This window comes from Procambarus clarkii, chromosome 43 (assembly GCF_040958095.1).
Source record: "Procambarus clarkii isolate CNS0578487 chromosome 43, FALCON_Pclarkii_2.0, whole genome shotgun sequence".
Lineage (NCBI taxonomy): Eukaryota > Metazoa > Arthropoda > Malacostraca > Decapoda > Cambaridae > Procambarus > Procambarus clarkii.
The window spans coordinates 13,181,430-13,299,510 of NC_091192.1; the positions used below are offsets into that span (position 1 = coordinate 13,181,430).

The 118,081-nt window shown below is 45.3% G+C and overlaps 3 protein-coding genes across 3 annotated transcripts; all 3 read left to right on the forward strand.

Moving 5' to 3' along the window:
- Window positions 1-25,971: 25,971 nt before the first annotated feature.
- On the forward strand, window positions 25,972-114,281 carry LOC123756013 (major facilitator superfamily domain-containing protein 6). The gene is made up of 10 exons (XM_069300052.1): window positions 25,972-26,105; window positions 46,366-47,011; window positions 63,252-63,406; window positions 75,191-75,423; window positions 80,161-80,322; window positions 81,236-81,396; window positions 82,546-82,749; window positions 84,681-84,848; window positions 97,271-97,459; window positions 109,877-114,281. Coding segments are annotated over exons 2-10 (1,371 nt in total). The 5' UTR covers window positions 25,972-26,105; window positions 46,366-46,914; the 3' UTR covers window positions 109,879-114,281.
- On the forward strand, window positions 30,680-32,197 carry LOC123756012 (spidroin-2-like). The gene has a single exon (XM_045739026.2). It carries the CDS (start codon window positions 30,680-30,682, stop codon window positions 32,195-32,197), a length of 1,518 nt encoding a protein of 505 aa, XP_045594982.2.
- LOC138373636 (elastin-like) lies at window positions 33,322-39,485 on the forward strand. The gene is made up of 2 exons (XM_069339973.1): window positions 33,322-33,326; window positions 38,342-39,485. The coding sequence occupies exons 1-2, from the start codon at window positions 33,322-33,324 to the stop codon at window positions 39,483-39,485; spliced, it is 1,149 nt and encodes a 382-aa protein (XP_069196074.1).
- Window positions 114,282-118,081: the final 3,800 nt, after the last annotated feature.

Below are 118,081 nucleotides of genomic sequence, written 5' to 3' on the forward strand. Positions count from 1 at the left end.
ACTCAACTTCCTCAAACAACTCTGACACCAACAAAGACTTCAAGCAGCAAGATGAAAAAAAAGATGATGTTTTAGCCTTACCTGACGAACTAGACCAACCTTTCAATTTAAAAGAACTCAGAAGCGCCACATAGAAAACTAAAAACACAGCTCCAGGTGAGAACAAAAGCACTTACAACATGCAGGCCAAGATAGGAGAAAAGAGTGAACAAGCCTTCTTGAATCTCATCAACAGAGTATGGGTGACAAGAATTCGACCACTCTCTTGGAACAGTGCAATTATAGTTCCCATTCCAAAACCTAAAGACCCAGGAAATCCAAGACCCATCTCATTAACAAGCTGTCTGGCCAAAACTGCAGAAAGAATGGCCCTTAATCGAATTAAATGGAAAGCCAATCCACTACACTAAAATATGTTTGCTTACAGAAAAATATGTTGGAGCCACAGAATGCCTTACCTCCCTCCTGGATCAAATCAATGACAAACCTGGAATCCTTATTTTTCTAGACCTCGAAATAGCCTTCGAGTTAGCCAGTGTTCCAGCTACACTGCTGCCTTGTGGATAAGGAAATCAAAGGACACGCTCTTGTCTTCGCCAAAGGAAGCCTGCTTAACCGAGAAGCTAAAGTCAAATTCCAAGGAAAAACATCGTCCTCGAAGAAGCTGGAAAATGGATCTCCGCAGGGAGGAATACTAAGCCCCTTCCTCTTCAACTGTCTCATGGAACAATTCGTGAAGCTCAAGTTACCAAAAGCCAAACTTCTTAACTATGTAGACGACTTTGTGGTCATCATCAATGGCAAAGGCGCAAGGAACCATGCACAAAAATGCCTAGATATTATCAGCAGGGAAGCGGAACACATAGCAGTACAAATAAACAGCAATAAAACCAAAGCAATGGCCGTTAAAATGAGAACTCAAGACATCAGACTCGCAATACAAGGACATGAACTTGAGTGAGTTACCTGTTTTCAATACCTAGGAGTCATAATAGACAACCAGTTGAAATTCACTCAAGAAATTGAATATCTTAGACAACGTTGTAAAGCCTCAGCTTTAGGCTTTACAACTCAGCTTTGCGCTCCCTGACCAGTCTTAGAGAGGGTGCATCTCTACCAGTCCTCAAAATGTATTACGTTCAAGCAGTTAGGTCACTCATTGACTATGCTGCTCCTGCTCTTACATCCCTCAGTGATAACCAATGGGAGAAACTGGAAGTGTCTCAAAATGATGCTCTGAGAACAATGCTGGGAGCACCTATATGGACGCGTAGAGAGAACCTAAGAATGGAAACCAACTTACCAGCCTTAGAAAACAGGATCAAACAAAGGATAGCCACCATAACAGCAAAACTTGTTGGAACCACCGCCAGACTGTCAATCAAAGATAACATACACAGATAGCTTCAGAGAAACCTTCAATATAGAACAACTGCATGGACGGATAATCTGGTCAAGATTCCAGAGAAAGTGGACTTGAAATGGATCATTAAAAACAAAGGGGAAGATAGACCACATCAACACTTTCGGCAGCCTCCTCCTTTTGAAGAATCGAGTCAAAAGATTATCATTGAAGGATTACCACTTAAAAAATCAGCATGTGACTCGCAGAGGCTCAAAGCAGTCATAGAACAACAAATGGAAACCATCTCAAGACCATCTCAAGGTTCTGCTGGGGCAGCAGTTTACACTACCAACCATGAAGCTTACTGGAGCATGAATAGTGGGTGCTCAACATTGCAGACAGAATTATATGCCCTGAAGGAGGCCATAAACTATACAATTGAGAATAATTTACATGATGTCATCATTCCATACCGACTAAATCTTCGCTCCAGGCATTGCTATCCAGTCAGCACAGAGATAATATACAACTCCTCACAGATATCCAACATATAGGAAAAGAAGCCCATAATCTAGGGCTGTCAATCACCCTAAATTGGATGTTAAGTCACATTGGCATAGATGGTAATGAAAAGGCAGACTCACTAGCAAAAACTGCCACTGCTCTACCTGTTGTACAGGTTCAAATACCTCCAAGTTTTTCACAGATTAAGGAACAAATCAAGAAGAAAATACTCTCAACTATCAAAAGTCGCCACAGAGCCAAAGTAGCGGAAGGAAGATCCACTGCGATATGGTACGAACAAGCCACTGGTTACTCTTCTTTCAAGCCTGGCAAAAAGATATCCAGAGACATTGCAGTAGCCATACACAGACTCAGACTTGGTTACAAGTGCTGCTGGGAGGTAATAAACCTAAAAGTTAAAGAGTGTCATATCTGTGGAACAGAAGCAGAGGCGCCGCTGTTGCACTACTTACTGGAATGTGAAGCTACTGAAGCCCTGCGCATCAAACTCAACATTAATACAACGACAGCAGCTGCATTAGATGTACATTCCACCGCGACTACAATGATTAGAAAAGCCATTGAGGAATGGGACTCACTATTGAACATTCTGCACCTACATCTGCCACCAAGATAATGTTATTAAAACAAGACTAAAACCAGTGCACTAAAACAGAAGCGAAAAAGAAACAAGAAAAAAGGAGGAATCCCCACCTCCATTTAAAATTTTGAACCAAATATCACAGTATTAAGGTTATCGCGAATAACCGAACTCAATTACGGGCTCACTATAGCCCGTGCTACATGGACATTTCGTTCTGGTTAGCTAAATCTAAAACAACAACAAAATCATCATGAATGCACACCTCCTGTGCCAGGTAAGTACGACGGTCTCACCATAGCCTGTGCTGCCTGAAACATTTGGTTTCGATTACCTGAATCTAAAACAATCATCATCAGCCTGACTCCGAGGGTGGTTCAGTACAGACGCTTGAGTGTTACGGCCTCACTTACCCAGTAACCGGGTGCTTTACTTATCAAATTCTATATGGAGCCTTAGTGCCTCTTCTTACTCGATCCCTCCCAGAGTCATAGGTAAGTTATTAAGAACTGTCAGAAGTATTCAATCTAAAGGAAATGGGGCTAAACAACACTAAACAGAACCATCATCAAGTGTACGCATTAACTATATGTACACATATGGTCTGCGCTATTTTCAGGGGGGAACAGGAGAAGCATCACATAGCATCACAGATCAGTCTGCTACCTTGAAGAACTTTACTTGTTTGAGCAAGCCCGTGAGCTCGTACCTGTAGAGAGGTTACCTCCCTGGGAGGATGACTCATGCAGGATCATCATCTTCTTGAGGTTATCTTGAGATGATTTCGGGGCTTTTTTTTTTGTGTCCCCGCGGCCTGGTCCTCGACCAGACCTCCACCCCCAGGAAGCAGCCCATGACAGCTGACTAACACCCAGGTACCTATTTTACTGCTAGGTAACAGGGGCATAGGGTGAAAGAAACTTTGCCCATTGTTTCTCACCGGCGCCCGGGATCGACCCCGGGACCACAGGATCACAAGTCCAGCGTGCTGTCCGCTCGGCCGGCCGGCTCCCTCGGAAATGGGGATACATCATCAATGAAATGACAACGAAAAAGTCCAACATGTCAAGAAATGAGGCACAATTATCTGGAGGAAATCCATAAAGAAGTCGGAAATGAGTTAGATCAGATCTACACTGACGGGTCATCTAACCCTGTCAATGGCAGGGCTGGTGCAGCATACACTGTAATTAGGAATAATGCTTTACAACGCGGAAATGAAGGAAAAGCCCATATTGAGAGCTATGCTTCTTCAACACAAGTGGAGCTAACTGCCATTGTTATGGCGTTAAGATTCTTCGAACAAAGCATTAACGGTATAGTGATCTGTGTTGATTCTAAAGCAGCACTACAAAGCCTTACTAAAAATCAGGGAGAAAATCTTGCGATAGTCGCTGAGATCAAGATAGCTGTGAGAGTATTAACCAATCAAGGAAGAATCATCAAATTTCTGTGGATCCCCTCCCATGTTGGAATCTGTGGAAATTAACGAGCAGATGTGCTGGCTGCTGAGGGTGCTGAAGGAGACCATATTGAATACTTCATACCCAAGACTCATCTACAAATTAAAGGTATTGTCAGGCAACATCACCGTGACAAGGTAACTGAGGAAAGGAGGATAGAAGAACAAACCAGTGAATCTGTACGATGGTACAACATGGTTGCAGCTGGCAATCCCAATCAATATGGACGAAGAGGAGGTGGCCGCGGGAGAGAATCAGTATTAGCAAGAATTCGTCTTGGATACGAATCCATGGAGATTCGGAATGGAAACAACATTTGAGCAGAGGAGTTGCAGAATCTGCGATGAGAGTGATGGACACCGCCTTGACCACTACCTGGGAGAATGTGAACACCTGAGAGACATTAGGAATATGTGTAGAATAATAAACCCCACATTGTTTGAGTTAGGAAAACACAATTTGTGAAATATAGATACTGTAATTATAGGATGCCACCATTTTGCACCCGCAAGATAACGAAAGATTTTAAGGGTTGACGAATGTTAATCTTCTTGTTTGAGGAGCTGTTCACTTGAGAAAGTTAAGCAATTCCCAGCTGTGTCTGGGTACAAGTGGCAGGATGAACAACCCAGCGGGTTTTCTTCCTATTGGAGAGTGTTGTCCAAGCTGCTATGGCGGTGTGTCCACTCACAGGATGAGTGGCGCTGCCCAGTACTGTCATTATAGCGGTGTGTCCACTCACAGGATGAGTGGCGCTGCCCAATACTGTCACTATGGCGGTGTGTCCACTCACAGGATGAGTGGCGCTGCCCAATACTGTTACTATGGCGGTGTGTCCACTCACAGGATGAGTGACGCTGCCTAATACTGTCACTATGGCGGTGTATCCACTCACAGGATGAGTGGCGCAGCACAATACTGTCACTATGGCGGTGTGTCCACTTACAGGATGAGTGACGCTGCCCAATACTGTTACTATGGCGGTGCGTCCACTCACGGGATGAGTGGTGCTGCCCAATACTGCCACTATGGCGGTGTGTCCACTCACAGGATGAGTAACGCTACCCAATACTGTCACTATAGCGGTGGGTCCACTCACAGGATGAATGGCGCTGACCAATACTGTCACTATGGCGGTGTGTCCACTCACAGGATGAGTGGCACTGCCCAATACTGTCACTATGGTGGTGTGTCCACTCACAAGATGAGTGGCGCTGCCCAATACTGTCACTATGGCAGTGTGTCCACTCACAGGATGAATGGCGCAGCCCAATACTGTGACTATGGCGGTGTGTCCACTCACAGGATGAGTGACGCTGCCCAATACTGTCACTAGGGCGGTGTGTTCACTCACAGGATGAGTGGCGCTGCCCAATACTGTCACTATAGCGGTGTGTCCACTCACAGGATGAGTGACTCTGCCCAATACTGTCACTATGGCAGTGTGTCCACTCACAGGATGAGTGGCGCAGCACAATACTGTGACTATGGCGGTGTGTCCACTCACAGGATGAGTGACGCTGCCCAATACTGTCACTATGGCAGTGTGTCCACTCACAGGATGAGTGACGCTGCCCAATACTGTCACTATGGCGGTGTGTCCACTCACAGGATGAGTGGTACTGCCCAATACTGTCACTATGGCGGTGTGTCCACTCACAGGATGAGTGGTACTGCCCAATACTGTCACTATGGCGGTGTGTGTCCACTCACAGGATGAGTGACGCTGCCCAATACTGTCACTATGGCGGTGTGTCCACTCACAGGATGAGTGGTACTGCCCAATACTGTCACTATGGCGGTGTGTCCACTCACAGGATGAGTGGTACTGCCCAATACTGTCACTATGGCGGTGTGTGTCCACTCACAGGATGAATGGCGCAGCACAATACTGTAACTATGGCGGTGTGTCCACTCACAGGATGAGTGACGCTGCCCAATACTGTCACTATGGCGGTGTGTGTCCACTCACAGGATGAGTGACGCTGCCCAATACTGTCACTATGGCGGTGTGTCCACTCACAGGATGAGTGGTACTGCCCAATACTGTCACTATGGCGGTGTGTGTCCACTCACAGGATGAGTGGCACTGCCCAATCCTGCCGCTATTCGGTATGTTCACTCACAGAATAAGTGACGCTGCCCAATACTATCACTATGGCGGTGTGTCCACTCAAAGGATGAGTGGCGCTGCCCAGTACTGTCACTATGGCGGTGTGTCCACTCACAGGATGAGTGGCGCTGCCCAATCCTGTCATTATGGCGGTGTGTCCACTCACAGGATGAGTGGCACTGCCCAATCCTGCCGCTATTCGGTATGTTCACTCACAGAATAAGTGACGCTGCCCAATACTATCACTATGGCGGTGTGTCCACTCAAAGGATGAGTGGCGCTGCCCAGTACTGTCACTATGGCGGTGTGTCCACTCACAGGATGAGTGGCGCTGCCCAATACTGTCATTATGGCGGTGTGTCCACTCACAGGATGAGTGGCGCTGCCAGTACTGTCACTGTAGCGGTGTGTCCACTCACAGTAACACTTGATAACACTCACTAACACTAACACGTCCACTCAAGATAACACTTACAATACAATACAATACAATACAATACAATACAATACAATACAATTTTATTTAGGTAAGGTACATACATACAATAAATATTTACAAGGATTGTTTGACTTATAGGTATAGCTAGTACATACAATGCCTAAAGCCACTATTACGCAAAGCGTTTCGGGCATGATAAACTTAAATGACAAGCTTAATACTAATTGAGCATAATGAGTAGAATGAAAACAAGAAATGAAAACATAGATGAAAAAGCAGCACGAATACAATTATGTCGACAAACAGCGCTCTTTAAAGAAAAAAACAGACATTGGTTGATAATAGAAGGGTAAGGTAGGTTACAGGGAATTTATTAGGTATAGCTTCGTTTTTAACTTAAACTGGTTGAGAGAGGTACAGTCTTTAACATGGTTGGGAAGGTCATTCCACATTCTGGGCCCCTTGATTTGTAGAGCATTTCTAGTTTGATTAAGTCGTACTCTAGGAATATCAAAACTGTATTTATTTCTGGTATGATGCTCATGGGTTCTGATACAACCTTCTATGAAGCTTTTGAGATCAGGATTGGCATTATAGTTTAGCGTTTTATATATGTATAATACACATGAGAGAATGTGCAGTGACTTAATGTCTAACATATTCAGAGATTTAAGTAGGGGTACCGAGTGATGTCTGGGGCCAGAATTGGATATTGTCCTAATAGCAGCTTTGTGTTGAGTAATTAGAGGACGTAAGTGATTTTGGGTAGTAGAGCCCCAAGCACAAATACCATAGTTGAGATATGGATAGATAAGGGAGTAATAGAGAGACACCAGGGCAGGGCGTGGTACATAATATCTGATCTTAGAAAGAATGCCCACAGTTTTTGAAACTTTTTTTGATATGTTTAGAATGTGTCCCTGGAAATTAAGCTTGTGGTCAATGAGAATGCCAAGGAATTTGCCATCTAATTTGTTACAAATTTGGGTATTGTTTATTTTGAGATTTATTTGATTAGAGGATTTATTGCCAAACAGAATATAAAAGGTTTTGTCAATGTTAAGGGTGAGTTTGTTGGCAGTTAGCCACAGATGGACTTTATTTAGCTCAGTATTTACTGTGGCATTTAGAGCAAGGGGATCAGGACTGGAGTAAATGAAGGTTGTGTCGTCAGCAAATAAAATTGGTTTGAGGTGTTGGGAGGCATTTGGAAGGTCATTAATGTAGATGAGAAAGAGGAGAGGGCCAAGTATGCTGCCCTGGGGAACACCAATGTTGATGGGTAGGGTGGGAGAAATTGTGTTATTCACAGAAACATATTGGAGCCTGTCAGTAAGGTAGGATTTGAGGTATTGTAGGGAGTGTCCTCTGACTCCATAATGATGTAATTTAAGAAGAAGGTTTTGGTGGTTGACAGTGTCAAAAGCTTTACGCAGGTCCACAAACAACCCAACAGAGAACTCATTTTTATCAAGAGCTGTATGAATCGAGTTAAGCATACTAATAAGTGCATCGTTAGTGCTTTTTTTGGGTCTGAAGCCATATTGGCAAGGGCTAAGTATATTGAGTTTGGCTAGATATGAGTAAAGCTGCTTATAGATTAGTTTTTCAAAAAATTTTGACACGTTTGGCAGGATAGATATAGGTCTGTAGTTGTTAACATCTGTGAGATTACCACATTTGTGGACAGGCGTTACTCTCGCTTTTTTTAGAATATCTGGGAAGGTTTGGAGTTCAAGTGACTTGTTGAAGAGCAAAGCAATAGCAGGGGCTAAAGATCTGGAGGCTTTTTTGTAAATTAAAGTTGGTATCTCCTCAAGGGCACCAGACTTGGTTTTAAGGGAAAGGATTATCTCATTGACGTCAGTGGAATTAATAGGCTTTAGGTACAGAGACTGAGGATAGTTACCTGAAAGATAGTCATTAATGTCTGTACTGGAAGATGGAATATCATTTGCAAGGGATGAACCAATGGAAGAGAAGAACCTATTGAACTCAGTAGCAGAATCAGAGGCTGAAAGCTGACCATCGTTATTAGACAGGAGAGTCGGTTTGTTATTTAAAGACTTCTTTGATCCCAATATTTGAGAAATTGTTCTCCAAGTTTGTTTAATGTTGCTCTTTATTTGGGTAAATTTATCTTCGTAGTATTTAGTTTTGGCTCGTCTAATTATCTTAGACAGCAATAATGAGTAATTCTTTGAGAATTCTTTGGAGACAATTCCTAACCTATACTTCTTCTCAAGGTTAGTGCTACAGCGTCACTTGAGTGACGCTGCCCTATACTGTCACTATGGTGATGTGTCCACTCACAGGATGAGTGGCGCTGCCCAATACTGTTACTATGGCGGTGTGTCCACTCACAGGATGAGTGACGCTGCCTAATACTGTCACTATGGCGGTGTGTCCACTCACAGGATGAGTGGCGCAGCCCAATACTGTCATTATGGCGGTGTGTCCACTCACAGGATGAGTGGCGCTGCCCAATACTGTCACTATGGCGGTGTGTCCACTCACAGGATGAGTGGCGCAGCCCAATACTGTCACTATGGCGGTGGGTCCACTCACAGGATGAGTGGCGCTGCCCAATACTGTCACTATGGCGGTGGGTCCACTCACAGAATGAGTGGAGCTGTCCAATAAACTCGCCCCTCGGGGCAAAATTTAAAATTTAATGTACACATATGTTCATGACATAACACTGCAGGTGTCACTTTCACACAGGACACTACAAAACTTATGCAATCTTTTTGCCGACGAGTCCACTTCTATCTTCTATTATACACCACTCAAGGTTCCTCCTCGAGTCTGTCTTGTATGGTCCTCACGCCGGCGAGTTTACCTTTCTCAGTCAATCATGGACCAGTCCTCCACAGTATCGTCACCCTGCCACAACACCACCTCTATTCTCCAGCAACACACTGCCAGGGGTCTCCAGCAACACTGTCAGAGGTCTCCAGCAACACTGCCAGGGGTCTCCAGCAACACTGCCAGGGGTCTCCAGCAACACTGCCAGGGGTCTCCAGCAACACACTGGCAGGGGTCTCCAGCAACACTGGCAGAGGTCTCCAGCAACACACTGGCAGGGGTCTCCAGCAACACACTGGCAGGGGTCACCAGCAACACACTGGCAGGGGTCTCCAGCAACACACTGGCAGGGGTCTCCAGCAACACACTGGCAGAGGTCTCCAGCAACACACTGGCAGAGGTCTCCAGCAACACTGCCAGGGGTGTCCAGCAACACTGGCAGGGGTCTCCAGCAACACGCTGCCAAGGGTCTCCAGCAACACGCTGGCAGGGGTCTCCAGCAACACACTGGCAGGGGTCTCCAGCAACACACTGGCAGGGGTCTCCAGCAACACACTGGCAGGGGTCTCCAGCAACACACTGGCAGGGGTCTCCAGCAACACACTGGCAGGGGTCTCCAGCAACACACTGGCAGAGGTCTCCAGCAACACACTGGCAGAGGTCTCCAGCAACACTGCCAGGGGTGTCCAGCAACACTGGCAGAGGTCTCCAGCAACACTGGCAGAGGTCTCCAGCAACACACTGGCAGGGGTCTCCAGCAACACACTGCCAAGGGTCTCCAGCAACACTGACAGAGGTCTCCAGCAACACTGCCAGGGGTCTCCAGCAACACTGCCAGGGGTCTCCAGCAACACTGGCAGAGGTCTCCAGCAACACACTGGCAGGGGTCTCCAGCAACACACTGGCAGAGGTCTCCAGCAACACACTGGCAGGGGTCTCCAGCAACACACTGGCAGGGGTCTCCAGCAACACACTGGCAGGGGTCTCCAGCAACACTGCCAGGGGTCTCCAGCAACACTGGCAGAGGTCTCCAGCAACACACTGGCAGGGGTCTCCAGCAACACACTGGCAGAGGTCTCCAGCAACACACTGGCAGGGGTCTTCAGCAACACACTGGCAGGGGTCTCCAGCAACACACTGGCAGGGGTCTCCAGCAACACTGCCAGGGGTCTCCAGCAACACTGGCAGAGGTCTCCAGCAACACACTGGCAGGGGTCTCCAGCAACACACTGGCAGGGGTCTCCAGCAACACACTGGCAGGGGTCTCCAGCAACACACTGGCAGAGGTCTCCAGCAACACACTGGCAGGGTTCCATACAGGCTTCAATTATAACAAGCCTTAACAGACGGACATTTATTCCATATCATGAGTCAACTTGGCCAGTCCCGGGTACTTGGGTTCAAGCACCAATACTTCACTATCACAGACAAATCCTAGCCTGCATCGACTCGGCCACTTGTTCCCACTGGAACACGTCTTCAGTTCAAGACTGCCCTGGGTGAACCGATTCCTGTCGACCAAGATACCACCCACGTCACTTCTGAGGAGTAAAATGTGATTAGTAAAGAACTACAAAGGTGCCAATAAGACCACAGCCTTTCACCGGGGAACAGAATTGGGGTCTAGAATGCTCAACAGATGGCGTTGACATCATCACACCTCCCCTCCTAAAAGAATTGGGGTCGGGTGCGCTCAACAGATGGCGTCGACATCGTCACAGAGGGATACCACACATCTTCCACATTCACCAACAGCAATGTAACACTTGACATGTCCAGTTCCTACCCTCACAAAACCCTTCAGACTCGACACAGAGCAGAGACATGTAACACGGGTTGGGGTTTCTCTCTCTTATCTACCTTCTACTCCCCCTCTACCCGTATTCTTGCTTTTTTATTCTCTACCAAGGGACTCCAAAACTTTTACCAAAGCCAACTCCACGCCACGTGGTCCTAAGACGATTGACCGACTTAGGATTCTACACCCAGTATGACGTGACCTAGGCTTTGAGCAAAACCCTAGAGTCGCCTCTACGCTGCCACCACCAGACCAGCTACACAGAGCAATGATCGAGGTCTGGATCGATCACGATGTTGGGCTGGTCTCGGGGAGAGGTAAGATGTTTGACCTCTCCCAGCTGCTCCTGTGTCCACACTGATCTCTTCCTCGTCTGGCCTAGCCCAGGCTAGAGCATTGTAACCTTCCGCCTAGTCAAAGTTTCACCAAGTTACTAGCAAGGTTTAAGTTATAACAATTAACCTCTGTTTGTACTGAATTGATCCAGACTGGTTGAATTATTTTACTGAAATTAAATTACACAAACATCTAACGGCAGAGCTGTTCCCGATCCCCCAAAAATGGTTAATTGAACTTTGAGAAATAGTAGACCTGTCAACCCTGATGACCTATGACCGCCGGTCACTCCGCCTTACAAGTTAGATCTGATTCGTGACGTCACTGATGGTGACTTAAACTCAATAATTAGAATACTCTTGATATTGTATCCAGTACTATTATACAATACAATTTTAATGCAAAATGAATAAAGGCTAATTTTCTCTAAATTACTGAATACTATAGGATGATTCATTATACGCAGCTATGAACAAAGCGTCGGTTATTTCCACCGCGAATTCCCCTGGGGTCAGGTTCCCAGGTCACCATGCGGGCTCAGCTTCCCATTCTCTTTTGTCGATAAACCACTCTGGATAATTCTTACAACAGCCTAGTTTGTTACAACCCCCCCCCCCCCCCACACAAGCACTTAGTAAACCTTGTTAATTTGTTAAAAATCACGAGGTTTAGTATCCAAACCGACAATTCAACTCATGCCACAAACAAAAGCTAACCTAACTAATAAAATTTGACAAATATTTGAGTGTCTAACATCATAATAAACATGTTCATATTTCATAAATTTCTCAGCTGTCAACTGACAGCAATCCTCTAACATTAGGAAACATACATCCTATCCTTACTGACATAGCTAAATAACAGGTCCCTACTCTACCATCAAAGACTAGCTATTAAACTCTCTTGGCTCTTCACTAGCCAAGTCCATGTGTCCTCTGGAGCCGGCCACACCGTGCTCAAACAAACATTAAAGTTATATCTTCAGACTGAACTTTCAGTCATCCGGGAGCGTACTACGGAACTATCAAGTTCACATCCGTGTACTAACCACTCCCCATCAATGTCAACCTTGACATGTTAAGGAACACACCTAATGTTTATTACATGTATCTAAAAATAAAAAAAAATTCCTATACTATATCACAGGTTTCAGCTGACTGTACAGCCAAGTGTTCTCACTCACTAGAAGTGTCAATGTTTATATTGGTCCGCCTCTCCTGTGTTCAAACATTCTGAAAAAAATAGCACAACATAATTTTCCATAACCGTTTGTTCTGGGCTGAGACAATTACACAGGGGCTTCGATTTTGATTACTGACCAATTTATAGAGTAAAATTCATATATTATACCAGAATTATTTTAAATCTGTTTTTCAACATTTATAAAGTATTGATTCTAAATCTGTTTTTCAACATTTAAACAAAAGTGTCCAGATGTTCTTTACACAGATGTTCAGAGCCAACTTTGTTGTTTGTATCAATTGTTCATATTGAGTAATCGAGAAGAAAAAAAATCGATGCTGCTGGATGCTGAATGTAGTCGCTGACGATGACGGTGTCGATCTTGCTTCTCCCCATGTGTAGACATCAATACCTGGTCCTCTTGTACTCCCATCCGGTACTCTTGAATGACGACAGAGTGTAGTAGAGCGGAGTGCCAAGTGACAGCTGTAGAATACTGTTACTTCGGCCATTAATCTTGCTCTCGACAGTCCACACGCCTTCATATCAATCACAGTTCACACGGCAGTCTTGATGTTAAACTTGACGGCGCAGATGACCACAGCAGAGCAGGACTGGATGTACCAACGGTGTCTCTTAGCAGGAGTGGTGTCAGAAGGTCGTAGAGGCGGGTTGCTTGTTTGCAGAACAGGTGAATCTCGTCTTCCATCATTGCTCACGTCATCTCAGGCGTTTCTTGATGTCACCAGGTAAAAAACCAACCCGTGTTACAGACAGACAGACTCTGGCCGCATCAAGCCTCCACGCTCTCGTCCTGCACTCGAGCTCCTCGACTCCGCCCGCATTCAGAGCGCCACGCTCTACACGCTCACGGCACCTACGTACTCAAGACATTAACCTTCAATGGGTTACACAATATCAATATCTCTGAGTGTGGATAGATTCTAAAATGACATTCAACAAGCAAATTCAATATCTGAAGGAGAAAGCAAAATCACGACTAAATATAATGAGAGCAATCACAGGGCCCCGTCTAGGAGCGGGACACAAAGTGTTAAGAATGTTTTACATACACGCCGTTCGTTCCCTGGTTGATTATGCAGCGCCTGCCTTACTCACTCTTTCTCCTGGTCAGTGGGCAAACGTTGAGGTTATTCAAAATGATGCATTGCGAGTCATAACAGGGGCTCCCAGATGGACTAAAATACTAAACCTAAGACTAGAAACCAAGCTAACGTCGATTGAAATAAGGGTAAAAGGGATTGCTGCATGCATGCCGACCAAGATATTGACTAGACCTAGAATCAGTTCACTTAAAGATATAATCACTGGAGAACTAACTCTGGACAGAAGAGCCTCCAATAGCAACAGGTGGACCCATTGTGCGATAAACACCATCAATACATTCGATATAACAAACACAATCACTCAGAGGGGTGTCGACGAAATACATGCAGACTTTGTTATGCAGGCCCCTTGGGCATCTCTGCCAGCAGACTTTAAGATAATGGTTCTTGAGGGAAAAAGAACCAGACAAATCCTCATCTGCTACGTAACATTGCACAGATGCATATAGAAGCAAACTTGGCATCTGACAGCTTCACTTACTTCACAGATGGATCAGTAGACCAGCAGGGACAAGAAACCGGAGCTGCAGTTAAAGCAGGAAACTCTGTAAATAGTTGGAGACTCTTAAATGGGTGTTAGACTTTACAAACAGAGATGCTAGCCATTCAAAAGGCTTTGGAACATGCTCTTGCTGAACACTGACAACTGTTATTATACATACATATTCGAGTACCGCCATTGAAACCTTGCAACAAGAACACATACGTGATAACATCCATCTGATCACAAATGTCATATCATTAATGCAAACACTCAAACGACAAGGCCGACGGGTACTTATCAACTGGGTGCCAAGTCATGTGGGAATAATAGGAAATGACATTGCAGACGAAGCTGCAATACTTGCAACTAAGAGAAGAAATGTAGACATTTACATACCACAGAGTCTATCACAGATTAAGAAAGTAATTAGAAACAGAGCAATGCAAAAGATGTACAGTGACCACAACACAGCAGTTGCAACATCAGGATCTGCGGGTTGATACGAGAATTCAACCAACTACGAACCACTTAGTTTGATGAAAGGGAGCAGTAGAACAACAGAAGTGCACTTACATCGCATTGGATACCCATGTGCATGGGAAATAGGCTTACAGGTTCCGGAAGATGAGAGGAAATGTCAGCACTGTGGAGAAATGCCCAACAGACCACTGGAACATTATCTAACACAGTGCACAGTTACAACCACAACAGACCATTGGAACATTATCTAATACAGTGCACATCTACAAACCCATTAAGATTTCAACTTAGATCCAACAGAGCAGAAGTTGTTAAACACAAATGGCAAAATCTTACTGAAGCGACCATACGAGTAATAAATACTCATACTCCGCCCAAGTAAAACAGAAACAAGCAACACTTAGTGGGCCAGCCAGAGGCTTAGGGCCCACGCAGGAATATCCCTGCAAAAAAAAAAAAATACACGCTCACCCCTCATCTGAGCTCACCACCCCTGCCTCACTCAGCTCTCTGCCCTGCTCCAGGCTTCGTCTCAATTTATTCTTATTTATTTATATATATATACAAGTGTTCTTACATTCTTGTAAGAACAAGAACTACACTTCTACTTCAACTACTATACTTCACTACACTGTCAACAATCCAACTGCTGTAACCAAGACTATACTAAATAAATATAAAAACCACTAATCTCTTTGTGTCTAATCAACCAAATATGTACACATAATCATACGTTACAGGAACATTATGTACAGCACCTTGAGAAATGTTTAAATTAGTTTACCTGAGGGTCAGTAACACACTAATGACCTCGACGAGGATAGGAACCCCGTAAACTGTCAGCCAAAATACCATGGATAACAACTTTTAATTTCTGGGCACTTGGGGCCTGGAACACCCAGTGCTCGACTCCCGCTTGAGAGGCGACCATTCTACTAACTGAGCTACAAGCTACCCACAAAATGCATGACGTAAATGTTTCGGATGTAGGTTACATCAGAAAATTTGTTTTTTATCCTATTATATATATTTGCTAGTACGTGGGAGACCAACAAGGCTCAATTCGAGCCCGGGTCCCACTGTTACTCTGACCAATGCGCCAAACGATCGCCGGTTTGGTGCGATGGTCAGTTTTCTGCCTCCAGAAAATATATAAACACACATTAACAGCTGATAGCGCAATTGAAGTTTCTTTTCAGATTTAATTTCTCACCAAGCTAGGACCCCCCCCTCCCCCCCACACACACACAACAACGGTGATGTATGATCCTACTTTGATGAGATCTTGCCAAACAGGAGGATTGGACGGAGGGATTTCGAAGAATATCCTCCTCGTTCACCAGCTCTACACTGTATTTTGTAGATAGTTAAATTATAAAGTCTACACTACAAAACAGCCAACAGTCGCTGAACTGAGAGTAACCATTGAACAAGAATGCACTCAGATACGAAACGAAATGTTTCTTAATGTTTGCGATTCCATTGCTTTGTGTTATCAGCAGTGTCTGGACCAGATCGGACATGTTTGCAAACAGGTGTTTACAAAACGCCTTGACTAGAAGGCAATGGGGGAACATTCGACAAGTCAACGGCTTCCTGTCCTCGTCAAGGCCAAGGACAAGTGTTACTGGCTCTCGGGTAAAACAATTAAACAATATCTGTAGATTCTATTACGTTTTGAAAATTAGATGTATGTTAATAAACATTGACTTTATAATTATTCAAAGTGCACTTTGAATAATTATGAATATCTATAAATAAAAATGTAAATGTTCGTTCAAAATCGCTAATCTCGGAAAGTTCTTCACCGATTGTATTGAAATTTTAACATAACGTTCCATTTGCATCCGAGCAGGTTCTTATATACATACTATATAGATGTCATGTCTGTGACGGGGAAAAAAAACATGCTTTTTATGAAAACTGTTTTTATGTCTTTCATGGGAGGGAAATCTTCGAGACCTGTTTACCGATTGTTTTGAAATTTTGACACAATGTTGCATTCGACTAGGTGCGTGTTTTTATGTACCTACTATATACATGCCTCATTCATGACAGGAAAAGTCAAGCTTTTTTGAAAAACAGCGCCATCTGTTCGACGAAAGAACAACACACGCTCTAATCTCCAAAATTTCTTCACCGATTGTTTTGAAATTTTGACACAACGTTCCATTCGAATACACACATGTTTTTATATACCTTCTATATAGATGCCATGCCTGGAACAGGTAAAACCATGTTTTTTTTTTTAAACAGCACCATCTGTTGAACGTAATAGCAACACACCCTATACTAAATATGTCACGATTCCATTTCAATGTTTCCGATTGCATTGATAAATTGAATTTTCATAGATTTTGATTTATTTTCATTTTGATTTAATTATTTTGTGTGACATTGCATTGGAATTGAGCTGTGTTGTTTACTGTACCGGTCACTTCATAAGTATAAGCATAGATGCCACCCCTGTAACAGGTAATTTTTTTTTTTTTTTTTTTAAGAAACAATGACATCTGTTGCACGTAAGCACAACACACGCTGTACTAAATATGTTGCGATTCTATTTCAATGTTTCCAATTGCACTGACAAATTAAATTTTCATAGATTTCGATTTATTTTCATTTTGAATTAATTATTTTGTGTGACATTGCTTTAGAATTGAACTGTGTTGTTTACCATACTATTCATCTTGTGAGTATAAGTATAGATGCCACACCTGTGACAGGTCTTTTTTTTAAACAGCGCCATCTGTTGCACATAAGAGCAACACACGCTATACTAAATATGCTATGATTCCATTTCAATGTTTCCGATTTCATTTATAAATTGAATTTTTATAGATTTTGATTTATTTTAATTTAATTATTTTGTGTGACATTGCGTTGGAATTGAGCTTTGTTGTTTACCATACCATTCATTTCGTGAGTATTTTACTTATTTTTTTTCATTTCTTTTTTGTAACTTTTTCTTATATTTCAGCAATGGGAACATCAGATGATTTGGGAATGCATTGGATGAGGGAGTGAGAAATGGTGGGGAGAACAAGGGGACGGGAGTGGGGGATGGGGGAGCATGAGGGGACAGGGGAGGGGAGTAATGGTGGGGAGGACAAAGGAACAGGGAAGTTTGGGATGGTGGGGGACAAGGGGACAGGAGGAATGGAGAATGGTGGGGAGGACAAGGGGACAGGGGAGAGGGGAATGGTAGGGAGGACGAGGGGACAGCGGAGTGGGAGATAGTGGGGAGGATGAGGGGACGGTGCAGTTGGGAATGGTTAGGATGACGAGGGGACGGCGGAGTGGGGGGATGGGGGGAGGACAAAGGGACGAGGGTGGGGGGGGGGAAATGGTGGGGAGGATGAGGGGACGGGGGAGTAGAGAATGGTTGGGAGGACGAGGGGACGGGGGAGGGGGGGGGGAATGGTGGGGAGGACTGGAAGATAGGGGAAGGTTGCTGAGCCATAGCAACACGTTGCCGGGTACAGCTAGTAATATAATAAATATAATAGCCTCCAGAAATATATATGTGGCATCCAAAATCAGAGCAACAGTCAGCAAGAAAATAGAAGAAGGCAACACAATAGGGGCGATCAGAGTCATCACCAGTGAAGACACAGTTGCCACCAGGGATGCCCATACAGCACAAGCCCTGAGGGAAAAACAACCACCCAGAGCTCCTCGTGATGACAGTGTTCCCCTAGTCGGTGTCACCAGAGCAGAACCCTTGTGTGTGCTCGAATCCATGGTGCATAAAGCAGCTTTACCCTTCCCACCAGGATCAGCAGGTGGGTTCACAGGACTAAGACCCAACCACATCAAACAAATGCTCAACCCTGCACTGGGAGACATTGCACAGGGCCTCCTGGTGGAACTAAGTAGATTCTCCATCACATGTCTAGCTGGCAACATACCAGAGATCATACGGCCTCTCCTTTTTGGCGCTACCCTCTGTGCCCTGAGGAAAAAAGATGGAGGAATCAGACCGATAGCTGTGTGCAATTCACTTCGGCGCCTCGTCGCTAAGGCTGCTGCTAGAGCAGTTAGTCAGGCAGCAGCCGACATGCTGAAGCCAAAACAGCTTGGATTTGGCATTCCCCAAGGGTGTGAGGCAGCGGCTCATGCAGCTAGAGCCTACATTGCCAACATTACAAATGAAAAGGCACTGATAAAAATTGGACTTCAGAAATGCTTTCAATCTGGTTAGAAGGGATGCAGTACTCAATGCAGTTCATCGCCTTTTTCCTTCCCTCTACCCGTTTGTAAACTCATGCTACAGCAAGAATCTAACTCTGCTATTCGGGGAACATGAAATTGAATCACAAGAAGGTGTCCAACAGGATGGCCCCCTTGCTCCTTTTCTTTTCTGCCTAGTCATCAAGGAAGTCACCGATAACCTGTCCAGTGAGCTCACTATTTGGTTTTTGGACGATGGTACTCTAGCTGGCTCCCCAGCCTCACTCTTGGACGACATAAAAATAATTCAGGAGCAAGTCTAGGCCCTCACCCTGAACTCTTCCAAGTGTGAAATAACCTCCACCAACCAGAACATAATAGAGCAAATAAAGGTTGTTTTGCCTGATATTCATACAACCAACCCTGAGGACAGCACACTCCTAGGTGCTCCTCTTGGAAGGAATGCCATCGACGAGGTCCTTGGTAAGAAGATCACTGACCTGAAGAGGATGAACGAGAGGATTGAAGACATCGATGCTCATGATGCACTTTACCTCATCACCAGATGCTTGACCCTCCCCAGGCTGACCTACTTTCTAAGATGTTCGAACCAGGACCAGCAGGACCACCACCCCAACCACCGCCTTCTGAAGCCCATAAGCAATTCAGCTGGGATCGCCCCATTGCCGACCAAGAAGCTGCGACTTTGCTAGAAGCTTCGACAACACCACATGACACTGCCCGACTTAGAGCTGTAGCAGCTCCCCATGCAGGTGACTTCCTATTAGCAACCCCAATGTCAGCAACCGGCACCCGTCTCACACCGCAGGCCCTCCGAATTGCCATGGCTTCTCGCCTCGCTTCCCTAATCCATACCGGATACAGGTGTATTTGCGGCGAGGCAGAAGCCGACAGGTACGGACGGCATGGCCTTCTCTGCCAAAGGACAGGAGGATGGCATGCAAGACACGGCGAGGTTAACGACATTATTAAGAGAAGCCTTACCACAGCCAGTTGTCCAGCAGAGAGAGAGCCCCGTTACCTAATGTCCCGCAACTCTGATGAGCCTGTCGGACGCCCAGACGGAATCACAGTGAACCCCTGGAAGAATGGTAGACAGTTGGTGTGGGACTACACTTGCGTTTCAACTTTAGCCAACACCTGTGTTGACTTCAGTGCTGCACAAGCACTAGGTGTTGCTAATCACCGGGAAGCAGCCAAGTCACGTAAATACAGAGACCTTGAGCACCACTACAATTTTGTCCCCATTGCCTCAGAGACACTTGGTGCCTGGGGTAAAAGTGCTGCTAGTTTTTTGAAGGAGTTGGGGTCCAAGCTAATTGAAACAACTAGAGACCCTAGAGCTGCCAGTTTTCTCTTCCAGCGCCTTAGTGTGGCGATCTAGAGAGGAAATGCTCACTGCATCCATGGTTCCTGCCCGCCATCTGAGGAGCTGGAGGAGCTCTACAACTTGTGACAAGCAGCCTTGTACCCTGCATGTAACCAATGTTGTGACCCTTTTGTGTAATGACATTTTCAAATAAAGTTAGATATATATACACACACATACCAAAAATATAGGGGTGGTAGGAGAAGAAAATATCAAAGTGTTCAATGAGGATCCACAAGGTCTTCTCTGAGTACTCTATATTTCCTTCTCCGAGGCTATGGGTTCCTACACTTGCACCAGAAGTTATACCCCTTCTAGGTTTAAAATATATATATATATATATATATATATATATATATATATATATATATATATATATATATATATATATATATATATATATATATATATATTATATATATATGTCGTACCTAGTAGCCAGAACGCACTTCTCAGCCTACTATGCAAGTCCCGATTTGCCTAATAAGCCAAGTTTTCCTGAATTAATATATTTTCTCTAATTTTTTTTCTCATGAAATGATAAAACTACCCATTTCATTATGTATGAGGTCAATTTTTTTTTATTGGAGTTAAAATTAACGTAGATATATGACCGAACCTAACCAACCCTACCTAACCTAACCTAACCTATCTTTATAGGTTAGGTTAGGATAGGTAGCCGAAAAAGTTAGGTTAGGTTAGGTAGTCGAAAAAACATTAATTCATGAAAACTTGGCTTATTAGGCAAATCGGGTCTTGCATAGTAGGCTGAGAAGTGCGTTCTGGCTACTAGGTACGATATATATATATATATATATATATATATATATATATATATATATATATATATATATAACAGGCAACATATCAGCAGGATGCGGGGCACATCCTGGGGCGGGAAGGCCTGGACAAAGGCCTCACTACAACACCTGTCCCCCAACAAAGGGGACAATTAATGAACAGTTTACTTCATTCGTGAACTGTGTTCGGGAGTAATGAATATGTACTTGTTAGTTGGTCAGTAGGTTCTTGATGTGGTCTTAATAACCCTCTAAAGGCTGATTGACTTCAGTTACCCTCTGGAGATTAATAGTTCTTAATAACCCTTCAGAGGCTGGTAGGCCTTAATAACCCTTCAGAGGCTGGTAGGCCTTAATAACCCTTCAGAGGCTGGTAGGCCTTAATAACCCTTCAGAGGCTGGTAGGCCTTAATAACCTTGCAGAAGTTAACACGCCTTAACCTTCCAGATGTTGGTAGGCCTTAATAACCCTCCGGAAGATGATAAGCCTTAAATAACCCTCCGGAAGATGATAAGCCTTAAATAACCCTCCAAAAATTGATAAGCCTTAATAACCCTGCAGAGGTTGATAGGTCTTAATAACCCTTCAGAGGCTGGTAGGCCTTAATAACCCTCCAGAAGTTAATAGGCCTTAATAACCCTCCAGAAGTTAATAGGCCTTAATAACCCTCCAGAAGTTAATAGGCCTTAATAACCCTCCAGAAGTTAATAGGCCTTAATAACCCTCCAGAAGTTAATAGGCCTTAATAACCCTCCAGAAGTTAATAGGCCTTAATAACCCTCCAGATGTTAATAGGCCTTAATAAACCTCCAGAGATTGATAGGTCTTAATAACCCTCCAGAGATTGATAGACCTTAATAACCCTCCAGAAGTTAATAGGCCTTAATAAGCCTCCAGAGGTTAATAGACCTTAATAACCCTCCAGTGGTTGATAAACCATTTTAAGATGTAAATGAAGTACCAGAATCTTCTGAGTTCGATAATATCCCAGTGACCTCAAGGAGCACAACACAAGGAGGGAAAGTTTCTTGGGTCAGCCAGTTACATACACTATAAATTTGTTTATTACTTGAACAAATACCCCCCCCCCCACCCCCGCCCATTGACGTGGGCGGGGGTGGAAGGTATTCCCCATCCTACAGTTTGCTAACGTGGGATAATTGGCTTAAGTTTCTGGTAATAGATCATTTTAAATGAAATACACATTGTTTTAATATTTGTCGTAGAGTTATTTCTAAAAATTTCAAATTTTCACGTATTGAGTCAAAGTACTCGAATAATTTGTTCTAATATATTTATATATGATCTGGTCAGCATCAGCAGGTATTGCAGACTTCCTGAGATACTTGTCTCAGCTCCTGGTTACGTAGTGGTAACACACACTCTTCGCATGTAGCGAGTGCTTTGGTCAGGGTTCGAGCCTTGGCCAGGAACGATTGACTAGGTGTCAATCCTTAACTGTGCGCCCCTGAAAGTTGCAAATTTGATGTCCAAAGGATTTGGAAAGGATGGTGCGAGGAAGAAGGATGGGGCGCGTGAAATTCTTGGAAGAGGATTGGGATGTGGAGAGAAGAGCTTGAAAGTTCGGTGGCCTGTCCATCATGGGTTGGCATCATGTTTTTGGTCTTGGCTTGGGGCTCGAGTTGTTCTTCAGCGGCAGGAGGCTAGTGGTGAGACGGTGAGGTATTGTCCTGGTTCAGTTGAGGTGCTTAGTCTGGCTTAGAGGAGGCGTCTTCCCTATGGTGTTGGTGAACCTTTTCGTTCTTTTAACTGTTGTTCGGTGGTCGAGGTGGTGGTGGTGCAGGTATGGTCGAATCTTCGCCTGAATTGTTCGCACGCCGGCTGTGGTATCGGAGTTCCTTCCGGGTCTTGGGCTGCGGTAGAGAAGTCGATTTGACTCCGATTTTCTTTCCTGAAGTCCAGGTCGATGAATTTTGTCAGCAGGATGTTGAGGTCTACATATCGTTCCACTGCGGAATGGTGGACGAACTTGGGGGTGAGGGAATTTGACTCGGTTCCTTTTGGTGATGAGCCGGTTGCATTCTAAGGCCAGGGTTATTCTAGTATTGCTGTTGCCATAGATATTGACTTCCTGGGGGATGAAGAGACAGTAACAAGGTTTGCTCCTGTCTATTTTGCCTGGTTTGACTTCGGGTTCTGGTCTGATGTAGGAGATTTTCATCTCTTCATTATCTTCTAGATCAGTTGCTGGTACAGTTTCTTGCTGGGGAGGTGCTGTAGCTGAGCCCTGTGTCGTTGGTGCGGTTAGTACTGTTGGTAGCATCGTTGTTGTTGCTGGGAGGTGCTGTAGCTGAGCCCTGTGTCGTTGGTGCGGTTAGTACTGTTGGTAGCATCGTTGTTGTTGCTGGGAGGTGCTGTAGCTGAGCCCTGTGTCGTTGGTGCGGTTAGTACTGTTGGTAGCATCGTTGTTGTTGCTGGGAGGTGCTGTAGCTGAGCCCTGTGTCGTTGGTGCGGTTAGTACTGTTGGTAGCATCGTTGTTGTTGCTGGTTCCGTTGTTGTTCCGGTTTCTGCTGATGTTGGGGTTTGTTTTGGTTGAATTGAGGTAGCTTGTTGAGACTGTAGTAGGTCCGCTGGGACCGACATGGTGGGTAGACCGTTTGCATCAAGCAGACTGTCGAGTCCAGTCACATACTTACCGACATCTGTCACTGCCAGCTTCTCCGCAAGGCTAATCAGAACAGGGACCAGAGTGGTGGCGGCCGAGGCCGCTGATTGGTTGGCTGGTGTGTTGGTTGACAGCTGGACAGCAGTCGCCAGTGTGCTAGGTCCCCATTGGGGGGGGGGGGAGCCTGGCCTGGTAAGGGGCATAACTTGCCGACCCCTCACAGTGTTCCAGAGAGAACTGGATAAGCACCTCCAAAGGATACCTGATCAACCAGGCTGTGACTCATACGTCAGGCTGCGAGCAGCCGCGTCTAACAGCCTGGTTGATCAGTCCAGCAACCAGGAGGCTTGGTCGACGACCGGGCCGCGGGGACACTAAGCCCCGGAAGCACCTCAAGGTGGTGCGGACGTCGTGGTAGCTGAGGAGTTGGATAGCACAGGGAACGTCGTTGCCTGGATGTTGAACGCCGGCTGATTGGTGGTTGGTGTGGCGGGTGCCGTTTTCTTAATTACAACAAGTCTTATGAGGCAGTCCATGGAGACGGCGGTGGTAACGGCTCCCTCACAGCTGAGACACCTTTTGATAAGCGATTGGCAGTCATTAAAATGATGGTTTTGAGTGCAGCCGCTGCACTTTGCCTCTGCTTGTGGGCAGTTCTTGGTGTCGTGGTCTTATTTGTAGCACTTGAAGCATTGGCGTATGAGGTAGTAACGATCTTTCTTGACAGTGTCTGGTGTGATGGTCCAGGCATCTGAAGCCGTTTTCCACTGCTCGGGTCGCCGGTGCAGGTGTAGAGGTCACCTTCAGGGTAGGTCGTGAGGTTGTCGTCTTTCGTGATGAGTCTAACTTTGACTGCCTTCAGAGCTGGGTTCCTGGTGATGATGCTTGACAGCATAGTGTCAGCATCCTCGGAGGCGATGTAGACGCTGGTGCGGCTGACGAAAATGGTTCTATCAGCCAGGTAGCGCCGGGTGGGCACGATGATCAGGTCGGTGTTTCGTAGAGCGACCTGGTGTTCTGGAGCGGACAGATGTTCCAAAGCTTCCTCGCTTGAGTAGAGAAGTTCTGCACCGAAGCCGTCAGCGTGGATGTCCGGCGATGCTGCATTGGTGGTGTTGACAATATTTGATAGTATCTGGGGGCCATTGGTGAAGCTGGTTTCTCCCTGAAACGAAACTGATGCGGTAAACTATGCCGAAGTATCTGTTTATGACTTATACATCACTGGAGATGGCCTAGCTACCGTCTCTACTCGGTATAATGCACCAAGTTGGGAGCCCGGTCTGACACTCTCTAGTAAAGCTAGCCTTTCTGCCTTATATTTACCCACCCGGCAGTACTGGATGTTGTGAGATGATTCTTGTTTATCTGTCTATGCTGATCTAATCTTCTCTGTGTTTTGGGTTCGCTGATCCTGCTCACCTGTTCACCCAGCAGTAATTACAATACAATTTTATTTAGGTAAGGTACATACATACAATAAATATTTACAAGGATTGTTTGACTTATAGGTATAGCTAGTACATACAATGCCTAAAGCCACTATTACGCAAAGCGTTTCGGGCATAAACCGATATGCGATATGCAATTATGTAACCGATAGCAAATCGACTGGCGGTCGTGTTCCAAGAAAAACTAATACCATCAGCTATGGGAAGGGCAAGCGCTCAGGCTGCTAACAGTAGCCAGAAATCGTCTGCTGCTGTACCCACCTGTTTAAAACAAAAAGAAGAAAAAACATTTTGGGAGTACTGATTTTCTTGTCTGATCCACAAACATGTCTTAAGTGTTAGTTCTTCTTAAGTGTCTTAGACTACTAAGGTGGCTGGCGCCGACGTTACTTATAAAATACTTTAATTCCACGTTAGGAACACATTTTCATTAACCCCCCCCCCCAAAAAAAAATGGTGCCCAATGGTTACCGTATATAAAAACAACGCCATTTCAACCCCGAATTAACGTGATTAACGTTGATCGAACGAGGGACCCCGTTACTGGAGAACAACATAGTGCCCAAGGGCTGTACAGTTCAATTACATAAAAACAAACAAAAAATTATAACATATTCATGGCAGATGTTGCCTCGTCAAGAAAACCATTTATAAAAAGTCAATACCGATGTAACCAACACATACAAAAATTCTAAGTTACTTTAAACTTCAAATGTTTGTGAGAATCAAAGTGAATCTCATTCATTAATCAATATAAATGATAATCAAATTAAACAATTCAATACGTTGATGGCAACCGCAGGGTGTCCCGGCGAGGAGGGCAGAGACACAGCGGTGCGGTTGGTCAGTAGTGCGGCAGCCAGCAAGGGGTGAGGATACGCTGGTCGTCAGGCTGCCGGGAAATTTAGACGTAGGCTTGTAGAACGAATGACAAACAAAGATTTTTATGCCGAGAATTTTGTCTTCTAGCGACGGTTTATGAGGTAAGGTATTGATGTTTGAGGTGTGTGATTATGTTGCGGCACGCGAATGCTTGCCTCCTCTGAATATGGAAAACAAATTGGATTTGTATTAGTATAATTCCCCCCCCCCCCAAACAAAATGTATGTGGATGTGTATAAAGTATCACAATTACACAGTGTGGACTCCTAGCTAATCAATGGCGTCTAGTTCACTTCATATTATATACCATATATTAATTATTTGTTATTAAAGAAGGTGAATTAATGTGCTTATTAACTAAGCTAAATGACTAATGAACTCCCCGACTACACTTGTTAAATTTGGGGACAGTTTTGTAACACATTTTGGCAATCTTTATTGACTATCATTGGTGAGGTGGTCATAGCACCGTGTATGTTTAGGGGCGATCCCGAGCGGGATGGGTTTTGATACAGTACCCCATAAGTTGGAGTAACCGGCCAGGTGTTCCATTGGATAAGAGTACTCAAACAGAAAACGGAGTTATGTAAGGGGGCGAGACCTCAGAATGGCGAGATGTCACAAGCAGAGTCCCACAGGATTCTGTACTAGGACCTATCTTGTTTCTGATATATGTAAATGATCTTCCCGAAGATCATTGCCTAAGAATGAGAGGACTCTTTCTCCTCTGGTGACGACGCTAAAATCATGAGACGGATTAAGCAGAGGACAGCAAGATACTACAAGATGACCGGAATACGTCGAAGGAATGGTCCAGCAAATGGCCAATAGTTTAACTCTGGAAAACGTAAAATAATGAAAATAGGTGTATGGAGCAGGAGACCGAACACATGGTACCAGTTGGGAGAAAAAATCCTTCAGGGATCAGGAAGAGAGATTTGGCGTTGATATGCCAGATTCCTGAAGCAACCCGTTCTCGCAAATTTAATAAGTCAATATTGACTTATTAGTTGCGTGCATAGGTGACATACTAAACATAATAGTTTCCCTTGAAAAGCTTCATAGAAAACACCGACCATACCTAACCTACTTAGTATGTTAAAATAAGCATCTTATAGCTTCGTAATTACAATTGTTACTTAACCTATTATAGGTATAGGTTAGGTAATAATTGTAATTACGAATCAATAAGATGCTTATCTTAACATACTAAGTAGGTTAGGTAAGGTCGGTGTTTTCTATGAAGCTTTTCAAGGGAAACTATTATGTTAAGTATGTCACCTATGCACATATTTAATAAGTCAATATTGACTTATTAAATTTGCGAGAACGGGTTGCCTGAAGCCAACATCAAAAAGATATCAGTGGCATATGCAAGGCTGGCAAACATAAAAACTGTCATTAGAAACGTGTGTAAGGAATCATTCAAATGCTTGCATACCTATTATGTCAGACCAATACTGAATTATGAAGTAAAGTCCGTATCTAGTCAAACACCAGAACGAAGTTAGGAAACGTTAAGAGCTATGCCACCAGACTTCTTCCTGAACTCAGAGGTATGAGCTCCGTGGAAAGTCTACTGGAATTAAACCTCAGGACACTGGATGAAAGAAAGAGTTAGGGGAGACTTGATTACCCACCTACAAAATTCTCAAAGGAATTGATAGGGTAGAAAAAGATAAACTATTTAGCACAGATGGTACACGAACAAGGGGACACAGGTGGAAACTTAATATCCACATGAGCCACAGTCATTTTTAGTGTCAGAAATTAACAAATGGAATTCATTAGGAAGTGATGTGGTAGAGCCAGACTCTATACACAGTTTCAAATGTAGATATGACAAAGCCCAATAGGCTCAGGAACTTGTAAAAAAGTTAATTGACGATTAAGAGGCGGTACCAAAGAGCTGAAGCTCAATCCCCACAATCATAACTACGTGAGTTCAGTATTGGTCAGCGCCGCTCATCCTGTGAGTGGACACACCGCCATAGTGCCAGTATTGGGCAGCGCCACTCATCCTGTGAGTGGACACACCGCCATAGTGACAGTATTGGGCAGCGCCACTCATCCTGTGAGTGGACACACCGCCATAGTGACAGTATTGGGCAGCGTCACTCATCCTGTGAGTGGACACACCGCCATAGTGACAGTATTGGGCAGCGCCACTCATCCTGTGAGTGGACACACCGCCATAGTGACAGTATTGGGCAGCGCCGCTCATCCTGTGAGTAGACATACCGCCATAGTGACAGTATTGGGCAGCGCCACTCATCCTGTGAGTAGACATACCGCCATAGTGACAGTATTGGGCAGCGCCGCTCATCCTGTGAGTAGACATACCGCCATAGTGACAGTATTGGGCAGCGTCACTCATCCTGTGAGTGGACACACCGTCATAGCAGCATGTACAACACTCCCCAATAGGAAGAAACCCCGCTGTGTTGTTCATCCTGTCACTTGTACCCAGACACAGCTGGGACTTAACCCTTGAGGCAAAGACTACATAGCTATGCCAAGGTTTACTAAGAGCGGAAACTTAATAGTTGAAAACTGATTAGTTCAGTAAAACCCAACTATTCCCTAATGTGAACAAAGTTCATGATTAATATACGAGAGTTGAACGTATCCTCCTTGTATACATTAGGAAGTGATGTTATCTACATGTAAATGTATGTCATGGACAGCATACAAATTTTGGTTTGAAGGCCGTACAGGCCTCATGATAGGCCTACACTGCTTTAGGAGTGGGAGGTGGGGCGCCACCACCTGCGTTGATCGTCTGCGCAGCCACAGTTGTCATAGCAGCTGGATATCTGGCGGGTGTGTGTGAGGTCGGAACACTGACCCGCTCATTAGAGGACTGCGGGTTACTGTCTGACCTGGACAAACTTAACACTTGCATCCCACCATATTTAAAATATTTTAGTTTGAGTTCATGATGAAGTATTGGCGAGTCTCCGAACATTATTAGATATAATTACGGGCATGGATATAACTCTAGAGGTACACGTGAACTGATTAACATCAGCTGCGTATGTAAAACTGTCCAATATGCGAACGACATTTAGAAATGTAAACATTGACGCGTTTAAACTATTACACACAATCTTATTTTGCTACAGTCACTCTCCGGCTTGATATACCTTTTGATAATTGCATAACCTACGTCAGAAAGCTTTGTAGAACATGCAGCGCATGCAGTCCCCACTTTTCGAAGCACAACATATTGTAGAAGTCCACTGATTATAAGGAAGCTACGAAGACAAGGTAACTTGGGGAAGCCCCAGATACATTAGGGACACGAGGAAATATAATGAGAACAGTAAAGTGGGGCCACAGGTGATGGTTGGAGACTGAGGCACTTTTGTGAGGTGGTGGGGAAGTGGTGGTGGTGGGGAAGTGGTGGTGGTGGTGGGGTAGAGTGGTGGTGGTGGTGGTAGAGTGGTGGTGGTGGTGGGGTGGTAGAGTGGTGGTGGTGGTGGGGTGGTAGAGTGGTGGTGGTGGTGGGGTGGTAGAGTGGTGGTGGTGGTGGTGGGGTGGTAGGGTGGTGGTGGGGTGGTAGAGTGGTGGTGGGGTGGTAGAGTGGTGGTGGTGGTGGGGTGGTAGAGTGGTGGTGGTGGTGGGGTGGTAGAGTGGTGGTGGGGTGGTAGGGTGGTGGTGGGGTGGTAGAGTGGTGGTCGTGGTGGTGGGGTGGTAGGGTGGTGGTGGGGTGGTAGAGTGGTGGTGGGGTAGAGTGGTGGTGGTGGTGGTGGGGTAGAGTGGTGGTGGTGGTGGTGTGGTGGTGGGGAAGAGTGTGTGTTCTGGGGAAGAGTGTGTGTGCTGGGGAAGAGTGTGTGTGCCGGGGCATGAACTAGGAACACGGATCGTGCAAGACTCCTCCATTCACAGCCTGGGCAACAATTCCGACAGGTTGGCAGGTATATAAATGCCGCCAGGCGGGCAACAGTAGCTGCTACGGTCTCAAGGGCTAGATCTCTCCATACCTGGAGGCACAGTTAAGCCTTGTTGGACCTACTGTAGGTACGGTCAAGAGGGATATATACACCGGAAGGTGTACTTATCAAGTCTCTGTATATTTTGACATCACTTCTCTCAGCTTGAGGACTTCTTTTAAATAATTACTTTTCTGTGTACATGAACAGAGATAACATTAGTCCTGAAGTAATATGCAGGCGAGGAGTCACAATAACGTGGCTGAAATATATTGACCAGACCACACTAGAAAGTGAAGGGACGACGACGTTTCGGTCCGTCCTGGACCATTCTCAAGTCGATTGTGATTCCTGAACTAATATAATATAATATAATTATATATATACTCGCTGCTTGGTCAGTCAACTCTTGAGGTGGTGTTAGTTCTCTAGAGGAGGAGAGGCCACACCGAAGGTTGAGAGTTATGCTGGTCTGTGTCACTCGCCTCCTCCTCCTCGACCATGAAAACACTCCATTGTTGAATTCCGATCATTGTTGAGAGACTTCCCTACCAGACTTAATTTTTGCAAGACGCAGTAGAAGTGCGCGCTTCTTTCACAGCGACACGGAGTCGCTCATCTTAAATCACTCCATCACCGTGACGCCCCAAGAGTGCCAGGAGGCACTCATTCTCACCAGCTTGGGTGCCATATATCCTTCCACTACCCCGCCCCACCGGGAACCCTGTGGGAGTCTCCACATGCTGGCAAGGGCACGCTCCATTACCCTGTATGGTCAGCCTGGTGCCCCTTCACACACCAACCGGTTCCCTCTGGCGCAGTCGTCTCAAGCTCTGACTGGAGGTGGCTTCCGCGACCTATGCTTCTTGCTCACAACCCTGGTCCACACCCACACTTGTGACGTGCAGGGGCTAGGACCCCTAGACCGTGACGTGCAGGGGCTAGGACCCCTAGACCGTGACGTGCAGGGGCTAGGACCCCTAGACCGTGACGTGCAGGGGCTAGGACCCCTAGACCGTGACGTGCAGGGGCTAGGACCCCAAGACCGTGACGTGCAGGGGCTAGGACCCCTAGACCGTGACGTGCAGGGGCTAGGACCCCTAGACCGTGACGTGCAGGGGCTAGGACCCCTAGACCGTGACGTGCAGGGGCTAGGACCCCTAGACCGTCACGTGCAGGGGCTAGGACCCCTAGACCCTCACGTGCAGGGGCTAGGACCCCTAGACCGTGACGTGCAGGGGCTAGGACCCCTAGACCGTGACGTGCAGGGGCTAGGACCCCTAGACCGTGACGTGCAGGGGCTAGGACCCCTAGACCGTGACGTGCAGGGGCTAGGACCCCTAGACCGTGACGTGCAGGGGCTAGGACCCCTAGACCGTGACGTGCAGGGGCTAGGACCCCTAGACCGTGACGTGCAGGGGCTAGGACCCCTAGACCGTGACGTGCAGGGGCTAGGACCCCTAGACCGTGACGTGCAGGGGCTAGGACCCCTAGACCGTGACGTGCAGGGGCTAGGACCCCTAGACCGTCACGTCCAGGGGCTAGGACCCCTAGACCGTGACGTGCAGGGGCTAGGACCCCTAGACCGTCACGTGCAGGGGCTAGGACCCCTAGACCGTGACGTGCAGGGGCTAGGACCCCTAGACCGTCACGTGCAGGGGCTAGGACCCCTAGACCGTCACGTGCAGGGGCTAGGACCCCTAGACCGTCACGTGCAGGGGCTAGGACCCCTAGACCGTCACGTGCAGGGGCTAGGACCCCTAGACCGTCACGTGCAGGGGCTAGGACCCCTAGACCGTCACGTGCAGGGGCTAGGACCCCTAGACCGTCACGTGCAGGGGCTAGGACCCCTAGACCGTCACGTGCAGGGGCTAGGACCCCTAGACCGTCACGTGCAGGGGCTAGGACCCCTAGACCGTCACGTGCAGGGGCTAGGACCCCTAGACCGTGACGTGCAGGGGCTAGGACCCCTAGACCGTGACGTGCAGGGGCTAGGACCCCTAGACCGTGACGTGCAGGGGCTAGGACCCCTAGACCGTCACGTGCAGGGGCTAGGACCCCTAGACCGTCACGTGCAGGGGCTAGGACCCCTAGACCGTCACGTGCAGGGGCTAGGACCCCTAGACCGTCACGTGCAGGGGCTAGGACCCCTAGACCGTGACGTGCAGGGGCTAGGACCCCTAGACCGTGACGTGCAGGGGCTAGGACCCCTAGACCGTCACGTGCAGGGGCTAGGACCCCTAGACCGTGACGTGTAGGGGCTAGGACCCCTAGACCGTGACGTGCAGGGGCTAGGACCCCTAGACCGTCACGTGCAGGGGCTAGGACCCCTAGACCGTCACGTGCAGGGGCTAGGACCCCTAGACCGTGACGTGCAGGGGCTAGGACCCCTAGACCGTCACGTGCAGGGGCTAGGACCCCTAGACCGTCACGTGCAGGGGCTAGGACCCCTAGACCGTGACGTGCAGGGGCTAGGACCCCTAGACCGTGACGTGCAGGGGCTAGGACCCCTAGACCGTCACGTGCAGGGGCTAGGACCCCTAGACCGTCACGTGCAGGGGCTAGGACCCCTAGACCGTCACGTGCAGGGGCTAGGACCCCTAGACCGTCACGTGCAGGGGCTAGGACCCCTAGACCGTCACGTGCAGGGGCTAGGACCCCTAGACCGTCACGTGCAGGGGCTAGGACCCCTAGACCGTCACGTGCAGGGGCTAGGACCCCTAGACCGTCACGTGCAGGGGCTAGGACCCCTAGACCGTCACGTGCAGGGGCTAGGACCCCTAGACCGTCACGTGCAGGGGCTAGGACCCCTAGACCGTCACGTGCAGGGGCTAGGACCCCTAGACCGTCACGTGCAGGGGCTAGGAAACGCAGCAGTGTAGGGTTAGGCCTACACTCTATGGTGCGTACACTAGTATCCGCCCATTTATTATTCTTAAATTCACTCGATAACATGATTGCATAGGCCTACGTAAACCTGCAAGATTCACGATTCATCACATCACCTTCATAATAACTATGATTTACCTGAATAGGCTCAAACAATTAAAACCAAAATGGTGTTCTTGATCTATATAGCATAATATATGAAGTTACGACTCTTATATAAACCAATAAAAAAAAACACGATTTAGTACATAAGACAAGAACATTGTTTACCTTTTGGTTAAAAAACAATTGAAAAAACTACTCTAAACCTGATTGGTTGCATTAAACTCTTAACAACCATGACTTGCGTCACATAACTGATGCCAGAAGTGTCAAAAACCTGAACGAACACGAAAACCATGATATCAGTGACGTCGCAATATTCGTATTTTCATTAAGTTCCGTTAAGTTCCGTTAATTCTGTTAGCCTCGGTTGAATTTGTAACGAGTAACGATGACGTAAGAAGGGTACAAACTCTCAGGTTATAGACCCAGGTGCTGGGACAGACTCCCAGCACTGGTGACCCCCCCCCCCCCCCACCCCCGCCTCAACTTGCTGTGTACGCCAAGTGAAACCCGGAGAAAGTTGCTGGACTTGATCAGATCGCTTAGTGTTTTGTATTGCTTGCGTGTGTACTCACTTGTTGGTGCCTGCAGGATCGAGCATTGAATCTTATATCCCGCCATTCAAGCAGCCGGTTGTTTTTTTGGCAATGACTCCTGTCCTATTCCCCTATCATGTCTAGTTTTAAAATTATGAATAGAGTTTTTCTCCACAACCTGCTCCATTAGTTTATTCCAGTTTCCCACTACTCTCACGCACAAAAAAACTTCCTAAAATCTCAAACACATCCGAGTTTCCAGCTTTCACCCATGTTCCATTGTTTTGATAGTATTTAGGGTAAACATGTCGTCTATTTACACTGTCAATCCCCCTAAGTATTTTATATTCCTATCATAACCCTCCCCCTCTCCCTCCTTTTTTTCTAGTGTCGTAAGGTTCAGTTCCATCAGTTGCTCTTCATATCCCATCCCTCGTAACTTTGGGACAAGCCTCGTTACAAACTTCTGAACTATTTCCAGTTTCCTTATGCGTTTCTTCAGATGGGGACTCCGTGATGGCACGACATACTCTAAGACTGGCCTCACGTAGGCAGTGTAAAGCGCCCTAAAAGCCTCCTCACTTAGGTTTCTGAATGATGTTCAAACTTTTGCCAGTGTGGAGTACGCTGCTGTCGTTATCCTATTTATATGAGCCTCAGGAGTTAGATTAGGTGTTACGTCCACTCCCAGGTCTCTTTCTCGTATCGTTACAGGTAAGCAGTTCCCCTTCATTGTGTACTGTCCCTTTGGCCGGCTATCACCTGATCCCATTTCCATAACTTTACATTTAATCGTGTTGAACTCCAATAGCCATTTCTCTGACCATCTCTGCAACCTGTTCAAGTCCTCTTGAAGGATCCTACAATCCTCATCTGTCACAATTCTTCTCATTAATTTTGCGTCATCGGCGAACATAAACATAGACTCAACTCCTGTAGACATGTCATTTTTATATATTAGAAATATAATTGGTCTCAGCACCGATCCTTGAGGTACTATACTCGTTATTGTTCGCCAGTCCGACTTCTCGCCTCTTACTGTTACTCTCTGGCTCCTTCCTGTTAGGTAGTTCCTTACCCATGCTCTAGACTTTTTCCTTACTCCTGTCTGCCTCTCAAGTTTGAATAGCAATCTCCTGTGCGGTACTGAATCAAAGGCTTTTTGGCAGTCCAGAAATATGCAGTTTGCCCAACCTTCTCCGTATTTTTGTTACTTTATCATAGAACTCCATAAGGTTTGTTAAGCACGATTTCCCTTCCCTGAACCCATGTTAGTGTTTGTTTACATACCTCATGTTCTCCAGGTGTGTAACCAGTCTTAACCTGATTATTCTTTCAAGTATTTTGCAGGGGGATGCTTGTCAGTGATACTGGTTTGTAGTTAAGTGCCTCTTCCATATCTCCTTTCTTGAAAATTGGTACCACATTTGCCTTCTTCCAGCAACTGGGCAACTCTCCTTCATAAGAAACTCATTAACGATCCTTGCCAGAGGCACGCTGAGGGTCTGCGCTGCCTCTTTTAGTATTCACGGTTATACGTATTCTGGTCCAACTGCTTTAGTTGCATGCAGTGTTGTCAACTGTTTCATTATGTCCTCTGCTGTCACCTCTATATCTGATAATCTTTCATCTAGGGCAATCTTTTTTAACAATGGGAGCTGCTCAGGCTCGGTTGTGAACACTCCATGGAAACTTGCATTCAGTACCTCTCAGATTTCCTTGTCACTCTCCGTATATGCCCCCATCTGTTTTCCTTAGTCTTGTCACTTGGTCGTTCACCGACATTTTTCTTCTTATATACTTTCTTCTTATACTCTGTAGTAATTTAGGTTGCTTTTTCGCTTTGATCACAATATCGTTCTCATAATTTCTTTCCGATACTCTTCCTGTGTTAATGTAATCGTTCCTAACCCTGTTGCATCTAATCTTGTTGTCCTTTGTCTTCTGTACTTCCTCCACTCCCTCCTGCTTCTCATTTTTGATTCCTGACACTGTCTATTAAACCACCATGGGTTATTGAATTCCCTCCTGCTTTTTTCCTTTACCGTTGGTTGCTCTTCGGCCTCGTTGCATTTCCATATGTCTAGGTTCATCATATCTTGGACTGTTTTTCCTCTAAGTTCTTCCTCACACTGCAATTCTCACAGATATTCCCTTATCTTGTAATCCCCTTTCCGGTAGTTCTCTCTCCTTGCCCAGACCTCTTGTCCTTTGGTCCCAATTTCAAGCTCCATCAAAGACTAGGACACAATGGTCACTGGCTCCTCGTGGTACTTCCAGCCATCCTCCTGTTGTGGTAATACTTATAGTAACAATGAGGACCATAGTATATATATATCCACGTACAACGAAATTAGGGAGTAGAAATCCGAGCTATTGAGCTGGACAAACCGGAAAACATTTTTACTTGTGTTGATTTGACAAATTAAACTAACCTAACATCCCTAGGCCTAATGCACGATATCTGAGGCCTAATATAGTACATATGTGTGCTATACTAAGCCTAGGAATATTTAGGTTTGTGTTTTAGCTTCATTTCAAGAATTCTTTACTAGTCATTATACGACTATCTAACAGCTAAGAACGAACGAATTCTGACTATTGACGATCGCCAAAATGGGTACTAACTAAACAGGAGTATGGGTTGATTATTTAATTCATATATCAAAGTCTCAGTCTTCTACATTCTTGGTGAAAATAGGTCTAATAGGCTCGGTGTATCCCCTCCTCTTTCCCTTGTCTTCCTTCACATACTGTGTTAGGAAATTCCCGTCTATAACGTGCACTAACTTTGCTCCCCACGTTCCAATCCACCATGGGGATTCTTTGATTACCAATTGATATTTCCATGATTTAGGTCCCCCATGACCAGCAGTTTCGCTCTCATTCTGAGAGTTGTTGTTGCTGCCCTCTGCAGTTCATCTATACATGCCTTGTTGTTGTCATCATACTCCTGCCTGGGTCTGCTAATGTTTGGTGGGGGATTGTAGAGTATCAAGATCACAATCTTCCTCCCATCTGTTGTCAGAGTCCCAAGAATGCAGCTTGTGTTTTCATTAGTAACCCCGATTTTTCAGGTCTTCAAACTTCCCTTTCCGCTTGTCTGTCAGCTAAGGATAAAATATCTGAAATCCTTGCACTGTATCCATATTTCGCTTCCCATAGATAAACGACATATGAGATTAAGGAGCAAGTAGTGTATTGTGAAGACTAATAATAACAAACTACAGCTCCCCTATAACCCTGTAATATTTCCATAGATCAAACAATTACGTATTAGCGATAAGACCTACCATTAATGTATAATGATTAACTAAATACATAGCAATTGAAGTGAAACATTCTCCATAACTAGCTCACATTGTAATTATAAGATGTGAAGGACAGATGAAATTGTTAATGTAATAATCTCCGTTGAGATCTGATAAAGACCTTTTGCGCCCTCTGTAATGTTTTTGCGCTACCGCTCACAGGATGAGTATGGGGTGCACAATAAACTGTAACACTGTAAAGTGTTTGGTTTAGTTTAATACATACATAGAGTACATGAGTCACAGACAAGGATCTGAGAGGCGCCAGTTGTCTGCCTGAGATCTCACACCTCAAACCGTTAATGACCCCAAGTGACCTGAGGTCAGATCATGAGAATTTCACCTTGCTTCCGCTAAGCTTACAATTGGAGCCTGGTAGCCTTCAAACATGCCGACGTTTAAGGAGTGGCTTGGTAGAGTGCCGGAGGCTATCTACTTGTGGGCGGAGTTAGCTACTAGGTTCCCCAATATAAACTCGGAGAGCTATCGAGCATTAAGCATTAACAGACAGAACGGCAGTCAGCAGAGCAGAGGAGACGGCCCTAGCAGGGAGGCTGTCGGCCGGCAGGGCGGGAGTCTCTGTCAACTACAGACACCCCCCCCCCCTCTATCCAGCTATAGGCAGACACACTTGGTGAGTTGAGCAGTAAGGTGACTTGGTCGTGTTTACATATGTTGTGTGATGATCAGGGGCAGTCAAGTTGTAGTGCTCTCAGATTCTTGGAGGATGACTCACTTTGAATATTAATCGTTAACATTTTAATTGGATTGCTTAAGTTATGATACTTATCATGAAAAATATAATTGTTGAATTTATTATTTAAATGGTCTTTCACTGTGTTCCCTAGAGAGTTGAGTTGAGGTGAGAAAGCCTCGGTGGTTACTAGATTCAAGATATTAATGAGTACATGTTTGGAGTTGATACATGGTACAGAGGGAACATACTAATAATGAACTCATGATAACATCCTTTGAGAATTTTGTGATACAGGCAAGTTCCATTCCTTGTCTTGTATGTAATGATCATGAATGGATGGTGGCAGCATTTCGTCTTCTACTATCTACTCTTCTACGTCTACTTTCTACTCTTCTCCTTCTACCTATCTACACCTCTCCCTCCACCCCTCTCTAAACTCTCACTTTCAACTAATGACCCTCCTCGCTCCTCCCACCTCCCTACCTCTCACCCCAAACCCTCACTAATTACTTCACTATTCATTTCTTTCCTCTCGTTTTCTCTTATACATTTGTGGCAATGATTATGTATTCTAGAGTTCTCTCTAGAGTTTCGGGTAACTGATCAAGTGACGGCGCCTTGTAGTCTTAGCACCTAGGTAGTCAAATACCTAGGTTACAAGGTGTTGAACGAGAGAGGTTGCCTTAGGAACTCTGGAGGGTGCTCTAGAATAGTTAGCTAACTGAGGACGGGATAACGGACTAGAGAGAGCTGTTTCCCCCGGCCTCGTTAGTTTACTGGGGGGTGGAATAATGGACAAGATAGCTATTTCCCCCACCCCCCGTTACAAAACTAGCGGCAACAATCATCATGACGGTGACCAAGGCCTCGCATCACCGTCGTGTCTGGTATCCCTGAAGTGTCTGGTGTAGCCGGCTCTGGTACCCCTGTGGTGTCTGGTGTAGCCGGCTCTGGTACCCCTGTGGTGTCTGGTGTAGCCGGCTCTGGTACCCCTGTGGTGTCTGGTGTAGCCGGCTCTGGTACCCCTGTGGTGTCTGGTGTAGCCGGCTCTGGTACCCCTGTGGTGTCTGGTGTAGCCGGCTCTGGTACCCCTGTGGTGTCTGGTGTAGCCGGCTCTGGTACCCCTGTGGTGTCTGGTGTAGCCGGCTCTGGTACCCCTGTGGTGTCTGGTGTAGCCGGCTCTGGTACCCCTGTGGTGTCTGGTGTAGCCGGCTCTGGTACCCCTGTGGTGTCTGGTGTAGCCGGCTCTGGTACCCCTGTGGTGTCTGGTGTAGCCGGCTCTGGTACCCCTGTGGTGTCTGGTGTAGCCGGCTCTGGTACCCCTGTGGTGTCTGGTGTAGCCGGCTCTGGTACCCCTGTGGTGTCTGGTGTAGCCGGCTCTGGTACCCCTGTGGTGTCTGGTGTAGCCGGCTCTGGTACCCCTGTGGTGTCTGGTGTAGCCGGCTCTGGTACCCCTGTGGTGTCTGGTGTAGCCGGCTCTGGTACCCCTGTGGTGTCTGGTGTAGCCGGCTCTGGTACCCCTGTGGTGTCTGGTGTTGCCGGCTCTGGTACCCCTGTGGTGTCTGGTGTTGCCGGCTCTGGTACCCCTGTGGTGTCTGGTGTTGCCGGCTCTGGTACCCCTGTGGTGTCTGGTGTTGCCGGCTCTGGTACCCCTGTGGTGTCTGGTGTAGCCGGCTCTGGTACCCCTGTGGTGCCTGGTGTTGCCGGCTCTGGTACCCCTGTGGTGTCTGGTGTAGCCGGCTCTGGTACCCCTGTGGTGTCTGGTGTTGCCGGCTCTGGTACCCCTGTGGTGTCTGGTGTAGCCGGCTCTGGTACCCCTGTGGTGTCTGGTGTAGCCGGCTCTGGTACCCCTGTTGTGTCTGGTGTTGCCGGCTCTGGTACCCCTGTGGTGTCTGGTGTAGCCGGCTCTGGTACCCCTGTTGTGTCTGGTGTTGCCGGCTCTGGTACCCCTGTTGTGTCTGGTGTAGCCGGCTCTGGTACCCCTGTGGTGTCTGGTGTTCCACCATGATGGTGTGAATACTGACGTGCTGTGTAGCTCTATACATAGTTGCACAAAACTCGGTTTTTCTACATATTTTCTAATAGAATTTTGACCCGAAGGACGAGATTACTGAGTGTGTACAACACCCGCTGTGTTGTTCAGTCACTTGTACCAGACGCAGATGTCATCGTCCGGTGATGTAACGGGCGGCCCTGATCCCTGGCTCCTCCGTTCTGGCGACGGCATGAGGAACGTTTTATAGCGTTTTTCCATTGTCGGCGCCACAACAGTCTACTAACTCAGGCTCCAATTTTCTGCTAAGTGAACATGTGCATCAGGTGAAAGGAAACAGGCACCACAGCTCTTCAGGGTAAAGTACTCTACCTCTGGAGACAGCGAGACGTATTTTTGTTGAGGGTATAGAGATGGAGAGGTCACTGACCCCACCACCACACACGCGCGCGCACGCGGCCTTGAGTGAAAGGGTGTAGTGAAGGTATACTCACCTAGCTGTGCTCGCGAGGGTTGAGCTTCGGCTCCTTGGTCCCGCCTCTCGACTGTCAATCAACGGGGTGTACAGATTCCTGAAGGTGTATAGGGGCCCACCGGAGCATGCGGGACCTATCCATCCCTATGTCACCACCACAGGCCTCCTAGCCTCGCCTAGCCATCAGCCATGACGGCTCCCAACACCACGTTACCTCCTATCACGACTTTCCTACAAGTGACTACGGGGAAATAAGGTCTAGCGTTTTTCATCCACTCTGCCGGGAAGGGTCGACAGTTTGAGGGAAGATAAAAAAATAACAGGAATATTAAGAAATATGAACATTGGTTTTTTATTTTATTAATTATTTAAAATCCACGATTTAAAAAAAAAAAAATACAGTTCATCGCGCAACCCGTCCTCTTAAACATAACGTCGCTTTTCGCTCCTATGCGCCCCATGGCCAAAAGTGGACGTTCATTTGAAATGAAATCTACTCACAAAAGTGACGTACTGACCCGTTTTCTGTTTGAGTCCTCCGGCCTCCTCGGAAAGGTTAGGAGAGAAAACTTTCAATTAACATTTTTCATAAATATTTGAGAATTTCCTGCCCACCTAACCTACCAGAGGACCCTTAACTTACTGTTGTTGAAAAAAAAATCCCAAATTTATTTTCATTTTCAAATTACATCCACTTTCTGCCATAACGGCCAAAAGTGACATTTTTAAGAGGACAGGTTGATGGCGAGCTGAAAAAGGTTGAAAACTCTCCAATGTAGACCATTCCAACCTACCTGTTGCCTTACAATTTAACTATTCCAATGTTTGAATGCTATGTCGTAGCATGGAGGTGGGTTTCGCTACTTCTTTCAAAGCATTTCCCGTCTTGAGCTTGAAGACGGTAACGAATGTGACCAGACCTGTTTGTCGCAGCCTGACCTGAAGACTGTTCTCTCTACCTCCCATACCCCTTTATTGTTCACTATCCTTTACCTTTTCTTAACTATGAACTCTTAATTGTGTAGATTAAAGAAGAAAATCATATTTCTGCATATACTCGCCCCATTATTCCTGGGATGGGCAGAGTGCTCACACACCTTCTCTTGCTAGTTAGTAGAGTGCAGGGAAGTGAAGTCTTGTATCTCTTGTTCTATACAAACATCAACATACTCCCTCTCAAACTCCTGTGTGTGTGTTTATTCTCTCGAGTCTGACCCATCGTGTCAACATGGGCCCCACATCCAAACGTTCTTGGGATAGATTTCAGGACAGATACTTTTGGGCTTAGTTTCCTTTCACGTGATATATCTGTTCATCTAGCAGTACATAAAATCTGGTTCTTAAGTAACTATTGTAGGTTGCATCCTGGGGAAGGTCAGTTGTTCGCCTAGTTTGACCTACATAAACCCTATAGGTTCAGCGACTTCTACACTGGCAAATATAGGCCTATCACCCGACGTGGTTAAAGCTTATTGCACCTATCATTAATAAAAAAAAACTGTTCAGACTCGCCTCTAAAGATGTTTCTGTACGTGTTAGTGTGCTGTATTTTAAATCATTCATAAACTTGTTTACTCAAGGCCACGACACAAACGTTACACACAAACGGGTTGGACAAGTTCTCCCTCGAAAGAAAGTGAGTCTGATAATCCAGTTGATGAGTCACCAGGGAGATGTTAACAGTACTAATGCAGTCTGTACTACAGACGCCTCAGCTTGAGCACCAGTGCAGTCCCTCTACAGCAAAAAATTATTAGAATCTCGAATTTAGAATCCGAGCCCAAAACTAGCTACAGAGTTGAGAAAAGATCCCCCGACCCGGACAGTATCCACATTTGTTACTTATATCAAACGATTTTTGTGTTTTGTAACCGAGTGGAAAGTTGAGAGAAAAGGCGGGAGTTCACAATTGGTCTCTTCATTGACTTGAGAAAGGCCTTTGATACCTTAGAACAGGCGGGAACAATGGATGATTTTAGGTTTTTTCTGCCAGTGTTTGGATACCGATGGAGTTCATATAGTTCTACTAGCCAAGTGGTGTACAACTCTAGTTTACGGTGACACGCACACATTATGGTGACTAAATATATGACACGACTTTGTTACAGACGTTGGTGGTGTAGAGCACGTAGCCGTTATGACAGGTTGGGCCATAGTGTGTTACTGTTGAATGCTGGAAGTGGTAGAGACGACGGCTTCTGGTCAGGAGGTTCGCGTATATACCCAAACCACTTCATTCACTTTGGGCACTAGGTGCCTCGAACAGCCGTCCTCTGACATAAGAGGCGGACGCCCTATCGACTGTATTATGGGGTTAGCCTTAAAAAGAGAAAGCTCTCAAAGCAGCTAACTGCTGCCTTCGTATCCTTCAAAACACCAGGTGTTTATGAATGAAAAACGGTTTACACATGACTCACAACAAACACGATGACGTCCGAACACTTCCAGAACAAGTGCTTCACTGACAACTTTTGTTCGAACCACAACGCTGTAAATGCTTCACCCACGTACTACAAATACAAATAATCGCCAACAGAACCTAAACATCTAACCTAACCTATATAGACACAATATGCTAATATATTATAATATTGTGCTGTAAAAGTGAAAGAACAAAGCAATGGCTATTCTGGTTGGTAAAATGCCAAACACATTAAGTAACAAAAGTAAAATAAAGTAAATAAGATTGCTTCAGACCTCTTTACGGTGTGAGAGCGGCGGGTAAAGTCCAAAGAATGAAAACCTTTAAATATTTAGATGTTCCTGCTGAGAGCACGAAGAGTATTCTGAGGTCTGGCCGGTGGTGACTGCTTATATATGCGGCCAGGCCTAGTGTAGGTGGCGCTGATGTGCATGTAACTATCGCCGGTAGTCTTAAACAAGCGGTTCAGCTGATTGACCGGCGAGTGGAGTTGGCCCTAGACAGTTGTCTCGGGTACTTGAGGGTGGAGGGGGGGGGGGCTTGGCTAGACACAGGCTTCTGAGCACGAATTGTTGCTGTTGATTTCCTATACTTGAGTATGAAGATATGTTATGGAATAGGTGGTAAAGGAATAGGCAGGATCTCTTTGCCTAAGAAAGAGATTGCCGTAACAATATTAATTTATATATGAGAAAATTCCTGTTTTGAATGAGCATCATCTTTTTAAAATTGACGAATGCATCTTTGGGGGTCGACCACTGGATGGAATAGACTTACTCAGAAGACGGGTTGCTGGACCACCATATGGTAAAATTTATTCAACCTGGAATTCCACTGAATCTACAGGACGTCTGGAGGCCCCAACTGTAGCCAGTCCAGGTTTTACCCATAATCCCCCATGTATTCTGATATAATATTGACAAACCGATTCCATTATCTATACCGTGTATTCGTACACACAGTTACTATACTTTTGCATATGTTCTGTAGTTTGGAAGGAAACTCGTTTGGTATGTGACTTATTTATTAATCAATAATTTATAGGTAGTATATAATTTAGATAACTTATAAGTAGTTAATTATAGTTACAGAAGTTAACTAAGTTATAGTTAACTATATCTATAGTCTCAGAAGTGCCTATAACTGTGATATAAAGAATAAATGAGAGGTAACTGACAAATAGATAAGCATGTAGCCAACTCCAATTAGTAGCGGCAATGACCAGTAGGAATACCTGGTTGATACCTGGTTGATGGGGTTCTGGGAGTTCTTCTACTCCCCAAGCCCGGCCCGAGGCCAGGCTTGACTTGTGAGAGTTTGGTCCACCAGGCTGTTGCTTGGAGCGGCCCGCAGGCCCACATACCCACCACAGCCCGGTTGGTCCGGCACTCCTTGGAGGAATAAATCTAGTTTCCTCTTGAAAATGTCCACGGTTGTTCCGGCAATATTTCTTATGCTTGCTGGGAGGACGTTGAACAACCGCGGACCTCTGATGTTTATACAGTGTTCTCTGATTGTGCCTATGGCACCTCTGCTCTTCACTGGTTCTATTCTACATTTTCTTCCATATCGTTTACTCCAGTACGTAGTTATTTTACTGTGTAGATTTGGTACTTGGCCCTCCAGTATCTTCCAGGTGTATATTATTTGTTATCTCTCTCGTCTTCTTTCTAGTGAGTACATTTGAAGGGCTTTGAGACAATCCCAATAATTTAGGTGCTTTATTGCATCTATGCGTGCCGTATATGTTCTCTGTATTCCCTCTATTTCAGCAATCTCTCCTGCTCTGAAGGGGGAAGTGAGTACTGAGCAGTACTCAAGACGGGACAACACAAGTGACTTGAAGAGAACAACCATTGTGATGGGATCCCTGGATTTGAAAGTTCTCGTAATCCATCCTATCATTTTTCTGGCTATCGCAATATTTGCTTGGTTATGCTCCTTAAACGTTAGGTCATCAGACATTATTATTCCCAAATCCTTTACATGCTGTTTTCCTACTATGGGCACATTTGATTGTGTTTTGTACTCTGTATTATGTTTAAGGTCCTCATTTTTACCGTACCTGAGTACCTGGAATTTATCACTGTTAAACATCATGTTATTTTCTGATGCCCAGTCGAAAACTTTATTAATATCAGCTTGAAGTTTTTCAATGTCCTCAGCCGAGGTAATTTTCATACTGATTTTTGTGTCATCTGCAAAGGATGATACGAAGCTGTGACTTGTATTTTTGTCTATATCTGATATGAGAATAAGGAAAAGCAGCGGTGCAAGGACTGTACCCTGAGGTACAGAGCTTTTCACTGCACTTGGACTAGATTTTATATGGTTGACAGTTACTTGCTGAGTCCTGTTTGACAGAAAACTGAGTATCCAGCGTCCTACTTTACCGGTTATTCCCATTGACTTCATTTTGTGTGCTATCACGCCATGGTCACATTTATCGAAAGCCTTTGCGAAGTCCGTGTATATCACATCAGCATTCTGTTTCTCTTCTAATGCCTCAGTGACTTTGTCGTAGTGCTCAAGTAGCTGTGAGAGGCACGATCTTCCCGCTCGAATAAGTGTAACTAGGATATACAAGGATAAGGTAGGCGATTAACCAGTTACCAGATAACATAATGTTTGCACCCAAGTTAACGGTGCAAAGTGCACCTGGTCAATTGCCCAAATTGTTAAACGTAAGCAATGTACGCTAATGTGGGGAACCGCCGTTCCCTTGGGCACCAGTCTGTGACGGTTCACGCGAGCGTGGTGACCGTTAACAGGAAAACGCGGGAGAAGGAAGAGGAGAGGTGTCCAGCAGCCCCGAGCCCGTAGCCTGTTCACTTGGGCGCGGATCCATCAACTGGTACCCTAGTCGCCTCCTTTCCTTAGGTCTTGAGGATTACAAGAGTCCAGTACGCTACGAGGGAGGGAGAGTAGAGGTCCCCCCGGTGGGTGGGTTGAGTGTTGGGAGCGTGAGGTGGCTGCCAGCGTAGAGACGGGGGGGGGGGGGGGGTGAAGGGAGAGGTCGTGACCCCAGGGCGACCTATTAAGTACCAGAGGGCGCCTGAACAAGCCGATAATCACTCTTTTTTTTTATAGAGAAAATTTCCCGCTCTTTGGCAAGCAGAATTACTTATTGTACACAATTGCCACACTGCTGCGACAGGTAGGAGCAGCAGTTAAAAAGGCTAACAAAACCTTTGGAATAATCAAGCGTACCTTTGACTTTAAGGAAAAGAAGGTAGTGATTCAATTGTGTAAATTTCTGGTGCGTCCCCATTTGGATTACTGTATCCAAGCATGGAGACCCCATATTTAGAAGGACATAACTGCACTGAAGAGAGTGCAACACTGGTCAATAAAAGTAATTCCAGAACTAAGTTAACTCGCGTATCAGGGCAGGATGAGGCCACACGGCTAACAGCACTGCAAACCAGGCATGACAGGGCGGGTCTCATTGAAACTTTTAAATTACTGAACAATTTGGAGGATATTGAACTAGACAATTTCTTCAGGTGGTCAGATGTAACACTAACAAGGAACAACGATTTCAATTTCAACAAGCCACAGTGTAGGACTAAAAACAGGAGATACTTTTCATCCACAGGGTTATAAACCCATGGAACCGCCTACCCTCCGAAGCCGTAAATGTCAAAACTGTTAAATTCTAAAATCCAACTGGAAAATATTAGGACAAATGGGTGACCTTTGACAACCCGCCGGCTTTCTGTCATCGTCGAGGCCACTAGTGTGTTAGTGACCTTTCGGGAAAATTCGTGTAAATGCAATGACTAATAATTTCCTACACTATTATTTAACATATACTGTCTAATAAATCCCCGTTAATGTTTAGAACACTGCGTGGCTGGGCAAGAATATACATTTAATCGCCAAAATCTTGTCTTACACAACCCATTGTACCTTCCAGTATGTATTGTATGTAAATAATCACACTTGGCACTGCTCTTATGCGTTTACACTTTCGCTGATTCAATTTTTAATTGCAGCTTGTTGTTGTACCGGAATGTGTCGGGGGGAGACTGACCAGCAGAAGAGTAAACGACGTGTCAAACAAAGATCAAAGAAAGGAATACAAATAAATCAAAAGACTTAATAAAGGGATAGACTGTAATTTCTCAGCACTGCCGAACTGATCCCAAGCCGACCTCCAGCTGGCCCAAGCCAACCTCCAGCTGGCCCAAACCGACCTCCAGCTGGCCCCCGCCGACCTCCAGCTGGCCCCCGCCGACCTCCAGCTGGCCCACGCCGACTTCCAGCTGGCCCAAACCGACCTCCAGCTGGCCCACGCCGACCTCGAGCTGTCCCCCGCCGACCTTAAACTGGCCCAGGCCGACCTTAAACTGGCCCAGGCCGACCTTAAACTGGCTCAGGCCGACCTTCAGCGGGCTCAGGCCGACCTCCAGCTGGCCCAGGCCGACCTTCATCTGGCCCAGGTCGACCTTCATCTGGCCCAGGTCGACCTTCATCTGGCCCAAGCCAACCCCAACCGGTCAAAACTCACCCCCAGCTGGCCCAAGCCGTCCTCGGCTGAAGCCATGGGATGCATCACCTCTGGCATCCAAGAGTTCCTTAGCGACCTCTTGGATACCAGGCTCCTGATCATCAAGGTCACCTACTTCATGCTGCTGGCAGGTGGGTCACGCAAAAAAAAAGTCATAAAAATCTTCGTCATAAACTGAAAATAGTTAAAACTAGAAACACACACACACACACACACACACACGTGGTGGTAGAAACTTGCCTGTTCACAAAAACCTTATGACTGCTGTTGACGTGTGTTGAATTAATATTATTGTGGATAAACAGAGAATAAGTCTTGGTAGTATATTCGGGTTCATTTTCAAACATGGAACTTGAAGTTCCATTTCAACTTTTATCTGTTCAGACTGAACCGGTTTATCGCTTATTCAGCGTTTTGGATGACCAGTTTGGTCCAGGCTCACCTTGTGTTGGGGCAAATGCCAGGATGATTTATCTTGCCCTCTGGGACTTGGACTGGCATGTCGCTATTCATCTGGGGTTCTGGGATTTAGATTTTCTTGTGTTACTGTGTGGCTCTTCCCTGAGGTTCAGTTCCGTGTGCCTTTGAGCCTGTAGGGTTCATCTTTCCAGACGTTACCTTCATCTCCGGTCCCTCCTTCGTCGGCTCGGAGGACATTCTTCATGTTCCTCCTGCAAGACTTGGTCTTGGAGGACGATGGACCTCCTTACTGGCCTCTTCCGGTTTGGGTCTGTTCCTCCTTTAATTTTCCGAGTCTCTGATGTCTTTCTGGCTAGTGAACTTTCCTTTTTTAGGTGGGTTTGGTAGTCCTTTCTTATGCACCCTTCAATGTCTGCTTGATTGCTCCCATTTCTTTCGGGGCGTGGGTCTAGGGCAGCTCCATGCCCGAGTGGTTTTGTTGTTAGTGGTGGTTGTGGCAGTCGAACTAAATGCCTGTTTGCATTTGGATGCCATTGTATAGTTTTCTGAGAAGGCGCTCGGTAGATGGCCTCTTACGGGGCTCTTGGCCTCTGCTGTGGCTTTATCGGCTGAACTGATGAAGAAGCCGACTGAATAAGCTGTTTGCTTCCCGTGCTCCGGAGGCACGGGAAGCAAAGACTTCGTTCTTCGCCGCCGAACTCGATAGGCTGTATTGGCTCAATCTTTGAATTTGGCATGGACTTTGATTTTCTTGCCTGCTTTCCTTTATTTGACTGCTGGCGTGTCACCTGTTGTGGGGTGAGGTGGGCTATCTGTGGAGTCACATACCAGGCCACTAGCGCTTCCCTCTGCTGGTCCCCCTCTGTGTATGGTCGATGCCGGGCTCCCTCTTCGTGGGAGGCAACGATTGTTTGGTTGGCTCGTGGCTCGAAGGCTCGTGGTTTGCCCCCTTAACGGGGTGTTGTGAAGGCTGCTTGCCTGGGTTATTATATTTTAAATTAAAATAACCAACTTTACTTACTTTATTTATAAAAAAATATGGAAATACAGTTGGAAAATGTCGGAGCCTCCATGGCTTGAGTGCAGTGTTGTCTTTCTTTTAGTAGCCTTGAATAGATTTTATATTGTTTGATATTTGTTAAGCAAATATTTAGATTTGAGGGACATGGGATCAGTCCCTAGGCAGGACAGAAACAGTTGGGCACATTACGTTTCACCTCATGCCGCTGCTCACCTTGCCGTAAAATAGGCACCTGGGAGTGAGGAAACTGTTGTGGGTTGAGAACTAAACAACACACCACAAGATGAGGAGACAACGACGTTTCGGTAGTCATGAAAAATTTACGAGTGACATTTGATTATTTATTTTAGTTATTATTTATTTGTTTATTAAATTAATTGTATTTAATTTACTATTAAATTATTTCTTTAGAGAGTGGACTGTATAGGTTAAATTTTATCCCACTAATAAACTCCTTCACAAGCCTGAGGGGGTTATTCTAATATATTCTACTAAATCAAAACTAATCTATTGATAGTAATGTGATACTAATGATTATTCTAATGTTTAACTACTGATTAATTATATGTACTGGACCAGCTTAGCTGTCTCAGTAGAATGTGGCCTGGTTAACAAGCCATGGACACATCCAGATCACGTCCTCTCACGTACTATACGTGTCGTGAACCAGGTAATAATGGTGTCCTCACGTGTGTCGTGTAACCAACCAATCAAGTTGTCTCATGCAGTCATAATTTCACCTGCCGGAATGTTACATTGTAAACAACGCAAATCAACATCTCTTCCAGATATTTATTTACAAGAAAGTACATTGGGTTTGTGAGGATACATAGCATGATATTTACATTCTTGTAAAGCCACTAGTACGCGCAGCGTTTCGGGCAGGTCCTTAATCAAACAGATAATTTTAAGTAGGTAAATTCTAGCAGAATTAATAAATTGATAAGATTGTAAGAAAAAAAATGAGATGGGAGAGATTAGTAGGTACATTAAAGTACATTAGTAGCTCTGATTGATTGCAGTGACAGCTTGATTGGTAATTTAAACAAAGATTAATAGGCACCATACAGCTGATTGATAGCGCACATAAGACAACCATGATCACAATGGTAAGGTTGTTTGGATTAGGTACATAAGGATTAGTAGATTGGGTAATACTTGATACAGTGCAATTTTAAAGCAACAAGGTAGGAAACTATGAAGATGAAATTAGGAACTTTTTAGTTTTGTTTTTGAATGACGTAAAAGTTGGACAACTTTTCAAATCATTAGGGAGTGGGTTGCGTAGACAAGGTCCCTTTATTTCCATAGTGTTTACACAGAATAAGTTCGACTCTGGGGATATCAAAAAGATATTTATTTCTGGTGTGGCGATAATGGATCCTATTACATCTGTCCAAGGAGAGTTTCAGAACAGGATTTGCATTTAAGAACAGGGTTTTGCAAATGTAATTGGCACAAGAGAATGTGTGGAGTGAGATTATGTTTAGCATGTTTAAGGAGTTAAACAAGGGGCTGAGTGTTGTCTGAAAACAGAATTTGTTATTATTCTGATAGCAGATTTTTGCTGGGTAATGATGGACTTGAGGTGGTTTGCAGTTGTTGAACCCCATGCACAGATACCATAATTAAGATAGGGATAGATTAGTGCATAATATAGTGAGATGAGAGCAGAGTTAGGTACATAATATCTGATTTTGAAGAGTATACCAACTGTTTTAGAGACTTTCTTAGTTATGTATTGTATGTGGGTGCTGAAATAGTCTCTTGTCTAGGAATAGACCAAGAAACTTTCCATCATTGTTATTACTGATGTTTACATTGTCTATCTGAAGCTGAATTGCATTTGTTGATTTGATTCCAAATAAGATGTAGTAGGTCTTTTGTATGTTAAGTCAAGTTTTGTTCGTTGACATTGTGACGGTAACGCGTTGGTGTTCGGCTGTTCAAAGCTAGGGGTATGGCCTCGTCACATAGTATTAAAAAAAATAGAAAATCTGGAACTTCGTCTGTGGTAAGGTAAGGAGAAGACACACAAAACACAAGTAAATTTTAACAATGAAATTTTAATTACGTTAAAGAAATAAAACATGAATAAAATGGTCAAACAAATTCGTATAATAAAATCAATCAATCAAAATAATAAGAATAATTAAATGACACAATGAAAAGTTACGTTAAGACAAAATAACAAGAAGTGCAATATACAAGTAAATGAAAGGTGCTGGAATATTGGCTTTAAGCTATCACCTCTCTCAGTACACGTACGCCAAAGCTTACGTCTAGCAGGGAGAAGTGTTAACTGTGAGAAAGCACGGAATATTCTGAGGACTGAGGTCGTGGCGGCCCCAGACATCAAGTAGTATGGGGGGGTGGAGTGCAGTTGCAGCCCGACCGGCGACCAATCAGAGGAGCCGGCAGCAAGACGGGTAGTTTGGCGGTTTGAGTCTGAGCAGGTGTTCCTGGCTGCATACGTTTTTCGCTCTGGCAAACCTTGGAGATGATGTTGTCGTTGTTGGACATTTCTTCCATAGTAGTTTTATATAGTTGTATCGACATAATTGTGGAGGGAAGAGCAGGCTCAATCTCTTGAAGGAGATTATCGTCACAACTCTCCCCCGAAGCCTGCGGTTCTGGAAGAAGTACGTCGTTATGTGGTGGAGTATTAGATGGAGTCTTTTCCACTTCATAAACTCTGGAGAGATCATTGGCTAAGATGTTGTCGGAGTCTTGGTATAGCATGTCTCCAGGTTGAATTTCTGCAGTTAGCAAGCCCATAGTAGAAGACGTTGAGATGAGAAGTGGGCGTGCTGCAGGAGGTGTAGGGTGGTGTGGTCCGTGTTGATGGTGGACCGAGCACTTTTCAGGTGTGGAGTGAAGTGCTGGAGCTTCAGGATGAAGAGTAGCTCCTTGCCAATTGTTCCGTAGTTCCTTGTAGCAGTAGTCGCTGACAGGTGTATTCTCCTCGCCTCGTTGCTGCATCGCGACACCACCAATGTCGGTACCACTGGCGTCGACATGGAGGATGAAGGGCTTATCTGACGAGGTGAGAGTGGAATTAGAATATGGCAAAGGAGCACTATTATTATCCTGAAAGTATTTGGGAAGATCATTAAGGATTTCGGAATTAGAAAGCGCTGACTCCTGGTCAGTGCTTTCGGGAGGAGAAGCTGGGAAGATCTCACTGTGGATGTAGGGTTCTGTGAAGGTAGAACAGTTAGTCAGGACAGTGGGAGGAGTACCATTATATTGCTTCAGGAGGTTGACGTGGCACAGCTGGGTCTTCCGCCGCCTATCTGGAGTTTCTATGACGTAGTTGTTGTTATTCCTGCACTCTTTGACGCGGTAGGGTCCTGAAAACCTGTTTTGTAAAGGTGAACCTGGGATAGGGAAGTATGCAAGGACGAAGTCTCCCGGCTTGAATTTTCTTACTTTGCTGGTCTGGTCATAATGAGTCTTCATTCTCTCCTGGGCTTTCAATAGATTATCATGGGCAAAGCGGTGGACTCTCTCGAGAATGTGTTGAAGGTTTTGAAGAAACTGGGGCACATTCTGATGCTCACTGAAGGTGGCATCTCGGAGAGAGTCTTTGAAAGCCTTAAGGGGAGTACGGCACTTACGGCCGTAGAGCATCTCATAAGGAGATACTCCTAAGGACTCATTGGGGAGACTTCTGAAAATACACATTATAAGGTCAATCTGCTTATCCCAATCCTTCGAGGTTTCACTACAAAACTTTTTCAAGAGTGCTTTGATTGTCTGATGACTACGTTCAAGAGAACCCTGTGAAGCAGGATGATAGGGGCTGGACAATACCTGTTTGATGTTGAACTCCTCCAGTGTCCTTTTGAAGAGATCACTGGTGAAGTTGGTACCACAGTCGCTCTGAATCTCCCTGGGAAATCCGTATTGAGTGAAGATCTTCAATAGATGTTTTATAACCATAGCAGCCGTGATGTTCTTCACTGGAACTGCTATGGGAAATCTGGTGGTAGGACACAGGATGGTTAGGATGTAGGCGTTACCTGAACTGGTCCGAGGTAAAGGACCAACACAGTCTATTATGAGTCTGTGGAAAGGTTCCGCAGGCACCTGTATGGGAATCAGTGGCGCTCTGGGAATGGAGATGTTCGGTTTGCCTGCCATCTGACATGTATGACACTGTTTTACGTACTGTTTGACGTTATTTACCATACCTGGCCAGTAGTAGTCTTGACGAATTCCATGGTAAGTCTTGTTGAAGCCGTAGTGGGAGAGCGCTCCGTGGGCCAGGTGTAGAATAGTGGGCCGCAGGCTGGTAGGAATCACAAGTTGTTCGATGTTGGCCCAATCGTCCTCCTCCTTCAGTTTACTGGGTCTATATCTGCGGTAGAGCAAGTCGTTCTCTAGGAAGAACCCAGGAATACTGTCGGGTTGAGTCTCAGCCTGGAAAAACAATGGTGTTAAAGTAAGATCTTCCCTCTGCAACTTACGGAACTCCAACTTGGTCAGATGCGGGGGGAGTTTCTGAGGGTCTTGAGGGACAGCGGTAGCAGTAGAGTCAGCTGGCTGTGGACGTGCGGCTTGTGCACGGGTGGTCACGAACCCGGAGGAGAAACTTCATCACTCTCTTGAACCTCTGCTGGAACATACTCTAGAATAGGGTTACTTGGCACAGAGTTACACACCTGGGGTTTGTCCATGACGATCAGGTTGGTCGGTTGCAGGTCTTCTGCCAAGTCGTTGCCTAGGAGAAGTTGCACTCCAGGCATGGGAAAAGGCTTTTCCCTGACGGCGACTTGGACTTCTCCGTTCACGTAGGGACAATCCAGGTGGACTCTGGCGAGAGGGTATGGAGTGGTAGCAGTGAGGTCAGTGATGAAGACAGTTTCTCCGGTGTAGGTGATGTTGGGCACAGCCGACTTCAAGATGATCGATTGTAGAGCCGCTGTGTCCCTCAAGATCTTCAATTTGAAACGTCCCTCCGGATTTGAACCGTTGGCAGAGACAGTTCCAGTATACAGGTGGTTACTGAAAAGAGAAAGATCATTAACATTAACACCAACATTCATCACAGGCTTACCGGACTTAGGAGGAGTTGGTTTGGGTTTCTGTTGGTCAGTGGTTCCCTTGTATTGAGACTTACCACACTTGTCTATGGTATGTCCATAGAGTCTACAATACTTGCAGTACAGTTGCGAACCAGCTTGATCGGGGCTCACTTTCTCGTAACTGTACCACGACTTCTTACTGGAGGATGGTTCGGGTGTCAGCCGGTGGATGAGGCTGTAAGTGTCAGCCGACTTAGCACACTTCAGGTAGTCGGTTTCTTCTTTATCTGCTAAGTAGAGGCGGACAGGAGGCGGCACACGTCTCAAGAATTCTTCAACAAGCATCAGGTTGACGAGTTCTGTAAAAGTAGAGACATGTGCTGCTTCCAGCCATTTCATGAAATACCTCCGTTTCGTGTTAGCAAACTCAAGGAAGGTAGTGGTACTTGCCTTCAGGTGGTCACGGAATTTCCTTCTATAACTTTCTGTAGAGAGGAGGTAGGCGTCCAACACTGCTTGTTTCAGAGTGTGGTAGTCATTCTCAGACGCCAAAGTACTGAGTGTGACTGCAGCTCTACCTGTAAGATGGACTCTGGGAAGTGTGGCCCATTGGTCGACAGGCCAACTGAGTTGATTAGCAAGGGTTTCAAAGGTGGTAAAGAACACATCAACTTCTGCTTCTACAAAGGATGGCATTAACTTACTTGCATGTGATATATTAAAACTGACGGGAAGATTGGCAGTAGCTTGCTGGCGTTGAGCGAGGTGTGAAGTTTCCAACGTGTATTCTCGTTGACGACACTCTAGAGCCAGAGTCGCTTGTTGCTTGTCATGTTCGCGTTGCATCTCCAACTCGCGTTGTTTGGTTTCAAGCTGTACGCGTTCCCGCTCCTGGAGTGTTTTAAGCTGTACGCGTTCCCGCTCCTGGAGCATTGCAACCTCACGTTCCTGGAGGGCGAGTTCACGTTCCTTGTGGGCGATTTCTTGTTCGTGTTCTTCTCTCCTCAAGGCAGCTTCGCGTTCTTGTTCTTCTCTCCTCAAAGTAGTTTCACGTTCTCTGAGGGTGATTTCTCGTTCTTGTTCTTCCCTTCGTATGGCAGCAGCTCGTTCTTGTTGTTCACGTTCAATCTTGGCCAGCTCTAGTTTGAGTTTCATCGTTGCCAAGTCAGTTTTATCTGCAATATAGTAAGTTTCAGAGTCTATCTTACCTTGCTCTAAATAGTAATCCAGCAACAGGTTGTATAGGTCATTTTTGTTGGCTTGGTAGGGAACTTCTAGTTGATACTCATGTGCAAGAGTTTGTAATTCAGTCCTCTTGGCACGACTTAAAGTCCCTATTTCACCTGCTGGATTTGCACGGAAAGCTTGGAGACGAAACATGGTGAAATTAGCAAATAAAGGTACACGAATATTCAATAGTGAATGTCAGAAACAGAACAACGTGGCAACTGGTACCTATCCTGTGGGATCTTTAACAATTAAAGTTAAGTAAAAGATGTTAAATGATTAAATTAAATCAAGGGCGCAGGAAATCTTGTACCCGGTACTCATGTAAGAGGATAAGGGCAAGAAAATCCTACTAACAAATGAAACAGAGTTTCGAAAACAAATGAAACAGTTAATTGCCTCAAAAGTAAAATTGGTAGTCCAAGGATGTAGGCATACCTTGCCAAGTCTCTATAGGACATAAAGCAAGTTTTTCCTACTGAATTTAATATGATACTTACAGAATTAGCGAACTTTTGTGCTCTGAAAAAGTAAGCTAATTCCCTACCGTTGTATGTATCATCATCTCTGACTGACGTGTAGGGGTGCGAGGTGTCAACTGGTGACGAGAACTGCTGCTGAGGTCCCAATTCAGCAACTAAAGTTCGAGCTAGAGGAACTATGGCCCTCTTTGTCCTCCTACAGTCAGATTGCAGAAGATTGGGTACTCTTGACCCGGGGCAGACCACAGTACCAGGGTACCAATATGATGATCTGTCAAAAATGAGAAATATTCAAGGGACAAAGATGGTAAACACGAGTAATAACACGGAGGGAGAGATGACCAATTAAGAGTATGACTGAGGCCTACAGTCGCCACGTAATCCAAAGTTGTCTCACCTTCACCATATGTTACTCTCGTAATGCACAATACACCGCACCTTATAAAAAATGAAATTGAATATGAAAAATAGTAAAGCTACGTTAACAAAGTTAAATACGCTTACCATAAATTACCACTTGGCACCAGTACCTGAGTGAAGCTCCTAGGACAGGCCCCCATATAATATGTGACGGTAACGCGTTGGTGTTCGGCTGTTCAAAGCTAGGGGTATGGCCTCGTCACATAGTATTAAAAAAAATAGAAAATCTGGAACTTCGTCTGTGGTAAGGTAAGGAGAAGACACACAAAACACAAGTAAATTTTAACAATGAAATTTTAATTACGTTAAAGAAATAAAACATGAATAAAATGGTCAAACAAATTCGTATAATAAAATCAATCAATCAAAATAATAAGAATAATTAAATGACACAATGAAAAGTTACATTAAGACAAAATAACAAGAAGTGCAATATACAAGTAAATGAAAGGTGCTGGAATATTGGCTTTAAGCTATCACCTCTCTCAGTACACGTACGCCAAAGCTTACGTCTAGCAGGGAGAAGTGTTAACTGTGAGAAAGCACGGAATATTCTGAGGACTGAGGTCGTGGCGGCCCCAGACATCAAGTAGTATGGGGGGGTGGAGTGCAGTTGCAGCCCGACCGGCGACCAATCAGAGGAGCCGGCAGCAAGACGGGTAGTTTGGCGGTTTGAGTCTGAGCAGGTGTTCCTGGCTGCATACGTTTTTCGCTCTGGCAAACCTTGGAGGTGTTGTTGTCGTTGTTGGACATTTCTTCCATAGTAGTTTTATATAGTTGTATCGACGTAATTGTGGAGGGAAGAGCAGGCTCAATCTCTTGAAGGAGATTATCATCACAACATCCATAAGTGGATTTTTTTTAGTTCATTATTAACAACATTATTTAGTGTGTGTGGGTTGGGATTTGAGTAGATGAGGGTAGTATCATCAGTAAACAATATAGATTTAAGAATGTTAGAGATATTAGGCAGATCATTGATGTATATAAGAAATAGGAGAGGTCCCAAGATGCTGCCCTGTGGCACTCCAACGGTTATTGGTAGAGTGGGAGAGGTTATATCATTGATGGCTACACATTGGTATCTATCACTAAGATAGGATTGGGTATAGTCCAGGGGCATGGCCTCGGATTCCATAATGATGAAGTTTACGTAGGAGGTAGTTGTGATTAACAGTATAAAGGGCCTTTCTCAGGTCAATGAAGAGTCCAATCGGAAACTTAATTTTGTGAAGGGCTGAGTAAATTATATCAAAGGGACTAATAATTGTATCGTTGGTACTCTTTTGGGAGCGGAAGCCAAACTGACAGGGGCTGAGTATGTCGAATTTTACGAGGTAAGAGTATAGCTGTTTGTAGATAATTTGTTCAAATATTTTTGATAGTATGGGTAGATTTGATATTGGTCTCTGATTGTTTCTCTGCTGGATTGCCTCCTTTATGAACTGGCGTTACTCTTGCTTTTTTTAGGATATCAGGGAAGGTATGACACTAGGGTATGACATAGCTCTGTTGTTGATCAACAGAGCTATGGGTGGCGCAAGGGTATGGGAGGCGCTCTTGTATACAATGGATGGGATTTCACTGATTTGTCCCAGCTTTGGTTTTTAGTGAGTGTATGATGGACACATCTGTCGGGCTGACTGGTGAAAGGAGAAGAGAGTTTGGATAGCTGCCTGAGCAACCCGTCCTCTTAAAAATAACGTCACTTTTGGCTCGTATGCGCGCTATGGCCAAATTTGGACGTAATTTGAAATGAAATCGACTCACAAAAGTGACGTTCTGTTCCGTTTTCTATTTGAGTCGTCCGGTGTACGCGCAGAGGTTATAAGAGGACACTTTAACGTTTTTCATAACGTTTTGAAACTTAATGAGAATTTCCTGCCCACCTAACCTATCAGAGGACCCTTAACTTACTGTTGTTGAAAAAAAAATCCCAAATTTATTTTCATTTTGAAATTATGTCCAAATTCGGCCATACGGGCAAACGGCCAAAAGCGACGTTCTTTTTAGGAGGACAGGTTGAGGCAAGATATGTGTTGATATGTGTCTGAGTCTGAGATTTTTCTGGCAAGGTTATCACCAACCGATGAAAAGAAGCTATTAAATTCATTTGCTATTTCTAAATCAGTTGACGGTGTATAGCCATCCTTAGAGAGTTTATCTGGTTGTGGGAGTGTTGTTTAGTTCCTAGGATATTAAAGATAGTTTTCCATGTGCTTTTCATGTTGCCTTTTGCTTCTTTGAATCTATTCTCATAATATGAAAGTTTTGCTTTTCTTATGATACTGGTAAGCACTGATGAGTACCTTTTAACTACTTCCTTTGTAACTAGGCCAATCCTAAATTTCTTTTCATATTCATGTTTTTTGTTGACGGTTTTTGTATTCGGTTGACGTTTATGAAGTATTGCATGTGTGGCCATTACATGTTATTTTAACTTTTAACCGGTTATGTTGCAGGAATAATCACCCGGAATGGGTAAGCGTCTATTAATAATTATCAATTACCATTTCTCATGTCTCATATCATATGACATGAGAAATGCTTAAAAGTTAAAATAACGTGTAATGGCCACACATGCAATACTTCATAAACGTCAACCGGATGTTGACCAGACCACACACTAGAAGGTGAAGGGACGACGACGTTTCGGTTCGTCCTGGACCATTCTCAAGTCGATTGTGATGAGGAATGTTGTTGTTGTTATAGATTCAGCTACTCGGAACAGGTTCCAAGTAACACAGGTTATGGTGAGCCCGTAACTTACCTGACACAGGAGTAGGAATAAGAACTGCAGAAGGCCCATACGAGGCAGTTCCTATTATAACCACCGAATGAGAAGGATATAGTAATAGGAATAAGAAGAGGATTGCAAGGGAACGTAAGAGAAAACAATGAACAGAAAAAAGAGAGAAGAGAGAAAGAAAAGGAAAGAGAAAGAAAGATAAATGGAAGGGTAAGCTTATGTTAGGTCACGTTTGTTAGAAAGATTACAGCATTTGAGTATGTACGGTGAAAGGGAAGAGTCAACAGCAACAAAGCCAGGACTCAAGTTCATGTTGGGTACATTGTGTATTAGAGCAGATTCAACAAGACGGCGTCTGTGTAGAGTAGAGGCAAGAAAGATTATTTTAGAGGAAGACCAATCAATAGGATGATTAGAATCCCTCACATGACAGAAGAGAGCATTGTTAGCGTCTGCAGACTTAACACTTCTCTTGTGTTCTTTAAGTCTGTCATTAAGTGTACGGGCAATTTCGCCAAAGTATTGGAGAGGACAAGACGAACAGGAAATAGAGTAGACACCAGCATCATTAGAAGCAGGAGGAGCAGTGTGAACTAGATTGCTACGAAGTACTCGCCTAATTGTGCTTGCGGGGGTTGAGCTTTGACTCTTTGGTCCCGCCTCTCAACTGTCAATCAACTGGTGTACAGATTCCTGAGCCTACTGGGCTCTATCATATCTACATTTGAAACTGTGTATGGAGTCAGCCGCCACCACATCACTTCCTAGTGCATTCCATTTATTACTGAAAAAATTCTTTCTAACGTCTCTGTGGCTCATCTGGGTACTAAGTTTCCACCTGTGTCCCCTTGTTCGTGTCCCTCCCGTGCTGAAGAGTTTGTCTTTGTCCATGCTGTCAATTCCCCTGAGAATTTTGTAGGTGGTTATCATGTCTCCCCTTACTCTTCTGTTTTCCAGGGATGTGAGGTTCAGCTCCTTTAGCCTTTCCTCGTAGCTCATTCCTCTCAGTTCCGGGACGATCCTGGTGGCATATCGCTGGATCTTCTCTAACTTTGTCTTTTGTTTAATTAGGTATGGACTCCAGGCTGGAGCTGCATACTTCAAGATTGGTCTTACATAAGTGGTATACAGGGTCCTGAACGATTCCTTACACAAGTTTCTAAAGGCAGTTCTTATGTTGGCCAGTCTAGCATATGCCGCTGATGATATTCTTTTAATGAGGGCCTCTGGGGACAGGTTCGGTATGATATCAACCCAGAGATCTTTCTCTCTAATTTGACTCTCGCAAGATTTCACCTCCCAAATGATACCTTGTGTTCAGCCTCCTGCTCCCTTCGCCTAATTTCATTACATTACACTTTCCTGAGTTGAACTTTAGCAGCAATTTTCTAGACCATTCCTCCAGTTTGTCCAGGTCATCCTGTAGTCTCTATCTTCATCCGTCTTGATTCTCCTCATAATTTTTGCATTATCAGCAAACATTGAGAGGAAGGAGTCTATGCCCTCTGGAAGATCGTTTACATATATTAGAAACAGGATGGGTCCAAGTACTGAGCCCTGTGGGACTCCACTGTGTGTTAGTTTGTCGAAAGGCGAGCTTTATGTCAAGAGGACGAAAGGTATTAGTAAAAGTTTTGAGTTCAGATATGAAGAGAATGCATAGTACAGTGCTACTAGTGTTGGTCAATCAGTCAACCGGATATTGTAGCACTTCCCAATGGTTTAGCATAGTCGTGGTAGTAAATAGCAACACTCTCCAGAATATAGGAAGTCTCTCAGAAAACGTGACTCGCGGAAGGGGGACCTGCTTCAAAATCAGTATGGCGTCTCCTTCCCCGCTCCAGGGACGAGTCCCCAGATGGGTTTTCATTGATTATCGGGAGGAGGGGTTTTATTAATTTAATTACTGACAATTTAGTTAATTTAGAGATTCACTTCTTTGTTACTCAGTCCTCAGATTAGTGTTCTCAAGAGTTAAATTAAGTAATATTTTGGGTTTGAGATAATAAGGCAACGTGGCAATAATTACTATAAATAAATAAATAAATGTTTATTTAGGTAAGGTACATGCATACAAGAGATTTTACAAAGATTGATCGATTTATAGATAGAGCTAGTACATACAATGCCTAAAGCCACTATTACGCAAAGCGTTTCGGGCATGAAAAACATTAATGACTAAAGCTTAATACTAATTGAGTATAAAGGATAAAATGTTTAATTACTTATGATTAAATTACATAAAATTAAAATGATAAAATTACTAGTTTTCTATAGCAAATGTCATGCACGCCGTGCCTTCAGGACTAATATAATTTGATTTGTGTTAATACAACAACAGTGATTTATTACTGCATATTGTATAAAGGAATATGTGCGATATGGGATGTTTTCCCACATCCTTCACTGTTCAAGTATCTTCATATATATATGTTACGGCCCCTACTGGGATGCAACCGGGTTCTTCTCTGGTGTTATTAGAGTTTGGGAATCCGGCCCCAAGTTAGTAGAGGCTTTCAAGGGATGTGTTCCGAAACGCAAGTTAAATTAAAGGGAGAGGGATACAAATGTTCTGATTTATATATATAATTTCACCACCACCAAAAATAAATATATAACAGTCACACGGGGGTTATAAATACACTATAATGTACAGAGTTGTCTTCCTCCGAATCACTGGATGCTCCACGGTGCACACTTTGGGTAGCCCTGGTTCTTTCCTCCGTGGCCCACGATGAATCCTCTATGATTCTCTTGGCGAATCTACCCTGGCCACAGGCCAGCCAAATCACAGTTCCACTGGTTGCTCCGTCGTGGAGGCCTTCAACCACAATCCAGCCTGTAGCTGGCAGGTTCCGATCAGCTCCGCTGTGTAGGCCACTCCACGACCGATATTAGGGTTGCGAGCCCTAGGCAGGAGCCTCGTGTGATCCCGCTGATCACTCTCCTCACTAAGCACCACAGTGGCTAGTCTCTTCCACCAGCCAGCCCCAGATACGACGATTCCTGATACTGCCACGTCACAGGCAGGCTAATACTCTCAACAGAGTTCGTCCAGGGGTGACTCACAGCTTCTTCAGAGCAAACTCGTGAAGAGACCTTGGCTGCCTTGGGTAGACTGATCCATCGTCCAATACAGCAGTCCCAGGTCAACAATGTAATCGGACACGTCATTAGTACTGGGACTAGGGAATCTCACTTACAGGTTTAGATACAAACGTCCACCTATCCACTCCATAGATGGCGTTGCTGTCTAAGCATCACCTCACCAGAGGTCAGCAGCGGCTATGTTACGAGCTGATTAAGACGGGAATCCAGCACCTGTGGCCGGTATATCCCGTCCTCACTAGATGGCGTTGTCCATTTAGAGGGGGTTTCGGGAGCGGACTCACAGATGGCGTTATCGTCACTGCTCCGTGCTACGACGCTGGACTCGGGTCCGTAACAATATATATACATATATATATATATATATATAGGGGTACCACCACTGGTTTAATTAAAGGGACCCACATCCTCGAAGAAGAAAATAAATAGTGTTCAGAGAAGACCTTGTGGATTCTCACTGAATACTTTAATCTTTTCCTCTCCTACCACCCCTATTTTTTTTTTTTTTTTTTTATTTGATTTTATTGCAATGTTACAGTTTACAGAAAACACACACTTATATAACAATATAACAATATACCAATCAGTGTTCGAAGACCTCGTCCAGTTCCTCGGGGGTCGGGTGCGTACCCAAGATACAACACGCATTTCCCCTCTGAACAGCGACACTGAGGTGCTGGAACATATATATATATATATATATTATATATATATATATATATATATATATATATATATATATATATATATATATATATATATATATTATATATATATATATATATATATAAGTACTCTTGCCTTAATAATACTAATTTAATAATACATTGTATCAGGGGACAGGAAGCCAGAGTGTATTCATACACGTTAGGCTTTTATTGATCCCCCCCCCCCCGAGGTCGAATTACTGACCCCGCCCGGGATGCAACCCCACAACAATCTGACTGACTCCAGACTACCTACTCACTGCTAGGTCAGCCTGAAGAAAACCAGTGGTAGAAATTGATATGGGTGTTTCATTGTTTCATTAGCAGTGACAAAGAGAATACTTAAACAAATATCTAATGAAAATCTCACCGACCTAACAAATTCTCAAAGACCTGAAAGTTGTAGCATTTAATATTATGATAGATATCGTGAGGAGACATTCACATATGGGACTAATAGAACAAGAACCCGGCAATGTGATGTTATAGTGGCCAGAATACGCCTGGGATATAGACGTATCTGGCAGCTTTCTCAAAACCCAAATGTCGAGTACACAATGTGTCAACTTTGTGAAAGAGAAAACATGCACTCTCTTGAACATTATATTGTAGAATGTCCCATACTGACTGACTTTCGCCCTCCTGGGCTGAGGTATGCTGAACTCTGTAGTTACTATATGAGTACTGGAACACTTGATGATATATTGGACTTGTATCCAAGATTGACCATGTAATATATCAATCATACAATGTATATATGTGATGTAACTATATAACCTGAGCTTGTAAAAGCACCTTCATCACCTTCAGTGATTAAGTGCTTAATTGCACACTAGTTTCTTTATCAGCTACCCTAGGTGAACAGAAACATTAGGTGAAAGGAAATGTGCCCAATCATTTCTGTTCCACCCGGGATTCGAACACGGAATTCTTGATTGTGCGTCGAGAACGAACCCGACTGTACTACCTGGATCCTCAAACATTTATTATTATTATTATTATTAATAGTTGGCCTAGAGGGACTTAAATACGTTTGCTATAAGTACATTTATTTTAAATATTATTGAGGCTTGGAAGCAACCACAGCTCGGCCTCACAGATGAGGTGTAAGGCAGTAGAACTTCTTAATGAACCAGAATTTGTCTAGCGTGATGTTTAATTCATAATAGCAAGTGTCCCCTGTTAATGGTATACTGTGTTGGTGCAGGAATTGTGATCGTGTGGCCACAGCTGACGCTGCACCAGGAGGAGCTGGGGCTCACTACCTACCACACCGGGATCTGCAGCTCCGTCATGTCCTTTCTCATTATATTAGTACCGCTTCTTGCTGGCTTAGCTGGGGACAAGCTCGGCAACTATAAGGTCGGTAAGCCTTTCATAAACTCGTAGCAAAAGCTGTCATACATTATCATTGAGTTTTAGAAGAAATCCATTTTATTATTCTCGCAGATACTGTTTAGTGTATTATATATTTTGGTGTTCTTGGTGTGTAAATTAGTACCCTCCTAACACAGCTGTAATACTGTGCTGTTCTATGTATGCCCACGAGCCATCAGTGTAGAAGCTTCATTGCCCAATTATCAAACAACATTAATTAACAAACTCCCAGCCAGTTAGTACTTTTCTAATAAAGTTCTTGTACTGCATTAAATTAAGACAATGAGAACACAAATAATAAACAATCACATTTAGCAATAACAAAATGATATAATAACAGTATGGTTTTCGATCTGGAAGATCCTATGTAACCAATTTACATAGCGTCAATGATAGAGCCACAGAGATTTTACAGGAAAGAGATACCTGGGTTGAGTGCATTTATCTGCACCTTGTCTGCAGGGGCCTCGTAGCCTGGTGGATAGCGCGCAGGACTCGTAATTCTGTGGCGCGGGTTCGATTCCCGCACGAGGCAGAAACAAATGGGCAAAGTTTCTTTCACCCGGAATGCCCCTGTTACCTAGCAGTAAATAGGTACCTGGGAGTTAGTCAGCTGTCACGGGCTGCTTCCTGGGGGTGGAGGCCTGGTCGAGGACCGGGCCGCGGGGACACTAAAGCCCCGAAATCATCTCAAGATAACCCTCAAGATAACCTTAAAAAAAGGCTTTCGACAGAGTTCCACATAAGAGGTTGTTCTGGAAATTTTAACAAACTGGAGGAGTGACAGGGAGGCTTCTAACATGGATGAAAAATTGTCTGACAGAAAAATGAGGGCAGTAATTAGAGGCAATGTATCGGACTGGAGAAATGTCATAAGTGGAGTACCACAGGGTTCAGTTCTTGCACCGGGAATGTTCATTATCTACATAAATCACTTACCAGAAGGAATACAAAATTATATGAACAAGTTTGCTGATGATGCCAAGATACCAGAGAAGATAAGAAATCTAGATGATTGTGATGCCTTTCAAGAAGACCTGGACAAAATAAGTGTATGGAGCACTACTTGGGAAATAGAATTTATTGTGAATAAATGCCATGTTATGGAATGTGGAATAGGCGAAAATAGACGCCACACAACCTACAAATTATGTGAAAAGGCTTCACAAAATTCTAATAGAGAGATCTAGAGGTTCAAGATAGAAAACTATCACCTGAGGGCCACATAAAAATAATATTGTGCGAGGAGCCTATGCCACGCTTTCCAATTTCAGAATTGCTTTCAAATACATGGAAGGTGAAATTGTTCACGACTTTTGAGACCAAAGCTGAAATATGCAGCTATTGTATGGTGTCCAACTCCTAAGACGCTCCCTCAACAAACTGGAAAAGGTGCAAAGACATGCAGCCAAATGACTCCCGGAACTGAAAAACAAGAGCTATGAGGTGAGGTTAGAGGTATTAAATATGCCAAAATTAGAAGATAGAAGAAAAAAAGGCAATATGATCACTGCATACAATATAGCAACAGGAATTGACAAAATTGATGAGGAAGAATTCCTGAGTCCTGGAACTTCAAGAACAAGAGGTCAGATCTTGTTAGCTTCAGATTTAAGGTAACTAAACAAAGCTGGCGAAGAAATATAAGAAAATTCACTTTTGCAAACAGTGTTGACGGTTGGAAGACGTTAAATGAGAAGGTGGTGGAGGCCAAAACCGTCATTAGTTTCACAGCGTTAGATGACAAGAGTACTGGGAAGACGGAACACCACCAGCATAGCTCTCATCCTGTAACTACACTTAGGTAATTGCACTTAGATAATTACTCTAAATAATAAGGTTAAAATTTCCACTAGTTGCCAACCACTAGCTAACAATTTCAACAATTAACTAGTTGTTAATTGTTGAAATTAAACACAGAAAAGACCTGCTACATTGAACAAAATACACCTTCAGGTAGATGATGCAAATCCGCTTGTAACAGTAGAACTGTAATATAGAAAGTTCATAGATTTAAACATTGGAAGTGGTAGTGACCTGACCTGGCTGATAGCCTAAGGCATTCCCAAGGGATTAGCGTAGAAAACGGTGGCGCCACTCTCCGCCCGTGACAAAACATCAAACTAGGAGTATTGTGAATGTATTTCATAATTTTGAGGAGTTATTAGTCATGGTTAAGTACTTATGTTAAAAACTTATGTCAATTGAGAACAAGGAATAAGTCTTGGATGATATCAAGGAGACGGTTGACATCAGTAAGATTTGAAATATGTAAGACATGTGTCGTCACTGGAAAATAGATACCTACCAACCTGTGTTAAATCATGTAAAATTAGTGTAATACAAGTGCTACTGAATATTGTAATTAACCTGGCTCGAGTATTTAGATAATTCCCATTTGTTTTGGAAGTATAAGTCACCTTTAGTGACAGATACTAGATTTTAGTTAATAATCATATTCAAAGATTAATCTGGCAACGAGCCTTGGGTCAGCCACGGGGAGGTCAGACAGGCCTTGGTGGAACGAGGTCAATTCAGTGTAGACTGAACATCAAGTGGGAACAAGACCTCTCCCTAAAGCCGGCGGAACATCGGCCAGGCTGTGGTTCAAGGTAATTGTGTTATTATAGTGTAGGAATCCACATTCATTGTTATAGGGTTTACATTGCCTCCGTTCAGTAGGGCATTGATCAGGGTATTTTCTAAATATTATTTTAATACATAATTTTGATTTAATAAACGGTTATAGAATTTATGTCGTTTAGTGGAATTTTCCCTAAGGTTGTTTCGCATTACTTTTGAACACAAACCTCATGTCTACACCTAGTTTCCTCAGGCAAGTCAACAAGCATTTACTTAATTAAAAAGATAATCCCTTTTTATTTAATTTCCACATTAATGTAAAGCTTGGCCCTCCATTTCTTATAATTGGGGATAGAATTTCATGGTACGCTTAATTGATGGTATCCTGCTTTCCATCAATTGAGAGATTTACTCAGACTCCAGTCTGAGTAATCTCCAGACTCCAGACTTCCCCAGTCTCCGTGGTGTAGTGGTAAGACACTCGCCTGGCGTTCCGCGAGTGCTTTGTCATGGGTTCGTACCCTGGCCGGGGAGGATTTACTGGGCGCAAATCCTTAACTGTAGCCTCTGTTTAACGCAACAGTAAAATGTGTACTTGGTTGTAAAAACGATTCTTCGCGGCGGGGATCGTATTCCAGGGACCTGCCCGAAACGCTACACGTACTAGTGGCTGTACAAGAATGTAACAACTCTTGTATATATCTCAAAAAAAAAAAAAAAAAAAAAACAGCAGGTGGTGGAGGCGAATATTCAGAGGTTACAGTTTAACCTAGAGGATACAGTGTCTCTGAGTTCGTGATATCTAAATGGTCAAACGTTTGGATCTCGAGGGATTGTACTGAAGGTAACTCAGCAGAACTCTGGTTTCTCTATATATTTTCTTTAATTAATTCTTAAATAACGACCAGCATTTATCCAGTAGTGAGGTTAAAGGTTAGCCCCCGTTACAATGGTGCACAGCGGTGGTTTTACCAATTTTGTTGTTAGAAATTGTTGAAAGCTCATGCGTCTAGCCATTCGGTCACTTGTGTAGGTGTTAGGGAGGTCAGCCGTGGGCCCACGAACCAGGGTTAACTGTTCACCCCACAACACTGCGATTGAGTGGGGTTGGCGAATTTTGGGATCGTGAGGGGCTGATAGTATTAAGAATTGGGTGGTTGAGTTAGGCTGTTAAGGTCTTATTGGGTAAGGAGACCGCTTTGAATTTTTTTTTTTTTTTTTTTTTATTTTTACATGCAAGCATGCGTATAATGTACAAGAAAAACAGAACAAATATAACATAGAACAAAAGTACAAAGCACACATATGTACAAGGACAAAGGAACAAATCAATAGAAGACCAGCCAGAAGGGCTGACCACAAAACAAAAAAGCATATACAAACAATACACAATTAGTAACACAGTGTAATACAAACATAAGGGAAAACCCCAGGACAAATGCACACAAAACAAGCCTGCTAACACCTCAAATACATACAGAGAGGCGAGAAACATACAAGAATAAGGACAATAACAATAAAGAAAACAGATCCGCCATAACAAACGGAAGGCAAAACATAACAAAGAGCACACGCCAACAGCCAGAAGGGCACACAAGATGACAAACAAGCGCACACGACATCCATAACCGAACACACAAACGCATAGGAACCGCACACCCCCCCCCCCCCCCACGAGCCATACAAAAAAAAACACAAAACAAACCGGAGCACGCAGGAACCGGGAAACAATACCCACCCCACCCACTCACATACACACCCCACAACCAGGCAACACAAAATACATAGAAATCACTTGCGAGGAACATCGTGAGAAATGTACTTCTCCGGGAACAGCTCACAAGGATATTTCGACTTGTAAGCTTCCCAGACTAGATCTTCAAGGTCGGTAGGGTTTTTGATCCCCCGCGCTCGAGCGGGTATCATAAACTCAGGAACATCGATATCTGGCGGCATCGGCCAATGCCTAAGGTCACTGACGCAAGTCGCATAACGAGGCTGGGGAGCGCCAACCACGCCCTTCGAGGAAGCAGATGACACCGGAGCAGCGGACGAGGGACGCCGAGCCTGCCACGCCTTCGCCATCGGATCAGGTGGCGGACGCTGAGACGATAGCACTTCCACGGATACCGCAGGAGACACGGAAGGGACTGCAGGAAACGGAAGAGGCGGCAAGACCGCTGCCGAGGAAACGGGTAACGAGGAAGGGGCCACAGAACATCCAGAGCGAGCATCCTTTCTCAACATCACCACCAGGCCACCCCGCTCACCACCAACTACAGCAGGGGGAACCACCGCCCACGAAGAACCGGAGCCATCCGACGCAGGCAACGCACCTGAAGCAGGACCCTCGGACACCGGACCAGAAGTGGAGGCCGAAACGCCGGCACCGGCATCCTCAGGCAAGTGTACCCCCGCCACCACCGTAGTGTGCACCACATCCGGAGCCACGCCACCGTCAACGGAAGGACGACACTCGTCGAATTCGCCAACATCAGCCCACACAGAAGAACGCCGGGAACGCTTAGGCTCGGGCCGCACATCATCAGACCCGGAGGCAGAATCAGCGACCCGCGCAGCACCAACCGAGCGAACCGACGCACGCCGCAGCACGGCAGCCTCCTCAACCACACGGGGCACCAGGCCAGGCACAGGAGGGAATTCCGGATCCACCTCATCTCCCAGCACAGCCGGGACAGACGGCGAGGGTGCAGGGACCGGGACAGACACGGCAGAGGAAGAACTGGAAGACGAGGGGACCGAGCAAACGGCAGGCGGAAGAGGCGCAGGGACACCAGCTGGAGCACTAGGCGAGGACCCAACCTCTGGAAGAGATGCGGCAACAACAGGGGGCGCAACAGCTGCTACAGAGGGCACCTCCTCAGCCGAAGAGACGTCCATACCCACCGAATCATCCCCCACAGGAAGGGGCGGAAAATCCTCCTCACTGAAGAGGTTCACTAGTGCAACAGGAGGCGCAGAACAGTCAGCTGCCTGATGGCCCAAAAGACCACAACGATAACACGTCCGTGGCTGACGGGCGTAAAACACCCGAACGTTGTACCCCATAAGGCGCACAGAGGACGGAATATCCGCCCGGAGTCTCATGCCCAGGGTGCGAATGTTAGACCTCACACCCTTAAGAGGACTAGAAGACACCACGTTCACTCTCACACTAACAACTGCGCCAAACCGGCCAAAATACCGCCGTAGCAGAGCCTCTGGAAACTCCAAGGGAGCCCCATGCACACTGATGTAAGTAAGTGCACCACTTCTATCCGAGAGGGTGACAGTGCCCGCACCATCCGGCAGGGGCAGTGTCCGCCCCTCGTACCGCCGGAGAAAATCGCGATACGCCGCCTCCTCTGCAAACTTCACAATGGCCCTACGGGCCGTTACCAACTCGACCCCATAAATCGCAAACACAGGGACAGAGAGCAGTTCACAAGCCAGGGCAATCTCCGGGTAACCAGCCCGCACAGAGAACTCTAGTCCCACAGACTGAGCCCGGACGACTGGGGGTAGAGGTACCCCCATCGTAACGCCACGTCAGCACAGGCGAGCAGACACACACCCGCCCCCAACCGGCCGAAACGGGCAAACAACACCAAACTGCTGGAGCGCCGATTCAACACGTCTGCCCCGCACCGAAGCTAGGGCCAGCGACCGCTTTGAATTGATTGAACTGGGTACCTTACTCGACCCATTGCAATTGGTTCGGAGGTGTTGGGAGCCTCCATACTCTCAACAGCAGTTCCTTGTGGGGTGTCTGGGCGGATTTATCTGTGGGACGCCAGGGGATTTATCCGAGGGCGTTGTTAGACGACCCAAACCGCTAAGAAAAACGTTAAATACATGAAGGTAGTTGCGGCTACTGAGGGATGGGCTAGTATACTACTTAGCACCGATTTAACGACTAAGTGATCGCGCATTTAGCAGTGGTTGAGTCGTTTCTAGTCTAATTGATGCCGAAAGCAGCGTGCCGTTCTGTTAGAATCTAGGAGATCGCAGCCCCTAGGTTAGGTGCGGTAAGTGAGCCGGTAGGAGCAATTATAGAATTAAGTAGCGTGGTTCTTCGAATTAAGTGTAGTTAAATTTAAATAACGTATTTCCCCTTATTTGTGTTTTTCTAGATATTAAAGATTTCCCCCCAATTGCAGTTCCCTATGTTATAAATTTCCAGAGTGTTAAGTGTTCTCTTCTAAAAATAGGCTAAGTCCACAAAAAATTTAGTCTGTCCTGATAGAAAATAGTCTAAGTCAGACGCGAGATTTCTAGAGCGTAGTTAATCCTCTGGGCTTAGTACTTCATGTCCGGTCACTAACTGTACGAGGAGAGTGGCGCCACCGTTTTCTACGCTAATCCCTTGGGCCTGCCTTAGGCTATCAGCCAGGTCAGGTCACTACCACTTCCATTCACGGGAGACATCTCCCGTCACGCAGGGTGCAGTCGCACCTCCACAGATCTCCAATATCATCTATAGATACTGATAATGGCTCAAAAGGGCCATCACTTACGGGCTATTCATGCCCGGGCTACCTTTTGGGTGGCTTAATCTTCATCAAACAATCACTTCCAATGTTTAAATCTATGAACTTTTTATATTACAGTTCTTCTGTTACACGCTATTAATACTACTGTATAACAAATATTGTCTTCATGTAAAACACAGCCCTCCCTCTGTTCAAATCCCTAAATATGCTAAGTCTAAATTTGCTCCACACATTCTCTTGTGCTATTTACAGATGCATTCTTATTCTAATCCTATTTTGAAACAATTCCAAGATGGATGTAACAGAACATGAGCATCATACGAGAAATAAATATATCTGATATTTCCAGAATCGGACTAAAACATACACTGCAAATCAAACCAGCGTAGCATGTAATGAAATGGTAATTTCTGGGCGAGCCCTTGTGGTTACCTGAAGCTGTACATAAAGATGGTTCCCATCTAACAGATCGCAATAGCCGTGTAGTTCTGTAGGCCTACTGAGGACCGGAACCAGAACCTGGACCCCACTCACAGGTGCAGGGAGCTCTGACATTTCTCCACTTCTCTGGGAACGCAACCAAAACACACCTCAGCTGAATTGAAAGTAGATCAAAGCCACTATACCTCCCGAGTGAACTATCCCAACTATGTAAATAGACAATCTAATTATCTCGAAACTAGTATGAGCTCATTCATCCCACTCCCCCCCCCCCCCCTCGTTTGAGGGGAGGAAGAAGAGGTTCATGGGCTGTTGCAGTTTTACATCAGTTCTGGAGCAGATTCAAACACCCATCCGACGACCTGGAAGGGAAGATGAAATCGGGGACCTACTGAAACTCATCCAGAATTTAGCATTTTCATTACATTAAATGCTGGGTTTCTGGGGGAAGCCCCTTGTGGCTCCCTGAAGCTAACTACAGCAACTGCGCTTCCAGAGGAGAGCATGAAGCTCCCTGACCCGAGAACTGGAGGCAAGGGAAACTGAAAAAAACACCTCCGAGGGAGCCGGTCGGCCGAGCGGACAGCACCCTGGACTTGTGATCCTGTGGTCCTGGGTTCGATCCCAGGCGCCGGCGAGAAACAATGGGCAGAGTTTCTTTCACCCTATGCCCCTGTTACCTAACAGCAAATAGGTACCTGGGTGTTAGTCAGCTGTCACGGGCTGCTTCCTGGGGTGGAGGCCTGGTCGAGGACCAGGCCGCGGGGACACTAAAAATCCCCGAAATCATCTCAAGATAACCTCAAGATAACCTCAGAAGGAAGCATGGACCGAAGGCAACATTGTAAAACAAGAGGAGAAAAGAAAAGCAAAAACACAGTCCAAAGACCAAGCAGGCTCCAGCAGCACATGAGCACGCCAGAGGTGAAACAAAGCACAAGACAGCCTGCAAAATGGTGCCGAGACAGTATGAACAGTGAATGCAAGCTGCAGTGTCTCTGGCTCTTTCAGCACTGCATGATATAAAGCGATGGTATTCGGCATGAGATGTGGATAAAGGAAAAACCAAGAAAGAAAGGAGAGCACGACATGCTCAAAAACTGATGGGTGACAATGATGATGATGAAAAGAAAGTGGCAGGAGAGCCATAAAACCTCATACCTACATACCATAAAACCTACAAGAGGAACAAAGGTAGGATACTATCAAAGAAGCCACCCACCCGCCCTACATAAAGATGTCAGTAGAGACAAGTCAAAAACACCAGATGTGAAGCGCTGTGGAGATGGTTGAACCAGCAAAATACAACACTGGGCTGACTTTCCAGTGTAGGCAGAACTACGAAAAAACAGCTGGGTTTGGACTCCAAACAATCAGTGCCTGAAACAAAGGCTGAAACAGCCACCAAGGAGCCAGAAGGATCACTTTCCTATGGTAGGATTTCAACCTGGCCAAGACCTGGAGCAACAGCTGGACAGGAAAAGAAGTATTGGAACCCCCACCTCCTCCAGTCCAGCTGAAAGTCATCCAGTGCCAGGGCCTCACAATCAAGGAATGGAGCCACGTACAAAGGAAGTCACCGGCACAACAGATAAGCTGATGCCTACCAGGAAGAGATCACGGCGCAGATCAAACAGAGAAGGACGAGCTGAGAAAATCATTTGTAACCCAGCATCTAACTTTACAGTTGGCTGACTTCAACCCACAGCAGGTAATGCCCCAGCTTTACCCAAATGCCTTCAAGAAAGAGAACAAAAAAAACAAGAGCAAAGGAGATCCGAAATAGGCCAACAAACTGCAGCTGCCAAAGAAAGAAACCAGGAGAACATATCCACAGGAAAGAGGAAGAAAAATGGGAGGTGGACAAGAGAGGAAGGGCCCATGCTGAATCCAAAGTCCTGTCAACAACACAGCACAAGTTAAGCAGTGAAGAAGGTGGCCACCGCCTTTCCAGAGCATGGAGGCGGACAGCTTGGAGAGTATAGCAAACAAAGCCAACACCCCCCCCCTTCCCAACATGAGGCCTCTGCTGAACACCTCCCCAGAAAATCGCACGACAGTAATCAAATAATGTAAGTGGGCACAAAGTACGATTGCCATAAACGGCACTGACAACAAAGGCACCAGGGCATTGAGTTGCATGAGAATCATGTCGCAAGAAAGAAAGCAAACAGGCAGCCACTGAGGGGCACAAAAGAAAGAAAGCTCAGAACCACATGCAAAAAGAATGTCCACTAGCCAGGAAGACTCCAGAGCCTCAGAAAGCTGAAAGGGAAAGATGACCGAAACTCAAAAGAGGAAGGGGCAATCAAAGAGGAATAAAGTTTCGCAGGTGGTACAGGATGAGTGCCTCCCAAGCCACCGAAGAGTAAGGAAACCTCCAGAAAGGTGATCCTAATGGGTCCAATGGCACACGGAACTGAACCATGTGGGAGCCGCATCCAAGCATGCTCATACAGAGAGGAAAGACATGAAAACCCCTCCTCCTGCCACAGAAGACCCTCTACAGAGGGAACAAGGCTCCAGAGCTGAAAAGGACTCAAGGGCCATATCAAACTTTCATAAGCCCCAGCAGCCACACTCAAGGACACTAAGGGCTGAGCCAGTATCCATGCTCATTGCCTGGGATAGAAAAACAGAGTTCAGAGGAGAGGATAGCCCTAGGTGGGACTAGCAAGCTCAACTGCCAGCATACCCAAATTGGAAGGGGCAGCCCCCTGGAACTGGCCGAGCCACATCCCAAGCTAAACCGTTCCATGACCCAGAAATCCTGAAACTTTTTGGGTCAGAAGCAGGGGAAAGAGGATAAGAGGAAGGGCGAACCACACCCAGAGAGATAGAAAAATGGTGTGAACAGAGGCAATGTTGCATTCACCAACACCTCCAAATCCAGGTCAGCTAGAAGCCGGAGTCAGACAACAATCACTTCACCCTACCCTTCGCCATTCCATACGATTAAGGGGATTAGAGTGAGGTGCACACTCTCTTTTTAAATGTCTAGATTTGACCGTGTTCTCCTTGCCTGGGCTACATGGGTGTGAAGCCCAACCTCAATGTGCAGAAGAGAAGCCTATGAACCACCAGTGCGCCCCACCAGCCAAAGCTGTCCCAACCTGGGTCAATCAAGCCACAAGACCCCTGACTCACCCTAGGCGAGGGCCACCACAAGTGAGAACCACCTCTGAGGGAGTTACTCTCGAACACTCCAGAGAAGATAACTGTGCAAGGGCATTGCTAGGGAGCACACAGGGAAGGTAACCCTGAGCATATGCAGTTCCAAGCACCCTTAAAGACAGGCTCACGCTACACCACAATGTATAGGAAAAGTCTTCAAGGAGGAGCGTACATGAAGGGAAGGTGACCCAGGAACCACTACGTCAGCAACAGAATTGATGGTTCAAACCCCGGCAGGCCTTTAGCCGTCGTCGGCCCCCCCCCCCCCCCCCCAACAAGTTAGGGAGGTAAGGCGAGCTTGCTCACCAATTTCGATATAATTCGATCCTTTGTTTACATAATTTGGGGGAGTTCATTAGGCAGGTTTTAAGGCTTGTCTCTCTTGAATCGAGCAGTGGTTTGTTTTTTCTGACTGATTTCCTGGTTGCTTTCCCTGGTAAGGTGGCGAAATGTCACAGCTCCTTACGCCTCTGAGAGGGGGCCAGGTTCTGGCTTTGGTTTCCGGTAGGCTTTTTAATTTCCACAGTGGATAACCATCTTGGTATATAGCTTCAGGTACCCACAAAATTCTGCCTCCAGAATGGGACTCAGTATATGGAACTTACATCCTAATGAAGTAACAAATTATTCAATCTCTACTTTACTCAAAAGTAGAACAATGAAATACCATAATTTCATCACCACAATATTCCATCTTGTACTAACTCGCCAAGTATTTTAGTATCTAGAAATCCAACATCAGTGTAATAATAATGTTTACAAAAATTATACATAGTATTACATTGTTCAATGATTAGTATAGAAATATTTCAATACTACACTACAAGGTCATTAATCTTACATAATTTTATCTGATGGGGGAGAAGCATGTAGTAGGCTATTTGCTCTTCTAATTTTTGTTTGTACATGTAGATGTAAACTTTTACAAATGCTGTCACCCATTGAGGGATAATAGAGGGTTTATGAATAACCTTTCACTCCAAGTTCATAATCAATCACTAATTAGCATACAAGCAGTGAAGATTATTACATTTAACTACCTTCAGCATTGATTCTAAAAACAAAATATTTCCTTCAGTTGCTGATGAGCACAGCGACAATGGTGACAGGCATAGGAGCACTCCTTTTCACTTTTGTGCCCAGTGCCAGAAGGTCAAAGGTCACTGGCCTGAATGGGACGACTAGTGGCAGCCAATTCGGTATTGAGATTTCCAGCAACTTCAATAATGGAACGATGACAGCATTTGAGGTTGACTCGGAAAAATTGGTTGAGACATTTTGGTACTACCTGGCTGTGAGGACCCTCTTTGGGTAAGTCCTAGTTTTAGCTAACTGTAACTGCCAAAGTGTAATTACCTAAGTGTAGTTACAGGATGAGAGCTATGCTCATGGTGTCCCGTCTTCCCAGTACTCTTTTTTTTTTTCATGTGACACTTTGAAACTACTGATGGTTCTGGCCTCCACCACCACCACCTCAGTTAAATTGTTCCAGCTGTCTACCACTGTTTCCAAAAGTGAACTTTTTTTTCTCAGCTTTCTTTCCGTAGTTTGAACCTGTCATCTTCTTGAAATTGCAATTTTCAAGAATTCTTCTTGATCAGTTTTGTCATTTACTGTTATTATTTGGTAAGAAGTGATCATATAACCAACGTTGAATGTTATGAAACGTTGGTTATATTAAGAACATAAGAACAAGGTAATTGCAGAAGGCCTATTGGCCCATACGAGGCAGCTCCTGTTTATAACCACCCAATCCCACTCATATGCATGTCCAACCCACGTTTGAAACAGTCCAGGGACCCCACCTCCACCACGTTACGCAGTAATTGGTTCCACAAATTAACTACCCTGTTACCGAACCAATATCTACCCAAGTCTTTCCTAAATGTCCAACCACTTGGGCTGGATAGTAGAGCGACGGTCTCGCTTCATGCAGGTCAGCGTTCAATCCTCGACCGTCCAAGTTGTTGGGCAGCATTCCTTCCCCCTGTCCTATCCCAAATCCTTATCCTGATCCCTTCCCAGTGCTATATAGTCATAATGGCTTGGCGCTTTCTGATAGTTCCCTTCCCCTTCCCCTTCCCTTTCTAAATCTAAAATATAGTTTAGTTTAATCAACAGCTATTGAGTTGATTATACTGGGTTGAGCCCTGAAGGCTCCCTGAAGCTTACGAACTGATATCCGCTATATTAGTCCAGACCATCAGTTAAAGTTCTTTGCCTAAAAGGGCACCATGAGCCAGAACCTGGTTCCCTCAGAGAGGCGCAGGAAGCAATGGCTTATGAACATTGCACTAATTGAGAGTATAGTCATGTCCGTCATCGACCGGGGATATCACCCAGAAAGGTAGATGAACCATTACAATCCCCCTACTGGTAAACCATTGCAACCCAAGAACTTTCACAGGAGGAAACAACAAACGAGCAAATAGTGCACCCGCCCAAGCGGCCCAAGCACTGACACCAGCAGTTTGTAAACTGACAACAAACCGTCGACCGGAGAGAGAGGGAGGGTGTCTGGGAGCCTGTTGGGATCAGCCCAGAAAATGGTGTTTCATTACATTCAATGCTGGTTTTCTGAGGTAAGCCCTGTCGGCTCCCTGATGTTATATACCCACAGATAAGTGAAAAGGGATTTCCCTGGGAAGCGCAGTACCGCATTCCTCACGACGACGATGGGACAACAGGTCACCACAAACGAGCCCAAAGCCACACAAGGCCGCTGAGGACCTGGAACGTTAACAATATAACGGGCAGCCAGGGCTCTGTTCGACCTCCAAAACCCCTGCTATGTTACCAAAGACCGCAGCAAGAGCTGCAAACTTCCACACATCAAGGGCATGAGGAAAGACTGCAGGCTGGCTAGACTAGAGAATCCTGCAGACGATCTGAGAGACCCGAGCCCTGGAACAGGAAATGATTGACACAGGATCTACCCAAAGCGCATCCACGGATACAGAACAAGAATCGCGCAGATAACAGCAGAGAGCCATAACTGGACACAAAACATGATGCACCCCTCCCCCCCCCGCCTGACCAACCAAGCATCAATAACCCACGGACCCCTACGGAAGATCGCCACTTCATTCTTCGCCAGAAAAGGCTGCAAATAAACAAAATGCCCCTCTGGGCCAAAGGTGTTGTATTGTTGGTGCCGCAGAAACCTATGTGGCAAAGAAGAGCAGGAAGCTCCCCAACCCAACCCCAGAGGCGTAAGCCAACAAAAACACCTTCAAATGCAAGCTGGAGTGGCTCCGCCAGCGCCGCATGATAAAAAGCGATGGTATGCAGCATAAAATGCCAGTCCTGAAAAGGCCAAGAGAAAGAACAATACAACCTGATCAGAAATAGATGACAGCCTACAAAAGGAAAGGAAATGGAGAAAAGGACGCCAAGAGACTTCATACTATTGCTGAGATGAAGACCGCAGGTGGGACACCAGAGAAACTACCTGATCACCATAAAATTGGTGATACACTCACGTTAAAAACACCAGATGCAAAGGGCGAAAGAGTAGGGCAAACCAGCAAGGTACCCGACTAGCTCAACCTGCTGAAAGAGGCAGAGCCGCAGAAAAACTCTCCGGTTCGGACACAAAGCAAGCAGCGCCTGAAACAAAGACCGACCTGGTTAGCACTAGTCACAAATCCCCAGCCTAGGGACGAGGTGTCCATGAACATATCGAGCAATGGAACAGGTAGGCGTCAAAGCACTGAACCCCGAAAAACCCGGTTGAGGTTAATGACAAATGACACCAACCTCAACAGGAGTGAAATCCCGAAATGTTTCAGGGAAGAAAATCCTGAAATGCCAGGGCATTACCTACTGGACACCTAGGGAAGAGATGCTGCCCTAGACGCATGCAGCCCGAGTATTCTAGAACATCTGGCGTGCACACCACTCCACACAGCTGGCACAACCATACAGGGGGTAAAGTCCAGACAGGAGAATGAGGCCAGAGATAACATCTGATTTGTATGACATCAGTCAACGAACTGGCGGTGTCAGCACTTGGGTCGCCTGGGCTAATCCTCACCGACTAGTGACTCCTCATCACCTGATCTGTCACTTGTTAGTGACACATCCTCCCGGGGGATAGGGGTGTCGCTAATGAGCAGTCATGCTAGTTAGGTGGATATTTGCTTGCTTGTTTCCTCTTGGGGGGGGGAGTTCTTGGGCTCTGTTTGTTCAGTCTTTTGTTATGTTCGGTCTTGGGTTGCCATGTTCTAATACCTTTCTGGGTGATAACCCTGGTCAATTGCAGACATGACTATACTCTCAATAAGTGGAGTGTTCTTAAGCCATTGCTCCCAGCACCTCTCTGAGGGAACCAGGTTCTGGTTCGTAGTTACCAGTAAGAAAGATGCTCTGGACTAATGAAGCGGATATCAGTTCATTAGCTACAGGGAGTCGACAGGGCTCACTTCAGAAAATCTTTTTTTTTTTCAATTTCCTAGCTTTGGTATATTTAACACCCATAGTTTCTCTTCATATCTTTTGTTTTTTGTTTCTGGAAGACATTTTGTGGGATGCCATTGCATCTTTTCCAGTTTATTGATGTGCTTCCTGAGATTTGAGCGCCATACAACTGCTGCATATTCCAATTTTGATTTCACAAATATCATGAACAGTTTCTTCGGTATTTCACCATCATGTGTCTAAAAGCAATTCTGAGCTTGGGAAGTATAGAATAGGCTCCTAACACAATGTCCTTTCTAGTCGGAGCCCCTTGAGACTCCCTGAAGCTATTATCAACGATTTAGTGCCATACTAGGTGCCATCAGTCACGAAGTTGCATTGGCCTACTTGGGACCGCGAGCCAGAACCTGGCTCTCTCAAAGAGGTGCGGTGTGTCCTGGCCTGTAAACACTACATTTAAAGTAAATCATAATTGCCACTACCAGGGAAAGTACCCAGAAAGTTAGGCAAAACAAAACAGACTACTGCATGGTTAAAACAAGCCGGCAGCTTTAAAATTCCCAAAATGACTCTCCCAACAATGAAAACAAACCACCAAATATTTTGTGAAACTAGTGTGAGCTAGTTTGCCCCACCTTTCCCCCTTCGGCTTGGGAGAGGAGGAAGCCAGCACGATGGGTCTGGGGCTCCCCCTTCCCCTTCCCAGGGAGGGGATAGCTTGTTTGCTGTTTTCATTTGGGAAGTTCTGTCCACTTGTTTGTCTATTTTCGTCGGTTTAACCAGAACAGGGGTTTGTTTTGAGGCGCTTACCTTTCTGGGTGCCTGTCCCGATCAATGGCAGATACAGAATGCTCCAAATCACATGTGCATTTCTATAGGCCATTGCTCCTCGTGCCTATCTGAGGGGGCCAGGTTCTGGCTCGTGGTCCCCGGTAGGCCTAGAACCCCATACACACTGATGCCAAAGTTTAGTGATATACGTATCAGCCTGGATAGCTCCGGGGAGCCTCCGGGTTTCACCCAGAAAATGGCTATTCATTACATTTAATACTGGTTGTTTTATTCATTCTAGTAATTTACCATTTATTCCATAGGCCTATAATTTCCTTGCCAGCCTTTCATGACGTTCATTATCTAAGACTAGCAAAATCTATGTATACTACATCCATTAGAAGGCCTTTGTCTCAGTAGCTGGTGATCATTTCCAAAAACGTGAGCAGGTTTGTAAGGCAGGATCTGTTTTTGACAAACCCATCTTGTGCCGATTGTACAAGATAGTTCACTGAAAGATGGTGAATGATTCCCTCCCTGAGAATTCTCTCCATGAGTTTGCAGATGTGTGATGTCAGGCTGATCTGCCCGAGTTTGTTTTTCTGTTTCTCTGAGTTTTCTGTCAAGCTCTTTCTGCCCTTTTTAAAAATAGAGATGAGATTTGCATATCCACATTCAAGGGGGGGGGATTATATCTTGGTTCATAGATTTAGTGAAAAGTATTTCAGCAGTAGGCATAGTTCATCTGCTAGTTCCTTTATGTGCATGTTTTGATGATTATTTGCTACATTCTGACAAAACTATTAACATGCTTAGCAGAATTCTTCAGTATATCCTTCAATTCTTCTTCTCGTGCAGGATGTTCCAGTCTGTGGGATATACACTGTTCGAAGCATCAGTGATGACACAAGTGCAGGAGCGAGGCATCAACTATGGCTTCCAGAGGGCATGGGGCACTCTGGCTGTCATAGTATTCTCCCTCATCAGTGGCTACATCATTGACAAAACAGGCGGCTTCAAGTAGGTTTGTGTGCACGCTGAGGCTGCCACCACCTTCACTCTTATAGGCACATGTGCTGAGGACAAGAGGGAGGAGGGAAGGGAACGTGAGGGGATGGAAGGTGAGAGGTGGTAGAGGAGAGGGGTTAGGGAGGTAGATGCTTAGCTAGTATGAGCACTATAGGTAGTAGTCCCTACCTTGGGCGAAAGTTGAATAAAATATTATATTTCTTTTTACCAAGTCAGGATAAAAAAAATTGTGCGCGCCAGTGGTTAGCGTCAGCGGCTGGCATTCTCACGTTTGTGGGGTTTGAGTCACCTAAAAGCTCCAGTTGATTTTCTCATCTTTATTAATTATAATTACTATTATTATTACACAGAGTAATCACACTAAAGTAGCATCAATGAGAACACTCATAAGAGCCATGATGAGGGTTCGAACCTATGCGGTGGGTGTTCACACGTGCACGCGTTAGTGTGATTACTCTGAAAGAGGAGCATCAAAGGTAGAACATTACTAGATGACAAAGCCTGAGTGCTTGGGGGATATTGTGGGACAGTCCTGGTCCCCGCTTCAATTGAAGCCTCGGGAAACCCTTGTGTGTTTGGTAGAACTCCAGGTTACAATCCTTACACCATGATGTGCCCTAGTCGTCTAGAGCATGGGCGTGGAAACACCTACCACATAAGTTCGAACCCTCATCATGGCTTCTATGCATTTATTACTATTATTATTATTATTAAGCAGATGCACAAGTTGAGAAGAAAAGGTAGGGAGAGAGAGAGAGAGAGAAGCAGAGGTAGATAGGGTTGGAAGGAGGGATTACAGTGGAAATGAGAGGTAAACTAGGAATCAGAGTTGGAAGGTGGGAATGATCTGGACACTGAATGTATTATTACTATGGTTTCCATTATGTTAACAGCATTCTTGCAGAATGATCTTCTGGGTGTCAGCAGTTCTACACATTGTGTCAGCCGCCTTAATGCTGTTACTGACGAACTTCAAGGTCCCGACTCAGTCTTTAACAAAGGAAATCTTCAAGTACCTGTGCAATGCTGAGGTCATCTTACTCTTCACTGCTCTGCTGGTTGCAGGTGTGTGCATGGGGACCTTCTTTAGAAGTGGTTGCAGATATATGCATAGATCCTTTATAGATCACTGTAGATATTTATAGGGGGACTCTTCGTTGCAGGTGTCCTTTATTTATTAATATTTAGCGATGCCATGTCTGCTTACCTCATCGTCTTTGTAATGCAGTGGCCACTAACTACTATATGTTTATTCCAGTGCCTGACCTGACCCGAGACCTAAAACAATCAGTCTAATCCAATCTCTTTGTAACAATGTCCCTTTTTAACCCTTTTAATGTCCCGTACACTTGCCTAAAAAAATCTCAAATATCGCATGAACCGTGGAACCAGGAGTTGACAAACTGGGCACGGGATCATACAGCCCGAGAGGAGCAGCTCAGCTGCCCAGCACAGGCATGGGATAGAAAATTGGGGTCCAAAGGAAAGGCTTCCAGGGAAGGGGGGTTGGCTGAAAGGAATACCAAAGCCACAGCGGGACGAGCAGGCTCAACTGTCTCCGCACCTATATTTGAAGGGACAATCCCGGGAGCTATCTGAGCCACATCCCAAGCTCAACTCCGCTCCGACCCGGAAACCTTCATCTGGACCGGAAGCAGGGAGCCCGGTTGACCATGGGCTACCTCCTCTCTTACCCATGAACGAGTGGGGGAGGTAGGGCAAACGAGTTTGCGGTACTTTTGAGAGAATTCGATCATTTATTTACATAGTTATTTTAGTAGTTTTAGAGGCTGCAGTCTCTATTGAAGCCAGCAGTTCTTTGTTTTGACTCGCTGACTTTCTGGTTGCTTCTCCTGTGATGATATAAATAAATTCATGTCACCACACTGTGCCTCTGTGAGAGGGGGGGGCCAGGTTCTGGCGTTTGAAGTTCTTTTGGCCGGTAGGCCAATAGAACTGCTGATGCAACCTAGTAGATGGTAAACTATCAGTCAATGTAAACTTCTGGCTCCCCGCAGAAAATTTGTCTCGAGTAGACAGGCCTTTCAAAAACTGGAGTGCATGGAAAAATTAATTTAAATACAAGAGGACTTTTGGTGGTGAAAAAGTTGAGAACCACTCTCCTAGATTGTTTTGCAAATGTCAGTAAAGAATATTTTTCATATCCTTGCACTGAAAAATTCTTAACAATTCTGTTTTCACTTTCCTTGGCAGGTGTGTTCATCGGGTACCTGGAGACGTTCATGTATCGCTATTTGTTTAGCTTGGGTGCTAGCAACATTCTCATTGGCCTCACCGTGACGGTTGGGGCACCCTTTGAGCTCATTATCACCCTAGTCACTTCTTACTTCGTGAGGCTCATGGGTCATGCTCCTCTGATAATGGCAGGCTTATCTGCTTATGCTGTTAGGCTGGTTGGTAAGTTGGATGTTCCTACCCAGCTTCACTGGTATATATGAAGTTTTAATTGTTTAAGAACCTTTTGCCAAGTTGTACATTGCTGGAAATGTGCATTATGAAAAGGCGGGCACAAACTTTCATTAAGTACATGTAATAAGATATAATTTGAGATATGATCACTAGTATGGTATTTCACAAGCTAGATAAAACTAACATTGAATGTAATGAAACATCTCTTTTCTGGATGAGCCCCAGTGGCTCCCTGAAGCAATTTCATCGAGTTGGCTCCCATCTACTAGGTCACATCAGCCGCAGTGTTTTGTGTAGTTTACCGGAGGACCAGAGGCAGGCACCCTTACAGAGGCATAGAGCAGGTGACACTGCCACCACACCGGGAAAATAAAAAGGAAAGTCAGCAAAAGAATACAGACCACTACCGGGTTCAAAGAGACTGAAGCCTCAAAACTACCAGAAGAATTCCCCCAAACAATGTAAACAAACGATGAAATCTCTTGAAACTAGTACGAGCACATTAGCACTACCAAAGCTGGAATATGGAGCGGTTGTTTGGTGCCCATATCTTAAGAAGCACATCAACAAACTGGAAAAGGTGCAAAGACATGCAACTAAATGGCTCCTGGAACTGAAGGACAAGAGCTACGAGGAGAGGTAAGAGGCATTAAATATGCCAAAACTATAAGATAGAAGAAAGAGGCGATATGATCACTACATACAAAATAGTAACGGGACTCATTAAAATTGATAGAGAATAATTCCTGAGACCTGGAACTTCAAGAAACGGTCATAGATTTCAACTAAACAAATCTGCAGAAGAAATAAAAGAAAATTCACTTTCGCAAACAGAGTGGTAGATGTTGGTGGATGCCAGAGCTATCAGTAGTTTCAAAGCGTTATATGACAGAGTTCTGGGAAGACTGACGTAGCCTAGTCAAAGTAGCTGTGAAGATAGACTTCGATATGCTGTGTAAAACAAGCAAGCATGTGAACCCCAGTATGTCCCAAGCAGCCAAAATGCTTACCTCTACTCAAGGATTTAGACAGAAGGGCAAAAGACCCTTATACACACCCCAAGGTAAGGCCCTCTCCCCAATAGTGTGGCCACTCAAGAACAATCTCCCAAACACACCAGGCAAGAAAACTGTCGCTATAGGGGTAACAATGTGAACACTCTGGGGATGTAGTCCATGAGCACGTACAGCTCCAAGCACCCTATGAACCAGGATCATGCACCACAAACCAGATGGAAAACATGCCCGTGAAGCTTACTAAAATATAGGACGATACCAAGTAAATGGACCCCCCATCCTCAGTAGGACAAAGCTTAAGGATGGCTGACTCTTAGCTTAGAAGCAGCAGGCCCCATGTGGCTTGTTGATAACCTGGGCACCCTACACTGAATAACCAGTCATGTCCACATCGGCGACAGAGCTGGCCTGGAGAGCTAGGGCTGATCTGGAGCCCCAGATCCTCGCCAGTTGATAGGGGTGGATGCATTAGTTCCAAGAGATTCGATCCATTGTTTACATTGTCTGGTTGTGGGGGTCACAAGCCAGTTTTGCAGTTTCGAGACTTTGGTCTCTTCAGCCCAGCAGTGGTAGTATTGGTTTCCTAACTTGTTGTATGCTTTCCTGGTGGAGTGGCAGTGTCACTAGCTTTGTGAGGAAAGCCAGGCTCTGGCTCAGGTCTCTGGTAGGCCAAACAGAACTCCTCGGCTGATGTGACTTGGTAGTTGGGCGGCTTCAGGGACTCATAAGAGGCGCCCTGTGAAATGGTGTTTTTCCCGACTTAATTATCCTAGCTTAATTTGAGCTGACCTGAATTTAATAACTTAGGTTATAGACATTCATATCAAACTCCTGTATGCAGATTACATATACTCAAATTTAACAACATGCTATTTTATACAAATATATCATGTTTACATGCAGGAATGAGTGTACTGATTGACCCATGGTGGGTGCTCCCATTGGAAATGCTGGAGTCTGTGGCCAATGGGTTGCTCTTCACTGCTGCCATTATGTACTGCACCGTCCTCTTCCCCATGGATACCATCACAACATTCCGAGGCATCTTTGCTGTTGTCTACTTTGGTGTTGGTGAGTTAATTTTGGAGTAGCTCTTGACTTGATTGAGATGTGAATGTTGTAAATACATCCCTCGAGATATTATCTCCGTAATCCACTCACTCAAACCCGAAATTGCTAACACTAGGGCAATACCAACCATTACATAAACGTACTTAACTTACACCAGGTGCCTTTCTCTGCCTTTCGTTAATTATCTTAAGTTTCCTGTATCCGCTTCAGGTCAACTGGCCTGCGGGGCAGTTGGATTGTTTTGCGTGTCAGTAATTTTCCAAATTATACAGAACTAAAAAAGGTAATAATAAAATGAGTAGAAGCCGTGAGGTGCATCCTCCTCACGGATCCTGAGGAGCCGTGAGAAGGATTTGAACCCTCTCACTTCGTACTTCCAAGCCCACACCCTAGACTACTACACCACGATGTGGTCAAAAGGAATGCAACCTGGGATTCAACTGAATCCTATATGGGGTCCTGAGGCTTCCAATGAAGCCCAATCAGGGATTTTCACACATTGTCCACTGGGCCTCACTGGAAGCCTCAGGACCCAGATACGATTCAGTTGAATCCCAGGATGCATTCCTTTTGACCAAATCGTGGTGTAGTGCTCTATGTGGGCTTGGTAGTACGAAGTGAGAGGGTTCAAATCCTCTTCATGGCTCCTATTGGTTTTTACATTGATACTTCACGTTAATGGGATTTCATTGTGCATTTGAAGAGAAGAGTTAGAGGTGGACCTCCTGGACCACAGCCAGGGTGCGTGCGGGCTATGTGTGAAACCCCTGATTGGGCTTAAGGAGGCCAAGTGCTCGTCCACCAAAACTTCCTCAAGCACACTCAATTATCTGGGGGGAGCCCCGTCGGCTCACCAGAGCTTATCCAGGCTGATATGCTAATGTCAGGCTTTGACTTCAGTCATGTGTATGGAGTTCTGTGGGCCTACCGAGGACCACGAGCCAGAACCTGGCCCCCTCAGAGAGGCATGGGGAGCAATGGCCTCTAGAAACCCCCGTGTGGTTGGAAGCATTCTATGTCTGTCATCGACCGGGTCAGGCACCCAGAAAGGTAACCATCGCAAAACACACCCCTATTCTGGTGAAAATTGCTACCAAAAGCCGAACAAGTGGATAGAACTCCCCAGAAAGAAACAAGCAAACGAGCATGACGTCACACGTCGCCGCGCCACTGTCTGCGCAGCTCCCCCCCTTCCCGGGAGGGGGAAGGGGGAGCCCCAGACCCCTTGCGCCTGCTATCCACCCTTCAGTTCTAAGGTTGATGCTAGAGGCAATGGTCGTGTGCTCCGGCTCCGGTGGTCGTTTCAGCACTGTACCTAGTGTGTGGTGACTGCTAGGTGGTGCGTGAGCTGGGAGTGATTCTCCAGGACTCGGGCTGCATGTGACTAGGGTTTCCTTCCCTAGGTGCCCTGTAAATACTGCCCATGGGGCTTGGGGTTACCTTTCACAAGTTCCTTGGGTTCTGCCTCTGCTAGGCCATTTACTTCTTGGTTTTCGGCCTCCCTTTGTGTGGCAGGGTGTTCTGTCTTCCTTGTTCACCTTAGAGTGATGGGCAGTTTTGCGCTGGTAGGGGCAGGAGGTACTGCGCAGCTTGTTTTCACCAATCATAGCGGCCGGCTCTGTTCCGCCTGGGTACGGTGTCCTCTTGCGGGGTTTTCGTTTTCTTTTTGTTTGTCTGCCTGGTGGGGGAGGGGTCTGCCTTGGTTCATGTCCCCTGTGTTCTGAGTACTCTTTTTTTTCTTCCGGTGGTTCCCCCTGCTAGGTACCCATGAGTTTACGCATCTCAGGGGTTTAATTCTTAGAAGGTTGTTTGGTATACATGGGCGCCGATTAGCAGTACCCTGCCTGGGATTACCTGGGCATCAGTTACGTTAAACGCTCAGGACCCTGGGAATTCCCTTGGGGGGGTGCGTGGGTCCGACAGATGTGTCCCCGGAGTCCCTTCCCCCCCCCCCCCCTCGCTTCGTGCGAGTTTGAGGGTTGCTCGGTCCTCTTGACTTAGGGTGACCCTCACGGTTTTTGCCTCCGTCTGCTGCCTGTGGGATTGGTGGCACCTTCGACCCGGAGTCCTGCGAGTTTCGTTGCTTGTTTGTGACTTGGTTACCTGATCTTATGCTGACTAGGTGCAGGCAGCACGAGCGTTGCACGTTAAGTTCAGGTGGTGGCAACGCGCTAGGTTGTTTGTAGGCCCGGAAGGCCCAAGGCTGCCCCGCTTTTTATTGTTGTGACGGGGCTTGGGGGTATTGATTGCTTCGGTTTTGTTCCTTCCTCGCCCCCTTGTCTTTTCCCTATTGTGGTTCAGTCTGGTTCCCCCCCCCTCCTTCCTCCCTGCATCCGGATCCGTGCCATCTGTGGGTTCAGGGTTGGGGCGGGGTTTTGATGGGCTTGAGACTCGAGCGGTCTCGGGGGTTTCCCCTTCCAGGGTAGCAACGGAGGCATTCGAGCCAGTTCCTTCAGCAGGGTTGTATGAATCTACCAGTGGGCTTTCTTGGTAAATTTCCGGTTGCCCCGGCCTTTTCTTTTGAGGCTCGGGCTTTGGGGGGACGGCTTGGCCCCGGGGCCTGCCATGGAGGTTCCCGGGGTTGGGGAGGGGCTGACTTAGGAGGCCTCGAGCCTTGTTGGACCCCGCCAGGGTTTTTCTACCCTCAGTGCGGGGCTTGTGTTTGCGGGGAGTGGGGTTTTTCCTTCCCCCCTCTGTATAGGAGTTGTTGGGCGTCGGCCCCTCCCCGGGTTTGGATCCTTGTTCCTTTGGGTCCGTTCAGTTCCGTCCTATCAGTGGGTACTTTTCTCCGTTTCTACCCCCTTTTCTCTGGGGCGGAACTAATCTGTCATTAAGGGGGGGCATGTTCCCCTGTTATTGGGGTTTCTGCATTACTTTTGGTCTCTGGTGCGACTGTGCCTTTCTAAGCCTTCCTGATATTGTTTGCTTCTGTGAGATTTCGAGGATGCGGGAAGGTCTTCGATTCTTCCCGCATTATTGGAATGTCTGTCGTCTTCCAGTGAGGCTTACCACCGGTCCTTTTTGGACTCGTTGGTTCTCTTCCGGGCTTCCTGTCTTTTTTATACTGTCTCGTTCTTTTGTCATTATTTCTTCTCTCTGTGCTCTGTCAAGGCACTGCTAATATTTTGTGATTCTCCTTGTTGGCGCCCTCCCCGCTGGGCAGGGTTGTGCGGTTCGGACCTCATTTGTCCTACGCGTGCGCCCTGGGAGTTTTTGTTGTAGACGGTGTACACAAGTGCTGGTGTTCCACATCCTTTTTTTCTCTGGTGCTTCGCTTCTCGCTCCTCTCGTCTCTCCAGTCCCTGCCCCATAGATGCTGGGGGTGTTCTGGGTTGCTGCTATGGGGAGGATGCTGCGTTTTCATTGCAATTGGGTGTGGGGCGCCTCCTTCACCTCTACCCTACTATTCTCCTGCGGGTGTGGCTCTGGCCTTCTTCCTCTGGTGCTGCTCCCGGACTCCTATCGGCTACGTTGTCATGCAACATTCGTGCCTACATTTTGCAGGCGAGTTTATGCAGTCTGGCGTCTCTTTTGGCCAGGCCCTGGTTCGTGACTACGACTTGACGACCATAAGACCCAGGTGACTACAGAGGGCCTATTTGCCCATACGAGGCAGTTCTTATTTCTACCAATCCGGTCCCACTCATGTACATGATCATCACATGCTTGAGTCCATCAAGGGGCCCCTATCTTCGCCTTGTTTTGAGGTACAATGGTGACGGTAAATGTTATGGGGTAAATGTTACACTGGGTCAGGATGTTATGTGGTAACATTTTGCTGTGGCTTGATACTGGGGTTCTGTGTTGGGGTTTGGTTGTGGCATTTTGTTTGGCTCGGGCGTGCTTCTTCCTGGAGCCTTCCTTGTTCGTTTGTGTTGTTTGTTACACGATGGGTTACGGCCCCGTTTTTCGTGGTCTTATCTGGGTCACTCTTTCCTTGCCCGTCTTGCAGTGCCTGGCTTAGCCCTTCCTTATACATTGGATTCTCTGTGCCCACCTAGTTGTCCTTACCTAGCTGTGCTTGGGGTTGAGCTTTAGCTCTTTGGTCCCGCTTCTTGGCTGTCGTTCGCCTGACATGGACATGGCCTCTGTGTTGTTGGTCCTGTCCCTTACGTTCCCGTTGCTGCCTATCTTCCTCGTTCCTCATCTTTCTCTTATGCTCATGTCCCTCGCTGCTGGTGCTGTGGTTGTTTTTCTACTCCATATAGCTTGTTCCTGTATCCGCTTCAGGTCGACTGCCCTGCGGGGTAGTTGGATTGTTTTGCGTGTCAGTTCCTCATACAGGGCTTGACGTCTGCGACGAGCCCTGTACAAATTAGTTTGCGTTTGTGTTGTGCTAAGTGTCAAGGGATTTAATAGATCTGATGTTACCTCGCCCCTCTCATTACACCTTGTTGTGTGCTTTTGTATGTGCGTCTTGACACCTGCTGCTGCCTTGCTGTTACCTTGCAGTGTTTCCCAGGGCTTGGTATCCCACGGCACGGTCGTCAACAGGGCCTCCTCATTACTGGTCTGGTCGCCCAGGATGTTTGACGCTGCTGTGTGCAGCCTGACATATTACTTACAGCCTGGTTGTTCAGGTATCCTTTGGGGGTGTTGATCCAATTCTCTCTTGGTCACTGTGAGGAGACGGTCTGTTTTCCCCCTTCTGTCGTGGAGGCGTGTTGAACAGTCTCGGGCCTTTGATGTTGCTGGGGTTCTCTGAGTAGGGGGCTCGGTTGAACTTTGTCCATGTTCCATTCCCTGTTTTTGCACCGCCCCTGTGGTTTGACGATTCCCGACTTGCTAGGTTTGGGTTCCTGTTTTCCTGGCTTACCCTGCCACTCGGCATTTCTCGGATTTTGTGGTGTCACTTCTTACAAGTCTCGCATCGGGGCCACAGTGTCTCCAATCTCAACACGGGCTCGCTGGCATTGGGAAGTTCTGTACAGCAGATGTTCCTTCTCATTCCTTACTGGCTTGGGTTCCAGCTCTGCTCGGTGGTTGCACCCGAGATTTTCCCGCGACTCTGCCTCTTTCTATACTCGATCGGTCCATGGCGGGGCTGGTTCAGTTCTGCCTCGAGTATCTCACCATCTGTTGGTGGTCAGATGGCTTCGTTGATGGAGTCCCACCTGCGTGCTTCGTCTTGACGGCGATGTGGGGTTTTCTTTGGTGGCCTTTCCTTTTTCTTTTTGTCCCTTCGTCGGTTCGCTATGTTTTCTTAACGTGATCTGGTCCTTCTCTTGTGGAGGTTTGGGGGCCGTCATCTTGCCACATACTGTCGACTTGTCTCGTGCGGCGCTGACGGAGCTACTCCGGGATGTTTTGATTTTAGAAGATGCCTCGGCACCGCTTCGCGAGCATGGTTCACCTCCGGCCTGCTCTTGCACCGCTTGAGCCAATCTGGTTCTTGGATTGTGTGCTCTTTTCTCTTCTCCTTGGTTTGTGATGGCCCCTTCGGTTCAGAGTTGTTTTCCGAGGCTCTTTTTTTTGTTGGAGTTAGCCTCTGGGGGTTGAGTTGGTGTGCTTCATACCTTCTTCCAGTGCCTGGGTTTTGGCTCTTTTGGTTTTTCTGATAAGTTTGTTTGCATGAGGCCATCTCCTTCTTTTCTCCGCCTCCCAGTTTTGGTCTCTTATTTGCATTTTTGGGTAGATAGCTCTGGAGAGCCGACTGGGCTTCCCCAGAAAACCAGCGCTGAATGTATTGAAATGCCATTTTCTGGGCGAGACCCGGAGGCTCCCCAGCAAACCTCCCTCCCCTCCGGCCGGCGTTTTTTCGTGTCTTTTGACATCCAGCCTCAGAACTGAAGGGTGGATAGCCGGCTTGAGGGTCTGGGGCTCCCCCTTCCGGGAAGGCGGGAGCTGCGCAGACAGAGGCGCGGCGACGTGTGACGTCATGCTCGTTTGCTTGCTTGTTTTGAGGAGTTCTATCCACTTGTTCGGCTTTTGGTAGCAATTTTCACCAGAATAGGGGTGTGTTTTGCGACACTTACCTTTCTGGGTGCCTGACCCGGTCGATGGCAGACATAGAATGCTTCCAACCACACGGGGGTTTCTATAGGCCATTGCTCCCCCATGCATCTCTGAGCGGGCCAGGTTCTGGCTCGTGGTCCCCGGTAGGCCCACAGAACTCCATACACATGACTGATGCCAAAGCCTGACATTAGCATATCAGCCTGGATAAGCTCTGGGGAGCCTTCGGGTCTCACTCAGAAAATGGTGTTTCATTACATTCAACGCTAGTTTTTTTTGTGAATAGTATCTTTATGGTAAATGCTCCAAATTTTTCTAATGGATCAATATCATACCATAAACAGAAAAAAATACAAAAAAAAAATTAAAAAATTTCAAATTTGATGTCAAAATATTAAATATGTAACCAGTTATTTTATTCATTATGGTCTCAGAACGGCATATAACCTTCATGTTTCATATTGCAAAATATTGTTTGAGAGTATAGCTTGCTGCAAAATATTTTTTCAAGGTTGCCATCCAAATATGTGCAAAATTTAGACACACAATTTATAGCTCCAAACGTTATGGCTTTATGACTAACTACAAAAAGAAAACCTTGAGCTAAGAACTTTGAACATACGTAAAAATAATGAGAATTAATCAGACACTGAAGATTTTATAGTGCCTCAAAGATGAAAATTATGTTCATAGAGAAAAATGAAGTTAAAGTTTTCGACAATAAATATAGCACTTCGAATTTATGACATATCTTGTAAGTTTTATTTAAGATTGCTGGGCATTCCTACTCGAATATGTGAAAGTTGTAGGTCAATATGTGTTGAAATGAAGTAAAGAAAAAATAACCCCAAAAAACAAAATGTAGGGATAACAAATATATATATGCCAGTAACTTTATTGCCCATATATAAGTGATAAGGTCCTCTTCTGGTCCTCATTCATCAAAACAACCTAAAGAGACAATGTTTACCAGACCACACACTAGAAGGTGAAGGGACGACGTCGACCCTTCACCTTCTAGAGTGTGGTCTGGTCAACATACTTTAGCCACGTTATTGTGACTAACGCCTGGCTAAAGAGACAAAGAAAATAGTTTGAAATCTGTAAATAAATCGGCCCCCCCCCCCAAAAAAAAAGTCACCTGTGGCTGATTTACATGCTGACCAATTTCGTTCCAACTTCACATGTTTAGTGCCGGATATGCATTCTTCAAGATGTAGAAGTCACAACAAAATCCGCATAGAAACAAAGGAGAGAACAGAAAAAGTAGAAAAATATGGTTGTCAGCTTTTCATACAAAGGAGCATAAAAAATATTGCCATTGGGCAATGTATTTATATGATATGTAATAAAATACAGCATAATAATATACTAACTCATGTGTGAAATCTGGCCCGCAGGTGGTCCCAGCTGCATATCATACCATACAAGGCATACCAGCTGCTTTGTGCGTCGAACAGGTGTTTGTATCTCTTTATCCCAGATTGCCAGTAAATAGGTGGTGTTATTGTTATTATCAGTTCCGGTTGCTGCCCGTCGCGCACGTATTTATCTTTAACAAATTTGTAAAAAATCCATTTCTTAACATATTGGGATGAAAATTTCACGACGCTGATGCCAAATAACGGGATTTTTTTTCAATATATTTCATATTTGAAAAAATACTCCTCAGTCACCGGGCCCCTTAAGTAGAAGCCTCGGGACCCCTAGAGGATTCAGTTGAATTCCAGGCTTGCACTGCTTTTGACCATGTAGTGGTCTAGGGCGTACGAGGTGTGCAGGTTCGAATCATCCTCACAGCTCTCCTTATTTTCTGATTGATACATCATGTTAATATGATTACATTATGCAAAAAAACCAGTCTTGAATGTAATGAAATTTCAATTTCTGTGTGAGCCCAAGTTAGCCCTAAGAGGCTACTATATACTGATATACCAACTACTACGTAGCATCAGCTATGGAATTCTATAGGCCTACCGGAGACCAGAACTTGCCCCCCCCCCTGCATCCCCCTCAGAGGCACAGAGAGTGGTGACATTTATTTTCACCACCTCACCAGGGAAGCAGCCAGAAAATCAGCAAGTCAAAACAAACCATTGCTGGCTTCAGTAGACCAAAGCCTTGAAACCCAGCGAAAGAATTTGCCCAAATATGTATAACAAATGATCAAATTCTCTGGGCACTAACGTGAGATCATTCACCTGACTCCTCCCACTCATTTAGGAGGTGGGGGGGGAGGGGAGGGTCACGACATGTCCTGGTCAGATTAGTGTCCTTCCAAGAATAGGTGGTCCTGGGTGTCCAGCTCAGCCTGGGTTTCATGTGCTGCTTGCTCAGTGTTCGAACCTGGGCATTTGTATGGGTCTCTGCCCCTTTTATGATCGCCCCAGTGGTCTACTCTGCTGGTTTGACCTTCCCCCTCGGTCTTCTCAACCGGTATTTCTGCTGCATATATATACATCTTGAATTTACCTGGGAGCCACTAACATACTCGTGGTAGATGAGGAGAGGAAGCCGGTGGCTTGTCATAGGTCCCCCCCATTTGTCCTGATGATTTTTTTCAAGTTCGTTTTTAAATCTTGGCAGAGTTTTGTCATTTACTCTTTCGGCAGGTAGGTGGTTCCATGGGTTTATACCCCTTCGGTTAAAAAGTATCTCCTATTTTCAGTCCAACATTGAGGCTTGTTGAGCTTTTAACTGTTACTCCTTGTCTGCATTACATCTGACCTTTTGCAAAAGTTGTCCGGATCAACACCCTCCAAATTGTTCAGAATTTTGAACGTTTTTATGGGATCAGGCCTATCATGTCTGGTATGCAGTGTTGTTAGCCCTGTGTGTGTGTGTAGGCCTCAGTACTGAGGGACCAACCAAGACTGGCATATGCAACACAAGCTAACAGCACTGCTGTTCAGCTTCTGTCCACAGCATCACTTAAGTGAAAAAATTCAAGTACTGTACTGCAATTATTTTGCGATGATCTGTGTACACTGTTCAGATATCAGTGAACACATTACCCTTTATGATGATCACAGCACGAGGCAGACAGCCACCTAGCACTGTGCTACTGTTTGCTGCTTCTAAGCATCTTGAAATGACAGCTCAAGTGCCTTTTGTGGGGAAATCTGGCTCCAGTATAATACTAATAAAATGTATTATTATAAGAATGCAAAATAATGATTAATTCTAAGATAGCTCGAAGGACCAGAATGAGTAATGAAATGAGGAAATCAGTGGCTTATAGATCTATGATTATATGTGAATAAATTCTATTAAGCAATGACTGTAAATTAGATAATTCTAGAGCCAGCCTCCCATGACACATTTTGGGGGGTTATTCTATGAGTTTAATCTGTGTAACATATATTATGCAATAATAATAATGAGTAGTATAATATGCACACATATAGATAATGAGAAAATATAATACAAGAAATACTATTGCAATGTAAAGATTAGTAATGCATAAAAGTAATACATGGTTTGTAAAACCATAATATATGGACTCTGAATAATAAGGTACTATCTACAATGAAAACTGATTAAATCTCAGCTGTGACAGAGGGACGTAGATGCAGTCCATTGTACATCAGCCTGGAAACAGTTTGAGATAGCAATACTTGGAACACGTGAAGGTATGGCGGTCACACGCTTCCTCAGGTATGTTGCACCATGCTGCAATAATGATAATTCCGTAATTTCCACCCCAAACTAGTATTTACACACATATAAAGTAATATCTAAATATTTGGAGGGAAAGGAGTTGCACTCACGTGGGAATTTTTGGTACGCCCGCAGCGTTACGACATGGCCACCTATATTAGTTAATCTTTGAGCTCAATAAATTAAACTAAGAGGTGTAAATGCCTGCCGAACTGGTGTCCGTAATTCTGATAAGCTGCGTCCTCAATCTAGCGTCCAGGGATGTTATGATGTCGTCTGGATGGTAAGATTTGTTGGACCGCTTCGGAGCTCCGTCCCACTTGTTGATCGAATATGGCGAGAGTCCTCTCTCCTCCTTCCCGAAAGTCGCGCATGCGCAAAAGCTCACCGTGAGGGTTCGAGCATAAATTATATTTATTTATTAAAGCTAAATAGGGAAGGGGGCGTTTATGAACACTATATTTTATGTGGTGATGTTTGATTCTCACAGTGCAAGTCAGTTAATGTAGACTGCACAAATAAAACAATACTTGCTTGGTGGTGGAAATAATTTTAGATTATGATATTATTTACCGGAACAGCGATTAAGCTGGGTAAGGAAATTCCAGTAAACTATTGTATACTAAAGGTAAACCTATTACTAAATAATTATTCCTAATAAGGGAAAGTAAATGGTTACACTGGTGTTAAATCTACTGGTACGTGGAAATTTAGTCTCCGTGAGTGGCTGACGCAACACTGCACAATTCTAGGAGAAATTACATGATGTTTCACAACCTAATACAGTAAATTCTACAATACTAAGCTACATATTAGTAGTGTTAATTATTACGCTTAATACAGGAAATACATCCTGTTGTATTAAGGATTAGTAAATGAATATTAGATGTGTATGAAGCCTAATACAGGAAATACATCCCGTTGTATTAGGAATGAGAATAACTGTTGGAAATTTCCAACACCTTTACAAAATTGTGGAAACTAATTCATTTTCAGGATTCGGTGATTAGGATTCTGATAATATCAGCATTGTCTAGAATTATTAATGTGTGCTCTGTAGTATGTTGGGAGGAGGAATTTTGCTGAGTGAGGTAGCATCAATAGCTGATTAGCGAGTGTTGGCACAATGATGTTTGGACTCGCCAGACCAACTTAATGGTTAATTATGGTGCACAAAAATGTAGATAAGTATATATAATGTGCATATATAGTGTAATAACAGCAAAAACAGTACGTTTTATTGTTTAAAGAATACCATATTTAACTCATATTAGTTAACTGAATATATCTCTGTGTACCAATATTCAACACATACTTTGATACATTATTTCACGATTGCTCACCCTGTTAACTACACATAGATAATTACGCTTAGCTAATTACAATGAAACATTAACGTGATGTATCAATGAGAAAATCAGCAGGAGCAATGAGGAGGATTCGAACCCGCTCACTTGGCCTTCCCAAGCTAGTGTTACAGACCACTACACTACGACATGGCAAAAACAATGCAACCTGGGATTGCAGTGTGAGAGTACATAACACTGGTGTTTGACTATTACATTCTTCCTAAGCCACTAACATGCATGGCGTTTCAGGTACGTTCCTAATCTAACTAATAAAAGGTTTGGTTAACAGGAACATTGTAGTAGAATCTGAGAATAACCACAATATAAATTGATTGCATTGATTATACTGGTGAAGTTGCAAGTCTTAAGTACTAAAATTGGGGGAGTGGGTAGCACAAGATACAGTGTGAGTTTGGAGCACAAGGTACGAAATTGAGGATGGAATTAGGTACTGTACTTTATTAGTTTTACAGTACTTTTGAATAAAGGATAGGTTGGACATTTTTTTAATCCATTAAGGAGTGAGCTCCATAGACTGGATCCTTTTATTTGCATGGAGTGTTTGCACAGAATTAGTCTGACTCTAGGAATATCAGATATTTGTTTGTGGTATTTGGGTATGGGTTCTATTACATGTATCAAGGAAGATTTCAGATTTGGATTAGCATTTAGGAGCAAGGTTTTCTACATATAAATAGGACAAGAGAATGGGAAGAGTAAGTACATATTTAGCATGTTAAGGATTTAAACAGAGGGGCTGTGGGTTTCCTGAAAACAGTTTGTTATAGGTCTGATAGCAGAACTATGAGTGATAATGCGCTTGAGGTAATTTGCAGTGGTTAAACCCCATGCACCGATACCGTATGTTAGATAAGGACAGATTAGCGAGTAGTATAATGAGAGGAGAGCAGAGTGGGGAACTTAATATCTGATTTCAGAGAGTATACCAACAGTTTTTGAGACTTTTGGTTATGTGTTGTATATGGGTGCTGAAGTTTAGTCACTTGCCTGTGTATAGGCCAAGGAACTTTCAATCATTGTTAATGCTAATGTTAACATTGTCAATCTGAAGTTGAATTTGATTTGACTATTTACTTCCCAATAAAATGCAGTAGGTCTTTTCTCTGTTCAGTGTTTGTTAGTTGACATCCATGAGTGGACATTATTTTAATTCGTTATTTACAATATTATTTAGTGTGTGTGGGTTGGGAGTCTGAGTAGATTCAGGTAGTATCGTCAGCAAACAGTATAGGTTTAAAAACGTTCCAAAATTTTGCAAATCATTAAAGTATATGAGAAGTAGGAGAGGTCCTAAGATGCTGCCCTGTGGCACTCCTACAGTAGTGGTAGAGTGAGGGAGGTCATGTCATTGATGGCTACATATTGGTGTCTGTTATTAATATGTTCTGTCACGTCTTATATTTAATGTTAAGGGTACTACTGTATTGTATTTTTCAGGAAAACTGTTAGGTACAGCGGTTGGATCTGAGATGCGGGAAGCTCTGGGAGACAGGGCAACCTTCAGGGTGTTGGCCGGTACAGCCCTGGCATTTACCCTCATCTATTGCTTTGCCTTCTGCACCCTCAGAAGACACACCAACAAGACCTTCGCCCTGAAGCCCTCTCTACCCACAAAAACCCTTTCATGTAAGACCCCTCTCACTAAAGTAGAGCAACACACCACTAAACATGGGGTTGATAATACTGTGTGCAGGGTGGATGATTTGGGTGGGGTGAGTAGGGTGTTGGAGGCTTAGTAAGGTGCTGGGGGGTGAGTAGGGTGTTGGGGGTGAGTAAGGTGCTGGAGAGGTGGTCAAATTGTGTTATGGGAGTGGGTCGAACAGGGTGTTATGGGGGTGGGTCGAACAGGGTGTTATGGGGGTGGGTGGGTCGAACAGGGTGTTATGGGGGTGGGTGGGTCGAACAGGGTGTTATGGGGGTGGGTCGAACAGGGTGTTATGGGGGTGGGTGGGTTGAGCAAGATGTTGGCAAAATTATTTGAATGTTAGGGGAAAATAACCATGGTATTAAGGGGGTGAGACAAGATCACTATGCAATCTTATATTCTATTACCTAAGATAAATAAACCCACCAGAATAACTGAAATGACAGCCTCCATCCTGATCACATCTGGACTAACTAAATCTCTGCAGAAAACTTTGGAATAATCACCGATAGCTTAACTGACCACTACCCTACATTTCTTTGAACTTCCACAGGCTAGTTCAAAGGCACCTTTGAACAGGCGCCTGACAGCTGAGTGGACAGCGCTTCGGATTCGTAGTCCTGAGGTTCCAGACATCTTCTGTTCTGATGCCCAGGTGCTTAGGGAGGCACTCTCTCTCACCCCGTAGAACTGTGTAATCCGACTTTGTCGAGTGAGGGGACGCTTTTATTGTCAATCCTCGCCTTCATTGCTGAACCCGATCTTGACGGGCTGACTGTTCTTAAGGTGGCGATTGCAGGATGTATACTCGCGACTCTCCCCTGGAGGTGTCCCTGTCTTGTCGGGTGTCCTATCCTCTAATTGTGGCTCCATGGTGTTTATAGGGGTTTATTTGTGAATGAAATTCTTACCTGCTCATTTCTTTGCTGCTGAATGATCCCCCTATAACTTCCCAGACTCGTGGGATGGGGAACCAAGCCCCCGAGTCACTGTGTTGGAAGACCGGGCTCTGTAGTCCCCGCTCCATTGAACCAAGACCAAGCTACTCCTTTGACCCTCTTAACTACCCCCCTCCGCTCCTCTCCCTCCTCTATGGTAGGGTTGAGCCCCAAGCCCCCCAGTGATGACCACCTCATCACCTGGAGTGGCTCCTCTCATTGTGACAACTGCGCCTTTTACCTCCCATCTTACTGGGGATGCTCGGCGCCGACCCCCCTTCCCCCCCACACACACAGACGCACTCGCACAATTCCTTCCAAAGCTAATACGTTCCACGCGTTGTTTGATCCTGCTACGAAGACTAAATACTTTGATCTCAACCATCTGTGTTCTACACAGCCTGATGATTTCTTCCTCTATAAACACCTCATTGATTCAGTGGATACCTTTGTAAATCTGAACCCCAGCCATACTGGTATACATGTCATTGTTGCTCCTTCTCGGGATGCCGCTGCATGCTTAGTCGCATTGTCCAGCATTGGGAAGACTCCTGTTAAGATCTCCAAAAATGCCAGTATTGGCACTGTACTCCTCCTGCACCATGTTGCGACTGGTGTTAGGGACCTGAAAGACTGTCACGATGATATTAAACATATCCTTGAAGCCCAAGGCCATTCTGTTATCATGGGTGATACGTTCACTCGACCCTTTCATGGTCGTCATAAGCTTCTTTGAGTTGTGAAGATCACTTTTGATAGTAGGACCCTTCTGTCTTCTATAATTCTTGCTAGTGTCAGATGCTCTGTTCAGGAATATCTAGACTTTGCAATAGGTGCTGTAACTTTGGGCATGGTGCCCTCAAATGCACAACTGTAGTGTGTCTATGCCCCATGTGTGGGGCCTCGGATCACTCTAAGACGGAGTGCTCTTCTTCCTAGACTCACTGCATCAATTGCGGTGACGCCCTCCCTACCTTCTGCCGTGCGTGTGCACTACAAATTTGAGGAAGCCATTCTCAACTTGAAGCACCACAATAGTTTTTCCCTGTCTTTCCCTGAGATGAGACGCCAAGTCCGCCATCTGCCCTTTTTCGCTAGCGTATCTTACGCTCGTGTGTCATGTTCTCCCTCTCCTCGTCCTTACCTCCTTTCTCAGTCTCTCAACCGTTTCCAGGCCTTGGACCCGGACACACCCACAACCATCTCACCTGCTCATTTACGTTCTGAACCAGAAGGTCCTCCTCCTGGTTCTCCGTCTGGTGTTTCTTTCCTTCCTTCCCAATCTGATGTGTCTTCTTTCCCACCTCCCTCTGATTCTTCTTCCCGGCCCTTCCACCTGTCTTTTGGCCCTCCACGCCACCTGTTTGTCCAGGCTGTTGTCCATCATCGCCCCAGTATTCATGTTGATCGCTCCCGTTCTCCTTCTCCTGTTGAGACTATGGAGGCCAGTATATTACTGCTGGCACACCTGTCTCTTTAAGTCAGAAACGTAAGCCTGGCTTCTCTCCTTCCTCCCCGGCAGGTAAGAAGGCGTCACTTTCTTCTCCACCCTCTGACTCCGACTCTATCATTGCGTCCCCTTCCATTTCGGTGGTCGAGCCCCCGTGTCCCAGCTATGGAGGTTCCTTTAGCCCTTAATTCTCTGTCGGTTGCTGCTCTTGCTGAGGTGCGCTCCCCCTCTTTCTGCCCCCCTCCCCTTCCCCTGATTATCCTGGCCACCCCTCTCTATTACCTTCTCCAGCTCCGGACCCTGTCCATCCGCCTCTGGTCCGTCCTCCCACTCCCTTGACTCCACCGTCATTGGTAAATTTACCCATGCCCCCTAACCCTGATTTCACTGATCCTGATCTTATGTAGTATACTGTGTTCTTTGCCTTTGTTACTTCACTGTTCTCTGTTGCTGTTCTCTCTCCTTTTGACAATGTCTATTCTTCAATGGAATATTCGTGGATTTTATGCCAACTTTCATGAACTCCAACTTCTAATTACATAGTTTCACCACTTTGTGTTTGTCTCCAGGAGCAGATGCTTGGTGCTCGTCCTGGTCACTTTCGTGGTTATTCCTTTCTCCCCCCCCCCCCTCCAGCTTTGGCTGGGGCTCATAACTCTACTGCTTTCTTGAGTCGTACTGATGTTTCCTTCGTCTCGCTACTTTTTCCGTCGCCTATCCAATGTTCTAAAATTCAAGTGCTTGAATTTCACTCTTCATCCGGGCGGAGTATTTCGGGAACCTCACAAAGTAGTCAGGGTCAATAAGGTCAAGGTGGAGTAGGGTAACATCAGTCCAGTAACGAACTGTTGCAGCCTCTATGTGCCATGTCAATTTGCCATCCCGTAAGTCGTTTTCGCGGTTTAGGTTCCATTCCCGAGTCGCGACATACTTCTGTGTAGGAGTAAATTTAAGATCGCGAGCAGCATTGAGATACAACGCCGATTGTTCAACAGAACCTGCAGGTACTGGAGGGTCGTCGTCTTTCGTGGAGAGGGCAACAACCTCTACCAGGAAAGATGTTGCAGCTCCTGCAGGTCCTTAGGAGCTGCAGGAGCAGTAGGAGCTTCGTCTGGTGTGGAGAGAACTACAGCCTCTACTAGGTCAGATGTAGGGTCAGCAGCAGCTGGAGAAACAGGTGGAGTAGCATCGGACATTAGATCTGAAAGTATGTCAGCGTTTACAGTGATGTCAGGGTCAGGAGCTGGAGTAGAACCTGAAGCACAGGTGGGGAAGACTTCATTGAGTATTGTAAAGGTCGGGAGACCGTTCGCAGTTCTTTTGCAGAAAAAATTGGTAATTTTGGATTTATTGGAGTTGGTTTTAATGTGCCGGTCATACTCCCATTCAGTTACAGCATAGAGTTGTTCTTGTACTTTTTGTGATAATGTGTCAATGGAGTATCTGGTGACAAGGTGACACATCATATGCATAGCAGATAGTTAATGAAGTGCGATGAATAGGGTCAGGAATGTCGTTGGTGTAGGATGTAAAGTGTCTGAGCAAGAACAGATTCTTGGGGAACACCGGCATGTAAGTTTTAGTAGTCCGAGGGTCGTTGGAGGGTCTTAATTCTCATTGTCCTATTGTCTAAGTAGTTAGAAAGTAGTTTAGCGTTGATGAGAGGAAGATTAAAGTTATTTTCACAGTTTTAATTTGAAGCCGTCGTGCCAGTGTCAGAGGCCTTCTCAACGTCTTTAGTGACGAGTGCAGTCTAAAGTCTTTGGTGATGGTTGATGCTGATGTAATTTGTCATGATACTTAAGGCGTCGTGTGTAGACCAGTGAAGCCAGAAGCCAAACTTTTTAGTAGTTAGTAAGTCACTATCTTTTGGGTGTCTTTTAAGTCTCATCTTAACCAGCCTTTCAAAGGCTTTGCCAAGTGTGTCTAGAAGACTTATGAGTCTGAAATTTTTTTGGGTCAGTGTGAGATTTTCCAGGTTTTGAATGAGAACAACGGTGGCAAATTTGATGGGGAGAGGAAAATAACCAGAGGCAAGGGAGTCGTTGAATAAGTTAGTGATGGCAGCAATGATGTAGTCAGGAAGTTGTCGAAGGAGGGTATGGCCAATGCCAGATGCACCAGAGGCTCTATGACGAGTGCCCATGAGAGCTGTCTTGACATCAGCTGGAGTTAGGGGGAGTCTGTAGTTTAGTGCATGAGTTAAGATTATCAAGGTGGTGGGGTGAGGTTATCAGGTGTGGGTTTCATTTTGAAGACTGGGTACACCAAAACAAACTACTTCAATGTTTGGAAGGGCAGTTGGTTCAGGAGGATGTGGATGAAAAATGTGTTCCCATTGATGTTTGAAAACTGTAAGTACTTCATCTGATTCAGTGATTTTTGTTGTTGTTCTGTAGACGGTATTTAAATGTAATATGGGTTGACCCTTGTAGGCTTTTGATTTGTTTCTAGAATTCTTGAGGTGTCAAGTTTTCTGTGTTGTTCTTCTTAGTCAATGAGGTGTTTCCAATTTTTTTGTGGTCTTATGAATAAATAAATAAATAAATAAATTTTTATTCAAGAAAAGTACATAGTTGATTTACAAATATAATGTTGCATTTATAGATAGAGCTAGTACATACAATACCTAAAGCCACTAGTACACACAGCGTTTCTTGGCTGTTGAGGATGTGTTTTTTAAGTCTTGTGTTGATGAGATGTTGATTTTTTTTTGTTTTTTTTTTTAGATATATACAAGAGTTGTTACATTCTTGTAGAGCCACTCCCCCTCCCCGCTCAGCTCGTTGTCGCCGTCTGGGGGCTTAGTGGGCGGCTGCCGGAGTGTGATGCTCCTTGGGACAGTCCTTTGTCCTTTTCTAGCCTTGTGCTCCTGCTGCCGTCCTCTCCAATTCTGCTGGGCATCTTTTCCTTTTCCTTCTGTTTCGTTTTTCTCCCCCCTCTTCTCCTATCTGCTTGCCGTTTCCTGCCGACCTTTTGCTCGTTCTGGTTCTTCCCTTGGACTTCTTCTACTTTGACGCCCGGGTGCTTGAGGAGGCATACTCTTGCACCCGTAGAACTGCGGTACCCGACGTCGAGAGCGAGGGGAACCTTTTATTGTCAATCCCCACTTCGTCACTGAACCCGATCTCGACGGACTGTCGGTTTCTTAAGGTGGCGTTTGTGGGGCGTATACTCACGACGCACCCCTAGGAGGCCCCGACAAGATCGGCGATAGCTTCTTGTTGGGTGTCCTGCCTCTAATTGTGGCTCCATGGTGGGTGTGGGGGCACATTCGTGAGTGAATTCGTAATTTCGTCAAGATGATAACCCCTGTTTCGGCTGTTTCTGGCTTACCTTTTCAGGCTCGTGGGGTGGGCGACCAAGCCCCCGAGTCGGTCCGTATTGGAAGACCGGGCTCAGTAGCCTCCGCTGCATTGGGCCCCGACCTTGCTCCTCCTTTGGCCTCTCTGACTCCTTCCCCTGGCTCCCCTCCCTCCTCTGTGGTTGGGTCGAGCCCCAAGCCCCCAGTGGTGACTACCTCGTCCCCTGGCGCGGCTCCTTCTCTAGTTGTTACTACTGCGCCTTTTAACCCCTCTCTCTCTGGGGGTTCTCACCGCCGTTCTCGTCACGGCCGCCCTCGCTCGATTCCTTCCAGTTCTGCTACCTATCAAGCCTTGTTTGGTCCCGCTTCGTGGGCCAAATATTTTGATCTCCTCCCTCTTGATTCTGCGCCTCCTGACGATTTCTCCCTTCATCGACATCTCATTGATTCCGTGGATGCCTCCATTACTTTTAACCCCACTCGTCTCGGTACGCGTGTCGTTGCTGCTCCTTCTCAGGATGCTGCTTCCCGCTTGGCTGCCTTATCCTGCCTTAGCGAGACCCCCGTTCGGGTCTCGAAGAACGTCCAGTTGAATGCCAGTGTTGGCACTATTTTGCTCCCGCCCCATGTTGCGACCGGTGTTCGGGACCTGCGCGACTGCCACGACGATATTCGACATATCCTCGCTGCCCAGGGCCATTCTATTCTCCAGGTGGACACGTTTACTCGTCCCCCTCGTGGTAGTCGCCGTCAACCCCTCCGGGTTGTGAAGATTACCTTTGATGGTAGGACCCTTCCACCCTCTGTCATTCTTGCTGGTGCCAGGTGCTCTGTCCAGGAGTACATTCCTTCTCCTCGGCTCTGCAACAAGTGCTGGAGGTTTGGGCATGGTGCCCTCCGCTGCTCCGGGACTGTCTCTCTCTGTCCTTTGTGTGGTGGCGAAGGTCACTCTAAGTCGGAGTGCGCTTCTCCCCAGGCTCGTTGCCTCAACTGCGGTGAGGCCCATCCTACCTTCTCCCGTGCGTGTGTCCATTACAAGCTTGAGGCAGCCGTCCTCAACTTGAAGCACCGGGAGCGTTTATCTTTTCCTGAGGCGAGGCGCCAGGTTCGCCGGCTCCCGCCTTATGCTAATATCTCTTATGCTCGCGTGTTGCGCTCTTCCTCTCCTCGTCCTTCCCGCCTTCCTCAGACTCACAACCGTTTCCAGGCCTTGGACCCTGATGCGCCCACTGCCCCCTCCTCTGTCCCTTTGGGTTCTCTCCCGAAGGATCCTCCTCCTGGTCCTCTGTCTGGGGTTCCCCTTCCTTCTACCCGGTCTGTCGTGTCTTCTGTGTCTCCTTCCTCGTCCCCCTCCGATCCTCCTTCCCATCCTCTTCCTCCATCTATCGGCTCTCCCCGCCGCCTGTCTGTGCGGGCGGATGTCCATCGCTCTCCTAACGGCCGTCGTGTGTGCTCTCGTTCGGCTTCTCCTGTTGAGACACTGGAATCCGTTGCCCGGTACGTAGTTGCTGGGACACCGGTCTCTTTAAGTCAGAAGCGTAAGCCTGGCTCCTCTCCTTCCTCTTCCCCGGCGGGTAAGAAGGCTTCGCTTTCTTCCTCAGCTCCTCCTTCTGGCTCTGTTGCTCCTTCCACTCCCGTTTCAGTGCTTGCGCCCCCTGTTCCTGCTATGGAGGTTTCTTTGGCCCCTGCTTCCCTTTCGGTTGCTGCTCTTGCTGGGGTGCGCTCCTCTCTTTCTACTCCCCCTCTTCCTGCTGCTGTCCTTGACTGCTCCTCTCCGTTGTCTCCTCCTCCTCCTCCTCCTCCTCCTCCGGACCCTGCCCGCCCATCTCTGATCTGTTCTCCCGTTTCCTTCCCTCCGTCTTTGCTCAGTTTACCCATGCCCCCTAACCCTGACTTTGCTGACCCTGATCCCGACCCTGATATTCTTTAACGTGCTCTGTTGGTCTTTCGCCTTTGTTTCTTCCTTGTTCTCTGTTTTTGTCCTTTCTCTTCTCGTCGTTGTCCATTCTTCAATGGAACGTTCGAGGTTATTACGCCAATTTCCTCGAACTCCAACTTCTGGTTTCGCGGTTTTCGCCCCTTTGTGTCTGTCTCCAGGAGCCGATGCTTGGTGCTCGTCCTGGTCGTTTTCGTGGCTATTCCTTTCTCTCCCCCCCCCCAGCCATTGCTGGGGCTTCTAATTCTTCTGCTCTCTTGATTCGGGCTGATGTTCCCTTTGTTCCTTTACTTTTTCCTTCGCCTCTCCATTGTTCTGCTGCTCGTATCTTTGTGGGGAAATGGTACACAGTTTGTTCCATTTATCTCCCCCCGGGTGTCCCGCTCTCTCTTCCTGATTTGAAACACCTCCTAGACTCCTTGCCGGAGCCTGTGCTCCTGCTGGGTGACTTCAATTGTCGTCATTCTCTTTGGGGTGACGTTCTGACGAATACCCGGGGTCGCCTCCTTGAGCCGTTTCTCCTCTCTTCTTCCCTGTCTCTTCTGAATTCTGGTGAGCCCACTCATTTGGACTCTCGAACTCGCACCCTTTCTTGTCTTGATCTTTCTCTCTGCTCTTCTTCTCTTTACTTAGATTTCACATGGCAGGTTCTTGATGACCTCCATGGAAGTGATCATTTCCCCATCCTTGTTTCCTTTTTCTCTTTTCGCCCTTCCCTCTCTTTCCCTAGGTGGCAGTTTGCTAAGGCGGACTGGACCCTGTTTTCCCTCAGTGCTACTCTCTCTGACCTCTCCCTTCTGCCCCTCTCTCGCGCTCTCCTCCTTTTTCATGACACTGTCTTCGACGCTGCCCTCCGCTCTATTCCTCGCTCTTCCTCTCGGGGTCCACGGAAGTGCGTTCCCTGGTGGAATGCGGACTGTGCTCGGGCTGTCCGCTGTAAGCGTGCAGCCTGGAAGAAGCACCGCCGTAGGCAGACGACCGATTCTTTTCTTTTCTTTCGGAAAGCGAGTGCGGTGGCCCGTAGGGCCATCCGTACGGCTAAACGTGAATGTTGGGCATCTTATGTCTCGACAATTACGTCCGAAACCCCTCTGGCCCAGATCTGGAAGCGTATCCGCAAGATAGCGGGTAAGTTCGTTCCCGATGTTTCACCGGTCCTTCACCTCCATGATACTCTTGTGGCGGACCCGTTGCAGGTCGCTTCCGAACTGGGTTCCCACTTTTCTTCTGTTAGCTCTGGTCTTCATCTTCCCCAATCTTTCCTTCTTCGTAAACCTGTCCTTGAGTCTCGTCCTTTAGATTTCTGCACTCATCTTCAGCTTCCCTATAATGATCCCTTCTCTCTCTCTGAACTTCGTTCTGCCCTGGCCCTCTGCGGTTCTACGGCGGCGGGCTCCGATGGTATTCATTATGAGATGCTTCGCCATCTCCCTCCGAGCACGTCTCAGTATTTACTGAGTCTGTATAATCGGATCTGGGAGTCGTCGTCAGTCCCTGAGGACTGGCTCGATGCCGTTGTCCTCCCTGTTCGCAAACCAGGGTCTCTGGGTACTTCCCCTACGGACTTTCGCCCTATTGCTCTCACAAGTTGTGTCTGCAAACTCTTTGAACGTATGGTTAACGTTCGTCTGATGTGGTTCCTGGAACACCATCACCTCCTCTCCCCTTCTCAATTTGGTTTCCGCAAGTGCCGCAGCACGACAGATGTCCTGGTGAACTTGGAGGTCTATATACGTACTGCTTTTGCTGCGAAGACCTCCGTTGTTGCCGTCCTTTTTGACCTAGAAAAGGCTTACGACACCACTTGGCGTTATCATATCCTATCTCAACTTCATTCTTTTGGCCTTCGTGGTCATCTCCCTCTCTTTCTCCGCAGCTTCCTCTCTCGTCGTTCCTTTCGGGTGCGCCTTGGTACCGCTCTCTCTCCCCCTTTTCAGCAATACGAAGGTGTGCCCCAGGGTAGTGTTCTGAGCACTACTCTTTTTCTGGTTGCCCTCAATGGTCTTCTTTCCTCTCTTCCTTCTGGTGTCTTCTCCGCTCTCTATGTCGATGATCTTACCCTTTGTTGTCAGGGTGATGATTCGCCTCTCCTTCAACGCCGGCTTCAACTTGCGATTGATGCCGTGTCGTCTTGGGCCACAGGTCATGGCTTCAAGTTCTCTACTTCTAAGACTTGTGCCATGACTTTTACGCGGAAACGGGTTGTTCTTCGTCCCTCTTTGTCACTTTATGGTCATCCCCTTGAATACAAAGATTCCGCGAAGCTTTTGGGGTTATTCCTTGACACTCGTTTGTCTTGGTCTCCCCATATCTCTTACCTCCGTGTTGAGTGCTCTAAGTCCCTTACCCTCCTTCGGGTCTTGTCCCATACTTCTTGGGGGGCAGATAGGCGCACTCTCCTTGCTTTACATTCCTCTCTCGTCCTGTCTAAGCTCGATTATGGTTGCCCTGCTTACTCGTCTGCTTCTCCTTCTACTCTTCGCCGTCTTGATGCTTTGCACCATACTGGGTTGCGCCTCAGTTCTGGTGCCTTTCGTTCGACTCCCGTCCTTAGCTTGTATGTTGACACTGGCTTCCTGTCTCTCCAGGACCGCCGTGATCGCTACTGTCTTCGCTATCTTGCGCGGTCCTTGCAACATCCTTCCTCTCGTCTCTGTCGTGCTTTAACTTTTACCCCTCCTGCGGTTCCTGTTCCTCTTCACCACCTCCCTCTTTCTGTCCGGTTATCTCGCCTGCAGGATTCTCTTTCCGTTCGTATTTCTGATGTTTCTCCTCGTGTTGTTCCTTCTTTGCCCCCGTGGAGGGTCCCTCTTCCGCGGTTTTGTACATCCTTGACTCGTATCACTAAAGCTTTTACCCCTCCTACAGTTCTAAAACGCCTTTTCCTCGAGCACTTTTCTTCTCACTCCCGCTCCGTTTCTGTCTTCACCGATGGGTCTAAGTCAGCGGACGGTGTTGGCTACTCTGTTGTTTTTCCTGATCGCACTTATATGTGTCGCTTGCCTCCGGAGACTAGCATCTTTACAGCGGAACTTTATGCTATTCTCTATGCTCTTCGTCTCCTGCTTTCTCGTTGTCAGTCTTCGTTTGTGGTTGTTGTTGACTCTCGTAGTGCCCTCATGGCTCTCGGGTGCTTTCATCCAGTTCATCCGGTAGTTGTCGAGATCCAGCATTGGCTGTTTCTCGTTCACAGTAAATTTAAGTCGGTTGAGTTTTGTTGGGTTCCCAGCCATATTGGCGTGTCTTTAAATGAGCGTGCGGATGCTGCCGCTAAGGAAGCTGTCCGCTCTTGTCCCATCTCTCGTAAAGGCATTCCGTATTCCGACTTTTACCCGGTTATCCATTCCTCAGTCCTTACCCGTTGGCAGGCTTCTTGGTTGTCTGTTACTGGTAACAAGCTACGTACTCTTAAATGTTGTGTTTCCTCGTGGCCGTCCTCCTTCCACCGTAACCGGCGGTGGGAAACAGCTCTAGCGAGGTTGCGTATTGGCCATACTCGCTTAACCCATGGTCACTTGATGGAGCGCCGCCCTGCTCCTTATTGTCCTAGTTGCATTGTCCCTCTTACGGTCGTGCATGTCCTTCTTGAATGTCCTGACTTCCAGGACGAGCGTGTGTCTTGCTTTCCGACCGCCCCTCGCGGTCACCTGTCCCTCGATAGAATTCTTGGTGACTCGGATACTTTTGATATCGTTCGCCTTATGCGTTTTTGTTCTCGTATTGGCATCCTTGGTGATATTTAGCGCCCTCTGATTATTTTGCGTATTTGATGGTGCTACATAGCCTTCCCGGTTTGGTGCCTTCTTTTGATAATTACTTACTTACTTGTAGAGCCACTAGTACGCGTAGCGTTTCGGGCAGGTCCCTGGAATACGATCCCCGCCGCGAAGAATCGTTGTTACAACCAAGTACCCATTTTACTGTTGAGTTAAACAGAGGCTACAGTTAAGGATTTACGCCCAGTAAATCCTCCCCGGCCAGGATACGAACCCATGACAAAGCGCTCGCGGAACGCCAGGCGAGTGTCTTACCACTACACCACGGAGACTGCAATGTTCATCTTGTGTTGTGAGAAGCGAGCATGATAACAAGCTAAGAGGCGTTTAGTGCAAATGGAAAGAAGGGACGGGAACTATCTGGGGAAAGTGCCAAGCCATTACGACTATATAGCAATTGCAGTGTGGTTTGAGCATTGTTTTGGGAATGGAGATGTTTGCTGTATGTGTGATAGCGTCTTGTATGTTGTGTGCTTGAATATCAATGTCAGTGTGATGTTTGTTGATATATTCATAAGCGAGATCAGTGTCACCAATGTGTTGTTTGAACATGTCCCAATTTGCCCTATGGTATGAGAAAAGTGGAGTGCTGGGGATGAGAATAGGATTTTTGGAGATGGATGAGAATTAAGGGAATGTGATCAGACCCCGTACGGGATCCTGATGAAACAGTGTTGGAGGTTGTTGCCAAGTCTGTTGATGAATTTATGAGGTCTTCCAGAACCTGCATGTATGAAAGAAGTGGGGAAGCCTGGGCCAAGAAAGAATAAATGTTTTTGAATATATAGTTGATGATGCTGTTGATCATGTCGATTCCTGATATTGTGGTGGAAAATATGGTGTTGTGCATTGAGATCTGCAAGCAGGAAACCAGGCAAGTGTATGGTTGAAGAGAGAGGTGATGTCTTGGATGGAAAGGCCATGTAAGATGTAGGTCGTGCATTTGAGTGGGCCCATGTGGGTGTGGACTTTGATGGCAATGTCATGTTCACAGAAAATGGTACCGTCCGTTTTCTATGTGTGGCGGAGCAGACGCCAGAGGGAGGAGGTAAACAATAGAGCATACAGGACGCCCGCCAAGCTTGGTAGCTACTAGTCATGTAATCATATTAAGTATTAAAGTCAGTAACCAAGCAATGGCTTTATATCAACCCCACAATCAAGACTTCCTCAGTAACACACAAACACCACAGGCAAGAAAATGTTTGTGGAGCCAGGGAGTATGTACAAGTTTGTGTTTATATGAAGATCTTGTGAGTATTGCAACTCCTTCATGTGGTTCAACAGGTGACTGGTAAGAGGAGTAGCCATAATGCATGATTTTGTGTGTTAGTAATGTATGTGTTACTTAATACATCAGGTGTCTCGGCCTCAATAAAATCTGACACTGTATGTCTAATAGAGAAATATGCCCGCACATTGAATTGGATAATCTTTAAGAATGTTGGGAGCCGAATAAGTTGCTGGCGGGATTTTGTGCGTGTACAGGATGAAGGAGGACAGCTTGATTCAAGTTCTGCGGCAAATCGTCCAAGGTTTGTGACTGGAGCGAGGTAGGTACGAGAAGTGGGAGATGGACAATGAGTTGTGGAGCGGCCTCGTTGCGAGAGACGATCGGAAACATTCGGAATAACTGGAGCAGATGGGGGACGAAGAGTGTCAGAAGGCAGGTTGACAGGGACCAAGAGGGAAGTATTAGAAGTTGTAGTATTTGAAGTGAGATTGGCAAGTAGAGGGGACAATGATGGGAGAGGAAGAAGTAGGGAGTACATGGGACATGGGTAGGCCGGTTTGGGATAGTTTAGGGTCTTCAGTCTGGTCAGTGGTTCCGTTTTCTGTATCAGTCGGGATTGGGCTGGTTGGAGGTTCTGGAGGAACTACAGTATTCTCAGCAGCTGAAGTCATGATATTTTGTTGAGTGTGGACGTTAGGTGAGAATGGAACAGAGCGTAAGAGCTGAGGAGGAGGGACAGATATGCAAGGAAGATCATTGTGTGTGTGTGTGTGTGTGTGTGTGAGAGAGAGAGAGAGAGAGAGAGAGAGGGAGAGAGAGGGAGAGAGGGGGGGGGGGGGGAAGATGGGCAGCAAAGTCCCGCCCATCATCCTTGGCCTTCAGATATGTATTTTGTACACAAGCGGTGACTCGTTCATATGAGAAGTTTTGAAGAGGAGTATTAGGTGGAGGTGGTGGGTGAGGGAAGAGAGGTGGAGAGGGATGAGTCTGATGTGCAGTCGTAGGGTGGTGATGTTGGCTGATGTTATTTGATGATAGGATGGGTTTTGGGAGGTTGATGTAGAATGAGGTTGTGCATGGGTGCGAGGTTGGGTAGTACGAAGAGGTTTCAGAGTCTGTTTCCTCAGAGGGCAATATTTATTTATGGCTTAATGAGCACCTTGGCAATTGGTGCATTTTAATGTGGGGGCCCTGGCACCGAGTCCAAAAATGGCCTTCAAAGCTTGGGACTGTTTGATATAGAGCAAATATGTCGACGTTTTCATTGGCGGGTTTCATGAGTATATTTGCAGTATTTGAAGCATTGAAGCCATGGAAGATATTCAACTGGACTGATGAGGTTGGGAGGAGTGCTATTGTTAAGGTTTTTGATATCCTGATGCAAGACTTTTTGGGCTTCAGCAGGGAAAGAACATTGAATTTTAGTGTTTGGTATTAGGCACTGGGTAAATTTCCTCAACATAAATGGCATTCCTAGTAGAAATGTCCTGAGAGAGAGATTGGTGTTTTGAAGTTCAGCAATAACAGCGTTATCGACATTATGTACAAGAACAGAGCCTTTTGCTTTTTGTGCAACAGTGAGCACGGGAAAGGCTTGGGCGAGTTTTCTATGAACAGGTTCCTGAAAACAGACAAAAAGATGGTCTTCAGAGGCAAGGAAAAATTTAAAACTGTTGGTGTTGGCATATTTGACATGCGAAGTGGCAGGAGAACAGTGACATTTGTAGAAAGTAGTGATGCAGTCAATAGTGTCAATGGGTGTAGTTCCAGTGTATTTCATCCGCAGACAGTGAACCATTGACTCACTTTCTACAGACAGTCCCGTGTTTTGAAGCAATCACTGCGTGAATCTATTAAATTCAGTGGGGTGTGTAGGCGAGGTCTAGGACCTGACCTGAGGCTCTCGCTACGAACAAACACCGGGTCCAGGAAGATTGCAACCCCTAGTTATGGTGGGCTCGCACGATCACCAGATTCCACAACTGGCTCGGCAGTGTCAGAAACGGAAGAAATTTAGGAGAGGAGAAAGAATGCACCTATGCCATGACGCAGCTGCAAAAAGGTGAACTGCTGACTTCTCACCTGGGTTTGTTCTGGCTCGAAGCGGGCCTGTTCACCTAAATGTAGTCCGACCTGGACACAAGTACACTAGACAATACATGAAGATGGTACGAGGAAGATGTCACTGCTTAGGACGAGTGTTGGCTAGCTATTTAATTTAGCCTGGGTCTGCTCCAATACTTGTGTAGGTTGGAAATGAACTTGCTAGCACCAAAGTGCTCGTTGAGGCTGTAGAACACAGCAGCTGTTGAACAGAGAGACGTGGTTGGCTTTCTATATAGCTGGCGAGCTCAAGATCCTCAACTCAATCAAGAAAGAGTCCAAAAGATGTCAGGAACGTTGGTGAAGTAGGGATACGTAGCGCTCAAGCAACTGGCCGCCTGAGTCACACTGCGAGGGAGATGACTCACTGAGATGCAAGAGTGACTTCCTCTTGCAACGTTGCCGACGAAAGATGTTCCCAGCCACATTGGTGTTTCCTTAAATGAGCGTACGGATGCTGCTGCTAAAGAAGCTATCCTCACTTGTCCCATTTCCCATAAGTGTTCCTTATTTCGACTTCTACCCAGTTATTCATTCCTCAATCCGTGCCCGTTGGCAGGGTCGTTGGTCTTCTGTTACTGGTAACTAATTGCATACTCTTTGCCTTCCCGGTTTGGTGCCTTCTTTTGATAATTACTTACTTGCATACTATTAGGGGTAGTGTGTTCTAATGGTCTTCCTCCTACAACCGTAACCGGTGGTGGGAACCGGCTCTGGCGAGGTTGCGTAGTGGCCATACACGCTTAACTTAGTCACTTAATGGAGCACCGCACTGCTCCTTATTGTCCAAATTGTATTGTCCCTCTTACAGTCGTGCATATCCTTGTTGAATGTCCTGACTTCCGGGACGTGCGTGCCTTTTGCTTCCAGATCGTCCCTCGTGGCCACCTGTTCCTCGATAGAATCCTTGGTGAATTGGATACCATTGATATGGTTCTCCTTATGCGCTTTTGTTCTCGTATTGACATCCTTAGTGATATTTAGCGCCTCTTGAATATCCCACATTTGATGGTGCTACATGGCCTTCCCAGCTTGGTGCCTTCTTTTGATAATTACTTACTTAGACTCGGCTATAAGTATCTCTGAAATCTATCTAACCGGTTTTAACCGGTTAGATAGATTAGGTTAGGTTAGTATCTAACCGGTTTTAATTATCTGATGATGTAGACCTGACCAAATGTAAACTGTGTCTACTAAATTATTCGCACACCCTCCGTCACTATGTGATGGAGTGTGAAAAGATACGTGAATTCAAAGACAATTCTACAACAAATGTTCAAGAAATGTGTGAATATTTAATTCAAAATCATCTGCTACCCAAAATTTTAGCCAAATATCTCCACTTTGCTAACTGTAGGTAGTAACTAAGTGATTGTAACCTATCCACCGCTGCCCACTGGATGGGGGGCGGTGTGCAGGACCAACATCAATTATGACACTAGCTCTCCGCATATGTCAGTTGCTTAATTTAGAAACTGTACTTGTGATCGGACTCGAGCCCCATTGTTGATGTGACGATGTGCACTGAATGTTGTAAATTATTTATCTAAATGAATTTTAGTGTTCGGCCCCGAGCCCATTATGTGCCTCTGTAACAATTTCCACTACCGCCCACAGGATGGGTATGGGGTGCATAATAAATGAACTAAAAAAAAACTTGTATACAATTTTAAAATTGGTAAATATGTACGGTTTACTTTTAAAACAATTGCTGTTTATAAATGTCTTGTATAATTGTCAATTATTTTAAAAACTTTCAACATTAAAAAAAAAATTGCCATTCTCATTTAATTTTAATTTTTACTTATAACAAGTGTTCATTTCTCTGAATCATTTGTTAACGTTATGCCTGCCTTAATGATGTGTATCAATTCTTAAATTTTTGGAGCAATATATATATGAGCTTATTGTTAGTATTTGTCTACCTCATCTTATCTTTAAACAGCCTAACTGAATTATTATAAATTATGCCTGAAATGCTCTATGTATTCATGTATTATTAATTATACATGCTCTGTAAGAATGATTAAAAACTGCCATTTTTTTGTATATTTATTAAATAAAAATTATGATTGTGTTTTTTTATCATAAGAAGGGTTTTGGGTGGTGGAGAAGGGACAAGTAGGATTGTGGTGAGGACAAGTAAAGTGCTATAGTGAAGGCACTCTAGTACTGAAGTTCAAGGATAATATCTTAACATTTTCATACTTTTTACACACTCTTTTTAGCTCATTCCTTCCCTCCATCCCATCCCAAATTCTAATCCTGACCCCTTCCAAGTATGCTATACAGTGGTCATTGCTTAACGCTTGCTTCTGATAGTTCCTTTCCCTTCAGGTGTCATCTTTCACCTGTTAATAAAATAATGTATCTTTTTAATATTTGTACAGTATACCCTCAGTTTCATGAGAGCAAGAAAACATAAGAACTGTATGTTCTAGTGTGTTCTAGTCTCTTCACCTCCAAGTGTTTGGTCTGGTCAACATACTTTACCCACATTATTGTGACTCATCGCCTGCATAAGAACTGTACTCACCTAGTTGTACTCACCTAGTTGTGCTTGCAGGGGGTTGAGCTCTGGCTCTTTGGTCCCGCCTCTCAACTGTCAATCAACAGGTGTACAGGTTCCTGAGCCTATTGGGCTCTATCATATCTACATTGTGTAGTAGACACACTGTATATTGTGGGGTATGTCCCTTTGTTAACTGGTCACTCAGTCTGTGCAGTAATGTTATCTCTGTCATGTGTTAACCTTTAACCATTAAATGGCCCCGCTAAGTCAGTCATACATCATGATGCGCATGAAAAAGTTCACAAAATAAACATTTAAATGAAATCTTATTTGGCCATTAGTGCAGAGGTAAATGTAGATAGCAACTGGAGGAGTTTAATGATTAAGAAATAAAGCTTTCTTAACTGTCTTAGTGACGTGTGAAGGACTTTTAAAATATTATATTGTAGCGCTCTACATTATCAAAACTGCTGAATAAACTTTAAAACTTTAACAAGGTTTTATGCAAATTTTATGGCCATTTTTTATTAATAATATTTTATTATGAATCACAATATGCATGTATAAAAATACAGTACACTGAATATTCATTTCAGAGTTATCACACTCCTGGGCTCTCAAAGCTAAGATTTTGGTAGATCCTTTGGACAGCATCATTATAAGTTTACAGTCTTAGTAGGACCCAAAAGATGAGACCATCTGTGTTGTAATTGATGATAAAAGGGCATCCATCACTGAGTGAATACTGTACATCAATATTCACACTAGAGACTAGACAACATCCCCAATACCTACACAAATGTTTGAAACAAGTGAAGAGAACGAATTAATGGATATTTCCATAACGTGCAGTATGAAACTGAGCACGAGTTAAAGCTCGATGGGTAACTTGAAGAAAGATGAGATCAGACAGTACATGGGATAAATTAGGGGAAAAGAAAAATGCTTAATTTTTTTTTATTTTATTTATTTTTATTTTTTATTGTTATATATTTATTTATATTTTTCAGTATGTTTCAGTGAACGATGTTACTTCTTCCACTTTGCCAACTAACATTTGGCGTTCCGCAGGGTAGAATACTTGATCAACTCCTCTTTCTCACATATATCAATGATCTTCCAAATACCAACCAACATTTAAAGCCTATTCTATTTGCTGATGATACAACCTTCATTTTCTCACATGCTAACACACTTATTTTTAACGACATGGTGAATACTGAACTAAAGTCCAGCTGTGGTTGACTGCTAACAAATTTACCCTTAATATCGACAAGACGTTTTACATTTTGTTTGCAACAAGTCCAACAATCAAATTGATATAAGAATGATCAATACCCGAACTGCAAGCAGAGTAGATGGGAAGTTCCTAGGTGTTCACATTAACAAACTAAATTTCCATTGACATACAAGATATTACTAAAAAGATTTCTAAAACAGTAGTCATTCTTTCCAAAGTCAGATAATATCTTCCTCACCCTGCCCTAGTTACTCTATTATTCACTCATATATTCCTATCTCATCTATGGTATCTGTGCCTGAGAATTCTTAATTACTCGTCAAAATCAGTAATTAGAACAACAACAAATTCCAGTCCCAGACACCACTTCTCCCTTACTGAAATCTTTGAACATAGTAAATATAGTTTCTGCACATACTCTCAAGTGTTCTCTATATCTATAAAACTATGAATTGAAATGCCACTCCTGGGCTTAACCGCTTCCTAGAAGACTGTAATAGAACTCACGGTCACCACACGAGGACCAAATATATCTTTGATATATCTAGAGACTCAACCAAAGCAGAAATACTATGCAGCTCAAGGGTCTCAAATTGTGGAATGACCTCTCAAATGTATTTAAAAGATGTACGTCTACTAACCTGTTTAAAAGAGACCAAGACATTTACATAAATGTAATTAATATCATATACCATCATGTATACAAGAATACCATCATGTATGTACAAGAATGTAACAACTCTTGTATATATCACAAAAATGTAACTAATTTCTCTCACGTTTTCCCTATAGTTTTAAGTTGTTATTGTGTTAATCTTATCTTAAATTTGATTTAGTAATAAATGTTCTTTCTTCATTAATCTAATTTTTATCATCTGTCATTTAATTTTTGCCTTTCCTTTTAATTTTGTCATTTCATTTTTAAAGTGTTTAATTATGTCTTTTTTTACGCTTGTTTATTTTTAAGTGTTCGCCAATTAAACTTAAATTATATTTTATCACTCTTTGTTATGCTATGTTCCAGTTCCCTTTCTAAATTACTCCTGAGTATTTCCGTTTTAATATTAATGTAAATAAGCTACTGTACTGTTGCTAGAACTACCTAAGCCATAATGTAATAGTCTATGCCTATCATCAGTACCTTAATGTATCCACTTGTTATTCTTCGTGAACGTTTTCCATCTTTGTTACCTTAACTTCTCTCTTAGTGTGAACACTTAACCCCTTCACACCTTTAAATAATTTGTTTTCCAAATTAGTTCACGTTTAGCAGGAAACGCTTTGCTTTATTATATATATATATATATATATATATATATATATATATATATATATGTCGTACCTAGTAGCCAGAACGCACTTCTCGGCCTACTATGCAAGGCCCGATTTACCTAATAAGCCAAGTTTTCCTGAATTAATATATTTTCTCTAATTTTTTTCTTATGAAATGATAAAGCTACCCATTTCATTATGTATGAGGTGAATTTGTTTTTATTGGAGTTAAAATTAACGTAGATATATGATCGAACCTAACCAACCCTACCTAACCTAACCTAACCTATCTTTATAGGTTAGGTTAGGTTAGGTAGCCGAAAAAGTTAGGTTAGGTTAGGTTAGGTAGTCGAAAAACAATTAATTCATGAAAACTTGGCTTATTAGGCAAATCGGGCCTTGCATAGTAGGCTGAGAAGTGCGTTCTGGCTACTAGGTACGACATATATATATATATATATATATATATATATATATATATATATATATATATATATATATATATATATATATAATATGACTGTGTCAGACCACGGAGGAAAATTGAATCAGGAATTTCCTTAAGTACTTTCGTATATTGATACATCTTGAGAAGGAGTATCCTTCTGAAGATGTATTAATATACGAAAGTACTTAAGGAAATTCCTGTTTCAATTTTCCTCCGTGGTCTGACAGTCACATTTTTAATCCCGTGTTTATTTTTCGTGATTTGCACACACACACACACACACACACACACACACACACACACACACACACACACACACACACACACACACACACACACACACACACACACACACACATATAACGTTAGATCGCTTGATAACGGTTTTTT

Coding starts and splice junctions, on each gene's coding strand:
- LOC123756012 (XM_045739026.2), top strand. CDS start 30,680: ATGCTGGCAAGGGCACGCTCCATTACCCTGTATGGTCAGCCTGGTGCC.
- LOC123756013 (XM_069300052.1), top strand. CDS start 46,915: ATGGGATGCATCACCTCTGGCATCCAAGAGTTCCTTAGCGACCTCTTG. Junction 47,012..63,251: donor CTACTTCATGCTGCTGGCAG/GTGGGTCACGCA, acceptor GTGTTGGTGCAG/GAATTGTGATCGTGTGGCCA. Junction 84,849..97,270: donor TGTTGTCTACTTTGGTGTTG/GTGAGTTAATTT, acceptor TGTATTTTTCAG/GAAAACTGTTAGGTACAGCG.